This window comes from Heterocephalus glaber, unplaced genomic scaffold (assembly GCF_053883595.1).
Source record: "Heterocephalus glaber isolate CG9 unplaced genomic scaffold, H.glaber_assembly_v1.0 deba00001737, whole genome shotgun sequence".
In the NCBI taxonomy this organism is placed as follows: Eukaryota; Metazoa; Chordata; class Mammalia; order Rodentia; family Bathyergidae; genus Heterocephalus; species Heterocephalus glaber.
In genome coordinates, this window is record NW_028258445.1 from 2718482 (window position 1) to 2862660 (window position 144179).

The 144179-nt window shown below is 39.3% G+C and overlaps 1 long non-coding RNA gene and 1 pseudogene across 2 annotated transcripts; both read right to left on the reverse strand.

Annotated features, from left to right (window-relative positions):
- Positions 1–25541: 25541 nt before the first annotated feature.
- LOC110346444 (uncharacterized) lies at positions 25542–92190 on the reverse strand. 2 transcript variants are annotated; one of them, XR_015447026.1, is made up of 3 exons: positions 91884–92190; positions 87399–87903; positions 25542–25697 (listed from the first exon to the last, which is right to left on the reverse strand). It is a non-coding gene; the product is annotated as an uncharacterized LOC110346444 (long non-coding RNA). The 2 variants fall into 2 exon arrangements; XR_015447025.1 differs by lacking the exon at positions 25542–25697 and having other exon boundaries at positions 84222–87903.
- Positions 92191–94623: 2433 nt separating this feature from the next.
- Positions 94624–94728, reverse strand: LOC147821428 (U2 spliceosomal RNA; annotated as a pseudogene).
- Positions 94729–144179: the final 49451 nt, after the last annotated feature.

The window sequence follows — 144179 nt, forward strand, 5'->3', positions numbered from 1 at the left end:
CATTCGGTGTTTCTGTTAGTTTCCCTTTTTATCCCTTTTAGATTCTACATATTCCTGATAGCATGCAGCATCTGTCTTTCCTTGTCTGACTTGTTAACAAAATGCCTTCTACCTTCACCCTTGATGTTGCAAATAACAGGATTTTCTTCTCTACATGGCTGAATATTTTACCTTATATCATGTTTTCTTTATCCATTCATCTACCAACAGATGCTTAGATCATTTCTATTCCTTGGCTGTTGTGAATAATGCTACAGTGAACATGAAAATGCAGTTTTTTGACATACTTATTTCATTTCTTTTGTATATATACCCAGAAGAGGGATTTCTGAATCATATGATAGTTTTATTTTTAATGCTTTGAGAATCTTCCTACTGTTTCCTATAATGGTAGTGCCCACTTACATTTCAACAAATAGGCCTTTTTGTCTACATGCTCAACTGTACTTGTTATGTTTTAACTTTTAATAATGGTCATCCTAACAGGTGTGAGATAATATCTCAGTGTGGCTTTAACTTGCATTTATTAATAGTTAGTGATATTGACTGCCTTTTCATGCTTTTTGTATGTTTCTTTTGGGAAAAAATGCCTATCCATTTCCTTTGCCCATTTTTATTTTTATTATTTGTTTTTGCAAAGTTGTATTAGTTCTTCATACATATTAGATATATGCCCCCTGTCAGAAATATGGTGTGGAAATATTTTCTCTCATCCCATAGGCTGCATTTTCACTTTGTGTATTGTTTCTTTGCATGGAGAACCTTTTAGTTTGATGTAGTCCTACTCATTTGCTTATTTTTGCTTTGTTGCCTATACTTTTGAGGTTTTGATCAAAAATATCATTGCAGAAATCAATGTTAAGTAACTTTTTCTTTGTTGTCTTCCAAAAATGTGAGTATCCATGTGCAAGTAAAACTGGTCTTCTCAAAAAGGAATGTTTTCTCTAGCATCAGTGAATTTCCATCAATGCTCCAATCAAAAACAACTACGGATCCCATGACCACTACTTCTGTGTAACACTCACATTCCACATTTGTCAAGTCTTGGAAGAACCTAAAGGGCATACATAAAACCTTGTAGTTATTCTACTACTTTCCAAAGTTAAATACAGAAGAACTGCCAATCCATGCCGCTGCTTGAGGAAGACATTAGTTTGTGGCAGTGTTCTCAACAATGCTACCTGTGCATGTAGGATGCTCCTGCCCACTAAATGTCAATAGCTTCCATTCTTCCAACTTCATTGCACTGTTCTTCCCCACAACATTCCTGGACTAGCACTGAGAAGCACTGGTTTCTTCTGTTGTCAGATTCTCCTACACCTAAGTTTCCTGCATGACCTGGCTTGAGGCTGTAATACTGTTGGAGGATCTTCACAGTGACAATGATTGTAACATACAATCTTAGCTGAACACTCTGCTATGGTTGAGACCTAAAACGTCTCCCTAAAGTCTCGGGGGTTTGGAAGGGGGGAGCGTGGTGGCATTGTGCTCATCCATGGCTGCATCTGTGAATTAGTTCAGTAGCTAAATATGCTGTCAGAAGGTGGGAGCTGGTTGGAGGGGGGTCATTGAGCTCATGACCCGGAAAGCATATTCTTGTCGCAGCTCCTCCTCTCTCTGGTTTCTGGTTGCCATGGGCGGAGTACTTTTCTTCTGCCATGTCATTTCTGCTTTGGAGCCCGTTGATCATGGACTGAAACTCTAAACCAAAATAAACTTCTCTTCTTAGATGCAAAATTCTAATTCTCATAATTTCCTAAGGGCTCCATATGTCTTTTGTTCCCTATGAGAAATAATGTCAAAATTAGCTAGATATTTTGGGTACTCCTTCCACCCTCACCTGAAGAAGGGAGGCTTCATTGTGAGAAGACACCTCAAGCCCTCCCTGCAGGCAATGTAACACCAAGTGTTTGGGAAGGTGTCCACCCTGGTTCTCCCAGCAGAGCACGGCCAGTCCTGCAGACTCAGGGCTCTTGGGGACACCTCCAGATATGAGAGAGAAGAAATGACTCTTTTTATTTCTTTGTTCAGGAGAGAAATTATTGGTTTGTGATGAAATCCAATGACAAAGTCCATATTTGAAAAATACAAATAGGTATGTTTCTCTCATATTGATGGAAATGGTAATATTAAAACAACAAAGAACCAGAAGAACTAAAGAAAGGGAAGATAAGCAGGATATTCTTACGTTACTTTTTTTTTAGTGAAAACTGGTAGTTTCTGTTTTATCAAAGTTGGCCATAACTGACAGAATTTAGTTAAGAACAATGAGTCTAAGTGTATTAGTTTGCTAGGCTACTATGACAAAATATCAGAAGCTAGATGACTAAACCACAGAAAGTTATTACCTCATGGGGATGTAGTCAAGGATTCTGAGACCAAACTGTTGACAGGACCCATGTGGGCAAGTTCTGTGCCACATGGCTTCCTTAACTTCTGGTTGTTTGTTGTCAGTCTTTGCCTTTACAGTCTCCTGGACTTCTCCGTGTGCATGTCCTGAGTATACACTCCCCTTCTTTTAAGGGACCAGTCATTGGAACATCGGGCAGAGTGATCTCAGATGCAATTTAATACATTCTCTCAGGTTTGCTGATGAGTCCAGCTTAAACATCTCCCCCAAGACATTAAGGTCATTTATTCTACAAACCAAGGAAACCTCAAAACATTCCATCTAACAGGCTGGTGGTGGACAAGCAACAATAGGGTGGTCCAGCAATAATTGATAAAAGAACCTTTCTGGGCCATTGTAGGGGTCACCAGTTCCCCCAAACAATCTTTGTTCTTCCTTGAATATGAAAATCTTGACCCAAATTAAACATCCACAAATACAAAGTGTTCAACTTATAAGTGTCATAGCTTAAGTCTGAAAGATAGATCTGTCCGCTTAGAAGTGGAGGCCATGCTAGTCTTCTGATATCTGTCGTAAGACTTCACGGGCTTTATCTCTTTCTTTACATGCATAGTATAATTTTCCATGCACAATACTTTTTTAACTTTGCACAATACTTTTTAACAAAATCATATAAAAGAAATGTTAAATAAGTCTTTCCCAAATATATGCTCTTCAATAATCTGAAGAACAAACTAAAGATTGACTTTTTAGGATTTAAGCTAAAAGAAATCATTCAATAAAATGGAATGACATTGGTTTTTAAGGGTAGTATTCTCAGAAAAAAAATGGTGCAATAAGAAAATTGCTTTAATAATGGAAGAGGAAACAAGGCTTGTCTTGTACAAAATAGATTCCAGAGTTGGGAGGAATGGTATGTTTCAAAAGAAAGAATGATATTGAGCTTTACATTCCAGGCAATCTCTGCAAATCATTCTTGAAACTGGCCACTGGATTTATTTCATTCTGTACTCACTTTTGCAAAGGAGAATTGATGGGTCAGTTATTGAAATGTGTGGTAAGAGGGGCTGGACAGACAAGAACATGATGTACCATTGGAATTTTTGACAGATGTGTAGTGATGCCTAGGGAAAGAGTTATCAAACTAAAAATCAAGTTTGTGTGGTAGGGAAAAACCAGGAGCTTTTTGAGAAAGTTGTTAATATTCCCTTGGTCATTCTAGGAAGTTCATAATTGTAAGAAATTCTTCCTATTATGTGAAGACCAGTTCTCAGATGCAGACAACGCTGCTTGAGATGATACAGGACACCAAGGATGGAGTCCAGGCCTCCAAGGTGGGACAGGCAGACTGCAGTCCAGGTCCACAGCCTCCTGGTGTCTCAGTGTGGTGTCCAGTTGGACAGCTCTGGGTTGCCAGGTCTCAGGGAGAGGTGGAATGAAAATTGCTAATGATTTGGGAAGCATTTGCAAGAGAAGGAGATGTGAAAACTCTTTGTCAATGACTCCGCCACAGGGAGTAAGCCAGGACCAATGATTTACAAAACTCATGCATGGGGCTCTATTCTGCGGTCTGTATCTCTTATAGTGGCAGAAATAGTCCTCTTTTAAAGAAGAGTATACAAACTTACAAATAGGAAAGTAAGTATAAAAGTGATTCCAAATTTAGAACAACAAAAAACACAATCAGTATCTGGAGTGGAATCAGAGATTTATGATTTTCCTGGCATCTTCATAATCAGTTTACCAAGACCGTGCTCCCAGTCATGCTCCGTGATTGGAACCTGATTTGCTCTCCCAGCTAGAAAGTGCTGTACCACTGAGCAGCTCCCACATTTCAAGGGTTCCACCTGAGGAACGAGCCCCGAAGGTGAGTGTCCCCATTTCCCTGGAAATCTACCTGGTTAGGATTCAACAAAATGCAGGTTATGAATGGCCAGATTATCTATCTATCTATCTATCTATATATCTATCTATCTATCTATCTATCTATCTATCTATCTGTCTATCTGTCTATCTGTCTCTTGGTTTTTTAAATTAATTTTATTAGTACACTTCAGGTATACAGTATAAAGACATTCATCATTGAAAATTTGCATGTTTACATAATCTCCCTTGTTTCTTATTTTTCCCCCTTCCCCTGCCCTCCCTTCAACCCCCCATCCCTCCCTATTTACAAAGACTTTGTTTCCTTTTTCCATTTTCTCATATTAATTCTATTCCCTTCTTTCCTTACCTCTACCCTTCCCACTTCCCCTTCCCCTTTGCCCCTTTTCTTCCTATTTAACATTATCTATTATACCTTTTAGTCCTTATTTACACTTTGTTTCTCACACCACAGAAACTATTCAATATTTACACATGTGTGTCCTGTTTATTTCACTTAAGAGTATCACCTCAATGTGCATCTATTTAGCTATAAATGTCTCTAATTTCTCATGTTTATGGCTAAGTAGTACTCCATTTTATTTAAAAAACCACATTTTCTTTATCCAGGCTCCAGTTGATGGGCATTTGGGCTGCTTCCAAGTTTTAGCTATTACAAATTGTGCTGCTATGAACATGGATGCACATATATCACTGTGGTATGATTCTTTTAATTCTTTGGGGGAAGATACCTAGCAGGGGAATAGCTGGGTCAAATGGGACTTCCAGGCCTAGTTCTTTGAGGTATCTCCATACTGATTTCCACAGTGCTTGCACCAGTCTACACTCCCACCAGCAGTGGAATAGGGTTCCTCTTTCCCCACAACCCCGCCAGCATTTGTTATTGGTTGATTTCATAGTAACAGCCGTTCTTTCTCGGGTGAAGGGGAATCTCAGCATTGTTTTCATTTGCATCTCTCAAATGACCAGTGATGTTGAGGATTTTTTATATGTTTATTGGCTGCTTTTACTTCTTTGTCTGAGAAATTTATGTTCATTTTAGATCCCCACTTTTGGATGGGTCTTTAAATTTGGGAGGTCTGATTTTTTTTAATTTCTTTATAGATTCTAGAGAGTAGACCTTTGTCTGAAGAACAGCAGGTGAAAATTTTTTCCCACATTGTGGGTTGTCTCTTCACACTGCTGGTAGTTTCTCTTGCTGTGCAGAAGCTTTTTAATAAGAAGAGATCCCACTTGTTGATTATTTGTGCTAGTTCACAGGCAACTGAAGTTTTGTTCATAAAATCTTTTCCTACACCAATATCTTCAAGAGTTCTATCCAACTTCTGTTCCAGCTGGTTCAGCATTTCTGTTTTAATATTTAGATCTTTAATCCATTTCAATTTTAGTTTAGTGCATGGCGAGAGACATAGGTCTAGTTTTAATCTTTGACAAGTTGAAATCCAATTTTTCCAGCACCATTTATTAAAGAGGCTATCTTTCCTCCAGTGAGGGTGTTTGGCTCCTTTGTCAATGATGAGGTGGCTGAGTGTCTGGAGTTGCTTCTGCATCTTCTAATCTATTCCACTGGTCCTCAGGTCTGTTTCTTTGCCAGTACCATACTGCTTTTATCACAGTAGCTTTGTAGTATAGTTTCAAGTTGAGGGTTGTGATAGACCCTGCCATATCTCTCTTGCCTAGAATTACTTTTGCTATTATAGGTCACTCCTTGTTCCAAATGAATTTTGGATTGCTTTCTCCAGGTCCATGGAGTATGCTGCTGGGATTTCAATTGGGATTCCATTGAACCTCTACAGCAGTTTTGGAAGTATGGCCATTTTCAGTATATTAATCATTCCTACCCAGGAGCGGGAGATGTCTGTCGATTTTCTGTTATCCTCTTCAATCTCTCTTTCCAGAGTGCTATAGTTTTCAGAGAAGACGTCTTTGATTTCTTTTGTTAGGTTGATTCCTTCAGTTTTTTGGATGCTATTGTGAAAGGAATTGTTTGCCCTACTTCTCTCTCAGTGAGTTTGTTGTTCATGTAGAGGAAAGCTATTGATTTTTGTGTGTTGACCTTGTATCCAGCTACTTTACTGAATTTGGTTATTAAATCTAGAAGACTTTTGGTGGAGTTCTTGGGGTCCTTTATGTAGAGTATCATGTCGTCTGCAAATAATGACAATTTGACTTCTTCATTTCCTATCTTTATTCCTCTTATTACTTTCTCTTGTCTAATTGCTGTGGCTAATGTTTCCAGAACTATATTGAACAGGAGTGGTGATAGTAGACATCCTTGTCTTATTCCTGATTTTAGTGTGAAAGATTTCAGTTTTTGACCATTTAATATGATATTAGCTGTTGGTTTTTCATAGATGGCTTTTATAAAATTGAGGTAGAGACTGTCTATGCCAATACTTTATGGGGTTTTATCATAAATGCATGTTGGATTTTGTCAACTGCTTTTTCTGCATCTATTGAGATCATCCTATGGTTTTTGTCCTTGACTCTATTAATATGGTGTATTACATTGATTGATTTGTTTATGTTGAACCATCCCTGCATCCCTGGGATGAATCCCACTTGGTCAGAGTATATGATCTTCTGCATTCTATTTGCCAGTATCTTATTAAGGATTTTTGCATCTATGTTCATTAGTGAGATTGGCCTATAATTCTCTTTTTCGTTTGGGTCTTTCTCTGCTTTGGGGATCAAAGTGATGCTTGATTCCAGGAATGAATTCAGGAGCATTGTTTCCCTTTCAATTTCACTGAAGAGTTCAAACAATGGTGGCAGTAGTTCCTCTCTAAATGTTTTAAAGAATTCAGCAGTGAAACCATGAGTACCTGGGTTGTTCTTAGTTGGTAAGTTTTTGATTACGTTTTCAATTTCATTGATTGATATTGGATTGTTTAGAATTTTTAGGTCTTCTTTGTTCAACTTTGGTAATTCATATGTATCTAGGAATCTGTCCATTTCTTCTGTGCTTTACATCTTAGTGATGCATAGGCTCTTGAAGTAAGTACTGATGATCCTCTGGACTTCTGCTGGGTCTGTTGTAATTTCATCCTTTTCATTCCTAATTGCATGGATTTGGGCCTTTTCTTTCCTTTTTCTGATAAGGTTGGCTAAGGGTTTGTTGATTTTGTTTATTCTTTCAAAGAATCAACTCTTGGGTTCATTGATGATTTTGTATCATTCTCTTAGTCTCCATTGCATTGATTTCTCCTCTGATCTTTATAATTTCCTCCCTTGTATGAGCTTTGGGTTTGTCCTGCTCTTCTTTTTCTAGAAGCTTGAGGTTCAGCATCAGGTTGTTTAATTGGGCTCACTCTGTTTTCCTAATATGAGTATGAATTTCCCTTGTAAGACTGCCTTCATTGTGTCCCATAGATTCCAATGTGTTGTATTATCATGGTCATTTAATTGAAGGAAGTGTCTGATTTCTTCTTTAATTTTGTCTGTGACCCATTGGTTATTCAGAAGTGTGTTACTCAGTTTCCATGTGTTTAAAAAATTCTTGTGGTTTCTTTTGCTATTGATCTCAAATTTCATTGCACTATGATCTGAGAATATACGGGGGATAAGTTCAGTTCCTTTTCACTTGCTTAAACATATTCTATGAGCAAGTATGTGATCTATTTTGGAGAATGACTCATGTACAACTGAAAACAATGTGTATTCTGATTTTCTGGTGTGGGACACTCTGTAAACATCTGTTAAATTGATTTGTTCAAGAGTTTGATTGAGTTGTAGTATTTCATCACTTATTTTTTGTCTAATTGATTTATTTGTGACAGTGGGGTGTTGAGGTCCTCCACTACAATTGTATTCATGCATATATGACTTTTCATGTCCATTAGTATTTGTTTTATATAGTTGGGTGCACTAGTGTTTGGTGCATATATATTTATGATTGTTATCTCTTCCTCTTGGATTGTTCCCTTTACAAGGATGTAGTGTCCTTCTTCATCTCTCTGAATCAGTGTTGGTTTGAAATCCACTTGATCTACAAAGAGGATAGCTACTCCTGCTTTTTGGGGGTTCCTGTCACATGGGGTATTGTTTTCCACTCATTAATTTCTGCCAGTCTATTTCTTTTGATTGGTGAATTAAGACCATCAACATCAGTGGTTATAACTGATATGTATTGACTTATCATTGTCATGACTTTTTCTTTTTGTTAGATTCTCCCCCTTTGTATTTAATTTCTTGTTGTGCCCAATGGATTCATTCTGCTTGGCTTCTTGGGGTTGTGATCCTCATTGTCTTTTCCTAGAATATTGTCTAAAATTGTTTGGAGTGCTGGTTTGGTATTCATGAAGTTCCTAAGGTGCTCGTTGTCATGAAAGTATCTTATTTCTCCATCCATTTTGAAAGATAGTTTTGCAGGGTACATCAATCTGGGTTGGAGGCTGTTTTCTTTTAGGGCTTGGAATACATCACTCCAAGCTCTTCTTGCCTTGATGGTTTGTGTTGAGAAGTCTGCTGTGATTCTGATGGGCTTTCCTTTGTCTGTGATTTGTTTCTTTTCTCTAACTGCTTGTAGAATTTTGTTTTTCTGTTGGCTTTGTAGAATCTTAACTATTATATGCTGATGTGTAGATTTTTTTTGATCAAGCCTAGTTGGAGTTCTACATGCCTCCCTTATCTGTATGTCAATTTCTTTTCCTCTGCTTAGGAAGTTTTCTGCCATCACCTCTTTTTTTCTTAAATTCTTTAACTGGTACATTTTAGGTATACAATATGTTTACATTTATTATGGGTGCTTGTACCTGTACATGATAGTTCTTGGTTCTTATTTTTCCCCATTACCTGTGCATCCTTCATCCCCTCCACCCTTCCTGATTTACATAGATTTCTTTTCCATTTTTTTTCCTTGTAATTTTTCCTTTCCCCTTCCTCTTCTACCACTCCTACCCCTTTAAACCTTTTCTTCCTATTTCAAATTATCAATTATTCATTTAATCATTTTAATCCTTATTTACACTTTCAGTTTCTCACACTAGAGAAATTATTCTGTATTTATACATGTGTGTCCTATTTATTTCACTGAAGTGTTTGGCCTCAATATGCATTCATTTAACTATGAATCTCTCTAGTTTCTCATTCTCTATGGTTGAGTAGTACTCCATTTTATTAAAAAAACCACATCTTCTTTATCCAGTTTCCTGTTGATGGGCACTTGAGCTATTTCCAGCCTTTAGCTATTATGAATTGTGCTGCTATAAACATGGGTTCACATATATTGCTGTGGTATGATTCTTTTAATTCTTTGGGGAAGATACCCCGCAGGAGAATAGCTGGGTCAAATAGGACTTCTAGTCCTAGTTCTTTGAGGTATCTCCATTCTGATTTCCACAGTAGTTGCACCAGTCTGCACTCCCACAGAAATGGAGAAGGGTTCCTTTCTCCCCACAACCCCACCAGCATTTGTTATTGGTTGATTTCTTGATAGCAGCCATTCTTTCTGGGGTGAGGTGGAATCTCAGTGTTGTTTTCATCTGCATCTCTCGAATGACCAGTGATATTGAACATTTTTTCATATATTTATTTGCTGCTTTTACTTCTTTGTCTGAGAAATGTCTGTTCATTTCAGATGCCCATTTTTGAATTGGGTCTTTGAATTTGGGGGGGGGGTCTGATTTTTTTCAATTCTTTATATATTCTAGTTAGTAGTTCTTGGAGGTACAGCTGCTAAAATTATTTTTTCTACATTGTAAGTTGTCTCTTAGCTTGGTTGCTGGTTTCTCTTGAAGTGAAGAAGCTTTTTAATAAGATGAGATCCCAGTTGTTGGACTCTTTGTGTTATGTCCCGTGCTACTGAGGTTTTGTTCATAAAGTGTTTTCCTATGCCAATGTCTTCAAGAGTTCTACCTAACTTATCTTTCAGGAAGTTTAGTGTTTCTGTTTTAATATTTAGATCTTTAATCCACTTTGATCTTAGTGTAGTGCATGGTGATAGATATGGGCCTAGTTTTAATCTTTTCCAGTTTGAAATCCAATTTTTCCAACACCATTTATTAAAGAGGTTATCTTTCCTCCAGTGAAGATGGTTGGCTCCTTTGTCAAAGATGAGGTGGCTGAGTATGTCTGGAGTTGTTTCTCCATCTTCTAATCTATTCCACTGATCCTCGGGTCTGTTTTTTTTGTTTTGTTTTTGTTTTGTTTTTTTGCCAGTACAATGCTGTTTTTATCACAGTAGCTTTGTGGTATACTTTCAAGTTGGGGATTGTGATACCCTCTGCCATGTCTCTGTTGCCTAGAATTGCTTTTGCTATTCTAGGTCTCTTCTTATTCCAAATGAATTTTTGGATAGTTCTCTGTAGTTCTGTGAAATATATTGTTGGAATTTCAATCAGCATTGCTTTAAATCTATATAGCAGTTTTTGAAGTATGGCCATTTTCACTATATTTGTTCATCCTACCCAGGAACAAGGGATGTCTTTCCTTTTCTTATATCCTTGATCTCTTTTTGCAGAGGGCTGTAGTTTTCTTTGTAGAGGTCTTTTGTTTCCTTTGTTAGATTGATTCCTAGATATTTCATTTTTTTGGATGCTATTGTGAAAGGGATTGCTTCCCTAATTTCTATCTCAGTGAATCTGTTATTTGTGTATAAGAAGGTCATTGGTTTTTGAGTGTTGATCTTGTATCCAGCTACTCTAGTGAATCTGTCAATTAAGTGTAGAAGTCTGAGTTTTTTGGGTCTTCTATGTAAAGTATCATGTCATCAGCGAATAATGACAGTTTTACTTCTTCCTTTCCTATCTTTATTCCTTTTATTTCTTTCTCTTTTCTAATTGCTGTGCCTAATGTTTCCAGAATGATATTGAATAGGAGTGGTGATAGTGGGCATCCTTGTCTTGTTCCTGATTTTAGCGTGAAAGTTTTCAGTTTTTGACCATTTAGTATGATGTTGGCTATTGGTTTTTCATAGATAGCCTTAATCAGGTTGAGAAAAAGACCTTCTATTCCAATTTTCTGTAGGGTTTTTTATCATGAATGGGTGTTGGATTTTTTCAAATGCCTTCTCTGCATCTATTGAGATGATCATATGGTTTTTGTCCTTGACTCTGTTAATATGGTGTATTACATTTATTGATTTACGTATGTTGAAACATCCTTGCATCCCTGGGGTAAATCTGACTTGGTCAGGGTGTATGATCTTCTTGATGACCCTCTGTATTCTGTTTGCCAGTATCTTGTTGATGTTTTTTACATCTATGTTCATTAGAGAGATTGACTGCCATCACTTCTGTGAACAGTTTTTTTTATGTCATCTGCACTCTCTCCTGTTTCTTCATTGACTCCTATCAGTCTTATGTTATTCTTCTTTGCATCATCTAGCAGCTGCTGGATTGATGTATCATTGTTTCTTACTATTTTCACAAAATTTTTCTTTTCCTGGTCTCTAATTGCAATCTTATCTTCTATATCTGAAATTCTGTCTTCCCATTGGCTCATTCTGTTGGGTAAACTTTCAACGGAGTTTTTAATCTCCTGGAAATCTGTTTGCATCTGTTTTATGGAATCCATTTGTTTCCTACATTGGGATTCCACCATGTTCCTGAGCTCCTCTATTTTTTTTATCTGTGTCCTCTCTATATTTATTAATCATGCCTTGCACTATGGGCACAATCTCTGCTTTTACCTGAGAAATTATTTCTGATTTCATTTTTTCCACATCTTCTTTCGTTACCAGTTCAGGGAGTCCAGGTGGTTGAATATCAGATTGTTCCATATCATTTCACTTTGGTGTTGCTTTAGGTGACCTGGAAGTTTGGTTTTGAGACTTGTTTATGTGTCTTCTCATTTCAATAGGGGGAGGGGTGCTATTGGCGCCCATGTGGGTCACCTTGGCACTGGGTGCAGTTGTAAAGTGGCCCAGAAGGTTCACCTTCTCTGCACTGGGGGCAGCTTTGCTCCTCAGTGCTTGGGGCTGTGGTACTATAGCCCAGAAGTTTCACCTTGTTTGTTTGTATTTTAGACAATGTCTCACTATATAGTTCAGGCCAGCCTTGATCTCAATATGTAGCAAAGGCCAGCCTCAAACTGTCAGTGATCCTCCTGCCTCAGCCTTTTAAGTGCTGGGATTATAGGCATGCACCACCATACCCAGCCAGACTTTTATTTTAAAAAGGCAGTCAATGAAGTTCCAAGTCCTGGAATTCTAGATTTTAAAAACTAGAGACTTAGGGATCATCTAAACTGAATGCAACATTTTTAATATCAGTCAACTGAAGCTAAGGGTGTTAGGATATTGAGGATATAAAGGGAAGAATCCTTTGCCTGATGCTTTTTGTAGTATCACTCATGCCCACCTGCCAGCTACTTCTACTCATAGCTCTTTACATGACAGACATAAAGCTATACCTCCAAGGAGGATACATTTTTGATTGTGCTTTGGTCAATTACTTAAATAATATTTTCCAAGGAATCCCTAGATAACTCTCTCTCTCCCTCCCTCCCTCCCCCTCTGTCCCTCTGTCCCTCTGTCTCTGAATAGAATCCATGAAAAATGTTTTCCTGGCTCCTGGGCACAACAGTCCAGCTGAGCAGGTGAATGAGCATGAACAACAAATGGTTGCAAGTCAGCCACATCACTGAGCAGTATTACAGTCTAAATAATATGCATTGGATTCATCTCTGTACACTATTAAATAAAAGATATCAATTCTCTTAATGCTAATTCCATGGATTGTGTCCCATTTTAGATATAATTCTCTCCAAGGCTCTGACTAGGTCACTGACCTGTGTCTCTGTCTGAGAGCTTTACGCTGTTTCCATGCTATCTCTCTGCAGCTGTCTGATTTCCAATCAGCTTGACAACTACTGAGCCCCATCTTCTGGGTTACTCAGCTGGACCTGTTTTCAAACCTCCCTAAGGAAATGGCTTTGCTTCAGATGTGGTTCTGAAAGATCTGTGCCTCATCTTTCTGCCACTGCTGCCGTTTGCTGGAACAAAGTTTTTTGCTGATATCACTTCCTATGACCTCAGCTCTCCTGACCTCCAGAGCCAAAGATCGCACTTACTGTCTCAGAATGAAACATTTGACTCCTGTGGTTTTGAGGAAGTTGAGGGTCCTCCTCCTTGTTTAGATGGCTATTCCCCAAAGACCCTTGTGCTAGGGCCTCGGTCCCCAGGGGGCAGTATGGGGAGGCGTTGGAATCTCTGGAAGGTGGGGGCCTAGTGGAAGTCCTGAGCTCACTGGGGACCAAGCCCTTGAGGGGGTCGTAGCCCCAGCCTCCCTGCTTCCTCTGTGTCCTGGGAAGTGACGTGAGTGATTACTCCCATGTACACTTCCACAGTTGCCTTCCAGGCCCTCTGAGAAGCACAAAGCAATGGGAACTTTGGCCTGCAACCTCCATGGGAGCCAAAATAAAGCCCTCTTCACTTGGTGAGTAGCCTGTGCCTGGAATTTAGCTACAGTGATGGAGAGCTGGCCAACGGCACTATTCTGTGATGCTGTGTGCATCTGCGCAGGCTGCTTTCTGGGCAATGAATCCGTGGTCCCTGGTGGACATGAGCAGAGCTCTTCTTCCTTCTTCTCTGCCTTCAGCAAGCCTTTGTGAATCTGCATTGTGAGGCCGGGGCCTTTACTCCGCAGTCCCTGCTCAGGGTCCCAGAGAGAAGTGTCTCCATCTCAGCTGCACTGACTGCCGGGTCCCTGCTCTGAGCCCCAGTCCCAAGTGGATGTCATCCTCTGCCTGGTTTCTTTCATGCCCATGTAGATGGATTTTAACTGGGAATTTGTCATTATTTTATTCTTTTCATCCCATTTCTACTATACTCTGAAATTATTCACCTGCATCCATGCAGCAAATAATGATTAAGTCCCTGCTAGCCCTTAGACATATATTAGACAGACACAATGGTAAGAAAAAATTATATTACATGTATGGTATGTACAGGCTTTCTATTTGTCAGTTATCACTATGAATCAATCTAAATCAGAATCATTACTAAACACTTGAAGAAACAGTATACCCATTGTCCTTATTTTTGTAAATATAGAATATTTTAGTTGGCTTTATGTTTTCTAATGTTTAGTTCATGGGTAAATATTATATTTGGGTTTTCATATGCAAAGCTCTGCATCTCTGTAAATTAATAAATAATTTACTGTACATCTGCCTGTGTCTCTGTGTGAAGCATGGGAATCAAGATGAATCCCTGCTCCACAATCTGAGCTGATTTTAAGGACAAAGCACTTTAATCAAGTAGAACATTTTTCTAGAAAAGTAGCTACAAATTCTTATCTTGTACCTAGGAGGTCAAGTTTAACAATGGCAGCACAGGAAAATTTAATCTAGAAAAATCTAAGATATATCAGAAATCAGTTGTCTAAAGAACTAACTTGAATTTTCTCAGGAACTGTAAAATAAGCAGTGGATTTTTTAGGAGCAAAATCAGAAAAATTATGTGTCAGAAGAACTGTGACTGATTGCCAAACATGGGAATTTCTTCACCTATTTTTACAAAGATAGTACATCACTGCTAATTACCAAGTGAAATACTCTCCTGCTCATAGATGTACAGGTCAATATATATATTCATTTCTCCAGATATTAGAGTTGTCAGAATTGTGAAGCAATTGCTGGATGAATTAAATGGTATGACCAGGTAAGAGGCCAGGTTGAACTTCTGTTTATAATACTTTGCCACTTGAAAGGATGACTCCTGCTAAGTGTCTTTAGGGCTCTTTTGGGGGCATATTATGGAAGCATCATCTGCCTCAGCTCTGCATCTTATCCACAGAGTGATGAAACTGGGCCTCAGCTGCCCTGTTGCCTATTTGGACAGCAGTGTGGACAGCTGCTTGTGCTAGAGAGCCAAAATGTTCACACTGAAACCCTCAGGAACTGAATGAAGATATGCAGGAGTTTAGCTTTACACAGCAGTGGTCCTTCAAAGTAAAAACCTGCAGAGAATCGAGAGCAAGGGGGTCAACAGGAGCTCTGCTGGTGTTAGTTCCTTTTCTCTCATTGCTGACACAAAATACACGATACCCAACGTTAAAGGGAAAAGGGCTTATTTGGCTTATTTGGTTTATTCGTAGAGGCTTCAGTCCATAATCAGCTGGCTCCAAGGCAGGGATGGAGGAAGAAACGATGTGGTGTGCAGAAGGTAGAAGGGTAACAAGGGGCCTTAAGAGCATCGTTCTGCCCCTTTTATCTTACTCAGACTACTTAGGGTGGGTAGCACTCACGCCCGTAGTCCTAGTGCCCTTGGCCCTAGCATTGCACCATGAATCGGTCCCACATTCTAGACTCAGCCACTCCAGAGTAGCCTACGACCACATGAGGCTTTGCGGGGAGGGCTAGACACAAACCCTAAGACCTGGTGAGAAAGCGCAGAGAGGTCTGCAGAGGGAAACCGATGAGCTGAGAAGGGAGAGGGAGGAGGCGCTTTGGTTTTTATGGGTCATCCCCAGACCTGCCCTCACATTCTGGGAGGTGCCAGAGCCTCACCCAACCCACTGAACCATCGTAGTACAAGTTCAGCTTTGGATAACTGAAATGATACTGCGGCCTCGAAAATGACAAGGTGTGTGAAACGTGAAATTGCTATTAGCTTTCTGTAAGCACCAACACGATAGAGAACCATGAAATGAAATGCAGAGGGATTTAAGTACAGTCTATGGTACATGAAGATATAAATAGAAAGCCGCATGTTCTCCTGTGTGTGGAGCCCTGAGGGAATTAGAAGCAACACGTGGCTCGCCCTGCTGTGGCCCGCCTGCCTCCAGCACAACCTTGTCAACGCGATTCCCAGAGCAGCTGGACGGACAAGCAGGACACAGGGAGATTAGTGAAGATTCATGAATTTTAGCTTCTGCCAAGGTGAATCTTCACAAATCCTGATTATGTTTATTTAAGTGAAACATCTGCCGGCGAAGTGAGGACATGTTTACCGTAATGGCAGCGCTATGGTTTCTGTTCTCAGCGTAATGGTCATACCAGCCCAGGTTGTATTGCCTTGTTTTTGATGATTTCCTCTTATTCTTTTTTATTATTATAAAGCAATAAACTGTCTAAAGTGAACTTCCCCATAGTGTGAGACCGCCAGTAGCTGGAGCAGCCAGCAAGCTGTCTGCTGTCTGTCTGTCAGAAGATGTTTGATGGGTCAAGGGAAGAACTCAGGAAGCAACCGAGTTTGCTCACATAAACCAAATCTTCCCAGAGTTTATGCACTGACCAGCAAGGAGCATCGTGAGATTGGAGGGGACTCTGCACATCCTCACAGAAGTGAGCAGCCCACGTGTGGAACTGCTTTTATTTTTCCAGTATTTCAGTAACAGTAATAAAGAGGACATTGTCGATGATCTGGAGATAAAACTCAGGGAGAAGAAATGTAAATAGACTTAATTCACATTTCCTGGGTCACATTGTTTCCATTATCTTGCCCAGGGCTTTACTGGAATCAAAATAGACTATAGTAAAAGCATAAAACTTGGACTCCTGCCTGTTTCCACAGGTTCCTGTGCAGGACGCTTTCTCCCAGGGCCACTAAAACGAGCTGTTTGCCATCTGGGCTTCATGGAATTTAAAACCCAGAGAAAGGCAGATGGAGATCCACTGTTTGTCCCAAGTACCCTTCATATGGGGAATGGGAATTGCCGACCCAGGCCCTGGATATAGCAGCAAGTGTAAGGACACAGTCTTTGCCTTTAGGGAATGGGTTCATTTCCTGAGGCTTCCATGATGAAGTAGCACAGAGTGTGTACCATGTACCTGAAACAACAGAACTTCATTCTCACACTTGTCTGAAGACTGAAATCTGGACATGAAGGTGGATGTAGGCTGGTGCACCCTCTGGAGCCTGCGGTGAAGGCTCTTTCCTCATCTCTACCAGATTTCCCCAGCCTCAGGTGGCCCTGCCTGTAGAGACATCTTGTGCCTGCCCCTGCCTTTGCCTTCCTTCTGAGCGCAACTTCACACTGTCCTCTTGTGGGGTACCTGTCACACTGCAGTAGAGGTCCAATCTGCTCCATCTTAAATAATTACATCCGCAGTGACCTATCTCCACATAAGGTCTAGTTCTGAGGCACAGGGGCCAGGACTTCAAAATATCTTCTTTGTATTGGGGGGGATAATTCAATCTATCACCTGAACTACTTAGGCAAATGCTGCTTATTACATATCAGTAGGAAACAATGAGATAAAAAGATAAGAAAAAGGGATAAAGAATTGTGTGGTTTCAGCTTTAGGCAGAGAAGGGAAATGAAGAAACTTATAATGCTAGTTCTCTGCTCCATCTCTAATGATCATCTTTAAAGCAATCTTGCTCTGAACTTGGGAATCCTGCTCTCTCCTACCCACACCAAACACTTCTGTACCCTAAACATGATTAAAGGAATTTCTTGACTTTGAATTACATTGTTGCAGGGCATGGGTCCCTGAGACCTGCCATCAGTTCTTCCAAATAAGAAGGGTTGCCTGCCATTGCCATGACCAGGACACCCTAGTTAGCTATTTCAGTCCTGGAAGGACTAAAATCCAAGCTGCAACCATGCTTAGTTCTCACTATAAAGGACTGCAGTGCATTCAGTCCCAGATTCATGTTTTAATCTGCTGAGTCTCTGTGTGAAAGTCTTTGGAAATCCTCCTCTGCTGTCCCCAGCTCAGCTTCTGCAGTCACCCATGTGTGTGGATCAGCTAAGGTGAGGGCCTTGTGTCCACCTTGGCAAGGACAGGTGGATGCATGCAAGGGAGCCAGTTGATTGGGAAGAAGTGACAGCTTGGAAGATGCACACTATTGCCATGTGTGTAACAAGGGCAGTCTCTAGAATACAGCAGGAAGGTGAGCATGCAGGGGTACACCAAGCAAGGCATGAACAGAGGGAGTGAGTTCAGTGGAGAATAATTTGTGCTTGATGGCACTCCAAGACAGTCTTTTTATCCAAGTGAATCAAGCTGGGATTATGTTCAGTTTCTGAGGAACAGGAGTAACTATACAACAGTGTCAAAGAAAACTGTATAGAGTATATAAATGCATTCTCTCTTCCCGGTTCTTAAAGGGAGTGCATATCACCTGTGGAAATACTCTTACACAAATGATGTTACACGGGGGTTTTCAGAACCATGAGCTCGTTTGATTTCAAATGTAGCACATCACTGATCTCCCAGAAGACTCCAGTTTATCTAGGCAGTATTTTCAGAAAATGCTATTCACAAACAATCACAGTGGCTCACTCACTATAAAGTAAGAACAGGTATTTCCAGCAGTGTTCTTCCATGCATCAGTACAGTGCAAATGCACACTGCAGAGATTTCAAGAGCACTGAAGGAGTTCAATCGCTGTGCCACTGCGGAGCAGGATGAACAGCCTGCAGAGCCCTGTCCTTGTGGTCCTTAGATTGTTACCTCAGGGGTTTACTCATCAGTCAGTTTATATGCAATGCACTGATTACGTTTGTCCAAAGATGTCTAGATGTTCCTTTTGTTTCTGAATGTAGGACAACTCCCCCCGTCTGTCAAGTTTAGTCCCTTGATAAAGGAAAGTACTAGATACTGTTAGTTCTTTTTAATTCAGGTAGCTTATAAACTTTTCCCTCCAATTTTAACTTTGAAACATGAAGTGATTGTATAAAAGAACAGAAGAAAATCTGGTCTGTTGTTCTATATGGATTCTTTCAACATTAAATGGCATTTATGGAATTGTTTGTAATAATGTTTATCTCCTTTGTGAATTATTCTATTTTCTAGTAAGAGCAGCACTTACTCAACCATTTCTTGTTCTTGTACTGATAATAAAAACATGCTATGATCAGAAAAAACTATTTTTTTCTAAAAATCAACTGAAGATGCTGGTTTCCTTTTATTTGGTTTTCAGAATGTCTTTTGGAAAAAGATAAATTTCAAGAATTGTGAGAGAGAGAATGAAAAACAAAATTTTCAGAAAGACTATTGCATGTGTGAGAAGCTTGGAAGTCTGAATGATTCATGAAGGTCACAATAAATAAATCTTCCTGGTTAGAGGTGGCATACTAAGAAAAATCCTGGAGGTAAGGATATTTTTTAGTAGACTCTGAAATAGCAACTGATATTTATTGAGAGGTTACTATAGGTCAAGCACTATGCTTAATTAACTTGATTAAAATTTCCAGGCCGGGGATTTAGCTCAGTGGTTTCGCCACCTGCTGCCCAAGCACAAGGACCTGAGTTCGATCCCTGGTACCAAAAACAAACAAACAAAAATTTCCCTCCCCTTTTATAAAATAGGTACAAGTACTTTTCATATTTCATAGCTATTACATTGAGGGATATGATAATTTCCTAAACTACCACAGTTCTGGAAATGAAGACTCAGCTACTCACATGGTTACTGGCAATGGTGCCTAATAGCGAAAAGAAGTCCAGAACAAGATTCTAAATGATAAAACTGCTTAAAATGTTTAGTTTTGGGTGCATAGGGAAAAGTACTGGTTTGCATGTATACCAATAGTTTTTTCTCCCTTTGCACAACATAGAGATAATAAAATTAAAATTATTATTACTTTGGTTTCTCTTTTCATATAAGTCATTTCTGAAAAAAGATGAGTAGGAAAGTTTGTAAACAGGATTCCATTTTCTTTTTTGCTTTTCTCCCTTTCTTGCCTGCATTTCAGGTGCAGAATGTGGGCATCCTTGGGTCCTTCAGTTCCTTGAGCCCACTGGGGTCTCCGGTCTCCCAGGGTCCCTGTCCTTTCCCTCATCCCCATGCCCATTCAGCTGCAACTGGGTGTCACGAATGCCCTAAGGGACCCACACACCAATACACATGTGCAATGGATTTCTAAACATTTGCCATTGGGCAAACAATACTCTTTTCATTAAGTAATTTTTGATTGAACTCCAGAATAATTGAGCCAGTCTGCCTTGTCACCAAAGCATGCATGAGCGTCCCCATTCCCTTCCAGCCCTGCCAAATTTTATTAGCATTCAACTCTGCATTTGTCTAACCTGCTGAACCAAAAAGGAGCATTTCACGACTATTTTGATTACTGGTCAAGGTACTCATCTGTTTACGCAACCATTCATTATCCAAACTTCCTCTGTGGATCTGTCTATGTAAAGAATTTACTAATCTTTCTATTTGGTATCATCTTTTTCTCAATAAGATATTTCTAAACTGTATGTCATAAATATATTTTTTCCAGGTGCCTTTTGATTTTTAGCCACCACACTTAGAATTTTAATTCATATGGAGTTTATTTTTGTTTATATTTTCTGAAATGTAATTTTTATATAATGAGATCTCATTAATATGAGATTAAATACTGTTTTTATCCATTAATGTTAATAGGTTTATTCTATCTATATTAAGCCGTACTCTATTTAGCCCTCAATATTGCATTCCATGGATATTTTTGCTCCCATACTGGAACCATACAATTTTATTTTATATTGTTTCATTCTAATAATGTTATAGAATATCTTCTTCCTATGCCTTGGCATGATTCTCCCTTTTTGCTATTATTCATAATCCTTCTTTTTCATAGGCTTTTGTTTTCCCACATGATATTTAAAACAATTTGTTTCTGTCCTCAAAAATTTTGCTGAAACATGCCAGCAAGTTCACTTAATTCATAGACTAATTTGAGAAGAATGATGTCTTTATAATGTTAGATTATACCAATCACAAACATTCACTTATGTCTGTGTTTAGAATTATTTTTTTTGTTTTGGTAAAAGTTTTAACGTGGATTACTTGGACTGCTATAGGGAATGTGAAAGGGAACATTACCAGAGCCCCTGCAGTGGGTCCTGGTCTCCTGTGAGCCGATTTAAAAATTGCATATGATTACATCATATCTAATTTTTTAGTTTTCACCATATCTCACCATATTTATGAGGTTCATCATCATACTGTTTGGTATAGAAGTTATTAACTGTTTAATGGTATCACAGTACAATTTTATCTGAATTTGTCCACTTGGACATGAATTATTTTCAATTTGGGGCTATTAGGGAAAAAAACTATACCTGGTCATACATACGTATTGGTGAATATGTGCTGAGAAATGAAATTGCTGGTATAAAAGAGTATGTTTAACTTCAGATACTGTCAAATAGTTCTCCAAAGCAATTGTAACAACTGACTTTCATCTCAACAAGGAAGAATTCTAATTGCTCCATATCATTGCCAAATCATGGCATCGTCAGTCTTTCTTTTTGTTGTGTCCTGCTTGGTGCACTTTAAGGGAACACAGTGGTGTCTTGCTCCTATACTGGAACATGTGAAGTTTGATAATTTGACCGTGTGGTATCTGGCAAGATTCACCAGTTCAAATTCAATAGTTTTTTTTTGTAAGTAATGAGTAAACTGGGGAAGATAAATTTGAGGTTTTATCAATATCTTATTCCTCATCAACTTTTCACCCACTAGTTTTAGCATTTTCTGATCATGTTTTAGCTATTATATAGTGCGCGCACACACACCCACACACACACACACAGAGTATTTTCCCATAAAGTGAACATATTTCCATTTGGGGTCAGACAATATAAGCTTAAGACTTCAGTCATTTGAACTGTTCTCTAACTTATTTTATGGCTTTAGCATATGCTTTATCCTAGTGAAAACTCTGTCATTTGAACTTTACACAATGAACATTTATATTTCAGTAGTCATTATTGCAAAGATTTCATTTGTAATTTCTAAATATGAATAAAACAACTTTGAAAAGTACCTTAGACTCTGAATATATTTTTAAAATTAGTTACTAGAAATATGTTCCATTCTTTTTAATACATTTTAATAAAATATTACTGAAAATCTGTATGAGTGAAATATGTTTCTTTTATTTTCCAGCACATTCAGAATTCATGTGAATGCTAGAGCCACTACATTTATGACCCTTTAATTCGCAGAAACTTCCTGGCTTTGTGGGGGTCACAAAAGCAGGTCTGCACTTCTGGATTTTCTCATTCTCTGTCCCTCAGGCCTTTTACCTTAAGGCAGTATTTTCACTTTTTCCAGATATAATTGTTAAAATTATATATTCCTGATACTACTTTCATAATTTCTGATTTCTGGATTTTTTAACAGGATCTTGGAATTAATTATAAAAACAAAAACCCAGAATATTCTGATGCAGGTGGCCAGGTAACCACATTTGAGAATCCGCCTCCATGACGTCTTCACTGAGTGGGATGTTAGCGATAACAACTGAGAAGCCGCTCCTTCTCAGGCTTTGGCCCGTTTGCACAAAGGTAGAACAAGTTGGCCGCTGAATGTGCATTGATTCATGAGAGCATGGACAGCTATTTTATTGAGATCAGAAGTCTAAAAGTTTGAATATATATTCATAAAGGTATTTTTCTTGATTTGGACTGAAGTATGAAAAGTGGTTAGATTGTCTAATAATCAGAAATTTCCAGAGGTATGGCTCACATGGCAATGGATTATTTAATGAAATGAAGATGAAGGAGCTCAAGGTGAGCTAAGGGCATTCTAAGGCTGGGTACCTTCAGGCAGCCCTCATCTTTTTCATTTTAGCCGTATGGTAAAAATAACTCAAACTAAACCTTAAATTTACTCTTTTTTCTTGTGAAGCTTTGATAATTTTAGTCTAAAAAATAAATTAGTGCTAGACAATGAGAAAAGAATATAAAGTGTGTTACATGCCTACGACACGGAAGGATCAGATTCAAAGAGAGGGTGGAACAGCTGTGGGAGGGGCTCTGTGAAGGGCAGGGTGAGCGGGGGAGGCCGGCTGTGGAAGGGCAGGAGGCAGGGGCACAGCGAGCCTCGGTGACAGACAAGTCTCGGGGCCACCATCATGCCGCCCGCGCCATCTCTGTCCGGGTCAAGGGTCAGATCCCAGCTCTTGCTCCAGTTGAGAAATTCCAATGGGGAGATAGCAGGTAGGTATGCCTCTGTCTGCATTTGCTGTTTACTTTATTAATGGAAGAATATGTGGACTTCTTTGTACAAAAACATAGCTCTCCAGAGCCATTCCTGTGTCTGTGGGATGGTTTTTTCCTCCCATCACCAACTTTGCCCGCTGAAGGCAAGGCCTCGAAAGCCCTGCAAAGTCGCAGAGCCAGGGCAAAGGACCGACCTCTCCCTTCCGGGGTCCCCATCATCTCCCCAGGGCCAGCTAACTAACATGCTATTTCCTCATGCAACCTAAAACTTTGCAAGCAACAATTTCAGTTGCTATAAAAATTTGTGTTTCTGTGAGGAAACAGGCCTTTGAAGGGTAGGCTTTTCCGTTCCCACACAGCACACTATTAATAGTCTTATTTTAATTGGATAGAACTTTCATTTTCATTTTTTCTTTTGAGAAAACCAATCTGGGCTGGTTGTGGAAACAATTATCCAACATGCAGCTTAAAAAGCCAATTGGAGGGTTGGGGATTTAGCTCAGTGCTTCTGCCGCCTGCTTCTCAAGCGCAGGGACCCAAGTTCAATTCCCGGTTAAAAAAAAAAAAAAAAAAAAAAAGGTCTATTGGAACAGTTTCTCAGAAAAGTCCAAAGCCAGCCAGGATCAGCTTTCCAAGAGGGGGGACAGTTGTTTACCCTCAAACGTCCTGCAATCCAGCAAATCTGGAAGATTTATTTTTAGCATAAATTCAGCTATTTCATTTTCCTCTCCAACTGACAATATTAAAATGATTAACATGACTTAAAATCTCTCCATTATCTCATGTTAGAAAATCAGGAATTAGACCATGTAAAAAAGAAACAGTAGTGCTCACTTCGGCAGCACATATACTAAAAAAAAGAAACAGTAAAGCTGTGAAAATTCTAATTTTTGTTTCATTTTTCTGGTAGCATTTATTCAGATACTCTTTTCTTTAAAATTTTATGTTATCTGATAGTTAAAAATAGAATAAGTGACTTCAGAGAAAGAACTGATGCTGCCTTTGGGAAAAATCAATTTGAAGGTTTTATGATCTTTAAATTTTTGATTATAAAAATTATTATAACAACAATAGTAATAAATAGCTATTTTAAAAGTTTTTCAAGATCATTGGTCATGAAATTTAAGTAAAGAAACCTTGGAAATATTCTGAATATTCTTTTCTAGGAAACTGACTTTTAGAAGAATAGTTAACTTCTGGAAACATGGTTTCCCTACATATAGAAACAAGAGATTAAATTTAATGCCATTATTATTATTATATTCTTCAATAAAAGATACACAAATACTTACATATACTTTTAAAATAGCAAAACATAGTCTATTGTTAAGAAATAAATGCCTGGGAATAGATCACATGATTTCTAGGCCTAAGTAATCAGGACCTTAAATAGATCAGTTGATGTCTAAGAGCTTAATTTTCTGTGTTATCAAAATGAAGAAGAGTTGAACTAAATCGAATGTTCTTTGGGCTGAGGATGTAGCTCATGGTAGAGCACTTGCTTAGCATATGCAGGGCCCTGGCTTCCAAATCAAAGTGTTCCTTACCTGACCTATGACTCAGAGAAATGAAGGTAGCTGGCTTGGTGCAAACACGTTTGCATGTGTGTACACCTTCCTGAAGGGGTGCGTACCTCCACCCGCAAAGAAGATCAAACCCAGGAAGGCACTTGGTGAGGCTCAGCAGCTCAGCTTCCCCAACATGTAAGCTTTGTGTGACTTTCAGCTCCATCTGGCCTCTGATGAAGGAAGAGGCCATCTTTATTTTACTGAACTTAGCATCCCACTGATTATTTAAGAATCTGAATTGCTCATTGTCCATCACACTATTTTGGTATAAATAAGACAGAATAATTGGCTTTTCATATCAGGATATTTTGTAAATCAATTGTCATGAAGTTTCTGAAACATTTTTGTTGTCTAAATCAATAATCCAAGTTGATTAAAAGTTCCACTTACATGAAGACACGATCTCCATAAAAACAAAGGCATTTTTTATATGGAATAGGGCTTGTCTTGAAGAACAGATGGAAAGTAATGCAGAAGCAGGTGGGTTGTGTACACATTTGTTATGTAAGAAGAGGCAAAATCTCTTGCTTAATGAGAAAGTCATTTTCAGCTAAGGGCGTAGGAGGACATTTTTTCTTTGAAAAAAAGGCACAATGATGAAATACTAAAGCTGTCAAAATAAAAGCTGCTTTAGCACAATGTTGGGTTTTGTCTCAGGATCTGAAGAAAGGAAGAATGCAGAGACAGAGATGGAACAAATAGCCAATGATGGATGTGACCCGAGCTGGCTACTGAACGGACGGGGATCTGTGACACCAGAGGGAAAACGTGTCGCAGGAGGTGTCTTATGCAGCCACAGGAAGACCTGAGCCAAAGGATGAATTCAGTTATTTATTGTCTTTAGCTCCTTCAGGGCAAAGACTTTGGTTACCACATCCTGAAGCTGATCTGATGTGGATTTCGTAGGAAATGGCTGCAGCGGCGCCTCAGACTCCCCAAGGAACACTGCTCCTGTGGCTTTTGCCCGGTCTGTTTCAGGACCCTTGACTTGGGAACTGGGTGAGCGTTAAAGAATACAGGTGGGGCGGTGAATGCAGCTCAGCCCAGCAGTAGAGTTCACTCTGCAAAACAGAACAACACAAAAGCAACAAAAGTAGTTTAGAAGAAAGTGGAGGGTAGGTAGATTCAAATTCCAAATGATTTGAATTATAATTAGGGTAAATATGTCTGGTGTAAGTGGATCACATTAAATTGGACAACATAACACTCAGTTCCTACTGAATGATATTCCTGCAAAAGCCTAGGGAAGAAGGCAAATGCTTTCCAGAAAGGAGAAGCTATGGGGAGATGGTAAGGATGGAAGGAACAGACAGAAACATAAGCAACTGAGAGGTTTTGTAAGTGCATTCGGTTACTTTCTCCCTGTGTGTATTAGAGATTCAAAGATAGCAAAGCAAAATCATTGTCCAAGGAGCTGATAGTTTTGTTGTTAAGAACAGGGCAAAGAAGGATGGAGACAAAATATAAGATGGAGGATTTTGAGAGCATGATGAGTATCCAGAAGTAGTTTACAAAGAGTGATGGTAAGAATGTGATGTTCTTAAAACAGAAGAAAAGTCAGTAATAAAATTTTAAATGGAAAAATTGCAGGACTTTATTCTTACCAACTATTTAGGTAACTGTGGAGAGTTTTGCTTTGAAGTCAAGGAGCTGGCCTAGGTTTCCAGCTTTTTAAGTTATGAAACAAGTTTCAGAACTAAAAGAAAAATTAAGTCTTGCTTTACAGGGTGAAATACACCAGTGAAAGGGCAACAAAATGAAATCAGGGAATTAACGATTGGAGGTAGAGAGAAAGAGCCTAGAAGACATGCTTTAACACACATAAACCTGTTCTAAGCTAAGTGAATAACCAGACAGAGACTGCGCCTATAATTTATCTCTGGTGTAAAAATTGTATCCCACATTCCCTTCCCCAGAGACAAAAATAGCCCCAGACCTGGACTACCAGACCTGCTGCTTTTCAGTGAACCTGGGGGAGGCGGAGGACACCTTCACAGAACAGAAAGGAGAAAGACTGCTGACATCCACGTCCCTCACACCGCAGGAGTCCACTCTTCAGGACTCACCGTCCCAGCAGGGGTAAGGGAGGATGGGCTCCACTGTCCCGTGTTTCCAGAGAGAAGATGTTCAACAGGTACGTCATGAGAACCAGGCCAGAGAAATGTGTTGGCAAACTTGTTGGGAAATGTGGGTTAGAGACAAATGGGGTCCACGTGTGTAGGGCCCCAAATCTTAGGAAACAGAAAACTCGAACTGTAATTTGTACAGAGAGTAGGTTTTAGGGGTATCACAAGTCACCTGCAGAGAGATATGATGTTTTATGTTGCTTATTTTACCTCTCGACAATTTCTGGAAAGTTCTCTCCTTTCAGAGGTAGTGGTCTTATCCCTAGAGTCTCAATGGGAAAAAAATGACATTCATCAAAAGAAGAGCATACATTCCTGGTCACTGCATTGAGATGTCAGTGATCTTATCCCACTTCCCTGTTTTCCATTCGTCTAAGTTTATCCCTCACCCCCTCAAATCCATGCCTAGATCATGACCTCCATTCTTAAACAGATGTCCAGGATATACAAGAGCATTACAATGTATCATTTAGAAAGCATAATTAAAACCACTCTGTAGAGGTCTCCTGGAAATGGTGTAAGATAAATAAAGGGAAGAAATACCACAGATGACTTAGATTTTATGACAATGAAAGATTCTGGCTGGTGAAATAGTGAATTCCATGTCACCAGAGCTATTTACAAAGAACCTGGATGGTTGTGCAGCAGGAAGTGACGGGCTCATTCTTGCATTGGGTTGTTGGAGAACATCGGAGTCTGTCTATCATGTTGCTTAACTGAGGGCTAAGTGATGGGGCTCAGAGTGGAATGAAGGCAAAGAGGCATAGCTCAAACTTGAAGCTGTGGTATAGATGGATTACTCACATTGACCAAATAAACAAACCCACACAGTGTTTTAAAACAAATGCTTAGGATTCAAGAAATTTGTCCAAATTTTGTAGACCAGATGGTAAAACTCAAGAACTTCACTTACAAAGCCAAAAAAGATTTTTCAACTGAGAGGCAAGTAAAAGTCAGGAAGAAGAAAAAAGAGCAGAATTTTGTGAGGGTTTTTAAGTGGAGAGGTGAAAATTTTTTTTAAAAGTTTAGATAATAACCCAGACTGTACCATGGAGACAAGGATGAAATATAGTCACAGCACAGTGGGTCTGGAATAGGTTGTCCAGAGCTGTTACAGTAGCTGTAATCATTCTCCGTTCCACCCAGCCACGTAACTCTCGCCCGCAAAATGCGCTCGTGGACCAGTGTGGCCGCTGGAAGTTGAGCCTGTGTCTGAGTCACTGATCAGTTAAGAGAGGAAAATCAAGAGACCTAAGAAAGAGTCTTTTCTAGAAGTAGATTCTAAATGAGCAGGATTTCCAGAAATTTCATAAATGTCTATCATATCTCATTGGCCAGAACTTAGTCACCTAACCAAAAGATGATCTTAAAAAACCCAATTAAAAATTGATTTCTCTCATTAAAGAAGATGGTGTGGGCCATGCATGTTGAGGAGGCTCCAGAAGTCTCTGCCAAGGTAGGTTCCTTTCCTTGGGGATCTACTGGGACCATTGCTTCTGTCTACGGTTGGCTCAGGTCATCCAGATAAGGACTACTGGGCTGGGGATTTAGCTCAGTGGTTCTGTCACCTGCCCCAGATAAGGACCACTAATTCTTCTTTCATATTTGAATAATACCTGGGTTCAACAGACATTACCATAGTTTAGATCTTAGGTGCCCTGCAAAGGTTCAGCTGCCTGGGTCACTGAGGCTCTGCCTTGGAAGGACATTGAGACTCCAGTCTTTTCCTTTCTTTCACTTCTCAGCTGAGGCCGGTGCTTTTGCTCCAGTGTGATTCACCATGATTTGTGCCACAGATAAAAGCAATAGGACCAACCAATTATGGATGGAAAGCTCTGACACTGAGCACTAAAATAAACCTTTTCTGCCTTTTCAAAGTTGTTTATCTCAAGTGTTCACTACAGTAACAGAAAGTTGACTAACACAGACATCAACATTTATTTGGCAATAACATCAAATTTGAAGCTTGACTTTCAACAAACAACTGATATTTGAACAAGTAACTTGTGCTATTTGTAATCATTACTAAGGGACTTCTTTGTCTAGCCAAGCATACATCTCATTAGGAAGAATATTATAGAGAACATTTGAAAATAATGCTTTGAGTTGAAGCTGGTTAAACTCTTTTGCTGTTATACTTCTTGTTATTATGATTATATTGGTGAAATTCCAAAGCATTATGCCCATGAAAATTGGATGAAGTAACTCTAGAAACATAAATCCTCTCTCTTTTTTGTTTTTACCTTGCTAAGCTATTTCAGGGAATTTGCCTGGCACAAACACCTCTCAGCATGTGGACCTTTGCTATTGTAATGTTTCACTAAACATGTGAGTACACATTTCTCTTTAACATCCTGATTTTAGTTATTTTGTACAAATACCCAAAATAGATATGTGACACAGGGATATATGAAGAGGTATCATAATTGATCATTAAAAGATGTCATTCAACATATTAATCAATAGAGAACTAAAACTAAAATCTGCAAAGCAATATTGCCTCATGTCATTTGAAAGGATCTTTTCTGAAATTGAAAATTTCATTTTGGTCAATTCTAAAAATATGTATCTGATGATTCTTTTTAAAAAAATTTTTATTAGTACGTGTTTATGACACATAGTGAATATACTCATCACAAGGCGTTGGTGAATATACATCCCACTCCATCTTGATCACAGTGCCCAGAAATCAACAGTTCACCATTAAATGAAAGCCAAATCTACATGTCCACACATCTGGGAAATTTTAATTTATATGTTCAATAAAAAAGTGATAAAAGATAATATTTGTCATGATATCCAAATTCTGTGGTGGCATTACAAATTATTATCATGCATTTCCTGTATTCTTTGATTTTTTAAGTTAGCAAGACTGGGAAAATTTCTTAGGTAATACTCTTTAATTTCAACTAAAACCTATGTATGAAATACTATATAAACACTATAAAGCCTGATTTTTTCTTCCCATTGCTCTTTTCTTTTTCGGTACCAGGAATCAAGGACCTTGCATTTGCCAAGCAGGTGCGGTGCCACTGAGCTAAATCCCCAGACCCCCAGGCCTCACTCTTTCTACAAATACATAGGTATTTAGTCTTAAAAAAAAAAACCAAAAAACAAGAGAACAAACCAAAACAAATGAACAAAAACCATACCAAACGGTGCCAAATCCCTGGCCCAAGTCCATACTGTGGATAAGAAATTTGTGTCAAGAGCAGGTTTTTATTTTTCCAGTGACCAAAACATAGGGAGCCAGGTTTATTAATGTTGTTGCTTTCGTGTTAATCACATATAGCTACAGAGAAAGCAGTGTTTTAGGGTGCTAGTTGCCTATGTGTGCCATTTTAAAGCTGGTGTGAATGTTAGTATTAACTTAACAATAGTCAGGGCAAGGGCCCAGGCCGTCCGTCTTCACGGAGGGGCCGTGGACAGTGTGTGGGCTCGTGCAGCTCCAATGGGCTCAGGCTCTCCCGGTGGTCTTGTTTAGCCACTGAGAACCGTGTGTGCAAAGAAATCCCAGCCCTCGACCTTTGTTTCCCACAGTTCCACATTGACAAAAGAATATGTAGTCAATATCTTTAAAAATATACTTTTAAAATGGGTGAGGAGGTGCTTCTTGGTGAGTAGAGTGTGTGTGAATGTGAGTGTGTGTGTGTGTGTGTTTACCATCTCTATCTAAAGCAAGAGCTGAATATTCAACACAGCTCCTTTGTGCCATTTACTTCTGCAGATGGAAAAAAATCTTAAGTTGATTTAAGAGAAATTAACACTGTTGCTTATAAAGAAACAGAATTCACAAAGTTCTTAACAGCATTGGTTCCCCTGGCAAAATTCCTTGTATGAGGCAAAAAATCATCCACAGAGCATCTCCAATACAGAAATTAGGTCAAAGAGGTCAAAGAATTTGTCCTGAATCACAGAGCTCTGAGAGCGAGGGTCGAATCAAAGATCAGAAAACCTAGCATCAAATCTTTCCATATCTCCCTTGTAAGAGTCTTATGTTTTGGAAGAAACATTTGACTTCGTATGAATCACCAACCAAAGTGCCTAAAACCTGGAAGAAGATAAGGGCTTACAAAATTTAAATAAATCACAGTCTAAAAAAAAATAACTACAACCTTGTCACCCAGTCAAGTAGTTGGCAGCCCTCTCTTCCTTTTAAGGGTTTTCTCGCTGAAGTTCACACTCAGGTTAGAGCTCAGATTTGAGAGAGGTTATCCTTATACTACTTGGCTCCAGTCGAGAGGACCACTGCCAATGGAATCATTCTAAATGTGCCAGCCAAGCAAACCCCAGTGCAAAACACAGCCTACCCAAGTGCCCGGACTGGACCTTGCAGCTTCAGTGAGCTGGAGCTATTGAGAAGCAGTAAATTTGAGCCCTGCCTCCTCCAGAACAGTCCTTCCCTTGGAACAAAGACTAACCCTGCTCCTCTCTGCAACCTCAAGGACTGATGAGACTCTTGGTATATCGGTAAAGTGGAGTAGATAATTTGTGTGAATGCACTGCTGATGCATGCCAGAAATGAGAATGCAGTTCTTGGGTGAAAAATTTTATTTTTCCATAATACATAATCCTAATATCATGATTTATGGGGAAGATGAGTCCATAGGAAAATCCTCCTGGGTGTTTGGATGTATATCCTACTGATTTTATGAGCTCTCTAATAAATCAGTAACTACAGGGATATCCGAGAATAAAAATTTATTTTTGGCCATGTGTCTAGAAGTATTACAGGTTGTTCTGAGCATCTAAATTATATATGATGGAGCTCATCCCTTTATCTGTGGTCAGCTGCAGATAAATGGATCCAGCAGGCATCATTAACGATCTTTGCTATTGGGTTTTTGTGTTGGTCTTGTTTTGTTTTTACATATTAATAATCAGTGTGGGATATCAAGGCCAGTTCTCATCTGAGAGTATTTTCTCAGCAGAGACAGAAGAGATAAAAATATGGAGAAGCCTCCAAAGTACCTCACTATTAATTCTATTATAATGTAGTTAAAACCAGTCATAAATTCAAACCAGGCTTAGGAGGCAAAGAAATAGATTGTTTCTTTCTTAGAAAACCTGCAAACTTACATTGCAAAGACTATCGAGACAGTGAAGAGGCAGGGGATTTGTCATCAGCAGAGCACAATTGGGAACCTGAAGTGCAAGCACTGCTAATGTTCTTTCTGACAGTGAGGTGCAGCGGCACAGCTGTACCTAGGTGCCCTTTCCTAGTGGTGGTGCAGAGTTGTGATCGACCCTAATTTATCTCCATTCTCCATATACCCACCATGCACTCCTATCCTTTGCCTTTCTTTCCGGCCATGTTCAACTGTGCTTCCTGTGTACAAGGTATATTAGTCCACTTTCTGTTACTAATAACAAAAAATTGCAAGATAGTCAAGTCATGAAGTGTGTTTTGTCCCACAGTTTCAGAGGTACCAGTCCATGGGTGATTGACCTTGTTGCTTTCAGGCCTGTGAAGAGGCAGCACGGTAGGGGGCGCTGCTCAACTCATGGGGAGTCCCCCTCAGGGGCCTCCAGTGCACCAAGCCTCCCACTGGCTGGTCTCATAGCAGCTCCACCACTCTCACGCATGCCACCCAGGGCCCCAATCCTGTACTGGCTGGGCTTTTGGAAGACACTCATCCAAACCACAGTACAAGGTCAAAATCAAACACATGTCTCAACAGAAAGGCACAGGTGCTGTCCCGACGGATGTCCAGCGTGGACAGTAAGCGTCCCTCTCGGCTGCACAGTGTCAGCAGCCTTCACTTTCCTCATGCATGTGCCCGTCCTCAGCACCAGCTTCCCATCCTGAAACAGCTGAGGTGGGGTCTACTACAGGGAGTCTGCGGACAAGATGAACTCCAGGACAAAATAATCCATGTGCATGTGTGCATGTTTCAGGAGAAAACTCCCATAATGTCGTCAAATCCTTACAAAACAGTTTATGGCTCAGGCCTGTTAGACCATTACTTACTGGGGTTACACTGCTAAGTAAATGAGTGCACTTGAATGCTGGAGAATGAGCACGCTTGATCACCAGCAGAGCTCTTTTTCATCCACTAGCAGGCTCTGTAACGGGCGTGAGATGGGAGCGTGTACATTTGCAGCTCTCCACCGTTTCTGAAGAAGAGTCCCTGCAGAAGAGTCACTGGTGATAGGAGACCCAATACTCCTAAAAACGTGCCAGGGAGGTGCGCACTCACAGTCACCTACACACACTGAGTTTGCTGGCGTAGAAATGCAGCCTCGCTCCCCACCCCAGAGCTTAATTAGTCATTGCTAATGAATTTACTGATTGTTTCCAGAGAGGTCTGCACTGCAAAGAGTGGTCTGGGCAGGAGGGCACTAAGGAGGATGCTGAGAAGGGAGCCCAGAGAGACCCGAGCCACCAGTCCAGCAGCGAGCATGGTGCTGTTCTGCATGGATCAGCTGGGCAGTGAGTACAAGATCCCCGTCAGGTCTTGGCCATGAAAGAGCTGGGCGTTGTAGAGAGGACATCACCCACTTCTTCCTCAGGCACAGGTACTTTCTTCAGAGAAAGTTGAGTGGGTTTAGATCAGACCACACACACTGCTCTCTGGCCCTGCTTCAAGACAGAGAGAAAATATGGTCGGGTGCAGAATTTTTGGTGACAATATCATTAGGAGAAGGAGCTGCCTCAGAACTTCCCAGTTACAATTTGAGTGGTGTTTCCAAAATGGCACTTGTTACCCATCCGTGTCAAATTTCACCTCTGATTTATCTCAGAAGACTCAGGACCATAGAGACCCGGAGGTGGCCCTTCTTCCTCCTTCTCCAGCTGCACAAGGTCTGGGAGTCATAGCCATTGCTGTTTCCCTCGTCTCTACACGACAGGAGCACAGTTCCCTTCATCCCCAGCCACAGTCTCCCTTATGGATCTCTTATTTCCTCTTCTGTAGGGACAGGCTCTTGTCCTTCTATTAAATATCTCAAAGTAGTATTTAGTTTAGTAGTAGTAGACTTCTAGGTCAAACAAAACAGTCTTCTAATTTTTAAAGGGCTCGGATGCATTTTCTTCAGACCACTAAGAAACAAAACCACACAATGACAAAGCAAACCAAAGCAGCTCAAAAGCAAGGGCTGGAATGAGTTGAATCTTTCAGCTGAGTCTTTACTGACCTGCTACTGAGGCTACAACACTTTCCTACAAACTCCTTTAAACTAATCTCTTATTCACCTGTTTTGAGGCCAAGTATTGAGAAACAGTGGTGGTAGAAGGCTTTCACCTAAAGTGAAGAAGAAAATTTGCAAGTATTGCTGCATGAGAGACACCTCATCATGTTCTTTCTGTGCTATCTTATACTTACAGAAAATACCATTTTACAGAAAGAACACTGGGGTTTAGAAAGAACTGAAGCCACTCGCCCAAAGTCTCCATTGGTAGATTTTGAGAAAAAGCATTTAAACACAAAAATCCTTGGAAACAAGAAATACCTCTGCTCTCACACAGCAGCTTCTGATTTCTCAGACAAAAGCAGAGGAAACTCTATCAGGACTACAGGAAAGATACTTGAATTGATATGATTAAAACCAGGCCAATAAAACATTTTTTAAATGCTAAAGTAAGATAAGGGGAAAAACCAAAACCAAACCCTGTAACCTTCCCTTGGAATCTATCTGGCTGAATCCCAGAGGTTATTTTGTGGTTTGTGCTTCTTTGTTATTATTTTTGTAGACGTTTTCCCTGTAAAGGAGAAATGGCCCGGTAGGCCAATATTTACATCTCAGTTTGGATCTATCAGCAACAGCTTGCCTTTTTACACTTCTGTCCTTGAACATGTTCGTCAAGCCCCAGTGTCTTTTTCAAAATCTGCCTCTTAATTTGTAGCTTGGATGCAGGAGCAGAGCTCACCCTGGAGACAATATTTGGAGCCATTTCTTAATTTAGGCCATGAGTCAGAACCCGGCAGAGCCGTCTGCTGACTCTACAGTATACCACTCAGTGCCTGGCATCCGACCAGCAAGACAAACTCTTAAAAATAACAAGAAATCATAATTCTTCTGAAATCTCATAAAAGTAAAACAAGAAAGGCCTCAAAACTGTAAAATGCTTATTACATTTTTAGGTATCGAGGGATTCAATGATGACATTGTGCAAGGCGCTGTGTTTATTCGAACATTTTCACTAATTAAATCATATTTTTCATGTTGCCTGATGCTTGCTGGCACCTGTGGTGTCCTCCCCTCCACAGAGGCCCGAGGAAATCAGCAGTAATGATCTCCCACTGCTGGTCCTCAGAAGGATGTGCGAGTTGACTGTATTAGATTAGAGGAAGTAAACTGCGGAGCTGCCGTCGCTGAGCACACAGCTTGAAATGACTGACTGAAACAAAAGGGATGAAATTAGGGGAAAATGCAAGATTGAATAAATCCCCCTAACGTCAGGCCCCAGGAGCTACAGCAGCGGAAAATGGTCTGAGAGTAGGGCTTGAGAGAAAGAATAAGACACATTTTCCTCTAGGTTACTGTAGGTATTATATTTTAACAGATATGCTATTGTGGGATTAAAATAAATTACTGGGATGAAGAAATTCTCAGAAAAGCAAATGCTATTCAGGTTTTATTAACAAACACACTGGTTTGAAATAAATGACACTTCCACTAACTGTTGGGAGCACTCTGCTACATCGGCTGCTCTCAAGAAGAATGCTGTGGCAATTTGAGAAATTCCATTATGGGGAATGATAAGAGAAATAAATTAGGGGTGCTCGATCAGTTTGAGTGGGCTTTGCATGAAAATAAAGACCAGTGCCCTCAAATGCTTGAAGGAGAGGCATCTAGGAGAGGCTGACAGCTGTTTTCCGTGGTTTCAGCGAGCTAAGCAAGGGCCTGCGAGTTGCAGTGACCGCGTGCTGTGCTTTGAATCTGAACGTCCCCCTGAGACAAAGGCCTTGTCTCCAGCTTGGTCTAGTGCTGCTGAGAGGGGGCAGAATCTCTAGGGGGTGAGGTGAGTCTGGTGGGAGGTGTTGGGGTTCCTGGAGGAGACACTCAGAGCGCATCGGGGGGCCCCAGACTCTTTCTTCCTCTCTGCCTCGCCCCCCAGCCATGAGGTGAGTAGCTCTGCTCCTCCGTGTGCTCCTCACCACGATTTGCCACGGCAGGCCCGAACCACCTGGACTAACTGATAATGGGCTGACCCCTCTAAACTGTGAGCCAAAATAAAACTTTCAGAAGTTGGCTTCTCTGTAGGTGGTCTGGGTAGAAAAATAACAGAATTGGATGCACTTATATCTAGAACGCAAGTGACAAAGGTCTGGGAGAAAGATGCTAAAATACATATAAAAGCCCATGTGTAGGTCAATGTGATCATTTTTTAAGCAGCAAGTTAGTCCAAAGGTTTACACTCACGTTTTACAACTAAAACAAGAATACAAATTAGAGCACTCTTTCTGCAAAGCACTTTCTGCTCTCACTGGGCTAGAAGGTGCTGTTTGTTTTTCTGCCAGTGACAAGAAAGGCCGGGTTGCCATGTTTCCAACTCGTGGAATCCCCTGCTGGAGGAGTCTACTGCCTTGCCTGTCACGCTGCAGTGAGAAACACTAGACCACCAGCCGCAGAGGCCACGGTTCGGGGTCCAGGTCCTCTTCCCTCCAACCTGAACATTGAAATGCCTTCTGAGACAGTGGCTCCTAAAATGAAGTCCATGACAAAAGAGAGGAACTGCTCTCAGATAAACAGCTATCCAAAATACTAAATTCTCCTGGAAACTAGATGAAGAAAGCTACCATTCGTTTAAAAAAATCAGGAACTAACAAATTGGTTTTCCAAGGAAACTGACACTTACATATATTTATGGACGCACAAATGGTAGGCTGAGAAAAAAGCTTATAATTTTGGAACCAGCTCTCTACAGGAGAGACTAAACACAGACAATTATAAATGACAAAAAGCATACACAGAATCCACTCCTCTTTAATTCTACAAGCATTCAAAACATTGGGGGAGCTAGAAGAACAGAAGGAGCTGTTCCACAAAGGCCCCAGAAGAAGTAAGCGGTGTTGAGTCAAGTTTAGTGCAGAGAGAGAGAGAGAGAGAGAGAGAGAGAGGGAGAGAGAGATTCACAAAGGGGAGAAATAAACTGAAAACTCTCTTCTCTGGAGGATTTGCTCAGAGGTCTTTCCATCCAACAATTCTACTCTCTAAAAGCTCATTTAGGGCCTAGGACAGTGATGGCGAACCCTGTAGAGACCTAGTGCCCGAACTGCAATGCCAAACCCACTAATTTGTCACGAAGTGCCAACACCGACCCTATGCGCACTGCTGTCTGCTAGGCTGCTGGGGTGATGTGGGCAGCTTGGCTCTGCTAGGGACAGAGGTGGTGCTGCATGGTCACTGCTGTTCACCACCACACACCTAGTGCGGCATGACCAGGTGCTGATTTGGGTAGGGATTCAAAGGTATGTCTTCACGCAAACAGTGTGCATTATAGGAATAGAGAAATTCCCAATATAAAGGACTATGTGCCATGAAGAAAATACAATTTAAATTCTATGAGATTAAACATCTTTGAGAAGCAGCAGATCCTCAGGCAGTTTCAAAATATGTTCCATAATCGGATCATTTCACTGTGTTAATGCAATTATGATACAGAAACTCAGTATTCTATGGTTCTATGAGGGTCACGTTTGACCACAATTTATTGGGACAAATTTCCTTGATGGTTCAAAATTGTTTCTTTCTCTTTTATCTATTTAGTAGTCTTTAAAATACATTAGTGCTGGGGCTGAGGATTTAGCTCAGCAGTGCCCATGCCTGCCTCGCAAGTGCAAGGTCCTGATTTCGATCCCCAGTACCAAAAAAAAAAAAAAAAGAAAAGAAAAGAAAAGACATTAGTGCTCTAATCATGAGTCAATTTACAAAATAATATTAAAGTTCATCACTGGTCATTCGAGAGATGCAGATGAAAACAACACTGAGACTCCACCTCACCCCAGAAAGAATGGCTGCTATCATGAAATCAACCAATAACAAATGCTGGCAGGGCTGTGGGGAGAAAGGAACCCTTCTCCATTGTTGGTGGGAGTGTAGACTGGTGCAACCACTGTGGAAATCAGTGTGGAGATACCTCAAGCAACTAGGATTAGAGGTCCCATTTGACCCAGCTATTCCTCTACTGGGGATCTTCCCCAAAGAATTAAAAGAGTTATACCACAGTGATATGTGTACACCGATGTTCATAGCAGCACAGTTTGTAATAGCTAAAGCTTGGAAGCAGCCCAAATGCCCATCAACTAGAGACTGGATAAAGAAGATGTGGGGTTTTTTTTTATAAAATGGAGTACTACTTAGCAGAGAAACTGGAGACATTTGTAGCTAAGTGGATGCACATTGAGGCCATACTCTTAAGTGAAATAAATAGGACACACATGTGTAAATACTGAATAGTTTCTCTGGTGTGAAAAACTAAAAGTGTAAGTAAGAATCAAAATGTATAGTGGATATTGTGAAATAGAAAGAAAATGTCTAAAGGAGTAGGGGAAGTGGGAAGGGTAGGGGAAAGGAAAGAAGGGAAAAGAAAAAGTATGAGAAAAGGAAAAAAATGGAAACAAAGTTTATGTAAATAGGGAAGGGAGGAAGGGGTGAAGGGAGGGCAGGGGAATGGGTAAAAAAATAAGAACCAAGATACATCATGTAAAGGGACAAGATCCCAGTGATGAATGTAACTGTATTGTATACCTAAAATGTACCAATAAACTAAATGGAAAAAATAATAATAGTAATGTATAATTTTATTGATATTGCTTTTACATATTCCCATCAGGAAGTTATTGTAATAAAGTAACTAGGAGAGAATATTAAAATGAGGTACTACTACTTAATCCAAGCATATTTTCTAACTAAAAACGAGATCAGCAACAAGATACACCCTTAAGTCTTTAGATCACAAAACTTTAAGACAATAATTGGTTATTAAGAATGGTAAGGCCGACATTTAATTATGGACTTGCCTTTGAAATGAATCCATTCAGCTTACATTTTGCATCGTAATTCTACTACAAATTGAGTTTTTACATTGCTTAAGAAAAGTCCCTTCTAGAAAGTAACATGAGGAGAAAGCTGGGAAATAAACTGCTTTCTAACGGTGACGAAAGTTGAATGCATGCCAAGAGGTGTAGGGGCCTGGGAATGCCACTTATGTGACAAGCTTGCTGTTTTTCTTGGTATTCTTGTTGTTGTTGTTGTTGTTATCTAAAAGTGCACTTTGTAGAAAGCACTTTAGTCTACATACATGGGTATGCATGTATCTCTGTAATATGATGTCTTTAATACTTTGGGGAAGATACCTAGAAGGTATAACTGGGTTAAAATTCTGTTTCTAGTGTTTGAGGAATCTCCATTCTGATTTTCATAGTTGTACTAATTTACATTCCTACCAATAATGTATAAGAGTCCTTTCTCCCTACAACCTCATCAACATTTTTTTTTAATTCTTGATGAGAGCCATTCTTTCTGGAGTAAGATGGAATCTGAGTGATGTCTTAATTTGCATTTCTTGAATGTCTATATATTAAACATATTTTATTTATTTATTGGCCATTTGTACTTCTTTTGAGAAGTATCTACTCATTTTAATTAGTAGATGAGATGGTCCTATTTGGCCCATTCTACTTTGATATGACCTCATGCTAACCCTACCAATTAAATTCATAAAGACTTTTCCAAATAAGGTCACATTCTGAAGTATTGGAAATTAAGACATTGATCTATCAATTTTGAGTGAACTTGTAATTGACCCCATAATAATTTCCAAGGGGGAGAGAAGTGCAAAGCCTGATATTTTAATTTTAAATGATACATTTTCAAGATGACTTCAGCTGAAATACCAGTAGTCATGTTTACATGTTGAAACCAAAATACTGGAATTTACTAATTGCCTGAAACTTGGAATTTAATATTGATCTATGTGTTCAATTGGAAGGTTAGATGGTTAGTAAAACTCACTGTTTATTTTGGGTAAAGAAATACATTTCTCAATATATTTCTCTCTGTTCAACTTTATTTCTGTTTTCTTTTTCTCTTTGTAAAATTGTGTCATATTTAACTAATAGTTTCTGATCCCAGGAGCATTCAGGATGTGTTAAGTTTTCATACTTCAGTGTTTTATTAAATTGATAAAGACATAAAATGGCTTATTTTAACATATTTACAAAGTTAAATTATCAAATTAGAAATCAGTACACAATAAAATTTCAAAGTATCCATCTATACCTTTAAGTAGACCATTAATGGATTAAAGTAACAAACACATGGAATTTATTACAGTACTTTTTATAATAGCAAAAGTGTGAGAAAATATTTTTAGGGTTAGGAATGTATTCTCAATAAATTAAGGTTTACTAATCTCATGTAATATTTTATAGCTATTAAACAGAATGATTTGATTCTACATTTGTAAAGCTGGAGTGATTCCAGATATATGCTTTAAACTTTAAAAAGGAAAAGGAATCCAACAAGTATGTGTTGAACAATGCCAGTTTTAAGTAAAAATATATATATTCATATATATGCCAAAATGTTTTTGCACTGACACAAAGAAATGTGGAATGATAAACACCAAAATGAAAATGTCAAATTACATCAGGGTGTAAACTTCAAAGAGGGAAGATGAATAACTAACGATATTTCTTAAAACCAGGGACATTCCCTTACACAATCAAAGGAAACTCAAACGAATCAGGAAATAGCACAAATTCAATATATAAACCACTACATTTTATTCCAACTTATCAATTATCCAAAATGTCCTTTTGAGCTATTTGCCTGTCTGGGATCCAATCCAGAACCACACAATACATTCGTTTGTCAGATCTCTTCATTCTGTCATGGATCGTTAGATTTCCTCTTTGTTGCCATTTTTGAAGAGAGCAGAACTGCTATTTTAAAGAATATTTCCCATTTTGGTCATTTTACTGATAAATCTCTATGATTTTATTCAGGAACTGATGCTGTGCTTCAGATCAGTGAGTGTCAGGTTTTCCCACATGGAGAGGAACCTTTCCTTAAGGTGATGTCCACCAGGATTATCAACCACAAATTATTTCCCCCTATACAATTAATAAGTTATGTGCAGAGAACTTTTAAATATCCTATTCCTCATTAATCTTGCTTTTAGTTTCTGTTAATATAAATGTAGATTTGTCAGTGAATGAGTTGAATTGATTATTTTTCTTTAGGTCAAATAATGTTGTTCAGAACTTTTATATATTTGCATATTTCTTTTTTGCCCCATTTTTGTCAATTACTGAGAAAAAAATATGAAACAAAAATGTTTTGGGGTTTCTGAATTTTTTTCCTTTTTATTGTTTTTTTTGTTTACATCTTGATACTGTTATGCGGCACATACATATTTATATGTCTTATTTCTAAAATTAGCCTCTTAGCACTGTGAAATTTTCATTGTCTATTAAAATAAAATTTGTCCTGACTATTCTGATATTAACAGGAATATGTCAGTTTTTTTTGTGCATACTGTTCTATGCCATACACTTTTCCATTTCTTTTAAGTTATCTATTACCTTTTTAAAAGGCTCATAATTTGTAATAACATAAGAGGATACTACGTTATACCAAGTCTGACAATCTTGTTTTAATTGTAATGCTTATTTTATCTAAACTTAATATAATTATTAATCAGTTTCATGTAGGTTTACTATTTTGTTATTTGTTTTCTAATTATGCTGCTTATTTTTTGTTCTTGTGTTCTTCCTTTGCTGCCACTTTTAGTTAATCCAATACTTTTATGTTCTAATTCTAGTGGCCTTTATTGCTATCCCTCACAGTTTTTTATTGTTATGCTGCTTCACAAAAAAAGTAAGAATATTGAATCAGTGCAGCTGTATTTATATTATTTCAATTCTGCTTGGTATTATTATGATGCATTGTTTATCTGCATATATTATAAATTCCATTATAAAGTATTACATTTTTATTTTCATAGTATGTTGATTTTTTAAAGTAGGAGTACTAGAAAAGATATTTCTTAAATGTATGTATTTATTACAATTGTAATTTCTTCTATAGATTTGACTATTACACTAGTGTTAATTATTTATACTTTTGTATGTTTTTTGATTCAGCCTGAAACACTTCTGATAGCATTTCCTTAACACTTTCATTTCCTAGAAACTATTCTCAGAGCATGAGCTCATTCACAGGTGGAGTTGAAGGATTTTGTTGGGGGCAGGGAGGAATGACGGAAGGGCCTCCTACATAGGCAGCAGACACTCTGCCACCCAGCTGTCTGCCCAGCCCTCTTCATAGTTTTAGGGTTTTCCGTTCTCTTCTTCATGTTGGGTGAGATCTTCTGATCTATCTTCACATTCATTGACCCTTTCTTATACTCTATTCAATGTGCTGTTAATCTCCACAAATGGAGGTTTCATTTGTGTATTGAAATTTTCAGTTCTAAAATTGTCATTGGTCTTTCTTTCTTTTTCTTTCTTTCTTTCTTCTCTCTCTCTCTCTCTCTCTCTCTCTCTCTCTCTCTCTCTCTCTCTCTCTCTCTCTCTCTTTCTTCTTTCTTTCTTCTTTCTTTCTTTCTCTCTTTCTTTCTTCCTTCTTTCCTTTTTTTCTGTACTGGGGATTGAACCCAGGGCCTTCACATTAAGCTATATTCCCAGCCCATTTTCTTATTTTTGAATTTGAAACAGGATCTCTCCAGATTGCCTGGGATGAGCTCGAACTGGTGATCTTCGGTATCATTCTTTTTATTTTCAATTTTTCAGATGACAATATTGTATGATATAACATATAAGATAAATATAATCTTCATAAAATCATGTTGTTTTGTGCTTAAATTTGTTTCTAATAACTCCATAAACAGCTTTTCTGATAGTTAGGACACGTGAGGTGTCTCCATGCTGGATTCTCCTTGTCTCTTCCGGGGATAGCCATTCTTCTCTGTTTTTGTGTAACTGGTTATATTTTATTTTATACTGGATATTTTGTATGGCTTGCTGTGGAAAATCTTGATTTTACTTTATTTCTCTGATGAATTTTGATATCTTTCATCATTCTATTTGTAAGAGAATGTGGTTAATTTTGCTGGATTCCAAGAAAGATTTTTAACGTAGTTTATATGTGGGATCTTTTACGGGATTTCCCCTCTCAACCTTCAGTCAGCTTTGACATTCCTGAGCTCAACTCTGTGGATCCTAAAGTCCCACCATGCTATATGAACCAAAGGACTATGTAAAATCAGCTGTTGTGTAAAATAAAAATTTATTATAAATAATAAATGATATTTGCTTTGAAAATGACAAAAACTGTCAGGTGAATTACAATTAAGCTTGCCTTAATAAGCCTAAACTTTTGCCAGAATCGAGAAATCTGAAGGGCTGCATTATTGCTCGCTAATCTTATGTGTGGACTGTGGGCCTTGATACCAGTCTTCTCGCAGCTCCTGTCTATGTGCAGGAAGTCATGAGTGAAGAGGGGCAAACTGGCCGCAGGGGCCCCCTGCCCACTGGATATTAGTGGAGTCACCAAGCTCCCACCCTGTAGAGGCGCTGTGGGCAAAGGCACCTCAGGCTTCCGCACCCTGTTGCTTCCTCTCTAAGTCTAGGGCGATGCTAAATCACCTGTCATTAATGGCACATGGTCTAAACATGACTTTAAAGGTAAATCTCTCCCTTGTTGGTGAGAAATAATTATCTGAGATTATTTATGAGAATGAATTACACCCTTTTCACTCTACTCCTCATACACTGAGTATTTTATTTTGCAAAATATTACGCTGGTCATGTTTAAGGATATAGGTAAACCCCCCCCCCAAAAAAACTTGTCATTTGTTATTATTATTTTTTTATTTTTTCAATTAGGCCTAGAAAGTACAACCGAGTTCTACTGCACCAAAAAGGCCTGGAGAGCTATCAAATTTGTTCTCAGAAGAACTTGAGGTTAGAAGTTACACCCACACTTCAGAATCATTCTGAAGTTTGAACTGCAGGTTTATTTCAAACCTTGTTGCCAGGCTAACTATCCAATAGAAATCAAAGGAAGGGCAGGACATAAAGTGAGTTCCTTTTTTTTTTAAATTTTATTTTATTGATGCATTTTAGGTGTACAATATAATGACATTCATCATTGGAAATTTGCACCTTTATATAATCTCTCTTGGTTCCTATTTTTTCTCCCTTCCCCTGCCCTCCCTTCAACCCTTCCATCCCTCCATATTGACAAAGACTTTGTTTCCATTTTTTCATTTTCTCATATTAACTCCATTCCCTTCTTTCCTTTCCACTACACTTACCCCTCCCACTTCCCCTTCCCCTTTGCCCCTTTTCTTCCTATTTCACATTATCTATTATGTCTTTTAGTCCTTGTTTACACTTTCAGTTTCTCACACTAGAGAAACTATTCGGTATTTACACAGGTGAGTCCCATTTATTTCACTTTAGAGTTTCACCTCAGTGTGCATCCATTTAACTATAAATGTCTCTAATTTCTCATTTTTTGTGGCTGAGTAGTACTCCATTTTATTTTTTAAAAAACCCACATTTTTCTTTATCTCGAGTTGATGGGCATTTGGGCTGTTTCCAAGTTTTAGCTATTACAAACTGTGCTGCTATAAACATGGGTATGCATATATCACTGTGGTGTGATTCTTTTAATTCTTTGGAGAAGATACCAACCAGGGGAATACCTGGGTCAAATGGGACTTCCAGTCCTAGTTCTTTGAGGTATCTCCATACTGATTTCCACAGTGGTTGCACCAGTCTACACTCCTACCAGCAGTGGAGCAGTGTTCCTCTTTCCCCACTTCCCCACCAGCATTTGTTATTGGTTGATTTCTTGGTAGCAGCCATTCTTTCTGGAGTGAGGTGGAATCTCAGTGTTGTTTTCATTTGTATCTCTCAAATGACTGGTGATATTGAACATTTTTTCATATGTTTATTTGCTATAACTACTTCTTTGTCTGAGAAATCTCTGCTTATTTGAGATGCCCATTTTTGGATTGGGTCTTTAAATTTGGGAGGTCTCATTTTTTTAAATTCTTTATAGATTCAAGATAGTAGACCTTTGCCTGAACGATAGCTGCTGAAAATTTTTTCCCACATTGTGGGTTGTCTCGTCACACTGCTGGTGGTTTCTCTTGCTGTGCAGAAGCTTTGTAGTAAGAAGAGATCCCACTTGTTGATTCTTTGTGCTAGTTCACGGGCAACTGAAGTTTTGTTCATAAAATCTTCTCCTACACTAATGTCTTCAAGACTTCTTCCTAAATTCTCTTCCAGTCAGTTTAGTGTTTCTGTTTTAATATTTAGATGTTTAATCCATTTAGATTTTAGTTTAGTGCATGGTGTGAGATATAGGTCTAGTTTTAATCTTTGGCAAGATGAAATCCAATTTTTCCAGCACCATTTATTAAAGAGGCTATCTTTCCTCCAGTGAGGATATTTGGCTCCTTAGTTGAAAATGATGTGGCTGAGTGTGTCTAGAGTTGTTTCTGCATCTTCTAAACTGTTTCACTGGTCCTCAGGTCTGTTTTTTTGCCAGTACCATGCTGTTTTTATCACAGTAGCTTTGTAGTATAGTTTCACGTTGGGGGTTGTAATACCCCCACCATGTCTCTGTTACCTAGAATTGCTTTTGCTATTCTGGGTCTCTTCTTGTTCCAATGAATTTTTGGATTGTTTTCTCAAGGTCTGTGAAGTATACTGCTGGGATTTCAATTGGGATTGCCTTGAATCTCTACAGCAGTTTTGGGAGTATGGCCATTTTCACTATGTTGATCCTTCCTACCCAGGAGCAAGGGATGTCTTTCTATTTTCTGATTTCATCTTCAATCTCTCTTTTCAGAGTGCTACAGTTTTCACAGAAAAGGTCTTTGATTTATTTCGTTAAGTTGATTCCTAGGTACTTCAGTTTTTGGATGCTATTGTGAAAGATAATTGTTTGCCCTATTTCTCTCTCAGTTAGTCTGTTGTTTGTGTACAGAAAAGTGATTGATTTTTGTGTGTTGACCTTGTATCCAGCTACTTTACTAAATGTGGTTATTAAGTCTAGAAGACTTTTGCTCGTGTTCTTGGGGTCTTCTATATAGAGTATCATGTAATCTGCAAATAATGACAATTTGACTTCATTTCCTATTTTTATTCCTTTTATTTCTTTCTCTTGTCTAATTGCCATAGCTAATGTTTCCAAAACTATATTGAACAGGAGTGGTGATATTGGACATCCTTGTCTTGTTCCTGATTTTAGTTTGAAGGATTTCAGTTTGTGACCATTTAGTATAATATTGGCTGTTGGTTTTTCGAAGATGGCTTTTATCAGACTGAGATAGAGACCGTCTATTCCAATTTTTTGTAGGGTTTTATTATAAATGTGTGTTGGATCTTGTCAAATGCTTTTTCTGCATCTATTGAGATGATTATATGGTTTTTGCCCTTGACTCTATTGATACAGTGTATTACATTGATTGATTTGCATATGTTGAACCATCCCTGCATCCCTGGGATGAATCCCACTTGGTCAGAGTATATGATCTTCTTGATGATCTTCTGCATTCTGTTTGCCAGTATCTTATTGAGGAGTTTTGCATCTATGTTCATTAGTGAGATTGGCCTATAGTTCTCTTTTTTGGTTGGGTCCTTCTCTGCTTTGGGGATCAAAATGAAGCTTGCTTCTAGGAATGAATTGGGGAGTATTGTTTCCCTTTCAATTTCATTGAAGAGTTTAAACAGTAGTGGCAGTAGTTCCTCTCTAAATGTCTTGTAGAATTCAGCAGTGAAGCCATCAGGACCCAGGATTTTCTTAGTTAGTAAGTTTTTAATTGCATTTTCAATTTCATTGATTGACATTGGGTTGTTTAGAATTTTTAAGTCTTCTTTGTTCAACTTTGGTAATTCATATGTGTCTAGGAATCTGTCCATTTCTTCTGTGTTTCCCATCTTTCTTTTTTTTTTGTACCGGGGATTGAACTCGGGCCCTTGCCCTTGCAAGGCAGGCAGTGAAACCACTGAGCTGAATCCCCAGTCCCTTTCATCTTATTGGCATATAGGTTCTAGAAGTAGGTATTGATGATCCTGTGGATTTCTACTGGGTCTGTTGTAATTTCATCCTTTTCATTCCTAATTGCATGGATTTGGGCCTTTTCTTTCCTTTTTCTGATAAGGTTGGCTAAGGGTTTGTTGATTTTGTTTATTCTTTCAAAGAATCAACTCTTGGGTTCATTGATTATTTTGTATCATTCTCTTAGTCTCCATTGCATTGATTTCTCCTCTGATCTTTATAATTTCCTCCCTTGTATGAGCTTTGGGTTTGTCCTGCTCTTCTTTTTCTAGAAGCTTGAGGTTCAGCATCAGGTTGTTTAATTGGGCTCACTCTGTTTTCCTAATATGAGTATTCACTCACTGCTATGAATTTCCCTTGTAAGACTGCCTTCATTGTGTCCCATAGATTCCAATGTGTTGTATTATCATGGTCATTTAATTGAAGGAACTGTCTGATTTCTTCTTTAATTTCCTCTGTGACCCATTGGTTATTCAGAAGTGTGTTGTTCAATTTCCATGTGTTTATGAAATTTTTTGCAATTTCTTTTGCTACTGATCTCCAATTTCATCACGCTATGATCTGATAATATACAGGGGACAACTGTAATTCCTTTGCACTTACCTAAATATGTTCTATGAGCAAGTATGTGGTCTATTTTGGAGAACTACCCATGTGCAGCTGAAAAGAATATGTATTCTGATTTTGTGGGGTGGAACACTCTGTAAACATCTGTTAAGTTATTTGTTCAAGAGTTTGATTGAGTTCTAGTATTTTGTTGCTTGCTTTTTGTCTAGTTGATCTGCCTATTTGTGACAGTGGGGTATTGAAGTCCCCCACTACTACTGTGTTAGTGCTTATATGATTTTTCATGCCTGTTAGTATTTGTTTTACATAGTTGGGCGCCCTAATGTTTGGTGCAGTGATACTTATGATTGCCATCTCTTCCTCTTGGATTGTTCCCTTTACAAGGATGTAGTGTTCTTCTTTGTCTCTCTGAATCAGTGTGGGTTTGAAATCTACTTGATCTGCAAAGAGGATAGCTGCTCTTGCTTTATTTGGGTTCCTGTCACATGGAGTATCATTTTCCACCCTTTAACTTTCAGTCTATGAGTTTCTTTTTGAATTAAGTGTGTTTCTTTTATGCAGCATATTGTTGGATCTTGCTTCTTGACCCATTCTGCCAGTCTATTTCTTTTTATTGGTGAGTTGAGACCACTAACATTGATGGTTATAACTCATACAGATTGACTTATCATTGTCACGATTTTTTCTTTTTGTTGGATTCTTCCCCCTTGCTTTTAATTTTTTGTTGTGCCCAGTGGATTCATTCTGCTGGGCTTCCTCGGGTTGTGATCCTCATTGTCTTTTCCTAGAATATTGTCTAAAATTTTTGGAGTGCTGGTTTGGTATTGATAAAGTTCCTCAGGTGCTCTTTGTCATGAAAGTATCTTATTTCTCCATCAATTTTGAAAGATAGTTTTGCAGGGTACATCAATCTGACTCAGACGCTGTTTTCCTTTAGGGCTTGAAATACATCACTCCAAGCTCTTCTTGCCTTGAGGGTTTGCATTGAGAAGTCTGCTATGATTCTGATGGGCTTTCCTTTGTAATGTGATTTGTTTCTTTTCTCTAACTGCTTGTAGAACTTTGTTCTTCTGTTAGGTTTCTGGAATCTTAACAATCATATGCCTACGAGTACATTTTTTTGATCAAGGCTAGTTGGAGTCCTATATGCCTCACTTATCTGTATGTTGACTTCTTTTCCCCTGCTTAGGAAGTTTTCTGCCATCACTTCTGTGAACAGTTTTTTTTATGTCATCTGCACTGTCTTCTGTTTCTTCATTGACTCCAATCAGTCTTATGTTACTCTTCTTTGCATCATCTAGCCTCTGCTGGATTGAATTCTCATGGTCCCTTATATTTTTAAAGCAATTTTTCTTTTCCTGGTAGCTAATTGCAATCTTATCTTCTATATCTGAAATTCTGTCCTCATATTGGCTCATTCTGCTGCATAGACTTTCAATGGAGTTTTTAATCTCCTGGAAATCTGTTTGCATCTGTTTTATGGATTCCATTTGTTTCCTATGTTGGGATTCCATCATGTTCCTCAGCTCCTCTATTTTTTTATCTGTGTCTTCTCTGGATTTATTAATCATATCTTGTACTATGGGCACAATCCCTACTGTTATGTGAGAAATTATTTCTGATTTCATTTTTTCCAGATCCTTTTTTGTTGAGAGTTCAGGGAGTTCAGGTGGTTGAGTATCAGAGTGTTTCATCTCATTTCCCTTTGGGGTTGCTATAGGTAATCTGCAAGTCTGGTTCTGTGGCTTGTTTGTGTGTCTTCTCATTTTGACTGGGAGGAGGGGTTGCTGGTGCCTGCACAGCTCATCTCCTCTGTGCTCTGAGCTGGGGTAGGTTGGCCTGGAAGCCTCCTACTCTGCACTGGAAGCTGTGGCACATTGATCCAGAAGCCTCCTCTTCCATTTGTTATTATTATTATTTGTGTTGTTGCTGTTCTTAACACAGAAGTATTGTGAGATGAATTGTTTTGTAGACATTTAAACACTGACAAAAATTTCCATTTTTCAAGTAGTTGTGTTAGTGTAAAACATAAATTATGCAAAGAAACTATCACTTTTAAGAAAAGGGAGACATAAATTTGTTTAAATAAAATATCAGCTCTAATGTAGAAATAGAGGGTTTTGAAGATACTACAAATAGATTAAAGACCAAATGTCTTTCCATACAAACTTGGATAATGATTTCTTTTTCATATTATTTTGGCTTTTAGTCTTTTTAAACATAAGTAGGGAAAACTTCAAGGTAAGAAATGAAAATGAAATAAAACAAGGATATAGAAAATTGAAATCAATGCCTTGCAAAGTTGACTCCTTAACTAGCTTCCAGTGTTCACTTGTAATAACATGCTCTTCTAGTTGTATGTATTATTTACTTGTATAAAAACATACACATAAACATGCTGGTTTTCTAATGAGTCTATAAATTTTTAGATAATTTAAAATAGTCCTTAAGGTAATAAATGCACATTATTATAAAATTAAAGGATTCAGAATACATTCAAACAATATCCTTATCCGTAAGACCATGACACTCACGGATACATATGTAGCACTAGAGTAATTTGGTTAAAAGTATATACCTTTTTTTTTTTTTGTACCAGGGATCGATCAAACTCAGGTCCTTGAGCTTTCAAGACAGGCAGCAGAACCACTGAGCCAAATCCCCAGCCCGAAAGTATATACCTTTTAACAGAATTGCATCAGATGGCTTTCCAAGTAATTTTATTGCATTCTACCAACCTGTCCATTATACATCCTTTACTCTACTTTTTAAAAAATCTGATGTTAAGTATTTTAATTGGTGATAATACACTCACTTCTAAGAATCCCAAAGCCTTTTTCTGTTGTTTGAGAAGCTGGTTCATTTTCTTGGTCCAACTAGCTTTAGGTTACAAAGTACAAAATATATAAATTTATTGTACTGTTATTATACAAATCTTTTATTTTATCATATTTGCTCATTTTCTCTCACACACGGGTATTATATGATACTCAAAAATTATGTTTCTGACCCATGCTTTGTCATAGTTTATGTAATTCTCTGAATATAGAATGTGATTTTTTGTTTTCAATTTTAATATGGTTTTTATATTTGCAAAAACTTAAACTAAATTATATTTCCCTACTTGCACATAACCCTAATTTTAGAACATATTATCTCATGCAAGACATACATTATTCAATTTATTGCATTTGTGGAAAATACCAGGTTTTTAACATCTTTCAGTTGTCACTCTTGCTTTTTCTTCATGTCCATATTCTGTGATGATGCACACACATACACATGCATACATTTCATACTAAGTTTAGAATGCAAAATGAATATTATCACGCATATAATTTTCCTTTTTGTAGAAACACCTCTTCAGGATAGATTTCTAGGTGTAATATTCCTATGTCAAGTTCTTTTTGTTGTTTGATATATATTATAATATTATTTCCAAAAAAGGTACTTCTATCAACTAGTATCATTGCATTAAGAAAATCTACCATCATTAATAAGTTGCAGTGGTTACTATTTTTCAGGGTTACCTTATTTGGTAAAAATCCTACCTCATTTGTTTTAATTTATATCTTTTATCAATAGTCCAATGATACCCATAAATGATGTTCTATTCCCAGTTTTCTGTGTCCTCCATGAATACACAACCATGACTCTTTATCATGGCTGAACCTCAGCCCAGTGGGCGTGGAGTGTGCATGTGCTATCACACACAAGAGCCATGGTCTAATTCCTTCCTAAGAATGCTTTTCTTCTCGATTTTTATATATAAGACTATTAACTCTATGTTGCCTACAGTTTCCTATTCTTTAGTTTCCTTTTTGTTGTTTCTGTGTTTATTTGATTTTAGTTTTTTGACCTACATATTTTTTCAATTTTGAAGGAGTCATTTTTGCATGATTACTACAGTTATTTCTGAGCTTAAGCAGATATCACCTCCTCAAAGACTTGATAAGAAGTCAGTTATAGTATCTTTTAGGTTTTCCTTGGTATGATGGTTGTATGCAAGATACATTTGAGAAATTAAATGATGAAAGCCATCAATTTTATGACAAGACTTATCTAAATTAATGCAATTTATTTTTATTGAAATTGCTTTAAAAAGTTTTTTAGTAAATAGTTTAGCCATTTTCATAGGAACAGTAAGGTTGACGTTTTGATCTTTTTATTCAGTGCATATTAAATTGTAGGTTAAATTGCCAACAGATATTGACATGCTCATGTAGATTTACCAAAGATTTTTAACTTCAGTATGAAACAGTTTTTAAGAAATAGGATTTTCTCATTTTTAATAAAATAATTTGCGATTTGAAGTTAATTCCTTGTGACACGTTGGACAAATCTAGTTGCCTATAACGCACACACTTGTTCTTTGGAAGATCTGAAGGTCAGAAGTGGAAATGGGTGTTCTGGGACTGCAAGCAAGAGGACAGGTCATGGCAAGGCAGCCTGCTGAGGAATCCAGGGGAGTCTTTGCTGCCTCCTGCAGTGCCCGAGGCTGCCGCATTCTCTGGATCCCACTTGCCTCGCTGCAATCCACCTTCCCTCCTGATCAGTTCTCCTGCTCTCTCTTATAAGGATCACTATGATTCTGTCAGGTCCACCAAGATAATCCAACATAATCTCCCCATTTGGAAATCCTTCACTTAATCACCTTTGTAAAGACTTTTTGCCATGTAAGGTAAAATTCACAGCCACTGGGGGATTATGATAGGGGAGTATTTGAGAGGCCATTATTCAACTAACCCCATATATTCATTTTTTAAAAACAAACACTTAAAACATCATGAAAATCCATAAGGACAGAAATCATTTATTTTTTAAATAATTGATCAATTCTATTTATAAAAAAAGAGAAAAGAGAGACCGAAACAAACTCAAGTTATTGTTATTTATTTTCTCATCCCTTCCTAATAATATTGAATGGTATTGAAAGTACCATTCAATAAGGGCTACTACTGTAGATACTCTGCCATAACCTAAATGTTGGTGTCCCTTGGAAGTTCACGTATTGAAGTCCTAACATCCAAGGCAATGGCATTAGGAGATGGGAGCTTTTGAAAGGTGATCACAAGGGGCTTTTTGACATTTTTACCCTCATAATTGGGTCCAAGAGAGCTCATCTCCCCTTTCACCATTTGAAGACAGAAGGAAAAGTCACCACACGTAACCAGAAAACAGGCTGCTGCTACCAACCACATTCGCTGCTGCCTTAACTTTATACTTTCCAGCTTCCTTCCAGAACTGTGAAAGGTAAATTTCTGTCATTTATAAGCCACTCAGTTTATAGTGTTTTGTGATAGTAGCAAAATAGACTATGACACCATATAAGAATTGGAGTAGAGGTAAACTCAGTCCAATTTTCCTGGACACTAAAAAATTGTTAATTACATATATTTCAGTATTTCCCATTGACATAGAACAATTACAAACATTTATTCAGTTCATGGAAAATATTTAAGGAAGGTACTGTGGACTAAAAATTAGGAAGACTTCTCCTAGTTCTGTTTCCTTGTATGCAGTCATCAGAAACCCTCCTTTATTTGATGCCTTATAAGTGATATCCTCAGAATTTGGCAAATTGTAGTTCAATTTTTTAAGTTATTTTACATATCTTAAAATAATTTCTTCTCGGGGCCGGGGATTTAGCTCAATGGTTCTGCCACCTGCCTGCCTCTCAAGCACAAGGTCCCAAGTTCGATCCCTGGTACAAAAAAAAAAATCCTTCTCTATCAATTTTCATCTCCACTACCACCCACCTACCACCTAGAAAAATTTCAAAATACCTAGCACAGTTTGGGTCTGGAATGTGCCCCGAGGCCTATGAGTTAAATAAACGCTTGGTTCCGAGATGGGTACTTTGAGGCATTAGTGGAAAACTGAAGCGCTGTTCCCCAGTGGGAGACCCTCACGTCATGGCAGGCATGGATTGAAGGGTTACTGGGGACCCCAGAAGTTTTCTTTTCTTAATTCACTGCCAGGCCATGAGGTGAGTGCTTTTGCTCTGACATACATTTCTGTCATGACACACTGCCTTGCCCCAGGTTCAAAGCAATGAAGCCAAGTGATTTTGGACTAATACCCCCCAAACTGTAACCTGAAATAGACCTTTTATCTTTATGAATTGATCATCTCAGGTATTTGTTGCACTGATGGAGAGTTTGACAAACAATACAATGCTCTGCTTTGCAAAGTGCTTTGTTGAACTTTGTCATTTTGATCATTCCAGCTACATGGTTAACCATACACTCCTAAAAACCAGCATCCAAGGCAGTTTGTGGCAAGTTGTGAACTCCAGAGGGCTTTGGTGGCTCCACCCCTATGGCACTATCAGTGGTTCTGCTCCCCTCTTGCACTTTTCCATGTTCCTTCATTCTCCAAACTTCTGGGACTCCACTGAACCTTTGGCTTCACACTCACAGCTTCACACACTGCCCCTCAGGGGCACACTGAAGAGTCTTTCTTCTAAAGTCTGGGTGGAAGCCTTCCTGACTCTGTAACTCTTGCATTCTGCATGCACCTAAAACCAGCACTGTGGGGGGCGTGTCAAGATCTGTGGCCATCTGGAGCAGTAGCCAGCCTTCCTTCTCTCTTGGCTGTACGTGTCCAGTGTCTATGAACCAAATCCCAAGGAACAACTTTCCCAGGCCACTGCCATTCTGGAACATGATGCTCTGGAGCTCCCTTCTCAAAGCAACGTCTTTCTTTCACTTTTGCAATTTTGAGGCTGGAAAGGGTGGAGTCCTGCTGGTTCTTGTGATGTCTTCCAAGCCAACTTTTCTATTGTCCTCTTCTGAAATACTTGGCTTTTTTTGCTAGTCCTTTCCTGGGCCAGTTTCTCTGATCTATCTTCACAGACCACAGCTTTACTGGAGTTTCCTTTCTGGCAATGGTTTAAATCATTCTGCTGGGCTCTTTGCTCTTGATTTTCAACATATACCTGATGAAAATCCCCCAGTAGTAGCCCATGCCATGGCCTCAACATTAGATTGCCTTGAAATTTCTTTTACCAGATTAATTAGTCTGTCATCCTTATTCTCAGTCTCCGGCAAAGTCCCTGGACATGAGCAAAATGCAGACAGTCTTTCTGCCAAGGCATAATTCATGGCTGAGACAAAATATCCAACACCCAAAGTTTAAAAAAGAAAGGTTTATTTACCTCATAGTTTGTAGAGGTTTCAGTCCATAATCAGCTGGCTCCACAGCAGAATAGCTTGGCATAGGGGCATTTCAGAGGAAAAATAGTTCATAGCAGGAAGAAGGCAGCAAAAGCATGCAAGCAGTGAGTAACAAGAGACAAGTGACAAGCCCTTTCTGTCCCTGATATCTTATCTAGGCTACCTACCCTTAGGGAAGGTAGCACTCACATCCTTAATCCTAGCATCCTATTCTTGATCCCAGGATCAGACACCCTACCTCCAGCCACCTCTGAAAAGCTCCACCTATGACTGCATGAGGCTTGGTGTGGGGGGGAGGGGAATCCAGATACAAGCCATACACTAACTCTGCTCCACCTTGGAGGAATTACCAGTCTTAATGAAAATCACAGTTAGATTTTTATTCAATTAGAAAAACGGCTTTCCCTGTAGACCTGAGGTCTGAGTAGTTTCTTCCCCTATAGCCCTTTTACAGCAAACCTAGAGGTGAGGTTAGTGTTCCACTAGCTCCTCCCTAGAGCATTAAGACCACCTTCCTCCCTTCTCTGAACAACACTCCAGTTTTTAATCTCATCCCTTACGGGTGCATCATCTTTGGAAACCCTATTCTAAGCCCAGTGTCCCACATGTTTGTTCCTAGGTCCCCATCCTGTCTGCATCTATAACTACTGAGATAGGTAGAGATGCTCACTCCAGTTTCCCGCATTCTCAGTTGCTAAAATTCCTCTCTAGTTCCAAGGAGTTTTTCTCTAAGTGCCATTACTAATACAATCCTGTAGTTTTGAGTCCCATTATCTCTTGGACCACCACCTTCTTTCCTTTCTGTGCTTTCCATCACTTTTCTGACTTCAGTAACCCCCTAAACCCATTGATATGTCCCACCCTAGGGGTAGGATCATTTTCAATTTCTTTGTTTTCTTTTATCTCCTAATCTCACTTAAATTCCAATATCACTGTGATCACTCATATGCAATGATTATTACCTCTCTTTTCTCTACTTGGCAATTATTAACTAATTAGCACTAATTAACCCCACCTTATCTATGCTGCAGTTGCACCAGACAGGTAGTACATTGTTGCTGAAAAACTCAAAGCCCAGCTTACTGCCTATGATCCCAAAAGAAGGCTTGAAATTTCCTGGCAGTCATGATATTTCCCATCCAGCCATTCTCTCACCTCTTCTATGCCTCTGTGTGTCTCCTCTTCAAACTTTTAATTCTTCCTCCTCCATTATGAGTCTCAGCTGAGAATTTTCTTTCTCGATAACCGAGAAGTTAAAAGTACCAGAAAAGAATGTCCAGTTCCCCGTTTGTATCTCAAACTTAGCAGCATTTGTATCCATGGACTCTGTCCTCAGTAAACATCTGTGTTCTTTTTTGTTTGTTCTAGTTTTTTGGTTTTGGTACTTGGACAGAAGCCAGGTAATGTTGAACTATATATGCAGCTCTCTTTGTCTGTTTTGTTTTGTTTTGTTTTCTGAGACATCTGTAAGGTACTAACTTTCCTGGGCTGGCCTCTATCTTGAGGTCCTCCTGCCTCAGCCTGTCATGTATCTTTGATTACAGGCATGCACCATCAAGCTCTCTAATCTAAAGCTAATTCTTTCATCTGTACACTAGATCCTCCTCATCAGCGATTCTTTCTTCTGACTCCTGTTTCTCCAAATTTGCTCATTCTACTGAATAATTTCCAATATCATACAATCAAGCACTTCTTTCTCTCATTTTAGAACAGAAAAAGGAAAAGCTTATTTTGACTCCACTTTCTTCACTTTCTAAAATATGTTGATTGCCTTGGAAACAACAAAAATGTGATCATTATTTGCTTGTAATATCTGAAATGGCAACGACAATTCAAGTTGGACAGAGAGGGACTGAGGCCCTCACCCATTAAAACATAATTGTATTTATTTTATTTCTTTTACTTTTGCTTTATATGAGGCTCTATCTCATCAGGTCCCTGAACATTTATTAGGACAGAAATCTATTATTTAGGGACATTATTATAAATGTAGCAGTGAGAATTAGGAAATTAGCACCACTGAAAACTATAACTTGTGATGAAGTTTAAATATCTTCCATTTTGAAGTGAGTTCTAGTTATACTTGAATAAGTAAACACTGTTATGGGAGAGGAATTTCAGAACCAATGTCCAACCTCAGGTTGCATGCTTTTAATTCAAAATGTTAAAAAGTCTATTTAGGAGGCCATTTCCTGAAATGTTTGACATTGTTTCAAGGTAAATGAGAAGTAACATCCGAAGCCATACTCTGTAATCCTTCAACTGTTCCAATAATCTCCAGTGACGTCAAACTTGAGTGTTTTGAACAAAGTTAATGCTCGCAGTGACAACCTTAGGGCAATATTTGCGCAGTTCTCGGTGCGTGTGGGTGCTACTCTCACTTAATCTTCACAAAGCATCAGATTTTAAAAGGAGTTTTAGAAAAGATAGCATTTCTAAATAGTGAAGCTTTTATAAACCGTTTTGATTCTTCCAGTTATAATATTTATTCTCAGTTTACTTCCTTTAATTCCAAATTCAGAACTGATAATTTCGTAGAAAGATAAATTCCTAAAGAAGTGCGTAAATTCTAGGTAGTAGATCACAAAATTATATAGTCCTTTGTCCTTAAATCAAACAGAATTTTCCAGGAAAAAGAACATATGATTTTCTATTAAAAATATTTTAACAGACTGCTTTGAATCTTCCACTGTTTAAGAAACTACACTTCTGTTCGTGGGTGGCCAGTTCGTAGTGGAAGAAGAATGTAATTATAGTAACATAACTGAATATCACCATCTGCTTTCTAAAAGTTGTCTTTGGCTATAGATATGAAAGCTGATCAGAGCTTTTTTCTAAAGAATGTCAGTAGGAATGAAGAGTGGAGCAGAGTGATAAAAGTTGTGACTGCAAAGCTAATTAATCAGTTAGATGAAGGTAGGATGAACCTGAAATGGGAGTATCCATGAAGGAATGGAAATCCAAGATGGCAGCATAGCATCCAGCCTGCCTGACTGTTATAGTGAAGATCTAAAATGTTCCCCAAAAGTCTCATGGGCCAGAGTGGGGCTTTTGGAAGATGACTGGATTGTGGAGACACTATTCTCATCAGTAGGTTGATCGATTGATGAGGTCATACCTGAATGTGCTGTCAGGAGGTGGAGCCTGATCAGAAGATGTGGGTCACTGTGGGTGTGACCAGGAAGGGTGCATTCTTGTCCCCAGCTCTTCCTTCTCTCTTTGCTTCCATAGCTGGCATAGGATGAATACCTGTCCTCCACTCTGCACTTCTACCCTACTGGTTCTGCCTTGGAGCCAGACGACCATGCTGGACTGAACCTTCTGAAACCATGAGCCAAATAAACTCTCCTCCTTTAAATTCAGGATCCAATTATCCTTATTATGTTAAAAGCAAATTGTGATGTTCTTGTGCTCAAAATCCACTCATTACCTCACCCCTTATTCACGTAAAATCCCCAGCCTTTTTTCTGACCTGGATGCTAATGTGATCCATCCTCCATCACCACCTTGCACCCTCATTTGCCAAGCACCCACACATGCCAGCGAGGATCCCCCTCCTGGGCATCTGCATTTGTCCTTCTCTGCTTTTAATACTCTTTTCCCAATAGCTAAATGATTACTCCCTCATCTCCTTTACTTCCATAGTAAAGCATCACTTTTTCAATGAAGAGTTTCAGTCTACCTTATATGAAGTTTCAACTATTTAACGTTTATTACAAGCCTCCTTTGCTTTGGTTTTCCCATTGTACTTCTATTGCATTTCTACTCAGCATTGTGGGAGAAACATGTAATCGTGGTAAGGAAAGGAAAATGAGAACAGAGAGATGGGCAACTGTCAAGGAACACAGTGATTTGCATGCTGTGTTAAAGAGCCTTGATTGCATCCTGAAACAAGTGAGACTGTCAAAGTATTTCAAACAAAGTGTTTTAGTCACTTTCTCATTGCTGAGACTCAATACCGACACTCACATCCTAAACAAAGGAAAGTCTGAATGGACCCTTGAGTTACAGCTGGACTGACGTAGGAACACCTTGGGTCATGACAGGAAATTTAGTTTTAACTTACAACCAATGTCTTGAGTTATGACATAAATGCTGGCTGCTTGTGCTTCCAGATGGTCTCAGGTACAGATGTAACCTTAAAGAGTTCTGGAAGAACATTACAGCATCCATTCCTGTGTGGGGTTAGTTGAGAAATCCTGGGCCAGTGTCTCTGAGGACACTGAGATCTTCCTGTATATGGGAGAGACTTTGAAGGCTGTGTAGGGGAGCCTGAGCCTTCAATTGGCCAACTTGAGTTACAACCAGCCCTCAGGAACAAATTGAGTTTGTAAGTCAAGGGTTCACTGTACCCTTGTATTTGGGTCACAGTGTGTAGAGAGGTTTCAGTCCATAGTCAGCTGGCTCCAAGCCAGGGCAACATGGCAGAGGGGCATCACAGTGGAGAAACTATTCATGACATGGTGCAGGAACAGAGAGAGAGACAGACAGAGAGAGCTCACAGAGGAGGGAGGAAGATGTAACCTTCCAGGCCACATCCCCCGTGACCTACATCTTCCCACGAGGTTTCACCTCCCAACTATAAACTCACCAGTAAACCAATCCAGTATCAGACACCCATAATCCAAGCACCTCCACAAAACCCCAATTATGAGCGCATGAGGACTTGAGGGTACATCTAGAAATAAGCCATAGCACAAGGTGTGGCCTATGTTAATGTTTAAGAAGAAAAACCTTAACAGTAATTTGGAGGATAGAGTGGAAAATTGGGGAGATGGAAGGCTAGGGTCAAAACTGAGTATCAGGAGCACAGGTAAATAGGAAATGATTCCTTAAATAAGCAGAGAGAGAGAGAGAGAGGGGCAGAGGCTCTATGTGAGTTATACTCAGTAGGCAGAATGTCTGAGTCCCCATTAAGACATTTTTTAAATGAAAAATGTAAATCACCAGGAGTAAATTTAAAGCATTGTAATAGTTAACGTTGGAACAGTAGACTGATAAGCTTTCAGAAGATGAAAAATCCATATGGGGACTGGGGATTTAGCTCAGTGGTGCTGCCACCTGCCTCACAAGCCCAAGGTCCTGAATTCAATCACTGGTACCAAAAAAAAAAAAAAAAAATATGGAGAAAATATATTTTTAATTTACTTCCATATAAAACAATATCAGAAGAGTTCTGTAAAAGCAATACAATAGCGATTATAAGACAGTCTCTAGCTGAAACATTTCTACAGTACTAAAAAGGGAAGGCAGTGAACCTTGTGTTTGCTTCCAAACCACAGCTAGAGGGAACACTGAGAAATTAATTGGGAACACTCACGGCTCATTCTCAGACTTGGATGCAATTGAATAAATCTAGCATGCTGGAGAACATGGGGAACATCCAGAAGAAAACCTTGGTACCCATGGGATGGAACTAAAGCACTTCTGAGAGAATGGAGAAATAAGATTGAAGAATGCTGATGAAAGGGTAGCTTCATAAAGACTTGCAGAGAGGGCGTGAGAAAGGTGAGCCCTGGGCTCTGCAGCTGAATCTTCCACCACAGTTCATGCCAGTCATAAATCTGAGGCTTTGGCTCACCTACTTGGAAACAGATATTCTGGGTTTAATCCTCAACCTCTGCATCAGCTTCAATTGATCCTGTGTTACTCAAGGAACACAAGGATCGGGATGGTTAAAGAACTTGAGGTCTTCAGGGGTGATAAATAAGAGAGGCGTGGAGCTCGCATAACCACAACGCGCCTCATCGCCTTTGCCAGTGAGACTTCTCGGAATCAATTCAGCCAGCATCCGATAATTGAGATTTTATTGCTCAGAAGAGAAGCAAAGGTTTCCAAGAGGAAGTTAAAACAGCTTTCATAAAGTGGTCACTTAAAAGAACTGAGAAATGTATTATTTAAATCCGTATTGTTATACATATTCCACAGGAAGCATTGGATTCATTAATTTTGGAACTTATGTCAAGAAAAGCATATTTTTAGTGTTGCCTAAAACTTTTCATTTATGGATCCTTCCCATTAAAATTTACTTCCCCTCTACACTTTCTAGCAGCTGTCATCCACCCTTCAGTTGTATTTTAAATCTTGCCTCAGTTGATGCCAAATAACAAAAGTCCATCCATCTCTGGAAGCCTTTAATACTGTATTTTAACCACCTAATGAAAAAGGAAAGGAAGTTTTTTCTGGCAATCTTTTCTCTAATTTCTACAAACACAATGAACATATTCCCTTATGCACAGTTGAGAAATAAATTACACTTTTAAAACCTAGTATAATGGAGTAGGGAAGGCTTTTTGACCTAGAAAACTTTTATCAAAATTCAACTCATTTTGATCTTATAACCACATTCAAAGATTTCCACAGAACTCCGGAACTATTGCTACTTGAACCTAAGCTTCCATCCATTCTCCTGGTCCAGGTCCCGGGAGCCAGGGCAGCAAGAGCCACTTGGGATTCTTCCACAAGTGGCCTGTGGTTGACTGGGGGACAGCAGAGCTGTACAGCCCGGCGCCAGTCACTGAGACAAACCAAAGATGAGCAGGGTGCAGAGCGTCCTCACGGCCCTGCAGGGGAAGGACAGTGAGCGGTCATCTGCCCAGGGCTGGGCTGTCCGGCAGGTGCAGGGGCATTGGTGGAATTTGCTGGGAGAAGCTCAGGACTCTGCGGGGAGTGCTTCCTGACAAGACCTGGAGCCAGGACAGAGTGGGATGCCTGAAGGCTGGCTGAAAGGCCCGCAGAGTGGGCAAAGTAGCAGCCCAGGGATGCAGGTCCAGAGCCCCTTGCTGACTGAAGAGCTGATGGTCACCAGAGTTCGCTCCTGACGTGGCTCCTGAGTGGGCTGCCCCACGGGGACCCCAGCCTCAGTCTACCCCGCCTCCTGAAAGGCACTGGGCTTCTTTCTCTTGAAACAGGTCCGGGCACATTGACAGAAGATTTGTGCCTGCCTGTCGTGGTCTGCTTGGGCTACTAAAACAAAATACCCCAGCCTGGGGGAAGTGAACAACTGGAACGTATTGTTTCACAGTTCTGGAGGCTGAAAGCTGGAGATCGAGGTGCCTGGGTGGTCAGCTCCCGGCTAGGGCCTCCTCCTGACACAGAGTCAACTACCATCTCGCTGGGTGCTTGCCAAGATGACCTCTTCTTCGTGTGCAGGAGAAAGAGAGCCAGACAGAGCCAGAGCGGGTGCTCCGGGGTCTCTCCTGCACAGGCAGAACTCCAATCGGCAGGGCTCCATCATGGTTTTCTCTCCAGCTCATCACTCTGAGAGGCCCACCCCTAAATACCAGCATTCGAACATTTGCAGGGACAAGTTCTGGTCCCTACCACGCCCCTGCCTTGAGCACCTTCACCATCCTCCATCAGAGCCCCCAACACTGGGTCCCGGAACACAAACTGGCAGTCTGCTTTCTTCACAGAACATATTGCAGATGAACTTTTACCTTTATTTACCGAATGACCCGGTGCCCCTCACCTACACTGCTGTGCTCTGAGAAGAGACATTATCTTTTTCCATGCCTCCTCTGTGTAAAAGGTGGCCAAATGAAATAATGAAAAGAAATAGCATTCCTATTTTTATTATTGCCATTGCCTAGCTGTTGGACCTGGAAGTGGTCGCCTCTTTACTTCTCTGAGCCTTAGCATTCCATCCTTTAACCGAGCAACACAATTTCTTCCAGCATTGCCTAAAATACCTCATGTGTCAGGTGGTAGTTAGGGCCTTTCATGAATGTAAACTATTTAAAGTGGTGGGATGATGAAAACTCCACCTTATATTTCAAGTACCTTTACGGATGTTAAAAAATTACTTAAAACAGGATCACTTTTATGTTTATCTAGATCCACGTAAGAACTTTACATTAAAAAACAAGGAATGCAGATCTCTTTAAGAGAAAAGAGGTATCATAATACCCAGTAAAAGTGAAGATGTAATGATTCTTTTAAGATTGAAAGCCATAAATTGAAAAGTTACCTTTGTTGTTAACATATTTGTGAATAAATTATGGGAGATAAAAGGATCATATATGAAAATGGAAAGGTAACTAGAGTGAAATTTCATAACCATGCAGCCTATCTGGGCTGAATTTAGATGTCTTTTAGATTACAGGACAACAGAATTCTCCAGGGCTCATCATCAGGGAAGTAGTCACTGCAATTTCTCCACATCAGAGGGACTGTTACTAGTAATTGTGGTAAAAGGGATCAAAGTGATTTCATGTCATTTGAGGGAGGGTAGCAGAGATTGAGCAGAAATTTGAAGACAATCCCACTCTCCTTTGAAGACATAATTATTTTTTAAATTTGAGGAAAGATGAGTCAATAAACCAAAATATAAGATGTTTGCCTATCATTTCAGCCAAAAAATGTAGCCAGGATAATTATATTTTAAAACAAAATAAAGCAAAGAGGCCTTTGTTCTGCATATCTCAAAGAGGTAAGATCATAGTCACTAAATTTTTCAAAGTTGATTATATGTTATACATATTCAGATTAATAATATTCAAAGTCTGTCACTCAAAATTATAGCAGTAATCAGAAATATACTAAATAAATACAAGCTCTGGAAGAGAAACAACATTAACCTTCTTAGGGTTAAATGAGCACCTCTTTGGGGTTTTTACTTTGGATATTTTGCGTTGTCACATTTGTTTGTAGTTATTTCTTTGAGTTTATCTCCCCAAATAGGCTGTGATTTACTGTAAGGACCTAGTCTTAATTTGGTGACTCCCACTGAAAATAATAACACAAATTTAGCAAGCACTGACAAATGAGAAATCATACTGTTGTCAATATCAATTACTATAAGTAATATTGATAAGTATAAAATAAATTAAATTAAACAAATGTTAATAGAGGGTTAGTCTCTGAATTTTTACTACAGATAATAAAACAATAAACAAACATAAAAAAGACATCTTTCTCTTTTCAGATAATAGATGACTACACATGCAGTCATACATAATCATATTTGTAATGGTATTGGGGCCATTAGAAAAATAAGAATTTAGAAATAGAAGAAGAGATCACTTATGCAGTAGCCCAAGTAATGAGCATCAAGAATGATCTCTGGAGTCTGTAGGTCTTGCCCTATAAGGGAAGGGGAACTTTGGAAGAATGATTAAATTCAGGGTCTTGATTTGGGGAGTATATCCTGGGTTAAGGGGGCTCAATCTGATGAAAAGTATTGCAAGAAAAAAGCAGAGGGAGACACAGGTAGAAGAGCAGCTGCTAAGAAGACAGCAGAGAGAGGTATCAGGACCCTGGCCTTGAGGCTGGGGACACAATGGCAGCCCAGCAGCCATGGAAAGATGGGCAAGCAAGGAAAGCTCTGTCCCCAGAGCCCCAAGCAAGTGGGTCCCAATCCCGTCTTGATTGCACTCTTCTGCCCTCCAGGACAGGGAGAGAATCAATTTCTGTGTTCTAGCTGCCAAGTTTGTGATACTGCCTCATACCAGCCATAGGAAACACATATTAATCTTTAAGAAAGCAAATAAGTGAAGCAGTGAAAAAGCCACAGGATGCCAGGCATCGTAACACACACCGGTAATCCTAGTGATTCCAGAGGCTGAGGCAGGAGGATTGCTAGTTTGAGGTTAACTTGGGCAACTCAGTAAGAGTCTGTCTCAAAATTTAAAAGTAAATAATAAAGGTCTGGGAATATAGCTCATTGGTAGAGTGCCTCTGGAGTCAGTCCCCAGTACTGCAACACACACACACACACACACACACACACACACACACACACACACGAGATTTATTGAACAGGTGTCTGACAGAGTAGTAATCACCTTCATACAGAAATAGAGGCCAGGGAGGCCTGGAGGTAAGGAAAGCACTGAAGCAGAGTCAATAAGGTGACAAAAATTAAGCACAAAAACACCTTCCTATCCAGTGTCTTATCACCATTCATTTCTGGAAAATGATGTTGATACAGAAGCTAAAGCCACAGATACATTTCTTCTTGTTAGAGAAGGAGAGGCAATGAACTGTAAATCTAACATTTGGTGGCACATTTCCTGTGTGCTGATGGATGGGGTGTAGGACATCCTACCCCAAATCACAGTACTTGGGGTCCAGAAGGAATTTGAGAAAACAGCGGAAACGGCCTCTCAGTCCTTCCCAGTCCTTCTACCCAAGAGTAAGTCCTGCAGCACAGGAAAGATCCTCTGAACTTCCCCTGAAATCAGTCAGCAAACCGTCACGTGTGAGGTGCCTCCCTTTTGCTGGAGGACAGAGCGGCCTTATGGCTGAGGCCAAAGTAACTCAGAAATAGTAACTCAGGAAGCCCTGATTTACTACTAGCTCAGATACCTTTTACCCTGGCACATCGCCCCACTCCACTGTTCCCCACACCTGCCGTAAAAGCCACTCAGGTTGAGTTTCACATCTTCACCTCTTTGTGAAGGCTCCAGGTCATACACAACTTGTATTAAATAAATTGGTATGCGTTCCTCTTGTTATTTCACTATGAGAGCTTTAGCCGTGGACCTATAAGGGAGTAGGACAAGATATTTTAGCAGTCCCCCAGGGGACCATCACTATTCTAAACATATTTTAGTATTAATTGATAGAAAAATCATGCCATACTTTCAATCTTAGGGTCTCCTCATGGGCACATCTGGTAAAGGTTTGGTTCCCAGTGCGACAGTATTGGAAAATGGCAGACATGTGAAGGGCTGGTCCTTGAGGGAAGTCTGCAGGTCAGTTGGGGGCATGACTGAGGATGACTGTGGGGTCCAGGTCTCTTTATCTTCCTCTCTTTAGCTTCCTGGATATGAGGTGAGCAGGTCTGCTCTGCCACACATTTCCTGCCATACTGCCTTGCCATGGGCCAAAAGCAACACAGCCAGTACATTCTGGACTGAACCACCAAAACTGTGAACTAAATAAACCTTTACTGTTTCTATGTTGATTATCTCAGAGTGGTGATTATAGTAACAAAACCCTGACTAACACAATACACAATATTCCTAGTGTTATTCCTGCTGTCAGATAAGGAAACTGAGACATAAAGATATTAAAACAAATTTGGCCAAGATAACATAGGTAATACAGAAGAAGTTCATGGGTTCTTCACCACTAGATATCATTGTTTTCTTTTGCCAGGTGGTGTAGTTTGTTTTCAGTGGTGTGGAGATAATAATGAGATTTAGGGTAAATAATGATCTCTGTTTTAGAGATTCAGTCTAATAAATCTTATTCTACTTTCAATGTAACATTCATTCTGTGTATTAGATCAATTGAAATAAAAATATGTCAGTTGTGGAACCAATTATTTTTCTGTTTTCGTTTAAATATGGGGGAAATTGGTGCACATAACATTTTATTATAGAATATTTCAAAGTCAGACTTTATTAACCTGCTCTAAGAAAGAGTTTCTTCAATGTTATCTTGATCTTCATTGTTCATGAGAATTTCCTTTTGTCCAGCCAAGAAGCAAGCTTTTTGACAAGCATGAGTATCACATTTTCTATAGAACTTGTCAACTTTGGATGAGAAATTAAATTGCCAGCTTTAAAGGAGGCTCTGCTCCTAGCATAATTTTTGAGTATGTTGTCAGCAAAGAACTGTGTGTAGTAGGAAATTCCAGTTTGCAGAAGCTGATGATTAAAGTAATTCAATCTAAGGAGACCCAGAGCTTCTAAGCTTTGGTACTTTCTTTGCTAACATCAAGTATAATTCTCCATCCTCCATTTTTCTCACACACCTTTGATTTATTTTTCATTTGCACAAGATTGAACCCAGGGTCTTTGCACTCACCTACATCCCCAGGCCCTTTTCATTTTTCATTTTAAGACATGATCTTGCTAAATCACTGAATTACCCAGGCTGAGCTCAAATTTGTGACCCTTCTGCCTCAGCCTTGCAGAGTGCTAGGACTGTAATTGTGCACCTCCATACTCAACTTCATTTGATTTTTGACTAACAGAAGTATATGACTGTCCTGGGCTTATTTTCAGTATTATTTGAATGACATCTTCAGTTTGTAAGGAAGGAAGTTCAGTAGAATTCACATCAACATTCAAAGAATGTTTTGGCTGTATGATACCCAATAGTGGTAGAGAAACTAGCTTTCAGCTTCAGAGATAAAGAAGGATTTTGTCATCAAACACAGAGGTGATAAAGGAAAAGGAAAACTGTTGTACCTCATCCAAATTTAGAAAACACTGTTCTATAGAGGCAATCCCGGTGTTTACTCCTGTTGGATGACTTATTCATCCTTCACAGAGAAAATATATATTGGAATCACTATTATTATTTAATGATTGCACTGTGAATCTAGACTTGGAAGCCATGGAAGGGAAAGTATATCAAGGTGATAAAAATTAGTGCATGGCTCTTTAATGCAACAGGCATGACTAATAAGCAAAGTAGGGTACTTCTAATAGAGTATGTTGAAAACAACAAATACTAACAAATACTCATTTTTATATAATCCATGGAAGAGGTCATGACGTAGTGTCAAAAGCAAAAATGTTAGAGTCAAATTTTGCTATTATATGATGTCAAAAAATCTCTCATATGGTTTGGATCTAAAATGTCCCCCAAAATTCCCATAAGTATGAAAAATGATTGGGTCATGAGAGTTCTATATACATGAGGACATTAATTCACTGAAGAGTTCAGAACTGAACGACCATTGAGGAAGTGTGGTCTTGGCAGAAGAGAACCACTGAGAAATGCGCTGGGAGGGTGCATCTCTCTCCCCTGCTCCTCCTTCTTCTCACTGCTTCCCGGCCACCATGATGTGAGCAGCTCTCCTCCACCAGACCCTTTCTCCATGCCTTTCCTCCCTGGAGCCAGCCGACCATGGACTACAGCCACAAAAGAGAATGAGCCCAAATAAATTTACCCTCCTTAAACTGTAGGTGTCAGGTATTTTGTCACAGCAACAAGAAACTGACAAACACAATCTCTTTAAATTAATAAGCAGAAGGAGGAAATGGAATCAATCAATGATGTAATGACAATGTCACATCTTTCAATAATAACTTTCAATGTGAATGTTCTCAGTTCCCAAATCAGAATTCACAGATTAGCAAAATAGATCAAAACCCGATGGTATGCTGTATAAAAGAAGCACATTTAATCTGAAAGGAAATTAATAACTTAAAATCAAAGGATATAAGATAATAATCCACGCAACAAGAGCCTAAAACCAAACAGGAGTAGTTAACCTATTTTCAAGCAAAGTAGACTTCAAGCCAAAACTATTAAGAAGAGACAAAGAAAATCCCTACATATTGAAGGATACAATTCAACAGAGAGATAACAATTGGAAACATACACACTGAACACTGGTGCACTCAACTTCATAAAATAAACACTACTGGACATAAAATATCAGATTGATATCAACACAATTATAGTGGGAAATCTCAGTAACACAGCATCACAAATACATAAACTGGACAAAAAGTCAACAAACATCAGAGTTGCACCATACTCTTGAACAAATGGAATTACTAGACATCTACAGAAAACAAATTCTTGTCAGTAACATAGGGAACTTTCTCCAAAATAGACCACATCCTAAACTTTAATACATGTATAAGTAAATACAAAAGAATCAAAATTATCCCATCATGCAGAGTGTTAGATAATAGCACATTGAATCTACAAATTAATGGCAAAAGAAACAACAGAAATGATACAAACACATGGAAATTAAATAATAGACTCCTGAATAATTAAGGGATCACAGAAAAAAAACAAGGAAGAAATTGTATAATTCTTAAAATTAAACTATAATGTCAGTACAAGATACCAGAACCTATGGAAAGCAATGAAAGCAGTCCTCAGGAGAAGTGTGCACCTGTGAATTCACATATCAGAAAAACAAAGAAAGCCCAAATAAGTAACCTGCTGATGTACCTCAAAGTTCAAGAAAAACAAGAACAACCCAAATCCAAAGCTGGTACAAGAGAGAAAGTTATAACCATCAGAGAAGAAATAAATGAAACAGACTAAAAAAACACAGAAGATCATGAAATCAGGAGTTGGATCTTTGACAAAATAATAAGGTTAATAAACCACTAGATAATCTTACTGATAAGAGAAAGGACCCACAAGAATGTAGTTAGAAATAGAAAGGCAAAATCACAACAGACCACACTGAAATTCAGAATATTATTAGTAACTCTTCAAAAACCTCTACTCCAATAAACTGGAGAATCCAGAAGAAATGGATAGAATCCTAAATCAATGATCAAAAGAAGATATAAAAACACTGAATAATAACAAGCAAAGAAAGTGAAACAGTAATTTTTAAAACTACCAGCTAAGAAAAGGCCAGGAACCAATGGATTCACTACTAATTTCTACAAGAACTCCAGGAAAGATCTGATGCCAATATTCCTCAAATTCTTTAATGAAACTGAAAGGGAAAGAGTACTGTCAAAGTTATTTCTGAAAGCTAGCTTTATCATAATTCCCAAACTAGATAAGGACCAAATAAAAGAACTACAGGCCAATCTCCTTAGTAAATGTAGGAACAAAGACCCTCAGGAAGGCACTGGCTCCCCTTTCCATTTGAATACTTTCTACCTATTTCACAATATCTACTATACATTTTGGTCCTTATTTATACTTTTGGTTTCTCACACCAGAGAAACCATGTGATAGTTGAACATATGTATCCAATTTATTTCCCTTAAGAGTATGATCTCAAGGTGCATCCATTTAGCTAGAAATGTCTCAAGTTTATCCTTGTTTATGGCAGAGTAATACTCTACTGTATAGGAAACCACATCTAGGGTGGGGATGGGGGAAAGAAAGAAAGGGAAAAGCAAAAAACAAGAACAGATGGAAAAATGGAAACAAGTCTTTTATAAATAAGAAGGGGAAGAGGGGTTGAAGAGAGGGTAAGGAAAGGGGAAAAAAGAAGAATCAAGATATATTATGTACAAGTACAAATTCCATATGATGAATGTTACTGGGTATATCTAAAATGTACCGATAAAATTAATTAAAAGAAAATTTTTAAAAAGAAGGCACTAGCAAACAGAATTCAACAAATCATGAAAAACATCACTTATCACCACCAAGCAGGCTTCATCCCAGGGATGCAAGGATGGCTCAGCACGCATAAGTCAAGAAATGTAATGCATTATATCATCAGAAGCAGGGACAAAAATGCCATCCTCTCAAGAGGTGTAGAAAAGCCTTTGACAAAATCCAACATCCATTCATGATTTTTTTTTAAAAAACCCTGAATGAAGGTGTGTGATGCATACCTGTAATCCCAGCAGTAGGGAGGCTGAGGCAGGAGGATTGCTGTGAGTTCGAGGCCAGCCTGGGCTACATAGTGAGTTTGAGGCCAATCTGAGAGAAATTAAGAAAAGAATCCCAATGTCATCAAGAAAACTAGAATACTTATGAATTAATCTAACCAAAAAAGTGAAAGACCTCTACAACAAAAATTAATTGCTTTATAAAAGAAGATTGAAGAGGACATCAAGAAACGGAAAGGTATCCCTTGTTCCTGGATAGAAAAAACCAATATTGTCAAAATGGCCATACTTGCAAAACTGACATAAAGATTTAACCCAATCCCAATAAAAATACCAATAGCATTCCTCATAGAACTAGAGAAAACAATTCTGAGGCCGGGCACGGTGGTGCATGCCCTAGTCAGAGCACTCGGGAGGCTGAGGCGGAGGAGTGCTCTGAGTTTGAGGCCAGCCTGGGCTGCACAGTGAGTTCAAGGCCAGCCTGAACTACACAACAAGACCTTGTCTCAAAAAGCAAAGAACAAACAAACAGAAACATTCCTGAAATTCATATGGAAGCAAAAGATATCTGGACCATTAAGAGCAATCCTGGGTGCCAATAGCAAAACAAGAGGCATCACAATCCCAGACCTTAAATTATATTTCAAAACTAAAGTCATTTTAAAAACAGCATGGTAATGGCACAAAAGCAGACCTGTGGGTCAATGGAACGGAATAGAGGATGCAGAGAAAAACCTCAGGCACATTCAACCATCTAATCTTTGACAAAGGGGCCTAAAACATATGCTAGAGGAAAGAGAGCCTGGTTAGCAAATAAATGGTGCTGGGAAACCATGCAGAAGACTGACTCTAGACCCATATCTTGTACTGTGTACAGAACTAAAATCCAAATTAATAAAAGTATTTAAATAATAAAACAAAAACACAATCTCTTGGAAGATAAAATAAGTGAAACTCTAGAAGATATAGCCATAAGCAAGGGTTCTCTGAGCAGTGTGTCAATTGAACAAGAAATATCATCACAAATCAATAAATGAGATTATATCAAATTAAAAAGCTGCACCCCAGTGAAGGATACAACCAACAAAGTAAAGAGACAATCTACAGGATAGGGAAACATTTTGGCCTCCTATACCTTGGACAGAGGACTGATATCTAGAATATACATAGAACTCAAAAATATTTTAACCCTCTAAATAAAAGATCCAATCAAAATTGAACAGATGATTCTCAGATGTATAACTGGTCAATGGATGCATGAAAAACGTTCAACATCTCTGGCCATTAGAGAAATGGAAATTAAGACAACACTAAGATGCTCTTACTTCAGAAAGAATATCATGAAGGAAACAACTGGTAACAAATGCTGCAGGGAAAAAGGAACAATTCTATGTTGTTGATGGGAATGAAAACTCGTACAACCACTATGGAGATCGGTATGGAGATTCCTCAAAAAACTAAAACTAGAAACTCCATTTGACCCAGTTATTCCTCTTCTGGGTATCTTTTCAAAAAAGTTCGAGACATCATATTACACTGAAACATGCATGCATGTTACATACATACATGATATTACAATGATATCCATGTTTATAGCAGCACAACTCATGGTAGTCTTGGAACTGGGCTGTATGTCCATCAAGAGATTAGCTGATAAAGAAAATGTATTTATATACAATATAGTCCTAATCTAGCATGAAGGAGGATAAACTTGAGGATTTGTAGGAAAATGAATGCACCTCTAGACTATGAAATTAAGTAAAATAAATCAGATGCACAAGCTTAAATATCACATACTTTCTCTTGCATGAGAAACTCAAAAAAATAATTAATTAATTAATTAAAGAACAAAATAAAAGATAAATAATAGGAAATGGGGAGATAGACATTTTGCAAAAGGGAAGGGTATGGAGATATGAAGGCAGGGTGGAAGGAGAAGATGGGACGTGGATGAAAAATAATTGAGATGTGTTATGTCCATGTACCAGCTCACCACAGTGAATATGATCATTATGTATTGCAAACATGTACAGAGAAGAATTAAAAAAGGAAAAAGGAAATGTATGTGTTCCTATAATGAGCAATGACACCTTTACAATTTTGAGAATATTAAATTCAACATCAAAATTGAAAATGCTTATTTTAATGCCTGTATAAAAACATGGCTTCTCTCCTTTTTTGAGAACACTTTCTGGCAGTGGTATTTTTATATTCCATTTGGAAGGGTAGAGACAATATCCCATTATTTTTCTGTATTTCCAGACTCAGTCAGGAGTAGAGATAGGAATTGGGGATTACTTTGAGATATTCTTCTATTAATTACCCTCACATACTGAGTATTACACCGTAATAGCTTTACTTTGAGAAAATAAAAGACCTTTCTCTTGAAGGTCTTAAAACTCAAATGATAATCTTCAATCTAACAGTTAAATTGACTGTAAACATTCACCTGTTATATTTTTTTCTCATATACAATGTCCCAATCTTTGCAAATGTCTTATAGATAAAATGCAAACAAGTAATATACATAAACAAAATATCAACCAATATGTAAAAATTGAGGAAACTAAGACTATAGCTTTAAATTACAATTGCAATTACAGCTATTTTTCCTAAAACTAATAGAGATCTGTACAGAGAAGTGCTACCAAAGCTTTGCTCCTTGGTACAACAGTTGATGAAAATCAAATCACCTACAACTTTGGAAATGACAGTACATTTTCTTTGATTGATCAACTATAATCAATCTTATAAGCTTTGTAAAAACAATTTAAGAAGGGTTTTTGAGGGGGATAGGGTGTAGCTCAGTGGAAGTGTTTGCACAGCATAAGCAAGGGCCTGTGTTGGTTTCTCAGAAAATAAGGAGGGACAGGAAATGGAGGAAGGAGAGAAAAAGAGAGAGAGTCATTGAGGTGTGTTTCAAACATGGGCTTTAGATTCATTTCTGGCTCTACAAGCTAATAGTATATGGCCTTCATAGGTTTCAATATCAATGAATCTTAGCATTCACACCAATAAAGTTAAATTATCAGACTTATTTTGAAGACTAACTTCCATCACATGTAGTCTACTTAACATTGCAACTGTCACAAAATGTTCAATAGCTCTTCAGTTATTTTTATCACCTTCAATAATTTGTTGATTTAAGACATTAGCCCCAAAGATGCATTCCTATATATATGCATATATTCATAATTATGCTTATAAACACACAGAACACCAAGTGAACAAAGCATATATGCAAGTAGATTTCCATATCAATCAATCAATCAAAACTATTCAGTTTGACAAATAGCTAAAAATACAAGAAAAATCTGCATCCCAGCCCCTCTCCACAAAGCAGGGGTCAAGAGCATTCATAGAAATATAATTAACAAAATTAACCATCCATTAGGATCAACACACAACCCTGTAGCAGCTGGCAAGAAAAGTAACACACAAAAATCAGCTAGTGGCAAAGACATGTCACTGTCTATTATTACTAAGAGAACAAAATAAAACCTCGCTCTGATAGTAAAGTGCTTTCCCAGTTTAAATTTAGCATCATGCTCCTTTGGATTATGAAGTTTTGCACTCTAACAATTTTAAATCAGGTAAAATGGCCTTGCATCCTGGGCAGTAGATTAGCTAAGAAAGCCAAGAGAAAAAACTCAGAAAGCTATGTATTCCCTCTGGCACTTTATGCTCTCCTAAGGACAAAGAGGAACTAAATAAAACCCATGACATGTGAAAACTGAAAATATGTTATCACTATTTCAAGAACTTAGACTATTTTTATAATAAGTCAAACCAACACATCAAGATGGAATTAAATGCCATTTTGGGGGAAAGCTGTTAGGCTGATACATGTTAGTTCAGGGCAACACTTCAAGACCATTTGAAGAGTATAGTAAAATACATAGACCATGCCTTTAGACTGCAAATAAGCTTTCTAAAATAAAGCACTAAAAAGCAGTCATTAAGGCAAGTGTGTTGGTCAGCTTTCCATCACTGTGACAAAATACCTTAGAATACCAACTTATAAGGAGTAAAGGTTTGTTGTGGCTCATGGTTTCAGAGGTTCAGTCCCTGGTCACTTGGCTCCACTGTCTTTGGGGCTGTGGTGAGTCAGTACATCATGGCAAGCAGTGCTTAGTGGAGAAGGCCACTCAGCTGCCAGTGAACAAACAAAAAAGACTGAATGTTGCCAACCAGCCAAGGGTTCTTTGCCTTTATTCAAATGGAAATCACAAATCAACAAATTGCAGCTGTTCTAGCAGTCCCAATTCCACCAGATGACACCTGATAATGCTAGATGCCAACAGTTGACACAGCCAGCTGCTGGCCACCACCACTGCCAGCTGCCATCATCTGGTGCCAGTCTGTGCTGGACACCAGAGGTCGACTCTGCCCAGTGCTGGTCCTTGGTGCTGATCTCTTTAGGCTGCTGGTCTCTGGAGCTCTTCAGTGCTACAGCCTCTATTACTACTCTTTCTTTTGAAACTACCACTCTGTTCACACTACTGAGGTTAAGAATCCGGAGTAGATTCACAGGACTTTTGGAGCATGCTACCTGAGAAATAAATCACAAGTGGGTTTATAGAACCATCAAAGTGAGTCTTTAACAGGCCCTGTAGTGCAGCACAGGGGGCTCAGCACCCTGGAGGGAGCCCTCCCAGATTAACCTGAGAAGTGTGTGGGGAGTTCAGCTTATACAGCAGCTACAGGCCCGTGACTGGGCCAAGCACAGGCCTGGGATTGGGGAGGGACTGCAGGACAGACTCAGCTATCATGGCTGTGATCCAGTGAGAGGGCAGGGCTAAAACTGGGGACTCTTCTCTAAGGCTGGCTGTGGGGGTGGGGATGTTAACACTGAGCCTAGATCCCTCCCTCCCTGATCTTAACTAGGCCAGGGTGCCCCCTTTTTCTTTAAAAAGGAAATGGTAGAGTCTGAAGTGGGGAAGGGCGTCAAGCTGCCAGTTGAGCTGCACTGCTGTTGGCCTGGAGTGTAGGAAAGCGGCCACTAGGCAGCCAGGGAGCACAGGGGGAGCGATGGGAGATGAGGAGGAGTGGAACAGCAGCCCCCGGCCAGTGCTGCAAAGGGATCCGCTGGAGCCAGGAAGGGCCGGGGTCTCAGCATCCCTGGCCTCAGGGTCGAGGCACACCCACGCGCACACCGTGGCCACGCCCCGCTCGGTGGCTTCACCACCTCCCAGCTCTGTCGCAGGCTGGAGACGACCTTCAACACAGGGCTTTGGGGGAAAGAGCACAGCTCCGAACTATAGCGGCAGGCTTCTGTGTTGGCCCTCCTGCCACTGAATCTCCATGCTATGTGTCATCTCATTATTTCCACCCTCGGTATAACGACCAAAGCAATTTATGGGCCGACACTATAAGGTATGTCAGTGATGTCGAGCTTCTTAGAGCTTTCAGTGAAAACAAACGGCCGACTGCGGCACGCGTGCCATAGGTTTGCCACTGACCTCTGTATATTCAAACATGACATTTTAGCAGAGACCCCGCTCACTAGTACTTTTCCCTTTTTCTGTATTGTTGATTCATCCAAACAGCTCTGTGTGCCTCCGCCCTGGACTGAACCTACCCATTGGGAGCCTCCCGATCTCATGATTTTTACCAAAGATACATTTTCCCAAAATAAATCAGATTATAATACAGTCCAGATTAAAGAACTGAAATTTATTTCCAATTTAGGATTGTTCAAACTACTTTAACAAGTGGCCCTAACTGTAATGACCCACGCAGTGGCAATGCAGAATTTTAGACCAGGTGCTCTGCTATCAGCAAGCCGGCTGGTAGAAGCACAGGGATGCAAGGTTATTCCACATGTCACCATCCCGGGGGTGAAAGGAGTCTTCCGTCGGGAGGCACGTATGCCTGCTTGCCTTCAGTCCCTGGGACTCGGTGACATGGCCTCACCCTGCTGAGTGAGGTTGAAAATAGTCAAGATGACCCAGTAGGTAAGATGATGGCTGAGAGTTTTCAGCTTTTGCCTTATTTCCTCAGGAATGCAAAATAAATTCAAATTCCTTTTCTTAAACATTGAGTCCACTTTCTGTCAACTAATGTCACCTCACATTTCAGCCTTTGCCACTTGCTCTCCTCATGCCCACTGTACCTTCATGACTCCATCTGTCATCATGTGTCCTTCTTGTGTCATCATTTTCTAGACTCCTCTGTCCTCCTCTGACTAAATTCTCACTTTTGCCACCAAGTTTGGGGCCCTTTCCAGGGCGCACAGTGGTATGTATGGCCCCATTTTCCCCAGCTTCCTGTTCGGGGCTCTGATGTAGCTTAGTACCAAAAATAAACAAATACACAAATAAGGGTGTCCTCTCTGTTAGGACTTCATGGCAGACTAGCGTTGAGTCTTGAGCGGGGTCAGATTCTCACGTGTATCTTGTGCGTGCACACATACCTGCAGCATGAAGGAGCCGGGGAAGACTGACTCCTGGCAGAGTTATAATTGCCAGACTATAGCAAGGACAGAAGCCAGCCTGACTTTTACTTGTTTCATTGCTTATAAATCTCTAAGGTCAGCTCTGCCCTGTAAACAGCCTGGCGTCCAAGGTAAGCAAATCTCACAGCTCCCACCATGGATTGCACGTGTGTCTGTCTACTCACCAATAAGTAGTGTTGTCAAAACCAGCTAAAATAAAATTTTCTGTTTATTTTTTCTTCCTATCAAAGCACTGCTATAAACACTTTTTATAACTAGCCTTCAGGGAGGCAAAGAGATTATTATGTCAAGTTATACAAAACTCTGTGACATACATCTGAAATACCTTCTCATACATCCCGAGAAAACAGCAATCAACTGGTTAAAGGCTCAATTTAAAAAATTAACTCTTGAAAACAGGTATGTTCCTGTTACCTCCCTCCAACCACAAAGGCGAAACCCTGCCCCTCATAATATGCTTCTACCTTTCCACCATAATTATAGAAACATCTGCATGACAAATACTTAATTGTTCTCATTCATCTTCAGATCTATGCTTAATGTCTCACTGACCACAAATGAGTGGTCTTTCTCCTTCCAGTGCTCCTCGCAGAGCTGGAAGTGCTGTAAGGCAGCCATCAGCGTAAGCGGAATTCCAGGGCCCTGCTTCTCTGAGGCTCAGCTGCCTCTGTTTTGCACACCTGCTCCCCTCTCCCTCCTGTGGAGGCCTTAACCCCCTTGATCTCAGTCCTGCTCAGCAGGTCATCTTCTATCTGCTGTGCCTACCCAGGAGGACAGCAGTGCCCTGGCCAGTGACTGTGTCCCTGATACTGATAAATTAATTAGCAACCTGGGAAGCCTGGCCTGGAAGGATTTAAATCCTCTCACTTGATGGCTTTCACTAAACAGAATATGCTTATCCATTTCACAGGACCTATATTTTTAGATCAATGACCTTTGGATGTATGATTCATTCTGATTTCATTTTTTCCCAGGGGATGTAGTTTCACATGAGCCTCTTTAAAAAGAATACAGCAAGCAATGTTTTAAATGGAATAAATCTATTCTGCACCTGTTTCCTTAGGCTATTTTGATAGAAGTGAATGGTTTCTATGATTAACTGTATTTTACTATACAATATGGAACTAAAATATTTATATATTTTCCTTTAATAGTGAATATTGGAATTTTAAGACAGGTTATTTTATTGTCACTTTAGCCAAACAACCATTCTATCAGCAGAGACATTTTTAGTTGAAATGACAGAATATTTTCTAAGTGTAATTTATCTAGTTGAGGGTTTATTTTGTAGCATTTTCCCTAGTTTTTTCTTGGCTTCATGTGGAATGAGAAATGTATCCAGATACAAATAACTGCTTTAGATAAAAATTGTGTAGCACAATCTGTTTGCATGATCTTGTCCATTTTGGTCGCTAGAATATCATATAGCAAGTCCATGCCAGTAGATCTCAATATTTCTGTGTAACAATAAAAAACGGAACAGGACTTATCAGCAAGATTGGGCCTATAAAACTAATCTTTGAGATGACTGTATTAACAATCTAAAGAGAAAATCACAGGTCTACTATACATATCTTCACACAATATGCCACACTATATGCCTTCTCATATTTTGCGTATAAGAAGCAAACAATCCTCTTCACCATCTCTGTTGTGTTTGATTCACTTGATCCCCCTATCTGTAAGTGAAATTTCCAGATAGGTGCCATAAATCTGTGGATCACTGTTGGGTCCAGTGACTCGCACACCGGTGAGAGTGGAAAGGAGAGCAGCTATTGTAGAATACACATGTATGCATATTGGAGATATACACAGGGTATGCAGGGAAACTTGGGGATGTCCTGTGTACACAAGGATGTGCAGTCTCGTTACCTTCAGGTAATCCAAACATCCAGCCCAATCCCATCCACCCTAGAGCAAAATTTCCACCCTTACTCTGGAACTCTGTGCCCTCCACCAGCTCCACTCTGCCTCCGGAGTGCGGGGCAGAAAGGCACATGATGTGATTCTTTTTCTTCCCTTCAATGTAACACCTTGCCCCCTTATAAAAGATAAACTTTAAAGAGATATAAAGGCCTATTAAAGAAATATAAGGGATATAAAAGAGAGACGAAAAGGATAATTTAAAAAATCTCACCGTACTGATAGAGTTGTAACATGGTATTGGCAGTCACCGTAGTGGACTCATCTGCTCCGCACTGCAGGCTAGCAATGCCGCCCTGGCCTGGCAGAATATCCTCTCTGTCACAGGTTGCAAGCTTTCTACCAAGCACATAAGCTTTGGGTCATTCTTTCCTTTGTGAGATTCAACATATATCAGTACAACCCTCCCAGACAGTCATGGTCAAAGCGTCACACACTGTGTCTCCCCCGGGAAGGCTACCCTTGGTAAGTGGCAGAGGCCCACGCTCGCTCTGCACCGGTTGGAAGGGCACGTTCTGCACGCAACACCCCCTTGATCTTCCTGTGTTGTTCACCGTCCTCAATAAATAGTGGTGCGGGGGGAGCCTGGAAAAGCCATAGGCATCAGCAACTTGCTGCAAGATAATTCCCACCCAAACCGCCAGCCTTTTAGCTCTTACACACAGGCAGGAGGCAAGTGATTGGCTAACGTGGATCTGGTTGTGCTGTTGCGTAGTCAGTCTAGCTTCAGTGGTTCAGCGTGTGGCTGAGGGCTGAAAAAGTGCTTGCCCTGGAGTATTCACTTGTTCCTAGCTTTCGGGGTCTCTGATAAAGCACCGGAACAGCAGGAAGGAACTCTTTTACGTTGTTACATCTGAAGATAAAATGTGTTAATAATGTACGTGCAACATCTAATTCAGTTAGGTGTCATATCAGGCGTCTGACTGATCATGTTTTATGTAATTTTTTGGTTCCTCCTACATTCTAGGTTTCTCTTACGTCTATGTGAAGCTTGTGAGCTCTAAACGGGGAGGTCTAAGGAGTAGTTTCTCTTGCACAAAAGCCAGTTTCCAGGCAATTTCTTTTTACCCAGTGCTTTCTCTGGAAATTGCATTCTGAAAATATCTGCATGGGCACTATTACACTTCTCTTGGTCTATGCAGAATTTTTAGCTCTGTATCTGTGTTGTTTGAAAACTCTTCCTAACAATAATAGTTTTCTGACTGTGGACTGGTGGTCAGTATTCTTCTGAGTGAAGTTAATGAAAGCTATAAAACTTTACAAGCTTAAAGAAACCTAAAGTATGTATTTGTACCCACACACATTTTGGCTCTACAGTCAAGAGGTTCTGTATTCCCTGAAGCCCAACCCTTGGAGACCTCAGTTTACTACCTCCCCGGGCTCCTACAAGCAGGGTTTCTGTAGGATGGAAATGTATATGGGTGGAGGCCTTCGGGGTTGTTCTACTCTCTTGGAAGAGCTTTTTTCTTTGGAACTGACATAAAATATATCAAGAGATGATCAAATTCACCTAAGAGGACCTGAAGTTTTTCTCATGTCAGTGCCCTTTAATGGGTCTGTTGTTTTGCTTTTCTGATTTATATATATATATCCCAATTTTCTCCATAGATATATCATTTCTATTCCTATTCTTTGGCTTTTGATTTCCTATGATCAGCTGTAGACCAAAGATGATCCTGAGACTATTATTAAGGCCCAAATATTGGTAAATTACAATTTTTTATTTTATAAAAAACTAAAACAAAATTTCATAACAAAATAGTAAGAGAATATCGATAAATAATATACTGTATATTGCTATCTTCAGTAGTAGTTGCTCAGAATACAAGACAGAGACCAAAAAAATTCTCTCTTACAAAGAAAAAACATTACCACAAAACTTTCTTTTCAATGAACTAAGAGAATCTAGTAGTAAAAATGAAACAAATTAGCATATGTATTAAAATATTTTTGAAAAAAATAAAACAGGTAATTTAGGAAACCATTCTAGCCTCTCCCACTTCTATTTATCTATCTTCCACTTTGCTCCTTATTTGCACATATATACTTTTTCTCATTTAAGAGAAATTATGCAGTATTTGAGTTTGTGTATCTGACTTATTTTACTTTACATCATTTTCTCAAGATGCATTCATTTGACTACAAACTCCTCAAATTTATCTTTCTTTATGTCAGAGTAGTATAGTATTCCATTGTGTTTAAATACCACCTTTTCCTTACCCATTCATCCATGGGTCATATCACATCTATGGTCATATCTACTGTTTCCAAGATCTAGCTATTATAAATTATGTTGCTATAAACATGGGTATAAATGCACTATGGTAATTTTAACTCTTTTGGGAAGATACTTAGAAGGGGGATAGCTGGGTCAGACAACCAAAAAAGTGAAGAGACAACTTACAGAATGGAAAATAACAAATTAAATGCACTTTGATCCCTTTATTTTTCCAACTCCAAGCTGATAATTTTAAGTTCTAACATATCCAATGATTAAATCCTAATAATGCAAACTCAGAAGCTACCAAAGCAAAATGGCATGCTAACACCCTAAATCCATAATGCTCTTTAGATTTTATTAGACTGTAAGCTCTTGAGAGTAGAGGCCATGCCTTTTTTTATATATAACTTGATCTTCACTTCCTAAAACAGTAATTATCTCGAAGTATATGGGTGGTAAATAGTCAGAGGAACAAATGAAAAAGAATAAAATTTGTATAGTTCATTTTAATGCTGTTTTTACCTTTAATTACATCAAAGTGTTTTGCCATGGGCCAAGACGGAAGATGGCCTTTTGCCTAATCCCTACTCCCTTTCTCCTCCATAGACTAAGATTCTTGACTGAGATTGTAGACCCTGGATGGCGCAGCCCCAGGAGACAGTACACAATGTATCCTTGCTCCCTTTCTGCATATGGCCCAATCATGGGGGCAATTACAGTCAGCCTAGGCCATGTGGGCCATGTGGCAGTAGTTAGACCACCTCTCTACATTATAAATAGAGTGCACTGGACGCCCGGTGGCCATTAGCTCATCGGACTATGGGCCCACCTGCTCCCAGCTATCAAGAATAATCTTGGTCTCTTCGTGTCTTTTCTTCATCTCCCACTACTCCCCCTGGCTTCCAACCCTAAGCTGTGCGAGTGGTGGCAGTGTGTGAGACTAAATAGTACTAACATTGATTGTGTTGGAGACAGCTTCCCAGAGGGCCAGTCTCTTCACTTCGTAGTCCTTGAGAAATGATACCTTTATTAATATTACATATAGACATAGGTAATTATTGATGGTAGAAATGTATAAACATAAATAACTTGTACACAAAACCTCCTCACCATTTTATCTTTAGTGAGAACTCTGAAGAGAGTGACTTTACAAATATCTTTTGTGTCATTTGGATAGTCACTCGCTCTACAGTTGGCTCCAGATGTAATAACCTAATACTGAATCTGATTTGGGGAAAAACCTCATGCCCCATTCCAGTGTATAAGGGACCCAAGAAACCGAGACATCAGAGCCTGAGGAAAGAATTCCTGTAGAGAACAGAATGAGCCTGTTGATCACTAAAAATAACCAGAGATATTTATTAAAAAAAATAAATTTTAGCCATATAAGTAGTAAAAAGAATCTTAGAGAAAACGTGTTGGTCTTCATCCTAGGATAATATTGAGTTTCTATGAGTATTTGTGAGTTGGCAGAGGAAGTAGGAGAAGTGCCAGTTATTTTTATATAGCTGTGCCCACAATAGCTCCAAGTGATTTATCAGATGCAGTATAATAACAAGATTATTTGACTACCTAAAGTTTCCAGGATTTTTTCAGTCTTTCAAGACACATGATTTTGGAGAACATATGATGAAATAATGATAATATTCCAGTATATATCACACACACACCAGACATTAGAATTTTAAATTCTCAAAGTAAAACTATCTTCTGAAACTGTTTGATAGTCAAACCAATAAAACCAAAAGTCTGACTATTAAATGTGCATGTCATTGGTGCTGCATAAGTAACATGTCCCAGATGGTTGCAATCACATGTAAGCATCCATACAGAGTTAATGCCATGGCCACATAACACTGGGAGATAAGTTTTTGAGTTTTTGCTTTGCATTTGTGCAATTAAATGCATTCTATTTGTATATTTTCTTATTTTATTTATTTTGTGATGAGTTACACACATCTGTGAGACTTTATTCTAGGTTAGGAGACCAATATACAAATGCAAGAAAACAATCAAAAGTGACTCACACAGAAAAAAATCTTCCACTGGATCTATTATTCCTATTTTAATTAAATGAGTTCATTATGTCAATAATGAAGTTTGCATGATTTTGAAAGAATAATGCATGTACTTTATGTGATATACCTTTTGCAGAGGAAATAATTTCATTGTCAAGCATGTCATGGGAGAAAAGCAAGGAATGAAATGGAAAAGCTAAGATTGGAGACAAAAGAGGGGTGAGTTGGTCCTCACTGTGAATTCACATTGGCTCACACTCTTGTGGTGTTCCCCAGCACACATGGACCCACACAAACACAGATGTGCCTGGATACATTGGGCAGCCTTCACTCTCTACAATCTGGGAGACAATTTCTGCTCCTGTAGTTGATTAGCAAAGGTCATCTTGTACTTATTCATCATTTCCAGTTAACAACAGTTCTGGAGTTGATGCTAAACTACCAGTAATTGTGTGTAATTCTACGCAAGAGGAATCATGTGAAAGATGACATCATGATGTAGAATTGAGATTAAGGTCAACACCTTCACAATGTCAGGAAGCAATGAAGTAAATTTAAAGTGAAAGCTATGTCCCAATATGAGAAGGTAACTAAGAGAGAAAGGCTTGGGGATACTGAGTTCCAGTCTGAAAGGAGTCAACTTGTACGTAAATTTCAAATAGCTCCCTGGCATTCCTGAGCCTTAATTTGCCATAAGGACAAACCAAACCAATGGAATTTGGTATCTGCTAAAATGACTTCCAGTTCTAGTTTTCTCACTCTCTCTTTGGAAGCTACATGAGGGACAGGCAAATTGAGTATTTCTCCCAGATTCTTAATTCAACTGAGGTTTCCTTCAAAGGGAAGGGGCTTCTCACCTAAAGAATCACTTATGCTTCTGCAGAAAAATATGCTACAGGGATGGACTAACATTTTTTTCGATACAAACTACTTCCCCCCTTCACCATGTTCCCCCTCATGATGCTTGAAAGACACCTAACAAGCTGTAGTTTGAAAAAGCAAAATATAAGTATTATCTGGAAGAATAAATACATTTGATAAATGTCTTTCATAACTTTTGAACAACTTTTAGCAATCATTGACACTTTTATGCTAATAAATTTCCGAATGTCCACATGAAACTGCATGTGGATGTCTATAACGGACTTATGCATAATGGACAAAACTTGGAAGCAATCAAGATGCCTTTCAATAAGTGAATACAAATAAATTGTAGTTCATCCAGACAATAAAATATTATTCTGAGAGAAAAAGAAATCAGTGAACAAGCCATGAAAAGACATGGAGGAAACATAAATGCATATTGCAAAGTGAAAAGACTCAGTCTGAAAAGGCTACATCCTGTGTGATTCCAACTGTGTCACTTGAGAAAAGAAAAAGTTGAGGAGAGAGTAAGAAAATCAGTGATTTTCCGGGGTCATACAGGAGAAGGAATGAATAGACATAGCATGGAGGATTTTTAGCAAGGTGATCATACTCTGTATGATACTGTAATGCTGGACACATATCAGTATATATTTCTCCAAAACCAAAGGATGAACTACACCAGAAGCAATCCCTAATTAAACTACACACCCTGGGTGAGAGTGATGTGCAAGTGTTGGTTCATCGCTTGTGACAGATGTCCCACTCTGATGAGGGACGCTGATAATAGGAGGAGATTATGCATGTGCAGAGCAGGTGGTAAAAGAGAAATCTCTGTACTTTCTACTCAATTTTACTGTAAACCTAAAACTGCACCAAAAATAAGATTTGTTAAAAAAAATTACTGAGGACCCCAAAGACTTTAGCTTATGTAGGATACACGCACAGTGTCAAATAAAAAATTAGATCAAGCTAGACAAATTGTAAAGGTTTATTGCACACACTAAAAAACAACTCAGACAGCAGGAGACTCAGACTCAAGGTGGTAAGAACCCAACACATAACAATTATAACACAGTTTATAAATCACAGTGGAGGAAGTATTTTGACCTTTTTCAAGATGAGCTGTTATTCACTATTATTCTTTTTATGGAAAACAGATGTTTCAGCTGACTGTATATAACTAACTGTTTATTTTCTTTGAAACATGGTGACAAGGATGCAAAGTTTATATTCCATGTTTTGTTTATGATTGGAGCTAGTATTTCAGGGAAATCAGGATGTCTTAAATTTTGGATATAATGCTACCGGTGACTGGCCTTCACATATGTTATGGCTTGGATCATTAAATGTCTCTCAGAGGCCCATATGCTACAGGCTTGGTCATCAGCCTGTGGAACCAGTGGGAACCCTTAGAGTTCAGTCACTGGGGAGTTGTGTCCTTGATGGGGAAATTCAGGCCCTGGGTCCTTCTTTCTCTCTTCAGTTCCTGGCTGTCAGGAGATGAGCAGCTTTGCTCCATGAGATGTTGGACCATGATATTCTGCCTCCTCACAGGCCCAGAGACAACTGAGTCAACCAACCATGGACTGAAACTTCTGAAACCATGAACCAAAATGAACCTTTCTTCCTTTTAAATTGATTTCTCTCAGGTATTTTGTCCCAGTGACAGAAAGCTAACACAAAGTATACCTATTCTGTAGTATCCATTTTGATTTTTTTTTAGTAACATAAAGTGTCAGAAAGTAAAACTCAGAAAATTGAAATTTCTTAATGTTTGGAACATAATATCAAGGCTGTTAGATTAACCTAAGTAGCATGTTTTATGAAAAGTAACTATATACCCTAAGTATCTAAGAAGGATAGTATTGTTTATATTTTGTAGCTGTTCATAAAGATAATAGTTGAATTCTCATATGTACTGCTATATTCAATCTGTTTTAATGTGTTGATTTGGCTGAAGTACATGAAGAATATTTGATCTTTCACAGATATAGTGGAAAGTAGTATTTTAATAATCCTTTCAGATAATTGTGGATTTTTTTCTACCACACCCAAACTCAACAAGTTATATTTTTAAAACTGTTAGCTATAATATGGAATCTGAAATCATGTCAATAACTTATTGGATTCTGATACATTAAATAATTCCCTACTTTCTACTTTGAATAAATCGTATCCCATACTTTATTATACCATACACTGATTATTTGAAAAATATTGGTTTGCTAAATTCAGATCTTCCAAATTCAACACAAAGTAAAAGAAAACTGTATTCGCTAATATCACCATCAGTCATTAAATGTGTATGTATTTTTCAAAACCTTCAGCACCCTTCTGCTCAAATCTCAATAAATAAAATTGGGGGACAAGGTCACCCCTTACTGCACATAACTAATGTGAGATAGGAAAGAAACAATCAACCCGTATCTGTCAAAGTATTACATGAAAAACAAAATAAGGGAAAAAAAGATGCCAAAGTATATGAAGCATATGGTACTAAATATACTTTAAAAATCAAGCAAAAATACTTGTATTTGAAAATAGACTGAACAAGGAAGCGAGCCCAAGTTTAATATTCTTCTTAGGTTTTCAGAGATATGCAAAATATATTATATTTTTATTCTTATTTGTTCTATATTGTGCCCTTGGACTCCTGGAGGACCCTTCTAATGACAAAGATGAAGCGCTGCCCCCCCCCCTCCTGTGTTGGACGAGATATGTTCTACTTAGTTCTAGCAAGTAAACTTGGAAACTGTACACAAGAGTAGGTCTTTTGTATAGTTAAAGGGCAATTAAACATATGTTGAGCTTGATATTACTAAGGTATCATATGACACTTTGCACAGCTTCACTACTACAATGCTATAATGTATGCTGTTAATAGAACAAACTAACTTTCTCTATTTTAAGTATAAATTATGGATGCATATCTGAAACATAGTAGGCATGTCAACTATTAGAAGTATTATTTAATCATCTCTCATCTCTTTCTTTAACTCACATATCATTAGCCAAACATTTACCATCTGAGAATATTTCAAGATTGAGTCAAGATTACAATGCTAAAATAATTGTTTCAATCTGTAGCATTTGAACATAAGTACTTCATACACACCTCTTGTTGGCTAAAGTATTATAGTAAAAATATTCTAATGATCCACTTTTTTCTATAAGTGCTGCAAGAAATGAAAGAGATGGGAGCTAAAAGTGATGCTTGTGTTATAAATATAGAGATCTTCCCATTTCACTGGCCTTTAAGCACTAGATAGCAAGGAACCTTAATCATGGGTAAAGATTGAGCCTTTAGCTCTGCAAAATCTGTTACTAACACTAGTAAGCTATTCTTGTGATATCCTAAGATTGATGGGATAAATATTTAAGTACTTATGATGAGTGAGTTTGCCTCAGAGAAAAGGACAGACAGCTGCTGGTTTAATTTTGGTCTTCTCTTTCATTCTTCTCCAGATTCCTACTTCTAATCTACTCTTAGATTGGTACTTTTAGAAAAATAGGAAAAGACCCACAATTGACTCTACATTTTTAAAATTAACATTTTAATTTTATGATGATTGACGATCTACCTTCAGTTGGAAGAAAAATATAAAAAGGTCCCCTGTGTCCCACATCCAGTGACCACCAATAGGAAAATTGTAGTGATGCCAAAAGATTAAGACAGCTCAGTGTCACAAAGAGCCTATTGGTCCTGGGATAATGAAGATGCTAACCAACTCCATCACCACAAGGATTTGTCCAGCCAACTTTCCTCTTACCCCACTCTGGCCTTAACACCTGCGGCCACTCATTTGTTCTCTGTTTCCGTAGTTTTGCCATTTCAGGACTGACATTTCAATGGAATCAGGAGATACGACCTTTTGAGATCGGCTTTTGTCACTCGGCATGAATCTCTGATGATTTGTCTAGTTTGTCACTTGTACCAATTATTCTTTTGTTTTTATTCCTGAGCAATTTTCCAAGACAAGGAGGAACCACAGTTTAACCCTTCCGCTGCTAAATGGCATCTAGGTTGGTTCTGGTTGTTGGTTATTAGAAATAAAGCTACTATAGATATTTGTGTATGAGTTTTACCGTGAATGTTAGTTTCCATGAATGCCCAGGGACCCAGGTTCCTTATTCAGCCTCTGCCTACCTTCAGGTTGGTGGGAGGGGTTCTCTGCTGCTAGGCAGGGTGAGGAGTTCCAGCTTCCCGCAAGGCTTGCATTCGAAACTCGGTGCCTGGGACCAGTGAGAGTGCTTGCCTGACTCCTATATGGCCTCCACTAGTCACTCTCTTCATGCCACTCCTGCCCCGTGTGCCTCTGGACAGTTAGGCAGACTCCTCACCACCCAGGGGGGTGAACTCAGCTTTCGCTGACATTTCCTGAAAGGTAGAGTGAGTGCTTCGTCACAGGCTGTCTTGGTTGAAAGCTCTCCACTCGCCACACTTTGTGGGTGTGGGCGAGGTCCCCATGTTTTCTGTTGTGATTGGCTGGAGCAGAGTTGTTCTTATCTGAAAGTTTTCTATCTTGATAGGCTTCTACTCCTTTGGTCTTTTGGCTGGATAGTCTAGGATTTTTTTTCAGCCTGGGATTGGGGGCATTTTCCTGTCTATCTCAGTTACTCCATCTACATTGGTGGTTTCTTCAGCTCCATATCTGAAATATACAAGGTAAAAAGAAAACTAGGAAACACAAATGTAATGTTCCTTGGGTCCATAGATCTCTTGCTAGTCTGCTTCTTTCTCTTTGAATTTTATGCTTGTCTCATGTGTAAAAGTCCAAGTCTAGATTTACATAATGGGAAGAATTAACAAAAATACATCTACTCCCTGTTTCTGGAAGCGGACGTCCACCTCCACATTTTTTAAGGAGTGAAATCCAGCCTGCTGTCTGCCTGGCATTCAAGTGGCCCAATTTACATACAAATGATGTTTCTTCATTACCCTATTGAGGAGGACCTTTCGCTTACTTTAAAAATGATTTATGATTCCTACTTTTAGATTTTCATCTTATTTTATTTTTTGGTTTATTGATTGCTTGATTGGTTCTCTGCGCCTTACTCAGAAATGCTTCTGTTGTTGCTCTTCTCCTCATTGAAGCAAACTTTACTGGTGTGTCAAAGCCAGCAAAGTCACACTGCTTCTTCAGCTGAGAAGAAGCTTCTACCCTGAGAACCGTCCATTTTGCCTTTCCTCACACACACTATTACCTAGTGATCTTATGTTACTTGGTGACTTTTGCTATGTAGTGATTTTCCCACCACCTCTTTGACCCCAGGGGTAGAAATTCTGCTTTATGGCTTTTGTAACATTCAGTGTTTTATTTAAAATATTTCCTTAAATCCTCTTTTGTCTTCATATGAAAGGTGGAAGTAGTTTCTGAACCGTGTTTCAAATAACCTTCTAAACATATTGGATCTTCTTAAAAATAAATCTGGAATTATCAGGATAACATTAATCTAGTGCCCAGAACTTCCCAGTATCTAAAGACTTTAAAAGTCACTGTCTTTTAGTTAATGATTGCATTTTATAGATTAGAATCTGGAAGTTTAGATAAAATTAGTCAGAAAGTAAAAGGAGCAGGCACTGGCAATCAGCTTTAGTTACAGGGACCATATGATGTCAACTCACACAGGCCTATATCTAGTAATTGAAACACATAATGAAAACCTCTTATAGCGTATGGTTAGCTTCTACATAAATAAGGTTCTTGGTAATAATTTTGCAATTATTAAGCAGATCTTAAAGCATATTTGCTACTTTGAGTATCTGATGATTTACTCTTGTGCTATTTAAAATTTTATGTTCTTGCCAATCTTTTAAATTTAGAACAGTCTTCCAGGTTGTAATAATAAGAGAAAACTTAAGGATTACTTACTTTTATGCAGTAGAAAATTTGGACAATTTAGAATGGAAACCGGATTACAAAGGAGGATCTGTTATTTTAATGAGAGATTTTAAAGGGGAAAGAAAAGACAACTTGCAATACAGATGTTTTTAAAATCTCAAACATAAATTCTGTTTTCATTCTTAATTTATATTACTTTCAAGAATTAGCTCCTTTTCTCGAAAGTTATATTTGTTTCAGCAAACACTTCCTATGTCACATTTTCTTTTGAAAGTTATAATTTCCCAGACTTAGCTGAGACAACCAAACTTTCCCAAGTTATTGAAGTGTTTTCAAATAAATACATTTTGGGGAATCTCTCATATACTGCTTGGGTTTGGAAACAGCCATAAAGGAAAACCTAGGGCAGTGCTTAAAAATAACAATAAGAACTCCTTGGGCTGGGGATTTAGCTCAGTGGTTTCGCCGCCTGCTGCGCAAGCACAGGGACCTGAGTTCGATCCCCAGTACCAAAAAAAATATCCAGAACTCCTTATAATTCCACAGTGCTTTACAATTAACAAAAGCCATCTATGTGTTATTTCATTTAATATGACTTGGAAAAAAATCCTGTAAATTAAGCACTATACTTGTCATTTTATAAACAGCAACATTCACTGCAAATCCCTTTCTTGGCTATGAGTGAATTTTCTGTGTGTCTTAGTCCCTTTTCGTGTATGATGCCTTCATCATGGACCTATGAATCCTTATGACATTTGTACACTGATTTGGGGCAAACACATTAAAGATGTCACACAATTAATTTCTGTTTCACATGGCCATTATCCCTGGCCAACAATACATGTGTGATTAATTACCCACGGTGCTCCTCCTGTCCCAGATGTCACCTGATGCCTCAGTGAGAAAGGGTCACTGGCCGTGGACCACCCATTTCCTGGTCCTGTACCATACAGTTGAAAATCTCTCCAGATTCTAAAGTCTATTCCTGTTTTGTCAATAATTGCATAATTAGAATCTAAGTAAACATTAAGTTCATGTGTGTTTAACAAGCAACTAGGAAATAATACAAGGTGAGAGTCTGATCTCAAATCTTCCATATAAATTTTAGAACTTTTCATGCTTCATCAAGAAGCTTACATGCCCAAAGAAGCCCTATCTGTGCAGACTGCGTGCCTTAATGGCAAGAATCTTTAAATGAACTTCGTCATGACAGAGCTTTACCCTACACCCATCTTATCCGGCACTTCCTGTGCATGCTATTAGATGATGTTTCCCTGCTCGACTCCCACTGGGTGACAGCCGTGTTACTGACTCAGGGAATGTGAACAAAGTGAAGGCCTTTCCCCACCCCAGGTAGGCCCACAAAGTCCTCCCAGCATCTCTTTCTTCCCTCCTCATTGCCTAGAATGCTGATGGCTCCACTGTTACCTTGGAAGCCGTACCAAGGATGACAGAGTCCAACACCAGAGTCCAAATGTGTATGGAGAAAGGTTATCTCATCAACTTGCTCACCTACCCCACACCACTACCACGTGAGCAAGACACGCTTGCATTGAGTTTCACTGCTTATACATTTTGCATTTTCTTGTTACAGTCAAGGATGGGTTCAGATTCTGTTAACATTAACCTTAGAGAAAGATCATTTTGTTAAAAAGAATATAAATTACAAACACAAAGTCCATATAAATGAACTTGTCTTAGAATAAGACTTTTTAAATCCCGAGAAATTAAAGAAGACTTAGAAATTTAAGTCCCTTTCTTCTAAGAAATCTTTAGGCAATTTCCAGGTTGCATCCTGTCTTGCTTACTGTCCAAAACACCTTCAAACCATCAGCGACTCAAAGAGCTCACAGGTCCTGAATGAGAGGATTGGGGGTTACGATTCCTCAGCAGCCTCAGAGTCAACATGAGCTTGGTTACATCAATCACCTTATCCTATTGTGTCAATACAAGTATCTCTCGGGCTAAGATAAGGCTAAATGGTATGTGCAATGATTAAAATCCAGGAAGTCTGGTGGTTACAGAAATCAGTGATACCCTCTTAAGATAAAGGAAGACAATAGTTTGATTGGTCTGAGCTTCGCTACATAGATGAATTAATTTTGCAAATCTTTCTCAATTTTTTAGTAAAAGATGGTTCACTCAGAGGGCACTGCTAATACTCTTGTCATCTGTGGTATCCTTTACCCCTTTATGCCTTTTAACACCAAAGAGAGTCACATTTCATACTTTTTTCTTTAAATACCTGAGAAATAATTTTATGGGTTTTTTTATTTTTATTTTTATTTTATTTTATTTTATTTGGTACCAAGGACTGAACTCAGGTCCTTGTGCTTGAGAGGAGTTTTATGTTTTTAAACTTGCCCTACTGGCCATCAAAGATGGTATTTTAAATATTCCTATGAGCCAAATCTGTCAATTGTTTACAACCCCTTTTACATTTCCTATTCTTATATTTTGAAAATTACTCAGTAGTTTTCAGTGTAACCTAGAATTGAAGGCATGAAAATCTTAGCGACTCTCAGAAAGTGTAAAATAACACAGCATCCACTCAGATGACGCCATTCGCGATACCCGTGTGGTGAGCCAGCCAGCAATGCCCTGCACTGGTTTGCAGTACCCTCCAAGAGTGAGCCTTCCCGTGCTGGGCATCCGCCTTGAACTTGGTCTGATTCTGCCCCAGATCCTGGTCCCTCTGACCAGGTCTCCCTGCGGGGTCCACTTCCTGGACCCCTCGGCAAATGCTCAGACCATGACCCTTCCTGAACCATGGAGAGCTCTGAACTCACCCAATCTAGGAGAAAGAAGCTGACAGTCCTCTCAACCAAGGCTGGATCCCGCCTCCTCCTCGTCTTGCTTCCCAGGGAGCCCTGAGCAGAAAACCAACCTCTCCGGCCAAGGCGTTTTCCCTGACCCTCTGCTCTCATTTTCCCTCTGCTCTCAGGCCCTAGACTTTCCCCTCCCCTCCCAGACCCCAGCAGAAATCTTCGTCTTGAAAGACTGTCCTCCTATTAATCATAGGCCAGAAAAATAGGACAAAGGAGGGATGACAGGATGACAAACCCTGTTTCCCTTCAGAGACCTTTTCCCTAGAAATGGTTCATTACCCAGAGAGAAAACAATCCGCAGGATCAACTTGAGGACTGGAATGTATCGTCCTCAGCAGCGGCAGCACTGCACTACGGTGCCCCCTTGGGGTCTTCTGTGGTACTGCGCACATTCCCTGGTTCACTGAAACAAGGTTCCAAGTGACGAAGACTCCTTGAACCTGTCTGTAACTCAGTACCCACTAACCAGCCTCTTCCCCTTCCCCGTTCTCCTCTAGTCTGCAAACCATTAGTTTAATATTAAAAGACACAGTTCAATGTATTCTGATCAGGAAAAACTTGGCTCAGAAATTTGACTCAGTCGTCACATATTTTCAATGTACGTCTACCTGAAGACGAAGCACACTTCTGCCATCAAACCTGATGCACTGTTACATTTTCACAGCTAAAAGCACAGAGAAACAAGAATTAAGAATGGAAATTTTTAAAAATGAGAGAATTTTGTGTAAAGTAGCTTCGTGTATTTTGAAACGAATCGAGACACACTGTATCGTAAACTTTTGTAGTTATTTTCTTAAAATTAACAAAATTTTTTATTAAATTGAAGAACTTAGAGCCTCCAGAAACAAAAAAAAGTGAATAACAGATTTTTTTAAAAGTTTAACAAACTTCCAATTAATCTTTTACTCATAATATCTGGAAAATACACCAGTAACTTGTCACATAGAGTTAGTAATTCTTTAAAGATACTTTTCATCAGACACACAAGCTTAACGATCATGGGTTTCTCCTATATGGAAAATACAAAAACATGAATAAACAGCAAAGTAGAAGATTGATAACAGGAAGTAGGGAGATCTTTTTCAAATGGGAGGGGGAGCAAGCAATAGGGGGCCAGGACAGGGTGGAAAAAAGAATTTTAAAAAATGGAAAGAGAGCTTTTGGGAATGCGAAGGGGACCGATTGTTGAAAGAGCAGCGAGGGACTGGAGGGAGAGGAAACAAAAAAAGGATTAAGATGTGTCGTGTGTAAGTACCCACTCTCCACTTTAAATATAATTATTAGGTACTGCAAACACAAAATAAAATAAATAGATAAATACTTTTCAAGAGATTTATCCTCCAAAAACATGTCAAGTCAACAAAAGTCTTTTAAAATTTCTTCTGTACTATGCTTGATTTTGCTTAGACACTCGAGATACATGAATATTTGAGAGAGAACGTGAAAAGCAAATGTACCAGAGTGTACCCTGGCATTTCAGGTACAAAGCACTGAAGAATCCCCAGCCTAGGTGTTCTGTCCAACTCTGACAAGAGTTTTCATTTCAAAGCTGCTGGTAGTTGATCTTTCCTGGATATTTGAAAAACAATTTTGTTTAATTCACTGTAAATCTTCATGGAGGGAACAGCATTTAGAGTACAGCTCAATATATTCATTTTTATTTAGCTGAAAAAAATTTCCTGAAAAAGCACTTACTCCGAGTTTGAGAAGAACAGTATAGCTATTGAATAAGAAGCTAAGTATGATTTCCTTCATCAGCGTATTCATCAGAATTGAGAACTAAAGGGGTGGTGAGTAAATTAAAATTTAGTGTTGTCACCTAAGTTATAAGTTTGACACTTGATGGAAAAATAAGACAAGTAAATAGTCTAGTGAAAAACCCATTTTCTTAAGTTTTTCCTACAATTTGAAGAGTGTTTCTGTTCTTTAAAATTAATTTTTAAACAACAGGATACATGACTTATTAACTATTGCTATTCTCTTATTATTTTGTTATGAAATTTTGTTTTTTTATAAATTAAAAAAAATTTAATCTTTAAAAAAATTGTAAAGCATATGAGATTCCTGCTGGTTACAGTGGCATATGCCTGTAATCCCAGCAGTTGAGAGGCTGAGGCAGGAGAATCACCTTGAGTTCAAAGCCAGCCTAGGCTACAGAGGGAATTCCAGGCCAGCCTGAACAACATAGTGAGACCCTATCTCAAAACACTTGTATACATAAAAGCATATGAGATTCCTGGTTATATTTTTCAGGAGATCCAAAGTTGTGTAAAACAAATAATTGAGCTTAGAAAAAAGTCTAGCTTTTAAAAATAAAAGACACCACTTTTTAACTCAAAAAATATTAAAATATAAGGTTGGATTGTGGCATTGCTTAACAGTTTCAGTGTAAATCATATTAGTCGAAATGAATGTCATCCTTTGCAATAGGTATAAGTCTGAGTTTGTTAGGATTCTTGAAGTATTCTGAGGATGATGGTGTTTTGGTTGCTTTGTGATCAATTTATTAAACTATATAACTAAAGTTTCGTTGTCAATCAGGTCTAATTAAAGATATACCCACATTACTCATAAAGAAGCTATTTAGAAGTTTTTACCAGAATCAGAACAATGTTCTTCTTTTTACCAGGCTATCATTAATTATTTGAATCTTTTCAAGACCAGTAAAATAAATATTCAGAATTCAATGAGATAGTCATCAATGGAATTGTGATTTTTTTCTAAATTCCTATGCAAGTTCATATATGTCATATACTGATAAGAACAGATACTACACTTGATCTTAGCCAAAAGGCTGAGAAGTAATATATATGTCATATACGAATGCTATATCACTCAGTCTTGTTCTTCAGCTTTTTTCTACCATGTCCTGTTAATTTAATTTCAGAATTCTGAGTAGATGAGGTACTATCATATCAAAGAGGTGGAAGAAAAAAGGCTCGTCTGTGGCCAAATGCTTATTAGACTTGGTAATAACTTCCTCAAAATGAAATGGAAACTTCACTCGTCATCACTGTTTTTATAGCCTAGGTAGGATGGTCACCAATTCTAACTTACTTCCTTGTGGCATTTAATAATAATATTCTATTTAAAATTGAAAAATAATTATGCCTAATTCTTGTACAGAGAGGAAAAATGGAAAATACTCGGATTATTTCAAGTTTCTATTTCTGTACCCTATAAATTGGATGCATTTCCTTAGCAGAATATAAACTTCAGTCCCTTGTACAGCATGCCCAAGAAACAAGAGTTTGCCAAATTCATCCTTCCCAGATGAAGTAAAGATTATCACATGGCAACCACTAAAGGGTTTGGGGCTGTAAGGCAGGTTTAGTCAAGGATCCCCTGGATCGCTGGGCCAAATCTCTCTGAAGTCCACCCACACTCATTCCTTTAGCATTTCACAATTTCTCCAAATGGTTATTGTTTCTCTTATTAAACTTATTCTTATTTGGAAAATCTTAGATGATGGTTTTAATTCCTACATTCAAACTTTCCCTTTCCAATAACTAAGATATGCTTTATTTTTAAATCGTTTTATAAATAACAAAAGAAAGATGTGATTCAATAGAACATTATTTCATTAAAATGGATGCGTGGAAAATAAAAACAGCTTCACTGTTTACAGTGTGATTTCTTCCTGAATCCATTCCAAACTCACCTAACAATCAAACCTACCTTCTGCTATTTATTTTTCCTCTGATAGTGTGATAAATACTTTAAGCTTTGGTCATTATTTTTCAGTCAGTTGTCACTAACTCTTATTCTAACAGTAAGAAAATATTGGATTTGCAGATATTATCAGGCTGCCAAGGTCAAGTTCCTATCATAGACTCACCTTGACCTTGGAGGAAGTGAATGGCAGAGGAGGGATGTTGTAAAGGTTAGATCTGAAATATCCCCAAGTCTCATGTATTCAGAAGTGGGGCTTTTGGGAGGTGAGTGGATCATAAAGGCATATACTCATCAGCCGATTAATCCATTAATGAATTCTGTCTTAGTTACTTTTCTTGTTGCGGAGACAAAGTACCTGACTCACAAGTTGAAGGAAGAAAGATTTATTTCAGCTCACAGTTTACAGAGGTTTCAGTCCATAGCCAGCTGGTTCCAAGGCGGGGTGGCCTAGCAGAGGGGAAACAGTCTATGGCAGGGTAGGCAAGAAGCAGCAAGCAGTGAGCCTCCCTTTCCCTTTTATCTAATCCAGATGACAAGCCTACTGGCTGCTGCCACCCACACCCAAGGTGGGCCTTCCCATTATACACACCCAGAAGTATGCTATCAGTGAACTAATGTAGTTATCACAAACCTTTAATCCATATTCACACCCCCTAAATACAGCCTTATCCCAAAAGCCCCACCTATGAGTGTGTGAGGGACTAGGGGGACATTTAGATACAAGCCACAAAAAGTTCACAGCTGAAGATGTCCATGGTTCTTAGGAGAAGGGCCCAGTCGGAAGAGATGGGTCCCTGCGGGCATGACCTGAGAGGGTGTACTCTTGTACCAAGCTCCTTCTTTTTCTCATCTGCTTCCTAGGTGCCTGGGTTGAGCAGATCCCCTCTGCCATACCCTTTAACTATGCCATTTCTGCCTTGGAACCAACCAATCATTGAGTGAACCCTCTGAAGTTATGAGACAAAATGAACTGCTTTAGGTTGTGGTTGCCACATATGTTATCCTAGTGACAGGAAAGTGACTAATTCAGATATCAAAGTTGAAAAAGACATACAAATCTGAATGAACCACTATAGTCACCACAAATTATAGAAACTCAAAAATTTTAGCACACAATTTATTTCCAAGATAGAACCAAGCAAAATAATCCAGCAACTAAAATGAGATGACACAAAACAAGTTTACATGTCTAAAAACTGAAATCACCACTTCATATTTTTTACAAAAAAGAAGATGCCTCTTTTGTTCACTATGTATACATATAGTCAGAGTTTATTAAGTTTCTGGTCATGTTCTATGTCTTTGGCATATATTAGGGACAAAAAAGAAAAAAAGGTCTGTACTTTTGTGGGAGAAGATGGGTGATTTAACAGTTAATCTTGTAAAGAAATCATGTAGTATTTCAGACAATGAAACTTGTATGGAAAAAGTAGAAAGCTATAAAGTAAATGAACAATAGGTTGTGTGATGTGAAGTAGGCTAATCAGGATAGATTTTCTTGAAAAGATGACACTGATTTAGGAAATGAAAGAAATGAGGAAGCATCTGGATATGTGGAGAAAGGCTGGCTATTTCAGAAAGAGTCAATGGGTAGTGCAAAGAGCTTAAGTGTCAGTGTGTGACGGTGGACGTACAGATGATGAAAAAGATTACTCAGAGATGAAACTCAGTTCAATCACTGAGAACCCAGAGGGGCTGCTTCTTCAGCATGAGACAGCCTCGGGGAAACAGCAGCAAGCTGAGACCTCTGCAGTTGTTGATATATAACTCAAGGTCATGAAAGTGAAGACATAGAAGAAAAACATTTGCAACGTATTCTATAGGAGTTTTGGTCAGGGGACAGGGCCAGAATGGAATGGTTTGTTACATGACACGTGTTGACCTAGTTTAAGCAATCTTATCAGGGCAGAGGGGACACAAAGGACAAAGTAAACATCTCTGAGAAAAACCTGCTTTCGATTCTCCTGACTGTTGTCCTGCAGATCTGCTCTACACTCTAACCATGCCTTCCAGAAGCCCTGAACTATTGTCCAGAAAGTCCCCTGCTTTTGCACATTCACTTCTGTCTCGGCTACTTTTCTCTTGCTGCTGAGACAAAATACCTGACAGCCAAAGTTAAAGGGAGAAAGGTTTATTTGGCTCACAGTTTGTAGAAGTTTCAGTCCATAGATGGCTGGCTCCAAGGCAAAGTGGCAGACAAAGACAGCAAAAAACAGCAAGGGGCTTTAACAGCATCTTTCTTTCCTGTCTATCTTATCCAGACTACTTAGGGTAGGTAGCACTCACACCCTTAATCCTAGTGCCCTTGAGCCCACTATTGCCCCATGAATCAATTCCAGGGTCACACACTCTAGACCAGCCACCTCTGAAAAAGCCCCACCTATGACCGCATGAGGCTTTGTGGGGACACTGAGACACAGCCATGACAGCTTCAAACACTCCTTTGGCCAGAGTCTCCCATACTTAAGGAAGCAAGATGCTTGGTCAGAAAGAGAACAGCAGGATGCCAGGCTGGTGAGAGTTTGGCAGAAGAGAGGTCAGCTAGATGCTGCTGCAATACTCAAAGGGAGAAAATGGTGTTTGGACCACAATGGAAGGAGCAGAAAGCATAAAAATAAAGCTCAGATTACGGAAGTAGGTTGAAAGGAAAGTCAATAGAATTTCCTAACAAAAAAATAATTCAAGCCAGGAGTGGTAGCTAACATCTCTAATCCCAGCCTTCAGCTATGAACTTGTTGTGGCTTGTATCTATCTACAGGTCTTCCTAGTGCCTCACACATTCATGGGGCTTTGAGGGTAGGGCTGGATTTAGGGGATATGAATATGGATTGAGGGTGTATGATTACTAAATTAGCCCACTGATTGGCTTAGCACAGTTCTGGATGTGGATAATGGACAGGCCCACCCTGGATGTGGGTGGTAATATTCATCTTTTCAGCCTCTGATCACAAGTTCAAGTTCAGCATAAGAAACTCACCAAGAGCTTGTCTAACAACAACAACAACAACAAAGATACATTCCGGGAATGCAGTTCAGAGCAAAAGTCCTATGCTTAATCTCTAGTACCATAAAAAGAGAAACAAAAACTAATTCAATAAACACCACTTATAAGTTGTTATTAAGAAATGAAATGAAAGAGAGAGACAACTTGCCACTTACTGGATGCCTGTTGGAGCTCAAATGCTTCCCTGAACTCTGTCCTAGGTAACACAGGGAGAAGCTGATAGAAGAATGGTGGCAACGATCATATTGATCTCTGTGATTTAATAGTAAGTAGTCAAGAACTCTCTGAAATATATTGCTCACTTATATTTATTTTTAACAACTAAAATGTGCTTTTTCTTCATTGGGTTTTTTTTTGGGGGGGGTGAGGTTTTTTTTCCCATTTCCTTACTATTTTAATTTCTTTTATCTCTTTTTTCCTTTAAACACTTTTTCTCTTCCTTCTAATCTTTATTTCCTGTTTGGCTATGTGCTTTTCTTTTTTCTTCTCATTTTCGTTGGTTCTTTCCTGGGATTCTCCTCTGTCCTATTAGTTTCTTTTTACTCATAAATGAAAGACCCTATCTCACTTTTCCTTCCTCCTTCTCATACTCACTTGACTGATTTTTCAAATTTTGCTTTTTGCTTTTGCCAGTTCCCCACTTACTCTATTTTGTTAGTATGAATACTAAGCTTTATGAACCTCTGTTTTTTCCCCTGGTACCAGTGATCTAACTCAGGACCTTGTGCTTGCCAGGTAGGCTCAGTTACATCAGCTACTGAGTTACATCCGTGGCCCTATCAATCTGCCCTGCCCACTTGCATTCACTAGACTGTGAGACCCCCCCCCGGGCACGCCCACCAGCCTCCAGCTTAGCCAGAGAGGCTACTGCAACAACAGGCCCCGCCCCACCGTGCCCTCGCCACCACTGGTGCCTCTGGCCTCTTGGCTGTGCAGCTACCTAGTTCCACACTACAGAGGCACAGGTGGTCATAAAGGCCATTGTCCTGAGCTGCAGAAGTGAACAACAGAGAGAAGGTCTCTCTCAGGATCCCCGATGAAAACTGAAGCACACTGGAAAAGTAAAGAGAATCTCTGCAATAAAGGCACAGCAGACCACCATACTTGGTAAGTTGGAGGAATCATCACCTCCTATCGGAACCTGGACTGTCTTCAGGGGAAAGGCAGCTGGAAGCTGCAGTAGAACCTGACAGAGTTCAACCCTGCAGGAGCTCAGGGAGCTCAGCTTGGGACTTGCAGCCAGAAATCTGCCTGATTCTCAACAGTCTGCAACTGGCTTACTGAGACTCATTGACTTATAACTGCACACTGCTGTCCACGTTGTTTATTGTGACAGCAGAGATAAAACCTGAAGGAGGCCCTTCATTTTTATCTTTTATTTGTTATTTTCAAAATTACCACTATTTTTTTGCTCTTAATTCTTAGTTTTTAATTTTTCTTCTTTTAAAATTTTTATTTTTTTCTTTTTCTCATTTCTTTCTCTCTCTCTCTCCCTCATTCCCTTGCTGACCTACATTGTTCTTCATCTCCCTTTGTGTTCCTGTTCTGGCCCTGATTCGCATTTCTTCTATATTTCTCTTTCCTTCTCTCTCTTCCTCTTGCCTGTGCCCTCTGGCCACACTGCTAACCTTCCCCTATCCCTCTATCTACCTATTACTCCCTCCCCAACTCCTTCTAGCTCTCCATCCCAAAGGGTAAAGTTGCTATATTGAAGAGTTTATTCACTATAAACATATGTTGGATTGGTTCCTGATCTTGATTTAATTCACACACTTAAAGGTGATAGGTTAATAACCACCACAAATTATAATTTTCTAGAAGGTACTTGATGCTATTGTGTTGCTGATGGTATCACATGGGCTAAGGGGTTCTGATCAATCTAGTCAGTTGTCCTTCCTGGTATAATGAAAATGAGATAGACTAAGAGCCATTAGAGCCTCAAAACCTAAAGACCAGCTACACCTGGAAGACACCTCTGAGAAGCAATCAATCCATAAGGGTTCTAAATACATCAACAAAGATACTTAATAAGCAACTTCAAAGTATCAACCCAGGAACTAAAACAAGGACAGTACCAAAAACAAAAATGAGAAGACATTTAAGCAAGGCACAAACTCAGACTTCCACCCACCAAAGGCAAATTCTGGGGTAAACGAGGGGAAAAGTCTGATAATCAACCACCTGGATACCCTGAACTGATAACACAGGAAGTAACAAAACAGATGAATGAGGCTCTAGAAAAATTCAAAGCAGAAATAATCTCCCAGATAACTACAGAGATGGTGAGCAGAGTGAAAGACATGATTAGAGGCTCTAGAACAGAAACAGATAAAAAAAATAGATGAGCTCAGAAACACGCTGGCAGCCATGAATGCCCAGCATAAAAAAGAAATGGAAACCATGATCGCCCAACATAAGAAATAAATGGAATCCATGAAACAGATTCAAACAGTTATTCAGGAGTTTAAAAGCTCCATTGAAAGCATGCAGAGCAGATTAAGAGAATCTGAAGATAGAATATCAGATATAGAAGACAGGATTGCAGTTAAGGACCATGAAAACAGGGATTTCTTAAAAATAGTAAGGGACCATGAGAAATCAATCCAGCAGCTGCTAGATGATGCAAAGAAGAGTAACGTAAGACTGATAGGAGTCCATGAAAAAACAGGAGAAAGTACAATTGACATAAAAAAAACTGTTCACAGAAGTAGTAGTAGAAAACTTCCCAGACAGAGGTGGGGAGTTGGACATACAGATAAGTGAGCAATATAGAACTCCAGCTAGCTATGATCAAAAACATCTACATCTAGACATATAATAGTCAAGATACCAGAAACCCAACAGAAGAACAAAATCCTACAGGCAGTTGGAGAAAAGAAGCAAATCACCTACAAAGGAAAGCACATCAGAATCATGGCAAATTTTTCAACACAAACCCTCAAATCAGGGAGAACCTGGAGTGAAGTATTTCAAGACCTAAAAGAAAATAACTTCCAACCTAGACTGTCGTATCTGGCAAAATTAGCTTTCAAAATCGATGGGGAAATTAGATACTTTTGCCACAAAAGAACACCTGAGAAATTTCATGAACACCAAACCAGCACTCCAAACAATTCTAAGCAATATCCTAGAAAAAAACAATGAAGGTCACAACTCCATGAGACCCAACAGAGGGAAGCCACCAGGCAAGGCAAGAAACTAAAGGGAAAGGAGGAAAAAAATTAGAAATAAAAGAGCCAACAATAGTAAAACAGCATGACAAGGATGATTCAATATCTATCAATTATAACTATCAATGTTAATGGCCTCAATTCACCAATCAAAAGAAATGGACTGACAGAATGGATTAAGAACCAAAATCCAGTGATATGGTGTATACAAGAGACACACTTAACTAAAAAGAAAATCATAGGGCTGGGGATTTAGCTCAGTGGTTTCACCACCTGCTGTGCAAGCACAAGGACCCGAGTTCAATCCCCAGTACCAAAAAAAAAAAAAAAAGAAAGAAATTCATAAACTGAAAGTAAAAGGATGGAAAACAGTTCTCCATGCCACAGGAATGCAGAAAAAAGCAGGGGTAGCAATCTTATTTGCAGACAAAGTAGATTTCAAACCAAAACTAATTAAGAGAGACAAAGATGGTCACTACATCCTTGTGAAGGGAACAATCCAAGAAGAAGAGATGACAATCATAAATATATATGCAACAAATATGAATGCTCCCAACTATACAAAACAAATATTAATGGACATGAAAAACCAAATAAGCACTAATACAGTTGTAGTAGGGGACCTTAGTACCCCATGCTCACAAATAGGCAGCTCTTCTAGAGAAAATATTAACAATGAAATTCTAGAACTGAACCAAGCTATTGAACAAATGGACTTAATAGATGTTTATGTCGTGTTCCACCCCACAAAATCAGAATACGCATTCTTTTCGACTGCACATGGGTCATTCTCCAAATTAGACCACATGCTAGCTCACAGGATATGTCTAAGTAAATGTAAAAGAATTGAAGTTACCCCCTGTATATTATCAGAACATAATGCAATAAAATTGGAGATCAATGACATAAGAAACTGCAAAACTCACACAAACACATGGAAACTGAACAACACCCTCCTGAACAACCAATAGGTCAAAAAGGAAATTAAAGGAGAAATTAGACAGTTTCTACAAGTAAATAATAATGCCAATACAACATACAGAAATCTACAGAACACAATGAAATCAGTTCTATGTGGGAAATTCATAGCAGTTAATACCCATATTAGGAAAACAGAGAAAACCCAAATAAATAACCTAATGCAGAACCTCAAGCTCCTAGAAAAGAAGAGCATAACAAACCCAAAGCTCATACAAGAGAGGAAATTATAAAGATCAGAGCAGAAATCAATCCAATGAGACTAAGAGAATGATACAAAAAAAATCAATGAATCAAAGAGTTGATTTTTTGAAAGAATAAATAAAATTGATAAACCTTTAGCCAACCTCATACAAAAAAGGAAAGAAAAGGCTCAAATCCATGCAATTAAGAAGGAAAAAGGTGAAGTCACAACAGATCCTACAGAAATCCAGAGGATCATCAATACCTACTTTGAGAACCTCTACTCCCAACAAAATGGAAAACACAGAAGAAATGGACAGATTCCTTGATATATATGAATTGGCAAAATTAAAAGATGATACAGAAATTCTAAACACCCCAATTACAATGAGTGAAATTGAAAATGTAATAAAAAAGTTACCAACAAAGAAAAACCCAGGTCCTGATGGCTTCACTGCTGAATTCTACAAGACATTTAAAGAAGAACTAATGCCATTACTCTTTAAACTCATCAAAGAAATTGAAAGGGAAGCAATACTTCTAAATTCTTTCCTGGAAGCAAGTGTTACTTTGATTCCAAAACCAGGGAAAGACCCAACCCAAAAAGAGAACTACAGGCCAATCTCCCTAATGAACATAGATGCAAAAATCCTCAACAAGATACCAGCAAACAGAATATAGAGGGTCATCAAGAAGATCATATACTGTCCAAGTTGGATTTATCCCAGGGATGCAAGGATGGTTCAACATTCGTAAGTCAATAAATGTAATAAATACACTATATTAACAGAGTCAAGGACAAAAACCATATGATCATCTCAATAGATGCAGAAAAGGCATTTGACAAAATCCAACACCCATTCATATTAAAAAAAAACAAACCTACAGAAACTTGGAATAGAAGGTCTTTATCTCAACTTGATGAAGGCTGTCTATGAAAAACCAACAACCAACAACCAACATCATACTAAATGGTCAAAAACTGAAAACTTTCATGCTAAAATCAGGAACAAGACAAGGATGCCCACTGTTTAATATAGTTCTGGAAACATTAGCCAAAGCAATTAAAAAAGAGAAAGAAATAAAAGAAATAAAGATAGGAAAGGAAGAAGTTAAACTGTCATTATTTGCTGATGATATCATACTTATATAGAAGACTCAAAAAACACTGCTAAAAGACTTCTAGACTTAATTGATAGATTTGATAGAGTAGCTGGATACAAGATCAATACACAAAAAACAATTTCTTATACACAAATAGCAGACTCACTGAGAGAGAAATTAGGAAAACAATTCCTTTTACAATAGCACCCCAAAAAATGAAATATCTAGAAATCAATCTAACAAAGGAAGCAAAAGACCTCTACACTGAAAACTATAGCTCTCTGTAAAAGGGGATAGAAAAGGATATAGGAAAATGGAAAGACATCCCTTGCTCCTGTGTAAGAAGAATCAATATAGTGAAAATGGCCATACTTCCAAAACTACTATATAGATTTAATGCAATGTTGATTGAAATTCCAACGATATACTTCACAGAGCTAGACAAAACAATCCAAAAATTCATTTGGAACCAGAAGAGACCTAGAATAGGAAAAGCAATTCTAGGCAACAGACACATGGCTGGGGGCATCACAATCCCAACTTGAAACTACACTACAAAGCTACTGTGATAAAAACAGCATGGTACTGACAAAAAATAGACCCAAGGATCAGAGGAATAGATTAGAAGATGGAGAAACAACTCCAGACATACTCAGTCACCTCATTTTTTACAAAGGAGCCAGCCACCCTCATTGGAGGAAAAGTAGCCTATTTAATAAATGGTCTTGGTAAAACTGGATTTCAACCTGCCAAGGATTAAAACTAAACCCATACCTATCACCATGCGCTAAACTAAGATCAAAGTGGATTAAAGATCTAACTATTAAGACAGAAACATTAAATTTTCTGCAAGATAAGTTAGGTAGAACTCTTAAAGACATTAGCATAGGAGAAGACTTTATGAACAAAACATAAAGCATGGGAACTAGCACAAAGAATCAACAACTGGGATCTCATCTTATTAAAAGTCTTCTCCACTGCAAGAGAAACCACCAAGAGAGCTAAGAGACAACCTACAATGTGGGAAAAAAATTTTAGCAGTTGTACCTCAGACAAAGAACTACTAACTAGAATATATAAAGAACTGAAAAAAATCAGAGCCCCCAAATTCAAAGACCCAATCCAAAAATGGGCATATGAAATGAACAGACATTTCTCAGACAAAGTAGTAGAAATAGCAAATAACCATATGAAAAAATGTTCAACATCACTGGTCATTCGAGAGATGCACATGAAAACACACTGAGATTTCACCTCACCCCAGAAAGAATGGCTACTATCAAGCAACCAAACAATGACAAATGCTGGTGGGAGTGTGGGGAAAAAGGAACCATTGTCTATTGTTGGTAGGAGTGCAGATTGGTGCAACCACTGTGGAAATCAGCATGTAGATACCTCAAAGAACTAGGCTTAGAGGTCCCATTTGACCCAGCTATTCCCTTGCTGGGTATCTTCCCCAAAGAATTAAAAGAATCATACCACAGTGATATGTGAGCACCCATGTTCATAGCGCCACAATTTGTAATAGCTAAAGCTTGGAAACAGCCCAAGTGCCCATCAACTGGAAACTGGATAAAGAAGATGTGGTTCTTTTATAACATGGAGTACTACTCAGCCATAAAGAACAAGAAACTAGAGACATTTATAGCTAAATGGATGCCTACTGAGGCCGTACTCTTAAGTTAAATAAATAGGACACACATGTGTAAATACCAAATGGTTTCTCTAGTGTGAGAAACTGAAAGTGTAAATAAGGATTAAAATGATTAAAATGAATAACTGATAATTTGAAATAGGAAGAAAACGTCTGAAAGGATAGGGGTGGTGGGAGAGGAAGTGGAAAGGAAACAAGGGAAAGGAAAAATTATGAGAAAAGAAAAAAATGGAAACAAAGTCTATGTAAATAGGGAAGGGTGGTGGGGGTGAAGGGCACACAGGTAATGGGGAAAAAATAAGAACCAAGATACATCATGTACAGGTACAAGCACCCAATGATAAATGTAAACATATGGTATACCTAAAATGTACCAATAACAGAATTTAAGCAAACAAACAAACAAACAAAAAAAGAAATCCTTGGAGGAAGAACTCAGCTCCCTTGAACTCAAAGATCGGACAGATTGAGAGTTCCTTGGTCTTTGTGTAGGTAGAGCCAATTCCCCTATTCAGCTGGAAGTAGCCAAGAAGGTAGAACTTCCTCCTTCAATACCCCTTAAAGATTTTCAGGGACCTGGGCTCTTGGCAGGGAATAGTGCAAGAATAAAATAAAGCTGCAGAAATCACTGCTTTGCACACATTTGAAGTTAAACAGAAGTCTATGGCCATTCCTTCTTCCATTGTCCTAAGAGAAGTAGAGAATAACATAACAAAAACTTAAGAGGTCTTTGCCACTTTGATACAGAAAAGTTTTAGATAACTTTATAGATTGAATATTAAGGTAGTTGTAGAAACAAAATAAGTAATGCGTTCTTTTAAGATTTGCTTTTCTCATAACTTCTTGTTTAAGGTGACGATTATCTGACCCTAACTGGTAACTTCATTAACCTAACAAAGTTACCATGCCAGGGTGAATTTACAATGTATCCGTACCTATCTTGTGTCTGTGACTTGTAAATAGGAACTGGGATTGTATTTACACATCAAAGACCACTAGGGATGAGATAAGGGCTAAAAAGAATATAAAAAGGAAAACCACTGAACAAAGGGGGGAGGATACTGACCAGACCGGTTTCTGGCATTCCCACCCACTCACGAGAAGAAATTTTATTATTTTATCTGAATTCTGTGTCTTGGTGTATTTCTTTCCGAGATTTCTGCAACAACTTTAGGCAGAAGCACATATGTGTTGGATATTCTGCCCTGACCTTCTCAAATCTTATCAAGGGTGCATAATTATGGTCTACATCTCATAAATTTAACAAAAATGAGAGTAAATTCTAGGGCAGACATGTGTATGGAGAGCCCCTGAGATGACACAACACCCTGTCAATCATTCCTGTCAATCATACATAGATATACAGAATGAAGCATCTGAGCTGAGGTGCATATCCTTTAAATTCCAAAAGCCCAATTTGTTTGTCTGCAGTGCTTTTACTTTCCTGTCATCCTAGCACCACTTTTCTGGTCATGCCATATTTTCATTGTCATGCAATTCCCCTGAGTACAACTTCCCATAATCTTCACTAAATATAACTCTTGACACTTGTCATTTAAACTGTGTGCTTGCAAGTCTCTGCTCATTTTACAAAAGAGTCTGACATGTATCTGCTGAGTTAATCATGCAGTGACAGCCCCTGTTGTCTACACTTATTCTAGCCTTCTTATACATTTCTTTAATATAGATCAAAAGTTCTCTGATGTTAGAATGTAGGATTTCTCAGACTTAAGTCCATGTTATATATTTCAGGAATGCTCAGTACACAATGACAGTGAAGTCACATTTTTTCCCAAAAGGGAATATCTTGAGCTGGGGGTTTAGCTCAGTGGCACCACACCTGCCTTGCAAGTGCAATGTTCTGTGTTTGATCACTGGTACCAAAAAAAAGGGAATATCTTTCTCCCAATGACTAGACTAAATCAAGCAGATCACATATAAACGAAGAAAGAAATATATTTTCTTAATATAAAAATTTGAACACTAAACTTTTATTAATACTCTCAATTTTTTAACTATTCACTCTGTTCTGATTATTTATTTTTTAAAAATCCCAATTGGATATCCATAGTCAAAAACATCACTTATCAATGTTTTATCAAATAATACAAAAATAATACAATTTAAATATTAATATCTTGCTAAATGTTCTGATTTGAGTCATGAAGTTTTATTACTATATCATTTCTAGACCAAATTCTCCAATGGAAGATAGTGAGAAAATTGTTTCACTTTTCTATGAGTCTCCTGGCCAAAAAAAGAGAGAATCAAATCTTAACTGATGGATCAGCCCGCTGCAGACAGGCAGGTCTGTGCACGCCCTACCGAGGTCCCAAGTCGCACGGAAGATGCCAAATCACCCTGCTGCAGACAGGCAGCCACCTGGTTCCACACTACAAAGACTCAGAGGACACCAAATCTTAACTGATGATCTAAATCCTACTGGAGGCCTTGTATACTTGGGTAAATCATTTTTTATGTCTTTCCTCTGGCTTAAGAAAACATAACACTTATGACTATACAAAAAGAAAGGAGTATGGAAAAGAGAGAGATGTGATTTTCTATAGTTTTAAGTTTAGAAGAAACCACTTTGAGAATCTGAAAGCGATGCACTTATACTATATTATGGTCTAGAACTGAAATATTCCTCAAAGTTCTCATGCAAGTGGAAGGTTACTGGATTACAGGGGTATTATAGCTGACTTGCTGCTATAGTAGCTTAGTTTATTTATTACAGGTAAGGCAACCAAAGCAGCCTAATTATAGTGTCTCAAAGGAAAATAGCCCTTCATTAAAAATTAATTCAAGCAGCTGGTTGTGGTTAGAAATGTAAAAGAAAAAAGTACAAAAAGTTAGGAAAAGAAAGGGAAAATAAGGGGCCTTTTTTCCTGAGAAATACGTACACTATTAGTTGTTAGGTCCTCCAGGCTAGACTTGGAAAAATTTAAAAATGCAAAGTAACAAGTTTCCTTGGAACTCAGCTTGCTGTAGCCAGCTAAACAACTGATTTCCTTTAAGCCCACAAAGTCACTTGTTTAAAACAAGTCCCCATATATAAGGTCAAGACAAAGAAAGTACATCAGGCATATTCAGAATCCTCTCTCGGATATCCACCAAAAGCATTTTTCTCATTATTATTTCCAAAAAAATACTCTCCTAAATTCCTCCTTTTATCTATTAATTTATTTTTCAACTTTGTGAGACAAAGAGTACTGGTTTATACAAAATTAATTGCTTCACTACTAGGAGAGAGGGCCTGGTTGGAGGGGGTCACTGAGAGTAGGACCTGGAAGGGTGGTACATCCATGTCCATGGTTCTCTCTCTCTCTCTCTCTCTCTCTCTCTCTCTCTCTCTCTCTCTCTCTCTCTCTCTCTCTCTCCCCCCCCCCCTCTCTGTCTCTCTCTGATGGATGATTGATTGTGTGAACTTGAATCAAAGAAGCTCAACTAACTTGGCTCAGCAATTCCATACCCTAGGGTGTGGAGGACCCACTCTAGGGCAGCTTGTCGCCTGGATGGTATAAAGGGGAGATGAAGAAGGATGGACCTGATTCTGTTTCTTTAGAGGAGGTCCAGTCTTCACCTTCACCTTGGACATCATCTCCTGGCTTCTTCATAGACTCTTCAGCTTCCAGCTCAGATCCTTTATCCTTCTGGTGTAGATTCTTCAGCCTCCATCACAGACTAATCAGCCTCTTGACATGGACTTGCGTAGGACACTGCAGTGAGCTGCAGACCTTCAACTGTATCCTTCCATCTCCAGTGTGCAGACGGACCTATGTACAAACACAAGCCATAATAGGTCCCTTGTTTGCTTTTGCTATCTTTTGCCTGCAATGAACTGTTTCATCTCTGTGATGCCTGTCTGCCATATCACCCTGCCTTGTAGCCAGTGATTATGGACTGAAATCTCTACAAAGTTTGAGCTAAATAAACCTTTTCCCCTTTAATATTAGGTATTGGCTATTTTGTCTCAGCAATGAGAGAAAAGTAACTAAGAATTTGGTACCAGAGAAGTGGGGGTGTTGCTGTGACTGTACCTGACCATGTGGTGTAGAAGCCTTTGGAACAGGCTTGTGAGAAGGAGAAGAGTTAGGAAAGGTTTGTAGATGCTGGCTGAAAAAGTTGAGGTGAAATTCTGTAGGCTGTACTTGATAGGAGATTCTGGTCAGAGCTCAGAAGGCCAGAAGGCTGATGGAAATCCTGCTGGTGACCACCAAGCTCAAGAGTTTTCTACTGAGAAGAAGGACTGCATTGGCTGTTGGACTCCGGACAGTGCATGTTATGCCTTGGCAGAAAGTTTGTCTGCATTGCGCTCCTGTCCAGAGACTTTACCTGAGACTGAGATTAAGGATAGGAGTCTAATTAATCTTGCAGAAGAAATTTCAAGGGAGTCTAATGTTGAGGCAGAGGCATGGCTGCTGTTTAGGACTTTTAGCCAAATTTAGGTTGACAATCAAGAGCAAAAAGAATGATTTAAAATGTCCTGAGTTTGGCCAGAAAGGAAGATCCAGTAAAGCTGTGGATGGTAAAGACAGAGCAGAGGAGATCTTGATTGCTAAGAAGGAATGGCAGGATAGAAAAGATAGCCTGAGGGCATCACAAGAAGCAGCAGAACTCTACCTTTTGCAGCCTCAAAATTGCAAAAGTGACTTTGCTTCTAGAAGAGAGCCCCAGAGCACCATGTTCCAGAATGGCAAGACTTAAGGAAATCTTTCCTCAGGATTTGGTTCATAGGCACTCAACCCCTACAGCCTAGAGAAGGAAGCCTGGGTACAGCTACAGCTGTCGGCAGACCTTGGCATCATCCACGTGGCACTGATTTTAGGCCCATGCAGAATTCAAGAGTTGTGGGGTCAGGAAGGCTCCACCCAGATTTCAGAAGAAGGCCTGGGAGGTCAGGCAGTGCCCCTGAGAGGGCGGTGTGTGAAGCTGTCAGTGTGAAGCTGAAAGTCCAGTGGAGACCCCAGAAGTTTGAAGAAGCCAGGAACGTGGATCATCCAAGGAAAGCTGCAAGGAGTGAGCAAAGCCAGACAAAGAAAGAAGCCATGGGAGCTACAACCACCAGAAATGCTGTAGGAGCAGAGCCACCCAAGCCCTTTGGAGTGCACAACTTGCCAAAGATTGCCAGGGATGCTGGAAGTGGAGCTGAGGGATTTAATGTTTGACTTGCTGGATTTTTGTCTTGCTTTGATCCCACTCCTTGCTATCCCCATCTGTAACTTTGGGAATAGAAATGTCTAACTTGTACCATGGTATGTTAGAAGTGTTCAACTTTCTTTTCATTTGTATGGGGGCCTGCAGCCAAGAGTTTGCCTTAAATCTCAGAGGAGACTTTGAACTTAGACTTTTCAGCAATGCTGAAAATGTTGGGATTTTGGTGGCTCTTGGAGATGGGCTAAAATTCCTTTTGCATAAAGGGCTGTCCATGAATCTTTAGGGGACCAGGAGCATGGAGTTATGGCTGTGTCTAGATGTCCCCCAAAGCCTCATGCAGTGATAGGTGGGGCTTTTTCAGAGGTGACTGCATCTAGAGAGTGTGAGGCTGAGTTGATTCATGGCGAAATGATAGGCCCAAGGTCACTAGGATTAAAGGTGTGAGTGCTACCCACCCTAAGAACTCTGGATAAGATATAAGGGATAGAAAGAGCTGTGGTCCTCCCTTGTTGCTTTGTTACCTTCTGCCTGCCATGGACTGTTTCTCCTCTGTGATCCCGCCCTGCCTTGGAGGCAGCCAATCATAGACCGAAACTTCTACAAACTGTGAGCTAAATAAATCTTTCCTCCCTTAACTTGTGGGTATTGGTTATCTGTCTCAGCAACAAGAAAAGTATCTCTCTCGCTCTCTCTCTCTCTCTCTCTCTCTCTCTCTCTCTCTATCTCTCTCTCTCTCTATCTCTCTCTATCTCTCTCCTCCCTGGTTTCCATGGGTTAAGAACATTTTTCTTTGCTATGTCCCTCTGCCTTCCTGTTTCTCTCTTGCAGCCAGCTAACTAAGGACTATAATTGTGAACCAAAATAAACCTCTCCTCTTAAGTTGTGGGTGTCTAGTGTTTTGTTCTAGCAGTGAGGAAAGTGATGAAGGCTTACTAGAAAAGATTAGTGGCACAGAATGTGGGAGATATCTGTCATAGTAAGAAAACATAGAAAACGTTTTATAATTTCATGTCAAGTTGTGGTAACTGAAATATGTTAAAGATCTTTATGGAAAATGATTATTACTAAGTTTTTAATTAATCTTTATTTACTTAGTTAAAAAGCTGGATTTGGAAAATGGTGGATGGAGAGATTGAAGGAACCGTTACTTTTTATTGTGAGCTCTTCAGTTCTATTTTAGTTTTACCCTGTGTTTTTGTTATTTTGATTTTTAAAATTAAGTTTTGCTAAATTTTTGAGACATGTGTAGGATAGAAGAAATAAAAATTAGGAAGAAAGGAGACCAGGAAATCAAGATTTTTTTAAACATCCTTAACTACAGCTTCAAGACACAAAAGTTACTCAAGCCTTTTTCCCCTCCAGGCAACTTGCTCTAAAAATTTTCTAAAGGTCTTAGAGCTACAATAAGTCTTTAAATTGGGCTCTGAAACTCCTTTTCACATGTAAATAGCAATTTCTCTACCCCAACAAAAGCAGTAATACTGATAGACAGTGAATCTCAACTTCAAACGCATGGAGGTGGCTTACATTCTGACATAACATGCCAGCTGTGTAACCTGACAGATAAGGATCCACATCCTCGGTCACTCAATGTGAAAGACACCCCCAAAAGCCCTTAAATATATCCTGTTCCAGCTCATAATGCATCCCATTTTTTTCTGAGCACCCACATATCATTTTTGAATGTACCCTTAAATGCCTGTCTAGTAAATCCTTATCATGTCCCTTACTGACGTATCTTGAAAAATTCTTTTTTTTCCATGGCAGCAGTCAGCAGTGAACCTACAAACAAAAGTGTGGGATAGGCTCCTTTTTTCAGCCTCAGGGACTTCTCAGACCCAGCCTGGTGACATTTTCTCTCTGTGAGCCAACAGCAGAAAGTAAAAAGACATCAGCATTGAGAAGGCAACTTTGGTAAGTTCAGCCAGAAGGCTTTTCATTATTCGTTTCTTTGTTCTTCCCCATTTCTTCCAAACCCTTACCCTCTGAAGCATAACTTATCTTTTTTTTCTCTCCCCTTGACTACAAACTTCTGCAGCATTAGGGATTTTTTTTTCTTTTCTTTCCTGCAGTTAGAGACTCCAAATCTCTGGAAAATGAATGTGCTTGTACATAAAAGCACAAAAGACAAGAGGTACCATCTGCCTCTAAGCAAAAATGGCAGGAGGTTGCAAGAGGTATCTGGGTACTTCCTCAGGTCAGGAAACTGTATTCCTGGATCTGATCGAACTAAAATTTGCTCACCAGGGGGACACTTATGAGGAAGAGCCCATCCAGTGTCTCAAGAAAAGTCTCTCATGAAACTGGCATGGGAAACCCAGTCCTGAGACATTATGGAGAAGATTGGCCTTTGAGGTGTCACCCAAGGAAAGCAATCTCCTTAAAATGTGCATTTGTGGCTTGTGCATATTCTCCATGGAAGGAAATTCTCAAAAGTCCTCTTTTGATCTCTCTCTCTCTCTCTCTGTTTCTCCCCCGCCTTCCCCCCACCTCTCCAAACTGAAGAACCTAAGCTTAGTCTGCCTGATGCCAGGGGTCCACTTTTTGGGTGTCTGAGAACATGTCCTAAGCCAAACAGAAATAACTGGTCATGCAGGTAATAATTGATGCTATCGTCAGGACCAGGTGAAGTCTATGAACTAAAACAGAAAAAGTCCACTGGTTTACTTTTTTCCCCTTCTCTTTCCCCTAAGAAAGCTTCAATCTTCTCCATTCTTTCTCACCCAGGCTTGCATCTGTCAGAAACTCAAATCCTTTAACTCTTTCTTATATTAGTCATCAGAGAGAAGGAGGGAACCAGAGGTAAAAGGAGCTGGGAAACTCAGGAAGTCTTCTCATGGCTATGGGGATCGTCCCGAGTGTGTCCCACCATGTAGTGGAGGGGAAAGTGTGTGGACTCTGTTTTTTTCTGATATGTGATCCGTAGTTTCTAAGTAACATCTCAAGACTTTTCCATGCCCTCCATGAGCATTTTGTGTGTGGTACACATCCCTAGATATAAAATCTTAGGGGTATTTTCTTTTAGTAAAACTCAGCTCCTGTGTACAGCTCCTTTTTCTGCTTTCCTGTCTACTGGTAAAGGTTAGAGTAGCTACGTGCCAAGAACAAGGAAGCTCACTCTGGACATGAGCCACAGATTTTTGCGTGATTAGCAGGGAAGCCTAGACTAGTCAGTGACAAAAAGCAGGGCAGACCAGCCAATCACAGGTGGTTCTGACTCTGCGTTAACAGGGTAGAGCAGCCTCCTTGGGTAGTTCTTGTTCTGGAAAGTGGGTCAGGCTCACACAGCCTGGCTCTGGCACTAGGCTCCAGAGGCCCCTAAAAAAGGCTCAGAACTTAGCTCAGCTACTTCCTCTACTCCATCCTCTCTAGGGGCCACTTTCCACATTCCACTTCCTTATCAACCTATCTATCCCCCATTACCAAAGGAATCCAGCTCTGCTGGTGTAACAAGAAGCAACATCCTTGTCATCACAATGACTCAAAATCTCATGTGTCCACTTCAGAAAGTCTCAGAGAGGAGACGAGGTGTTGGGAGAGTGCATATTCCCTTCTCCCTGAATGATCTGACCCAGGGTAAACAAAAATTGGGACAGTTCTTGGAGGGCCCAGAAAGACTTACAGATGAGTTTCAAACTTTGACTATAATTTATGATCTGCACCCTGGAAATAAAAGCCCATAAATGGGCAACAGCAGAGCCTAAGGCCTATAAAGTGCATGCGCATACTAATACCAAAGTAATGTGCTAACCATGAGGAATCCTTAGGGGCAAGGCCAAATTAGAAATGAGGGTCGTCAAAAGTGCAATGATATGATTATAAGTTTGATTGAGGTGATGAGAAAATGTGTAAATAAGCCAGTTAATTATGAAAAGATTAGAGAGATCACCCAAGACAAGAAGGAAAATCCCGCTTCATTTCTGGGACACTTAAATGAGACCCTCCATAAATATACTAATAGTGTGGAACCTAACTACAGACAGGACAAGTTTTACTTGGGATGTAATTTATCAGCCAGTCAGCTCCAGATATTCATAGACTACTTCAGAAGCAGGTTATGGATCTTCACACCCCTACTAATGGACTTTTAAACTTGACTTTTAGGGTCTTCAACAACAAGGACAAAGTAGTGACAAATATTAAGGCCCAGGGAAATGACTATAGGAACAAAGACAGGCTCAATTAATGACTTTTACATTAGAAAACAAAATCCTGCCTCCTCAAAAAGCCTCCAAAGATTCCACATACAAAGAGGGAGACTATGAGACAAATAGTTGCTACTACTGTGGAGAGCCTGCACACTGGTTAAACGACCTTGGTAAACAAGGCCCTCCTGGGACATGGCCCATCTGCAAAGAGAGAAAATGCCGAGAGCAGGATCATCCTCTCCACTAAGAAAGGAGAGGCCAGCTCTCCCAGTTTGGCTGCTCTGGAAGATTAAATGTGTCCAAGGTCTCTTAAAGCCCCTCTCAACAAAATAGGTATAACCCTACAAGAGTCCTGGGTAACTCTTGGTGCTACAGGTAAAGATATAAATTTTTTTGACACTGAGACATTTTTCTCTGCCTTGTTTGCATCCCTTGGACCCCTCTCTAATAAGACCTGTGCTATAACGTGCTGACAATATTCCTAAGGCCAAGAGCTTTACAGTGTCTTTCAGGAAACTAATTTTCATTCAAATTTTCCTAATTTTCCCCATTTTTATGAAGTGACTTTTTTTGCCTCTGTAGTAGCAACTCATTAGCACCAAAATATTCATCTTCTACTTTAGGAGCATTAACATCAGACCCACTGGACAATGTATTTAGCAATATAAATAGGAAAATTTTATCTGAGGTAGATCTGTGAGTCTGGGATACTAAAAGCCCCAGAAAGGCTGTTCATGCCCAGCCTGTTGTAATGTCCTTAAAAGACCAAAAGAATTATTCTCAGAAATGATAATATCCTATTAAGCCAGAGGCTCTGATTTGTAAATTCCTCAAACATGGCCTTTTGGTCCATTACCATGAACACTCCCATCCTTCTAATACTAAAACCAAATAGAAAATACCAGCCCCAGGCTTCTGTTCCATTGGTGCTATACCATCTTAACCCAAATACTGATGAAACCACATGGTTAACTGTCTTAGATCTTAAGGATGCCTTATTCTGCATGCTATTGCATCCTGACTCAAAATGTCTGTTTGCTTTTTACATGGACTAATCCTGATACTAGGGAAACTATCCAATACACTTGGATAGTCCGATCTCAAGAGTTCAAAGACATCTCCAGTTATTTGAAAATACTCTCAGAAAAAAATTAAGCTGTGTAACTTTTTTTTTCACTTTAGTATTTTACATCAGTTTACTCTTATTAAGATCTTTTTTTGGATTAAATTCTTTTATTGGTACATTGTAGGTATACAACACAATTATATTTCTCATTGGAAATTGTACCTATACGTAATGCATCTTGGTTCTTATTTTTTCCCCATTCCTAGCCCTCCCTTCACCCCTCCACCCTTCCCTGTTTACAAAGACTTTATTTCCATTTTTTTCCATTTCTCATCATTTTTCCTTTCCCTTCTTTCCTTTCCCCTGCCCCTCCCACTACCCCTACCCCTTTGGACCTTTGCTTCCTATTTTACATTATCGATTATTCATTCTAATCATTGGTACATTTTAGGGATACAATATAATGACATTCATCATTGGAAATTTGCACCTTTACATAGTCTCTCTTGGTTCTTATTTTTCGCCCTTGCCCAGCCCTCCCTTCAACCCCTCCAGTCCTCCCTATTTACAAAGATTTTGTTCCTATTTTCCCATTTTCTCATATTAATCCCATTCCCTTCTATCCTTTCCCCTAGCCCTCCCACTTCCTTCCCCTTTGCCCCTTTTCTTCCTATTTCACATTACCTATTATACATTTAGTCCTTATTAACACTTTCAGTTTCTCACACCAGAGAAACTATTCGGTATTTACACGTGTGTCCTATTTATTTCACTTAAGAATATTGCCTCAATGTGCATCCACTTAGCTATAAATGTCTCTAATTTCTCATTTTTTATGGCTGAGTAGTACTCCATTTTATAAAAAAAACACATTTTCTTTATCCAGTCTCCAATTGATGGGCATTTGGGCTGTGTCCCAATAGGTAGATGGTCTTTGTGTCTATAGCTCCACAAAACTGGACTCTGATAAAAATGCTGATAGGGTTTTTAATTTCTTAGCGGCTATAGGATACTGAGTGTGTTAGTTAATTGCAGGGTCAGCTTGAATAAGAAGCACCTGGCTGATTGATTGAGCACAGTTCTGGATGTTTCTGGATGTGGACTTACTAAAGAGGGAAGACACATCCTGGGTGGGTGGCACCAACCAATAGGGAAGAAAGAAGGAAGTCTCACTTCTGCTTTGTGTTTAGGAGCTCCAGTCTTGACTATTGCCTTTGGACATCTGTCTCCAGGCTTTCAGCACGGACAGCAGCTTTCCAGTGCAGACCCTTCAGCTTCTTGGTACAGACTCGCACAGGACTCTGCAGTGAGATCCAGGCCTTTGATTTCGACTGAACCCTCTGGCTCTCCAGCATGCAGACAGCCCTTTTGAATTCTCCCACATCTGACTCTGCAGGTGGCCACTGTAAGCCTACACTGTAAATCTTTATATATTGTATTTCTGGAATATATTTTTATTCAATGTGTTCCTCTAGTGAGCCCTAACTGATACAGATTTTGGTAGCAGGAGAGACTCTAGAGAAACAATCTAAGGATGAATTTCTTTAACAGCTGTAGTGGTTCCTGGAGTTGGCTCTCTAATTTGATGAGACCTAAAGTTGCCATGGTGTCTCCTTCTGATGCTGTTGGGAGTACTGGTAGTCCATGGTGTGAACTGTTTAATGTAATGTGCAATGTCAATCTGTTTGACTAAGGTAATCACATTCCAGGGGAGACACAAGGAATTTAGTGTTGCTATATGTCAGTGGTGATGAAACTATTCCATGCATATTATTGTGTTTTTCTCTTAAGACAAAAGATGCTAACGTATGAGTTGTTTTTTTCTAAACTAAAACCTTAGTATTCAGGTTTAACTGCAGTGTTGGTGTTTTTAAATAAGTGGGTTTGGGGTTGCAGTTTGGGCACTCGTCTCTAAAAAGTTCACCACTGCTGCTATACATGATACTTTTGAATATTTTTTGCAGTGGGAAATATGATATTGGTTGTTCTTAGCCTCTCTTGATACACTAGTGAAGAAAAATCATGAGCTCCAAACATGCATAAAAAATCTGAAGTCTTCTAAATGTGAGAAAATTAATAAAGGAAAATAACGAGCTCAAAGTTTCAAATTCCCAGCACCAGATACAAATAAAAATCCAAAAGTCTCCAAGTGTGCCCTAAAAGAGAATCTTTTCCTCTTTAGCCAGTGAACTGAGAGTGCAGAAACCCAAATACAACCCCTCATAGCTCAATTGGCTGAAGTACAGCAGAAGATGAGTGCTCAGCCTTAAAGGATATCTGAAGTAAAAGTTAAGGAACTGATTGGAAAAGAATAGGATCTCATAAATTGGAATGGAGATGTTTGGAAGGATGAAACCAGTGACATTGAGCTCCTAAATTCTAATGAGATTATTTTGCCAGAGGAAGAGATTTCCCAACCCACAGTGGCAGGGTCATCCCCCTCCCATACCCTGTGGTCCTGGCCTCTTGCCCTATACCTAAGGAAACTAACCTTGTGTTGCCTGAGGCAACTACCAAACATGATAAGGATGATATTCCTTGGGACCAATTCTCATTGCCCACTTTTACCTTCTGGGATCAAATCCCAGAAGGCTGCTAAATGTGAGGTACACCATGTGACCCATGAGGAGTCCTTTACTCCCAAAGCACTTCTTGAATGTTCTAACTCTTATAAGCAGAGGTCTGATGAAGAATTATGTGAATGTATTTTAAAAGTGTGGGATAATGGTAGCAAAAATATACACCTGGATCTGGATGAATTTGTAAATATGGACCCATTAAATAGAGATTCTAAATTTAATGTTGCAGTTCATGCAGTTTAAAAACTTTTAGTAGTTTATTTGACTTGTTGGCAGAAGTGTGGCTCAAAAGATGGCCCACTGTCACTGAGTTAGAGATGCCTGATACTCCTGGGTTTACCACTGGTGAGGGGATTCAAAGGCTGAGGAAAATGGGAATGCTAGAGTGGATTTGTCACATTAAACCTAATCCTCCACACTGGGATGATCCATAAAATGTACCCTTCACTAATACCTTAAGAGACAGATTCACGAGGGGAGCACCAGCATCCCTGAAGAGCCCTGCCATTGTATGTTAGACCTTGTGGTAGGGAGTGTATTCATTCAATCTGGAAGCTTAAGGGCAGTGGGTTTCATTGAATCCCAGAGTAGCAGAGGTCATGTGACAGCACTCAGCTGCCAAAGATAGGTACACATACTGTAATGGAAAGCAGAAGCAAAGCAGTGATTGCAGTAGTCTGACATGTGTAGACCTAAGACATTGGCTGATTAGTCATGGTGTTCCCAAAAAGTTAAATGGACAAGAAACCTACTAAATTTGTACTGGATTTATATAACCAAAAATTTAAGGATGAATGAACAGAAATGTATCTCAGATTGCAGCATCAGAGGATCACAGCCCCTCAAACAACTCCCAGCTTTGAGTTAGTTTACAGACACAAAAACCTCTTGAATGAAGGGATTACCTTTGAGGAAAGGTCCTGGTATACTACCAAAAATTTATACTGTCACTCTCTCTCCCATCCTCCTCCAAACTGACCTAAGGCCTTTTACCAGGGAAACTGTACATTGGGGAAAGCAAAGTGGTCAGAAGGCACTGATTCTGAATAAAACATCATCATCCGACTCACCGTGGGTCATATATGTCCCTGATCCATCTTGTCGTTATTTCCCAGTTCCTGAATGCATAATCAGGATAGCTCTACTTATTGCTTGGCAGAATCCTCACACTGGTTACCTAACTATAGTGGAAAGGCTATTATGGTTGGAAAGGCCAAGTGAAAGCCATTAGAGATACCTTTACTTGGTAAAATAATAAACCAAAAATAATATACATCCCAGGAAGGATTTCAGAGATCAGTGCCTCTTGAGGACTTGTGTTGGTTCCCACCACATCCTCATTTAATTCTCCTTCTTGACCTGTGCAGAAGGTCAATGGGTATTGGAGAATGACAGTGCACTGCTGAAATTCAATTAAGTGGTAACTCAAATTGGGTACCAGATGTGGTTTCCTTGCTTGAGTAGATTAACACATCTCCTGGTAGCTAGTAAGCAGCTGTTGTTTTGGCAAATGCCTTCTTCTCCATATATATCCAGAACGCTCACCAATTTGCTTTCATCTGGCAAGGCCATCAGTACCCCTTTACTGTCCTATATCGGAGTTATATTAACTCTCTAATCCTGTGTCACAATGTAGTTTGCAGGGATCTTGATCATCTTTCTCCTTCATGAAGTGTCACCATGGTCCTTTACATTGATGATGTTATGCTGATTGAACCAAGTGAGCAGGAGGAGGCAACCACTCTGAACTTGTCAGTAAAGCATTTGCATGCCAGAGGATGGGAAATAACTCCAACTAAAATTCAAGGTCCTTCTACCTTAGTGAAATTTCTAGGAGTCCATTGGCATAAAGATGTAGAGATATGCCTTCTAAGGTGAAAGATAAGTTGCTGCATCTGACTCCCTATACAATCATAAAGAAGCACAATGCTAGTGAATCTCACCGGATTTTGGAGGCAATGTATTCTTCACTTGCTGTCTAACTCCAGCCCATTTACTAAGTGATTCAGAAAGCTGCCAGTTTTGAGTGGATCCTAGACCAAGAGATGGATCTGCGACAGGGTCAGACTCAGTGCAGGCTGCTTTGCCACTGGAGTCATATAATCTCAATTTTCAGGAGATCCAATGGTACTTGGGCAATCAGTGGCAGATGCTGTTTGGAGCTTTTAGCAGATCCCCAGAGGCATATCACACCAGAGGGTTGTTGGCTCAGGGAATGGTATCATATTGGAGATTCAGCTTTGGTATCTGCTGCTGGCATAGTGAGCATTCAGTGCCAGCTATAGTCAGATCAGCTTTGGTGAGTGGATGTGCATGTTGCTGAGGCCATGTGTAACCTCTATTCTTGCCACCATGGCCACTATTCATAAACCCATTTGGTAATAACAGGGGTGACTGAAGAAAAAGGTTGACTGCTATCCACAGAATGGGTCATCCTATCCACTTGATTATCAAAGTCTTCTGCCAGTCAGGTCACATTTTGGTGAGTGTTTATGTGCAACACAATTATCTTTACAAACTTCATCCATATGGAGAGGAAGAAAAAGCCCCCAAACCTGCTCTTCAGAAAGTCACATGGGCTTGCTCCTTTTACCTCTGCAACAATCCAGGAGGAAAAGTCGAGCCTCACCCTTTGCTTAACCTGCTACGAAGGCAAGGTATGTTCCCTAGAGAACGTTGGCAACTAGTCTTCACCCAGATACCCCATGCCAGGGATGCAAATACCCATTCGTTTTCACTATCCCGTTCTCTCTCTCAGTGGATAAAAGCGTATCACACACAGACTGAAAAAGCTCAAGTCACTACAGTTCTTTTTTTTATTACTTAAATTCTTTTATTGGTACATTTTAGGTATACAATACATTTACATTTCTCATTGGGAACTGTACCTTTGCATAATGCATCATGGTTCTTATTTTTTCCCCATTCCTAGCCCTCCCTTCACCCCCTTCACCCTTTCCTATTTACAAAGACTTTGTTTCCATTTTTTCCATTTCTCATAATTTTTCCTTTCCCTTCTTTCTTTTCCCCTGCCCCTCCCACTACCCTTACCCTAATGACATTCATTATTGGAAATTTGCACCTTTACATAATCCCTCTTGGTTCTTATTTTTCACCCTTGCCCAGCCCTCCCTTCAACCCCTCCATTCCTCCCTATTTACAAAGAGTTTGTTTCCATTTTTCCATTTTCCCATATTAATTCCATTCCCTTCTTTCCTTTCCCCTACACCTCCCACTTTCTTCACCTTTGCCCTTTTTCTTCCTATTTCACATTATCTATTATACGTTTTAGTCCTTATTTACACTTTCAGTTTCTCACACAAGAGAAACTATTCTGTATTTATATGCCTGTGTCCTATTTATTTCACTTAAGAGTATCGCCTCAATGTGCATCCATTTAGCTACAAATGTCTCTAATTTCTTATTTTTTAGGCTGAGTAATACTCCATTTTATTTTTTTAAAAACCCACATTTTCTTTATCCAGTCTCCAGTTGATGGGCATTTGGGCTGTTTCCAAGTTTTAGCTATTGCAAATTGTGCTGCTCTGAACATGGGTGCACATATATCACTGTGGTATGATTCTTTTAATTCTTTGGGCAAGATACCCAGCAGGGGAATAGCGGGGTCAAATGGGACTTCCAGTCCTAGTTCTTTGAGGTATCTCCATACTGATTTCCACAGTGATTGCACCAGTCTACACTCCCACCAGCAGTGGAGCAGGGTTCCTCTTTCCCCACAGCCCCGCCAGCATTTGTTATTGGTTGATTTCTTGATAGCAGCCATTCTTTCTGGAGTGAGGTGGAATCTCAGTGTTGTTTTCATTTGCATCTCTTGAAAGACCAGTGAAGTTGAATATTTTTTTCATGTGTTTATTTGCTATTTCTACTTCTTTGTCTGAGAAATGTCTGTTCATTTCAGATGCCCATTTTCGGATTGGGTCTTTAAATTTGGGAGGTCTGATCTTTTTCAGTTCTTTATAGATTCAAGATATTAGACCTTTGTCTCAGAAAAAGCAGGTGAAGATTTTTTCCCACATTGTGGGTTGTCTCTTCACACTGTTGGTGGTTTCTTTTGCTGTGCAGAAGCTTTTTAGTAAGTAGAGATCCCACTTGTTGATTGTGCTAGTTCATGGGCAACCAAGCTTTTGTTCATAAAATCTTTTCCTACACCAATTTATTCAAGAGTTCTACCTAACCTCTGTTCCAACTGGCTCAGCATTTCTATTTTAATATTTAGATCTTTAATCCATTTTGATTTTAGTTTAGTGCATGGCGAGAGATATAGGTCTAGTTTTAATCTTCGGCAAGTTGAAACCCAGTTTTTCCAGCACCACTTATTAAAGAGGATATCTTTCCTCCAGTGAGGGTGTTTGACTCCTTTATCGATGATGAGATGGCTGAGTGTGCCTGGCATTATTTCTGCATCTTCTAATCTGTTCCACTGGTCCTCAGGTCTGTTTCTTTGCCAGTACCATGATGTTTTTATCACAGTAGCTTTGTAGTAGAGTTGCAAGCTGGGGATTGTGATGCCCCCTGCCATGTCTCTGTTACCTGGAATTGCTTTTGCTATTCTGGATCTGTTCTTGTTCCAAATGAATTTTTGGATTGTTTTCTCAAGGTCCATGAATTATGCTGCTGGGATCTCAATTGGAATTGTGTTGAATCTATATAGCAGTTTTGGAAGTATGGCCATTTTCACTATGTTGATCTTTCCTACCCAGGAGCAGAGGATGTCTGTCCATTTTCTGATATCCTCTTCAATCTCTCTTTTCAGAGTGCTATAGTTTTCAGAGAAGAGTTCTTAGATTTCTTTTGTTATGTTGATTCCTAGGTATTTCAGTTTTTTTGATGCTGTTATGAAAGGAATTATTTTGCCTATTTCTCTCTCAGTGAGTCTGTTATTCGTGTAGAAGAAAGCTATTGATTTTGGTTTGTTGACCTTGTATCCAGCTACTTGACTGAATTTGGTTATTAAGTCTAGAAGACATTTGGTGGAGTTCTTGGGGTCTTCTATATAGAGTATCATGTCATCTGCAAATAATGACAATTTGACTTCTTCATTTCCCATTTTTATTCCTTTTATTTCTTTCTCTTGTCTAATTGCCATGGCTAATGTTTCCAAAAGTATATTGAACAAGAGTGGTGACAGTGGATATCCTTGTCTTATTCCTGATTTTAGTGTGAAGGATTTCAGTTTTTGACCATTTAGTATGATACTAGCTGTTGGTTTTTCATAGATGGCATTTATGAGTTAGAGGTAGAGACCACCTATTCCAGTTTTTTGTAGGGTTTTATCATAAACGCATGTTGGATTTTATTAAATGTTTTTTCTGTGTCTATGGAGATAATCATATGGTTTTTGTCCTTGGCTATTGATATAGTGTATTACATTGATTGATTTGCATATGTTGAACCATCCCTGCATCTCTAGGATGAATCCCACTTGATCAGGGTGTATGATCTTCTTGATGATCTTCTGCATTCTATTTGCCAGTATCTTATTAAGGATTTTTGCATCTATGTTCATTAGTGAGATTGGCCTATAGTTCTTTTTGGTTGAGTCTTTCTCTGCTTTGGGAATCAAGATGATGCTTGCTTCCAGGAAGGAATTTGGGAGTATTGCTTCCCTTTGAATTTCATTGAAGATTTCAAACAGTAGTGGCAGTAGTTCCTCTCTAAATGTCTTGTAGAATTCAGCAGTGAAGTCATCAGGGTCAGGGCTTTTCTTAGTTGATAAGTTTTTAATTACATTTTCAATTTCATTGGTTGATATTGGGTTGTTCAGAAAATTTAGGTCTTCTTCGTTCAACTTTGTAATTCATATGTATCTAATAATCTGTCCATTTCTTCTGTGTTTTCCATCTTATTGCCATATAGGTTCACGAAGTAGGTATTGATGAGCCTCTGGATTTCTGCTGAGTCTGTTGTAATTTCACCCTTTTCATTCCTAATTGCCTGGATTTGGGCCTTTTCTTTCCTTTTCCTGATCAGGTTCACTAAGGGTTTGTCAATTTTGTTGATTCTTTCAAAGAACCAACTCTTGGCTTCATTGATTTTTTGTATCATTCTCTTAGTCTCCATTGCATTGATTTCTCCTCTGATCTTTATAATTTTCTCCCTTGTATGAGCTTTGGGGTTGTCCTGCTCTTCTTTTTCTAGAAGCTTGAGGTTCAGCATCAGGTTATTTAATTGGGCTTGTTCTGTTTTCCTAATATGCATATTCACTGCTATGAATTTTCCTTGTAAGACTGCTTTCATCGTGTCCCATAGATTCCGATATGTTGTATTGTTATTGTCATTTAATTGAAGGAACTGTCTGATTTCTTCTTTAATTTCTTCTGTGACCCACTGGTTATTCAGAAGTGTGTTGTTCAATTTCCTCATGTTTAAGAAATTCTTACAGTTTCTTTTGCTATGGATCTCCAATTTCATCGCACTATGGTCTGATAATATACAGGGGATAACTTCAATTTCTTTGCACTTACTTAAAATGTGTTCTATGCACAAGTATGTGGTCTATTTTGGAGAATGACCCATGTGCATCTGAAAATAATGTGTATTCTGATTTTGTGGGGTGGAACTCTCTGTAAACATCTGTTAAATTCATTTGTTCAAGAGTTTGATTGAGCTCTAGAATTTCATTACTTATTTTTTGTTTAGTTGATCTGTCTATTTGTGACAGTGGGGTATTGAGATCCCCCAGTACAATTATATTAGTGCATATATGACTTTTCATGTCCATTAGTATTTTTTTATATAGTTGGATGCACTAGTGTTTGGTGCATAGATATTTATGATTGTCATCTCTTCCTCTTGGATTCTTCCCTTTACAAGGGTATAGTATCCTTCTTTGTCTCTCTTAATCAGTTTTTGTTTGAAATCTACTTGATCTGCAAAGAGGATAGCTACTCCTGCTTTTTTTCAGGTTCCCATCACATGGAGTATTGTTTTCCACCCTTTAACTTTCAGTCTATGAGTTTCTTTTTGAATGAAGTGTGTTTCTTGTATGCAGCATATTGTTGGATTTTGCTTCTTGACCCATTCTGCCAGTCTATTTCTTTTGATTGGTGAATTGAGACCACTAACATTGATGGTTATAACTGAAATGTATTGACTTATCATTGTCATGAGTTTTTCTTTTTGTTGAGTTTTCCCCCTTTACATTTAATTTCTTGTCATGCCAGATGGGTTCATTCTGCTTTGCTTCCTGGGGTTGTGATCCTCATTGTCTCTTCCTAGGATATTGTGTAAAATTCTTTGGAGTGCTGGTTTGGTATTCATGAAGTTCCTAAGTTGCTTGTCATGAAAGTATCTTATTTCTCCACCCATTTTGAAAGATAGTTTTTCAGGGTACCTCAATCTGGGTTGGAGGCTGTTTTCTTTTAGGGCTTGGAATATGTCACTCCAAGCTCTCTTGCCTTGATGGTTTGTGTTGAGAAGTCTGCTATGATTCTGATGGAGTTTCCTTTGTATATGATTTGTTTCTTTTTTCTAACTGCTTGTAAAATTTTGTTCTTCTGTTGAGTTTCTGGAATCTTAACAATTATATACCTATGTGTAGATTTTTTTTTATCAAGGCTATTTGCAGTCCCATATGCCTCACTTATCTGTATATCTAGGTCTTTTCCCCTGCTCAGGAAGTTTTCTGCCATCACTTCTGTGAAGAGATTTTTTATGTCATCTGCACTTTCTCCTGTTTCTTCATTGACTCCAATCAGTCTAATGTTATTCTTCTTTGCATCCTCTAGCAGCTTCTGGATTGATTTCTTGTGTTCCTTTATAATTTTGAAGCAATTTTTCTTTTCCTGGTCACTAATTGCAATCTTATCTTCTATATCTGACATTCTTTCCTCACATTGGCTCATTCTGCTGTGTAGACTTTCAGTGGAGTTTTTCATCTCCTGGAAATCTATTTGCATCTGTTTTATGGATTCTATTTGTTTCCTATGTTGCGATTCCATCATGTTCCTCAGCTCCTCTCTAGATTTATTAATCATGTCTTGCACTATGAGCACAATCTCTGCTGTTGTCTGAGAAATTATTTCTGATTTCATTTTTTCCAGATCCTCTTTTGTTGCCAGTTCAAGGGGTCCAGGTTGTTGAATATCAGAGTGTTCCATCTCATTTCCCTTTGGGGTTGCTGTAGGTGTTCTGGAAGTCTGGTTTTGAGACTTATTTACATGTCTTCTCATTTTGACCCAGGGGGAGGGTGCTGCTGTTGGCACCCACACGGCTCACCCCCTCTGAGCTGGGAGAGCTGGGACAGCAACTCAGAAGCCCCTTCCTCTGGGCCAGGAATGGTGGGAAGGATGGCAGCCTGGAAGCCTCTTCCTCTGGTCCAGGAGCAACGGGATGGACGGTGGCCCAGAAACCCCTACCTCTGGGCTGGGAGCAGGGGGTCGGACAGAGGCCTAGAAGCCCCTTCCTCTGGGCCAGGAGCGGCAGGATGGATAGTGGCCTGGAAGCCCCTTCCTCTGGGCCAGGAGCAGTGACTAAAGTTCTGCTAAAAGACATCATCCTTAGGTTTGGAGTTCCTAAGTCATTTTGGAGTAATATCAACGCGAGTTTCTTTGTCTCCAAAGTGACACAAATTATTATATTACCTGTTGCTTTCCTGAGGTTTAGAATTGCCCCTAAAGCTTCTCTACAGTTACATCCTTAGGAGCCCATTTCTGACTTCAGGTCTAGTCACTGACTCTAAAGGACAAGAAATGATGAAGTACATAATTTAGGTCAGGTACAAAAGTCTTTACTAGGACATGGTAAGAAAGTCCTTCCAGCACTAGACACTGCAACTGACATCACTGAAATTCAACCTGGTGATTATGCGCTACTTAAAGACTTTAAAAAAGCCACCTTTAAATCAGCTCCTCCCTAAATGGAAGGCCTCCTATCAAGTTCTTTGAAGCACACCTATAGTTGTCAGACAACAAGGACAGACATCACAGATTCACTTAACAAAAATTAAAACTGCTCCTTTTCAGACTTTACAGACTCAAGAAGTCAAGGAAACAGACCTGTGATGGATGCTTTCCAATCCTGTAAAGGACTTGCAGGTGCCGTTTAGAAAAAACAAAAAGGCTGTTTCGGGACAAATTAGATAAATTTATTCTGCTTAAATATATTTTCTCTCACAACTACACTATGTCTGCTAAAATCAAAATCCTAAGATTCAGTTTTTTCTTAACACATGTCATTCTCCAATGGAGAATCTTTTCCTGAACTGGGTCTACCAGTGTGCCAAAAAGATTAACAAAGATACATCCTCAATTGGTGGGGATCCGCCCACCTCTAGCACATCTGGACTACTATGGTGGATATTTCTACAGGAAGATGATTGGATAAAGCTTCAAACTTCTATAAAACAGCTACAAAGTGCAGTAACAATTTTAAAGCCTCCTACCAGGTCTGATATCTCTTAATGGCCAATAAATGAGACTCTTCATCAAAAGGGTCATAGGAGATTTTTTTCTCTACCCATGATTAATACCCATATATGGCAGTATAGAGATCATAATCTACCCTGGACTCCTAAATCTGCCATGATAAAAGGTAACCACTGATTAATAGATAAATATTTTCATATCTGAGATAAACATATCTGGATGACCTCTGCTATGGGACAACTCAGCCAAGTGGCACCCCTATGTTAGGAACAAAAAAATATACTTATTAAAAATGAAGCAATGCCACTCCAAATATATGGTAGATTCCTACACAAAGCTATAATCACACCACTGTGTTAAGAGATATTGACTTGTTTGCTACTTACTAAAAGGTAAGACCTAAAGTAAGATGGCCAGCACCAAATGGTACCCAGCTGCTCTGACACAATTAATGGCCTTGGTTGTCTCCAGGGTAGATAAAAAATGTACATTAGGGCACCCATGGGTACAGGAGCACTGAGTTAAATAGCTCAACCAGCCAGCCTCCCAGCCTGGTGACATCAAAGGGCCAGATCCATTTTGCACTAATATGATCACCTGGACTCTATTCTCCAAATAAAACCTGAATATATAGAGATGCATTAAATCTCTCACTGATATACACAAAAGGCCACAAATGTCAATGCAGAGAGTATTTCATTACTAAATTCAGAAGTAAAAATGATGAGAAAACCACAATGGCCCAAGATATTCTGACAGAAGCACAAGGTGGAATCTGGGCCATTATCAAAACAGAACGGTGTGTGTACATGCCTGACAGCTCTGCAAGTGTCTTCTGCATCACAAGGTCTACATTCACAGGTTGGTGTGATGTAGGACTCTGCAAAAGCTTCAATGACTGGCTGACATGCTGGTTCTCTAAAACAGCCTGGTGAAAATAGTTTTTATTTCCCTGGCTGTGATACTGTACAGCAAAATTCTTTAATGTTACACAATCCATTCTTGCAGTGGGCTAATGTCTCCTACTCCCTCTCCCTCTTTTTCAAACTATCAAAAGTGACAATTCTTTAAAAAACAGAAACTAATATCTTTGGATTAAAATTTCAGTCTCTGGTGAGGCAGGATCAATGGCCCTCCTCAGTCTAAGGCAGTTACACAAAGACAGATTGTCAGGACTTTTGCACCGCTTACAAATGTTGCCATCAGTGATGAGGTGCTGGACAGGTTTCTAGGTTCTTGTGCAAGATGAACAAAGAATAGGACATGGCAAGTGATGATAAGGAAGAAACAGCAACATTTCATGACATTTAATTAGAAAAATGCATGTTCATGCTTGTGCTGACATGAAGGAAAATGCCACAGGTGCTGCGTGTGTCAGGTTTAAGGATTTCAAATGTTACACTGGGTCCAGGACACCTTCCACTGGGTCTTTCAGAGCATCATGGACAGTGTGATAAACATAGTGCTAAATAACATATTAGCGTGTCTACTGCACATATCTCTTCCCATAATTTACTCTGTTATAACTGAATGTAAGAGGTGTAGTCCATAAGTATGAGCATTTGATGAGTTCCAAGTGAAGAAAGATTATTATGTGTCATGTTGAAGAGTCTGGAGTGCATGTGTCCTGCTTTGGAACTCTGGAATCTTCTAAGGCAGACACAAGGATCTTTGTTTTTGTCATCTCTGCCTCCAGGTAGCATGCCTGAGGATGAAGATCAAAGGGTTGGCCCTGGCGCATTGCATAGGTCCAGGTAAACAGAGGGGAGTGGTCCATCTGCCCCAATTGTACTGAATATATTATTTCCCCCTGAGGAAACTGGTCCCCCAATCTTTAAGGGGTCCTGAGAGTAGAATGTCCATCTTCTATAGCTGCTGCCTGCTGAGTAAGGGCATGGGTCCTGCCTATACAGAGTCCATGGAACTCTTGCCCTGCCTGATCTAGGGAGCTCAGGGAGCCATACTCTTCCTGTAAGGATTTCTTGATGCGCCACAGATATGGAGGTGGGTTTTGGTCATTGACTTGGATCATCATCTGTAGTTTAATAGCTGTTAATTGAGAAGAAATTTGATCAAGAGATTAAGTATGCATGGTCCAAATAGTAAGGCCATAAGAAACATTAATGAAGGCCTTGTCAAGGGAAGTCCTAGTGGCTGAAGGAACTGGAAGGAATTGGTTATTAGGTACTATATTGATCTCTGAGGCCAGATAAATAAAATGCATGTTCCTGTTCAGTTTGCTAAAAGACACTGGTAGGAGTTAGTGCCACACAAGAGGAAAAGCTGCTGTCTCAAGACAAAAATTATTTTCAGTAGTAAGCATATGGGCGAACTGATTGATTGCTTTTCCCCGCAGATAAATCCCTTCCTGGGCAGCTCCAATCAAAGGCTGAAAATGCCCAAAAGAAGGATCCAGAGTAGCGCCAGAAGTTCTATTGAATCAGTGTACACATTTTGTTTGATATCCACTAACACTCATTCGGTGGTATTTGCAACAGCAAACAGTAACTGGTCATGGGCTGAGAGCAATCTTTTCATGGAAATAACAAAATATGAATGGAGAATTTTTCTTGACAATAGCCTGACCCTGTTTCCTCACACTTGTGTGTACAGAGACAACTTCCATGAAGCAACAGGTTTTTGAAGGATGTAGATTAGTTTACCTTGAGTATTGGCGTGTTCCAGTGAAGCCTTTATCTTTAGGATTTATTTGTGAAGGCAGTCTTTTAATGTGCCCAGATTTAGACTCTGGCCCTGGTCTCCAGTCCTCTTTATACAGAGAGCCACAGTAACTTAAGCAACTTGTGAATGGATATTAGGCCCCAAATGGCTGGTTTTGTGAAGAAACCTGATTAAGGCTCCCCTGATAGAATCTGCAGAGGGAAGCAGCCCTCTTCGTTGAGGTTACCTTGGTCATTTCATTCACCTGAAAATCATATAGGCTCTCAATGAACATTACTGAAAAGGATGGTCCCTTTAATATTTGGACAGTAGGTCATCTTTCCAGTAGCCCAGGGTTGAGCAGGAATGGGTATATTGGCTGGAGGGTGAGTAAAGTCACAGTTGGGGTTAGTAGAAATTAAAAAGAGGTTGGTTGGGGGCCAGGGATTTAGCTCAGTGGTTCCGCCACCTGCCTCACAAGAAGGACCTGAGTTCGATCCCCACTACCAAAAAAAAAAAAAAGAGGTTGGTTAGATTTAAGGTTCTGTGTTAGTAACCATTGCTCATGATCTCCTCTAGAAGCAATCCTCGAGCCACCAAAGAGGTTCCCAAGAAAAATAAGAACAAACCAAAAGAGGTTATTTTATAACTTGAGTAATGATGTCAAGACTGAATCGTGGCATGGATGAGAGTAGGAAAACTAGTTACACAATACACAGAAGGAAAAACCTATCTCCAGGGTGGGGCTGCTTTCCCCTTTTGTTTAGAGGTGACAAAATGGTCTACTTATCTGGCTCAGCAGGTTGGTTTGTGTTTTCTTTTCTGAGAAGAAACTCAAGGCCATCTACTGGTTTACATGGGTATTAAGTTTGTATCTCTCTTCTTTGTTGTCTTGTTTTGTTTTGATGCCTCGGATGGCTTGGGTTTTACCCTGGAAAGGTGAGTCTAGCAAGTACTGGGAGCTAGCCCCCTTGGGAATAGAATGACGGCATTGGACATCCTGTCCTGGGGTGCCATCGTACCATGCTTGGGGATCAACTCCTTATAGAAGATTGATGGGGTTGGGTTGACCAGGTCCCCAGCAGCCAGAATGTGGATTGTTAGAGGTTTGAATGACAGAGTAGCCCTGAGCAGGAAGAGTATATCCCTGCCAATTATAGGTATGGGTATACCCATGAAGACAGTTTCAAAAAGGAAATCTCTCAACTAGCAGCTCAGAGTGGAGATAAAGAAAACTGACTGGTTAACTCCTTCAAGGCCCACAGCAACCGAGTAGCGGGATGATAATTGAGAAGTTAGAGCTGAGTAAGTTGCTGCAGTATCAAGAAGGCTGACCCACGGCCTCCAGAGCTACCCAAAGCTCCTGTGAGCTGATGGGGATGTTGGAAAGGAGGCTGCCTCGGGCACTACCAGTCACTCTCTGGGCCTTGTTCCCTGGCCACCATGGTGGGGGTTACTTCATCCCTTTCTGAGAAGAAGGACAAGCTCTCCTCCAGTGCCAAGGGTCCTCATCCATACTCAGAAAGGCTCAGCAAGGCCTTGGTGGCTTGTGAGAGAACTCCTCTGCCTACCACCCCAGTGGCTCTCACTTGAAGCACTCAGACTTACCTCTGTCACCTCTGGATTACCTCAGCTCCCCCTCGGAGCCACAGGCCTTATCCATCTGGCCAGTGTGACTTTAGCTACTGTTTCTCCTTACGCAACTCCTTTTCTCCTCTTCTTCGTCATGGCTGTTAAAGATCGTGTAAGCCACATCGGCCAATTGACTTATCCCAGTTATGTGCTGTGTTGGAGTTTTTGGAATTTTTTCCTAATGTCTTGAGATGACTGGCTAATAAAACACTTTCCCAGGATGATTTGGCCCTCTCTGGATTCCAGGATTAAATCCATGTATTTATAGAGAACCTTTGCAAGCTGTTGCTAAAAAGCTGCTGGATTTTTATCAGAGCCCTGACATTCCTGTTCGTATCATGATTTACAGGCTTGGGCATGCTCTCATGCCTACCCACTAAGACGGCCTGGAAATATAAACCTCAAATGGTTTCTCTATCTCCAGAGTTATAATCCCACACAGGCCCTTCTTTGGGCCCAAATAACACATCAGTTGATTGATTACCATCAGGTTAGTTTCAAAAACCCCATTTTTGGCCTGCCTTGCAGTTGTTATAATCCTCTTGCTATGCGTAAGAAATGAGGATGAACTGGATATCTCACCAGGTAGGATTAAAAACATTGTGAAAGTATGGAATCTGTCAACAACTTTTCAGGGTTCTCAAAGAATTTATCCAGTTTCTGTTTGCACTGTTGGATATCCATGACTGAAAGAGGGACAAGAACCTGGGTGATACTGTCCATGCCTGCCACTTCTTGAAGGATAGAATGGTGGCAGGTTTGGCTGTTGAGTTCCCAGGTCTAGTATGGGGTGAGCTGAACAGGTTGTCTTACGCTCTGGGGGCACTGATGTACAGCTTTGTAGTAAGTTACCCGGTAGGGGCAAGGGGCTGACAAAACACAGTCGTCAGCAGCACCAGCTCTCGAGGAAGGATCTATGGCAAAGATCAGGCTTTTGGCAGAGTGCTGCTAGGACCCGGATCTAAGGTACCTCCAAACACTTTCTTTGTCTCTTACAAAGAAGATCTAATGGGAGTATGGTGTTACAACTTAGGCAGCTATTAGGGGGGCTGCACTTTCTGCTTCCCAATTTGGTACCTAGGTCTTATTACACTGGAATATAAGATGGTTTTTTATTTATTTATTTTTTTGAGGCTCTGGGGCTCAAATTTGTTCCAGTACCTTAGAAAGCATCCAAGCAGGGAGTCAGGTAGAGTGAACGGGGTATTCCCCATGATGGGTCTGTGGGCAAGAGGAGTAAAAATTAGGTCAGTTCCTGACCCGTTCAGCCTGCAGGCATCCTCCTTAAAGCAGAACTCCTGGAGAGCCAGATGCCAATGTCTCCTGTCTCTGTGTGGGCACTGATGCCACATCCTTTGGACCTTTGGATCTCCCCTCTTTGGCTACAACCCATCTTCAAGTCAGGGGATCTGGAACAGTGGTGCCTATGGCTGGACCCTCTAGCTGATTGTAAAATAATCTAATGTCATAGTATTCCTGTCCAGGGATGGGTACTAAGTACTTCCCTTGATAATACTCTGATAAGTTACCCTGCATAGGTGCCTCTTGGAGACCCTGGTTGACAGTGGGGGGGGGCGGGTAACTTGAAAAATGGTCCTCAGTCATAGCCCACTATGGGGGAATGGAGCCACTGGGACCCAACAAGTTTTCCCCCAAGCATATCAAGTAGGGGAGGTGGAGCTTGCTCACATGGGAAGAACTGAGGAAAGTGTAATGAGTGAGAAACATGATAGGTGGCAGTCTAAGGACTGGGGATAGGAAATGTCTACAGAAAAGGACCAACAAACTACGGAGGCCACCTAGCTGCTGTTATCCTAGAAGAGCTGGGATTTTGGATCCCATTGCCACCCGTAACCCAGGCAGGATCTAGTTTTAAAAGCTTGAGCTAGTGTACAGTCCCTTCACCCCTCCCTAGCCCTTCCCCTGTCCCCAACTTCCCTGTATTACGGCTATCCCCATCTCACATCTGAAAGAGATAAAAGTCTCCTGGCAGACGAAAGCTTCACAATGGGCAGCCCAGTCGGTTAGCAATCACAGGGCACGTATCATTTTACACAGGGAAATAAACTTGAGGCCAAAATTATCATAAGAATACTAGAACAAAACAAGATGGAGGGAGGAGAAGAGCTAGCATGAAAGAAGGAACCCCAAGAGAGCAGAGGAAGAAATATCTATAAACAGGCTCGACATGCTGCCCTAAGTCCCAGGAAGGCTGCAGCAGATAGCCGAGAAGGGCCGGAGCAGCCCCCTTCCAGTGGGGGCCTTTAAGACACAGAGGGATATGGTCCCCTCTCCATGGGGGCCACAGTGGGCTCCGCTACCATCCAGCTTCCTGCCTTGCCCTGATAACTAACTGCAGAAAAAAAGTTTAAAAATTTGTATTTTCTGACAGATGAAAGCATGAGTGGGAGAGAAGAGAAAAGAAGGAGAGCAAGGCTACTTAGGAGAGAAAGAAGCAAAATACCCTGTGGACTCCTTCTTGGTTTAAGTCCATACACTTTAGCAGATCCTGTGGATAGCATCAGCTGCAACCTGAAGGACAACCTGAATCTGCAGGGGTTAGGAATATGTTGCCAGCCACCCACAAAAGGAGAGCAATGGCATCGTGTAGACTGAGCTTATGTTCTTCAGGCATGAGAGAAAGATCAAAGGAGCAGTGCAGAGGATGTCCCTCAGACTGAAGTGTTTTGGCCCCACAAGGGTGTATGGTTTTGGAGATTGCTTCTTCCATTGTGACTGAGACTGTTTCTTTCTACTGTCTCATGGGGTTTCCCATGCAGGTTGCATGAGAAATTTTGCTCAAGACACTGGATGGGGCTGCATCTGTATTTGTGTCTTCCTGAGTGAGCAAGATTATTAGTCCCATAATCCAAGGATAGGTTGTGATGCTGATGCAGACCTGGAAGCATACTGAAGGAGGGTACTGTGTGTCCTGAGAGGGCTTCTTCACACCTCTTACCATTTCTGGTCACAAGAAGCAAATGCCTCATGACTGTCAGTGTTTTAGTAATAAGCACTCATGTTTTCTAGGGGATTAGAAGACTCTAGCTACTGAAAAAGAATTTCCTGAGGAACAGGAGTTCGTGGCAAAATAGAGGTTGCAAAAACATAAACCTGATCAGTAGATGGAAATTTTCTTGCTCCTGGTGAAGACTAAAATTCTCCGTTCTATGACCAGGTTATGCTCTCATGGGCGTTTTCTTTTCTCTTGGCAGACACCCTAATGCCATTTAACTGTCTGACCCATACCTACAATAACTGACAGGTCATGAAAAACTGGAAAGGGAAGATAAAAAGTGTAAAATTTCCCTGATAAAAGAGGCTTACCTTACCTCTTGACCAGGCTCACTGAGATATTGCCATGGGTGATATGGTCCCAGATGAGCTTCTGAGTTCTTGTATATGACAAAGAATTGGATGTGGCATGTGACAGTAGGGAAAAAGCAGCAAAGTTTAATGAAGTTTGTTTAGGCAAAAGTAGGCTCAAAGTGAGCAGGTTTAGCTGGGGGTTAGTAGTACATGCTTATAATCCCAGCACTCGGGAGACTGAGGCAGGAGGATCACCGAGAGTTTGAGGCCAGCCTGGGCTACACAGTGAGTTGAGACCAGCCTGAACTACATGGTGAGACCCTGTCTAAAAAAAAAAAAAGAATGAGCTGGCTTGGGTTGGTGTAAAGGCAAATGGCAAAAAAACTTCATATGAGTTTGGAGTTTAGAAGTTGCCCTGGGTCTAGGGACTTCCCATTGGCCTTTCAGTATACAATTGATGATATGAGTGACAAGGCACTGAGTCATGACAGCTGTGTCTGCTGCTCATGTCCCTTCCCATAATTCACTCTGCTACAAGTGGGCCTGTGAGCTGCAGTCCATATGTACGTACCTTTCATGAAATCCAAGAGCAGAATGTTCACTGTAGCTTATGTGGGAGAGTCTGGCATGTGTATACCCTACTTCATGACTCCGAAACTTTCTAAGGTGGACCCAGCAGTCTTTGTCTTTTTATCTCTGCCCCTAGGCAGTAGACCTTAGGGTAATTACCCCAGGGCATTGCCCAGGTTCAGAGGAGTGGAAGAGTGTGGCCCATCAGCTCCATTTGTGCTACATTAGCTCCATTTTGTCTGTATTAGTCAGGTAGAAGAAATGAAAACTAGGCAGGAGACATGGAAATCACAATTTTAAAATTGTACTCAACTGCAGCTTCAAGAAACAAAAGTTACTCAAGCCTTTTTCTCTTTCAGGAAGCTCATTCAAAAAAAATTCCTCAAGGTCTTAAAGACAAAATAATCCTCTAAATTGGGTTCTGGACCTGTTCCTTTTACCTGTAAATTATATTCTCATCACCCTCAAAAAATAAACAATGTTGGGGCCGGGGATTTAGCTCAGTGGTTCCGGCGCCTGCCTCGAAAGCGCAAGGTCCCGAGTTCAATCCCTGGAACCGCAAATAAATAAATAAAAATAAACAATTTCAGTGGGCACAGAATCTCAACCTCAAACACACCTAGATGGTTTGCATTCTGACATATCTGGCAGATAAACAGTCTGGCAGACAATAGATATATACATCCTAGACCACCTATCTTGAAGACTTCCCCAATGTTCCTTAAATGTACCCAGCTTCAGTGGGTAATGTGTCTCATGTTTTTCTGAGCACCTACATTTTATCCTTGAGTGCATCCTTTCATGTCTGCCTCATAGACCTTTCTTGTGCCTCTTACTGATGCATCCTGAAAATTCTTTTTCCATGACAGAAGTCAGCAAACCTGCAAAGATGTTCTACAAAAGGGTGGGTAGGTTCCTTCCTTCAGTGTTGAGACCTTTCAGACACAGCCTGATTAGAAGACCAGGTTTCCGATGTTGCTTAGGCTGACCTTGAACTCCTGGCCTAAAATGATTTTCCTGCATCAGCCTCTTGAGTAACTGGAACTATAGATAGGCGCCACTGTACCCATTACAATTTTTAAATAAAATAATTATTATTTGAGAAGACATTTACTAATTCTGGTTCTTATGGCACACTGTAATGTCAAAGAACAGAAAGTAGCTCTGCCACCAGATTTTGTGGTGCTGAAATCTCCTTCTGGAGGTGGTTTCTAGGTTCTTTCTGTCCTGAGTAAAGAATTGGCCAAGACAAGTGCAAAAGGTAGCAAAGTTTCATCAAAGGTAGGAAAAGAAACAGGCTCTGCAGAGCGAGTTGGGCCAAGGAAAAGCAGGGAAAGAAGTGCACCCTGCAGCGTGAGGGCGGCCACCTTGTGTGAGAAAGCACAGTGGCAGAATTTCATTGTGGACTGTCCTTTTGTATCTCCAGTTCCTCAGGCTGACACAGATCTAGGCCATCCTGGGGGAAACCTGTTCGCTTTCTCCTCAGAATTCCTGCAAGGCTTTGGGAACTGTTCTGCGCATGTGCCCTGGGATCTTGTCCCGCCTCCTTCCCCAGGAGTTTTAGCCATGCCCTAACTTCCTGTCTTAACCCAGGCTGGAGCTATCAATATTTTTACAGAGAACAGTAACTATTTAGTGAATTATCAATAAATAAAATAAAATAATGTTTACTGACAGCATGGGGCTGCCTGCAAAAGAATATGAAGGACCACCCAGACATGATGCGAAGTATCAAAAATCTCTTAAGACTACCTTTAATAATAAGACTGTATCCCATATTAAAATAATAAATATTGTGATAATTACCCCTTTAAGCAAGAAACTTTGAAATAAATGCCAAATCCTTATAGATATTTAAATCTTTTAGAAAAAGGAAATGGATTTAGAAGATAATAAAATCTTCTAAATTATCAAAATTTTCTGGGAAGCACTGTTCTAAAGCATCCAATAATATACACGTCGTCATTCTTAATCTTTTTAAGGAATCTAGAGAGAGCAAAGGAAAGAAAATTAAATTGGATGTGCGGGATTCAAATTTAAAAGTGGAAACTGAACATACTTGAATGACTCTGACTATAACAAGTTAATTTATGTTCCATTTATAAATAAGTTCAAACAAATTGCAGAGCTTGAAAAGAAATCGACCTTTAAGCCTGTGAAATCTCACATCAAGATCACAAATGTTTTAAGTGAAGTTATCTAATATCATGCAGATTGATAAAACTTTTAATGCTTGTTCTTTCATGAGCAGCGCATGATAATGATCTACTTGCCTATCTGATGTTACAAAATATGCAATATTGAATGAAATGCTATTACTACAAACTTTTGCTGCTTCTAAATTCTTACTGTATGTTCTCTAATGATACCATAATACAATGGGAGTTTTTCCAAACTTCTGTCCTGTGGCCCCTTACTTTGTCTTTTAGCTTATTTTCATTATGATTAACTTTCTATAAAACAGTTACTTTAGGGTAGCATTGCAATAGGATACTAATGTCATAAGGCATGGAGCTCCAAATAATTTGGTCTTTTTTTTCCTGGTAGGAACTGTTTTATCATAAATAACATGTACCAAGCAGGTGTTTCAAATCCTATGTGCCCATAACTCCTGTAGCTTCCTCTAAAGGGACTATTGTGCCAATAAACATACTAGAAACCACTTGTTCTCACTCCCATGGGCACAACTGACTGGCAGGTCTGATGACCTACCCTACATGCACTCTGATGAGCCGCAGCCAGTCCAATCAGATCACCACTATTTCTATGAAAAGGAGAAGCTGAGCCGTTGTAATACATGTTATTAAGCAAAAATAGGAACCAAAATATCACAGAAACTAGCAGAACCATAACAGAATAAGAGCATAGAAGATGGATTGGCAAACTCTAATTAAGTGAGTATCCCGGGTCAGTTTCCCAGAAAGCAGATTTTGAGACAATGTCAAGTCCAAGTCATAATTAGTCCCCATGGAAACTATTAGAGGACTCTGCACAAAACAAGAAATAAAAAACAAGCCAACAACAAAAAACAAACTTGTATGTAGATTAGGAAGCAGCACAGAGGAGAGTAAGTAAACAAGGGCATGAACTCAGGTGAAGTCTCACAATGGTTTCCTGGGAACTGAATGGGTTCCGTATAAAACTTGGGAAAGATACCACAAACTGGACATATTGGTGCCCACTTTTACTGCTCTTGCCAGGAAACTCAGGAGTAGAAGATGGGCCTCAGAATTATCTGGAGGGAGGCAAGGCAGTTCAGGCTCTAACTTCTGGCCCATCAATCACTCTTAAGGGTATCTTGAAGGAACCTAAGTTTCTGAGAATTTGAGTTTCTAGTACGAGAGCAAAGGAGGATACAGCAACCCAAGAGCAGTCCCCTCAGAAACATTTGCAAGTTTTGGCTGTCCAGGGTGGAAAACCCTTCAAAGAAGAGGAAGCAGCTGACAAACAAATAAAACAATCAACGAGGACTTTAAGGGTTATGAGTGGAGGGACAGCAACATGCACAGATGAGGTCGTTGGTTTCCAGCTATTTGAATCTAAGAGTTTTCCATTTGTAAAAAAAGATCCTAGTCGAGGCCTCCTTGTGCCTGGACTCCCCGGAGGCTGTATTCCAGAGGTGGCTGCCTTCCTTATTTTCATAGGTACTTTTCCAAAGAACTCCCTTCCTGTGACCTGAGAGAGCTTCTATGTGTGAAATCAGAAGACAGTAATGTGCTATATTTATTAATGAGTGTAAATCAACAAGGCTAAGACAAGAAGCCCATCAGAAACACAAAGGATCTGAACATTCATAACAGGAAAGCCCAGTTGGCCCACATAATTTGGGAAATACGATCTGAAAAAAAATGTTCAAGTTCACTATTAATCAGGGAGATGCAAATTGAAATCCATAAAAATGTTTAAAAATTATAAAGTTGGTTAATAGAAAATTACAGGGTTTAGATATGTTGATTTTCCCTGCTGGTGCAAATGTAACCGGAGAAGTCTCTCTGAAAATAATCTGCTAAGGTTTAATTACGTATCTGTTAGAAAGTCAGGCACAAGCAGGCTAGGAGACAGGCAGATGAAGTACTTGAAAAGCAAAGACGATAGGATCTTTCTCCCCCTTCCCTTTGTTTTCTTAATCATTAGCGAAACATAAAATGCACGCAAGCTTGTGCCTTCACACTTTAGCTCAAGAGGATATAATCTCCTCTGAAGACTGACAAGGTCCAGGCCCGTAGGAAGTCCAGACTGTGGGTGAAGAGTTGGAAAATCCTCAGGATCTAAAAGCAAACTAAACAGAGAACATCCAGCTAGGGAATAAACAAGGACCTGGGAGGTCAACACAGGCCATTTTCCATGCTAAAGACCAAGGACCTCTCAGGAAGGAAGAATATTCCATGAAAGACCCAGTTGCCTTATAAACGTAACCTGACAACTTGTTCAGTGCAACTGCCACCGTGCTTGCCCACCTGCGTGCTTGAAGGTGTCTTCTTCTCTCACTCAGAAAACCTGTCATTTCCCAATTAGCTCTAGACTTGTATGTCGTGTCTGAAATCTTTCACCACAAACACAGAACAGAGATGTGCCACCGGTCCCTTATGGTGATAGGGCTGGGCTTCCTAGTGACAGCCCAAAGACTTGGGATGGCTGTAACTATGTTAAAAATACTTCTGCATAGAAAGTTTGAACTTATGTATGCGCCAGTTGAATCAGTTGCCCTAATTGGGAATTCAGACTGTGTTAGCAGTTAACTAGAATTCTTATCAGGAAGCAGCCTCCAGAGTCTTATTTACAACAGCAACTTCTACGATTTTTATTTCCATCAACACTAGATGATTTACTAAATGGCTTAACAGATATTGAGAATGAATTTTCACTGGTCAAGTTAGTGATCTTTCTCATTCTTGCATGAACATGATTAAGAGTTAATGAGTTGAGGGCTGTGTCGTTAGGGCTGGTGTCAGTACTTGATTCCTGAAATATCTTACATTCTGCCACTTATTCTCAGAAGATTCTACTTTCTTGATTCAAATGGAGGATGAGCCACAGCCTTCCATTTGAATATTGTCTTATTTTTCTGAAACACAATTTTATAAAATATATTTTAGAAACACCAAAGAAGACATAAAAGTGAGACTTCACTGATCTTACAGATTCTATGACTACTGCTTTCTTGCTTCCTGGTGAATGTCTGCAGGTAGCAGAATGTGCTATGAGACGTGTTTTCATTATAACTTCCCGACAAGATTGTGTGCAAGTAGTTTACCTGAAACCTCATTTATTTATGCCTGGATTCTGAATTCTAACACAAATAAGCTAAACAGTGGCATGTATGAAATAAAAATTTTAGATGATCTATTTAATGTATTCAGTAGAAACTAAGTAGCTTATAATTATGTACTTGACAGAATTAAAATGGAATATCAACCTCTAAGAGAAACATATTCCTCTAATTAAATCACTCTGTTTTTCTAATGTTTGGGGACATTTTGTCTTAGGCACAATTTTTTAGAATATTTCGTCTAAGCACTAATAGATATTCTGTGTAATTTAATAATCTTTGTCAAAATAAATAAAAGAACCAAGAAATGATATTCATTTATTGGTAATTTTCAAGATTACCAAAATGTGCATTTGTTTATAATTTCAATATGTGTATCATTGACAGAAGATTCAAAAATTTTTTTCATTTATTAATTTAAATATAACAAAATAAATAAATAAATATGGCAAATTAACCACCAATATTCCATTGATCAAAACATGTGGAGAAACAGAAAATCAAGAAGCCAAGGAAATCAATTTTGCTTTTTAAGTGAGAGGAATGAATTATATAGCAAAGGGCATGAAGAAAGGAAGATGTTAAGAATTGGGGCTATTTCAGTAATTAAATAGATCATAGGGCTGTAAGAGCCATAAAGATTTGCCTTCCTTTGAGGTTCTACAACTGCCTCTGCCCTCTAGATTAGAAAAACATAATAGACATTGAACCAATCTGATAGAAAAAAGAGAGTCAGTGAATTAAATGTGTTATAATAGGACTCAGCAATTCTGTACAATTAAGATGCCTGTTGGAGTATCTCTGAAGAAATTTCATAAAGTGCATTTTTTTAAAATGAAAACCTGTGTATCTGGAGGCCTGGGCTCCATTTCTGCATCTATCAGTTAATTTACCCTTAATAGCACAAGAATTCAGCTCTTTAATTTTTTCTCAATTCTTTCTCATTCATTTCATCACAAAAGAATTCAACAGAGAAAGGGAAAGAGTGGGTGAGTGAGGGGAAAGAAAGAAAGAAAGAGAAAGACAAGGTGATCAGGAAGCAAAAGGGAAGGAAGGCCAGAGAGACCCATGGAAAGGTCAGGAAGGAGAAATGAAATGTACCTGCCTCTTCTGTGCTCTTATAATTTCATTTCCAAAATTATTCCAAACAGTGTCACCCCTGACATTTTCAATGAGAATTTCTTTATAATTATATGGGAAAGAAGGATTTATTAGGTGGGCTTGCAGAATCAAAAGGGAAGTTCCAGTGGCCATCTGCACAATCAGAAGAATCCAAAATGCCATATGCATTCTGGAGAGCCAAGGGATCCAGTAGGAGTCCAAAGTCAAGGGCCTGGAATCTCACTGTATAGTTACTGGTTTGACACTGTCAGAAAGCCCAAGAGTCTTCATGGGAAGGCCGGCCAGTCTTTGCTGGAAACCTGAAGGAACTGTAAGCCAAGGTTCAAAGGCAATGGCAAAGACTGAAAGTCTTATGAAAAGAAATGGAAAGAGTTGCTTCCTTTTTTCTATTCCATCCAGGCTACAAGCCTATTGGTTGATGCCAACCACATCTGAGGTGAATCATCTCAATTTTCTACCTACACATCCAATGACCCACAGACACACTCAGAGCCTTAGGTGGTTCTTTCTCAAGTCAAATTGATGTGTCACAATTAATAATGAGAGGTTGCATTGAGAAAATAAGGAAAGCATTGACTATCAGTTTAGACATTTGTAGCACTCTGCACCATGGTAAGAATCAAGGAACTGAAAATAAAAATAGGCCATGATTGAATGTTTATATTCCATTTGGGTTTTTGTTATTTTAGCTTTCTTACTTATTTAGTCAATCAAAATTAATTATGTGGTTGTTTCTGAAGGCACACACTAGTCTTAATTACCCCATAAAAGAGAGTTCAACAGAGATTCCATGGGTGAAGTAATCCCCTTGAAATGCAGTATTTGAAGTTCTAGGCCGTATACATAAGAACATTGCCTTTGGGACCCACTTTTGGGAGCCTCCTGGAAATGAACCGTGTCTATGCTGCAGGCAGCAGAGCTTATTCACACTTGATCCTAGAGATTCCTGCAGCAACTCAGTTCCTTAACATTCCCAGTGGTCTCTCTGCCCTTCCGATCCAAAGGCTCTCTTGTAGATTTAGAAGCTTCTGGCTCTCTGTATTATTTTGCTTCCTCCTAGAAATCCCTTCAGTGTCTTCTGCTATCCTGACTGTGAATATGTTATTTCAGAAGCAGATTTAGGCTCAGCAGGAGCCTCCATAACTACCCTAAGAGAATATCTTGTCCTTTACAATTGAAGGGTGTTATTTACCAAAGTAAACATAATCTTATCTCGCATTTACAAAATGCAAGTGCCAGTTTAATTCATGGTTCAATCTGGTCTCTTTTTGAAAATTAGAACCTAGGCAGGAAAGTGTGTTCAGAACTGGTCTGAAGAAATATGGATGGATTTGGAATGATCTGATTACTTTTAAGTTTTCAAATTACATTTTGTCCATCAGAAGGAAGACCTGCCATCATTGTAGAGTGTTAGACACCTCTCCCGGAAACTCTTCATTGCCTTTATTTGGGGAATTTGTTTCATTTCTTAAATGTGCTCTCTACATTTCTTATTGTCTCTGAACCCGTAACTACAGTTAGATTCCAGCATGCTCTATGCTAACAAGGGAAAAGTATGCAAAAGTAAAAGAAAGCATGGAGGGCAAAGTA